Genomic DNA, 144,179 nt, shown 5'->3' with positions numbered 1-144,179 from the left:
TCAAATCCCAACAGAGTAAAGTAGCTTCTCAGTAGCAGATAAAGCCGGCTTTCGAAGCGAAAAAGCTAATTTCCCTATTTGCACCTGCTGCTTATAAAGGCACCTGGCAGGGCGGCGCCAGCATTATGCAAATATCTCAATGCCAAGTTCATTGGCGTTTTAGTAGTATACGAAGCAGATTGGTCTCTCTAAGCGAGTTCCCAATTCGTCGGTCACGACGTGACGTCGTAGTGACCGACTGAAAGGGAACCCAGAGTTTTCCTTGTTTTCGCTTTCTGAAATTTGCCTCAGGAATTCTTCTTTGTTGACCTGCTTGTATCTTATGATTGAGTGTCAGCAATACCCACATTTTAATTTGACAATAGTTACAAATGAATAAACTGCCTTTGAAATGTTACTTAAAATATGCTCATAAGTATTAATTTCAACTAACTGGCTTGACTTAAATATATTTGTTTTGATAGATGGAGGCCATTTGTGCTGTGTCTGCCGCGTCCTTTTCGATGACAGAAAGAAGACTGCTTCAAAGAAGTGGCGTTAATCGTCACAGTGCACAGGGTGCCAATCATGGTCACACACTGCATGTCAAGACACCATGCAAACAGCCTGTAGCGCTGCATCAGTGATAGGAAACATGCTAGTTACACAAGATGTTTTAACTTTGAGTTGTTTTTACTTTGATCATGACCCCATCCCTTCAAACACACACACATATTTTTTTTTATTTTTATGTATTAGGTGCAATTTAATATTTTTCATGCAAATGTATTGTAATGATTACACTTATAAGAATAAAACAGATTTTTAATTCACTCTAATTTTTATTTATTGTTGTCATTTGTTGGCACCATAAGTGTGGTCCCTTTACCTGGGACATATGGGGACCAATTAATATCTATTGTACTGAATTTAGGCCACAGGTTGTAAATGATAAGTAGCCTATTGTTTAATCTTTTATCAATGCTTCGGTATGGTTGGGTGTTGGCAAGGACCTCACCATACTTTTCAATACAGTGAGTCAAAGATCGATTTCATGTTATGATTAAATACTTTACATAACTTTAACAACTTTTTCGCAGTCTTGCTGTCACTGAGAGGTATTTGGCAAATTTGATATCGAAAAGTGGGTTTATGTCAGAGCAGTAGTGATACTTGTGGATACTTTGATATACAACTGAACAGTACAATTTAAATATAATGGTTGCTATGAACGATGATGATGATGTTATGTGTATCTGCTTTATCAAAGTGATTTTCCTCCATCATACAGATGAAGTTGAAGCAAATCTCTATTACCACATTTAATGTTATGAATGAACCATCATGACAGAAATATATATTTATATATGAATTGAAAGTTATAGAAAAAAAAAATGAGACCTGAAACCCATCATGAGTTAAAAAACTGGCTTTGCTCAGTTGTAAGGACTTTTTTTAAATGATTAAGTAATTTCACATTATGTGTCATTTTGTGTTTTAAATTAAAGTGACAACACAAGTAACAAAATTTGGTGTTCCAATAATAAAACTGATTGTGTTGTTTTAACACATCTGTTTTTAAAATGTATTTATTACTCTACAGTATGCTGTAGCATTCATTAACAAAGTTTTAAATAATATAAACTGTATACTACACTTTACTATAGTATGGGTATTTACTATAAATTACTTTAGTACTTTTTATGTGGGCAGAATTTTTATGACTGGACTGACACACCTGATCAACATACATTCATGGTATAGTTTGCATACTGCTCAGGCCTGTCTTTCTGCTTAGAAAGAAGGACCATGAAACAATACATAGGCTTCCTATACTGTATTTGGCACAATACTAAAATGTTTCTCAAAGTGACAGGTTTGGAAGGAGGGGAATGGTACTCTAATGGATAAACTAAATAGGCCTGTTTGCCATTTTTAGTTGAGTTCAAAAGAAAGCATTTAAACAAAAATAAATAGCCTACAAAAGATGCAATAGAGCATACATTATGTAGCAAACATTGTGTATAATGTTTGCTAATCTGGGTTTTGACAACCAATAGGCCTAATAATCATCTACTAGCCTACAATCGGAGATGACTACCCATCAGACTATGGTCTTATTTATTAATGGTATGTTTTTAATTTAATTATCATAGCAGCATTAACATATGCATATAAGCCCAAACAGAAATGCACAGTTTGTGTGTGTGGCCAACACCAGGTATTCATCAAGGTGTGGGGTCTGTTTACACAGCCAGAAACAAACAAACAGCTTTATTTTATCTAACCTTATTGAGCTTTCAAAGTGCTCTCTGAAACTACACCTGAGATGGCTTGTGTACTTGAAATGAGAACATGAAAGGTTTGTTGCAGAGCTAAGCCAAATACATTGTTATAAAGGTCTTGACCTGCAGAATAACATATGGCAGTATAAAGAATCTACATGGCTCCTGCTTTGAAATACGGACCTTTGAAACATCACCTTGGTGCATTTTTGAAGGCTTATAATAAGGCAAGGAGCTATAGACATGGGACAAACTCTTAATGAGAGCTCTTGACCTCAGTTATAATGTCAATATAGTCAACAACTTGGGACACTGTCAAATATGGTTAAAATTAATTTAAACCTATTTAACAATTAAATATTTAAAAATCTGATTGTATAAGTGTCTTAACAATCCCCCTAAACACCTCAACTCACTATTTACAACCTCCAATTATAAGAAAAACACAAATGTTTAAAAAAAACTACAATTCCCTACATGTGTGTAATGCAGCTTGATACAAATAAGCACTAAAATTGTAGTTGTTCTAGTTTGCAAAGTAGGGCTGTAAAAACATATATCTACTGAATATATAAACACCTAGTTCAGACAAACTATTAATTATGCTGCATCTAGATGATCTACGTTAAGAAAATGTAAAAAAAGTTGTTTTTTAAAGATATTTTAGCAGAAACAGTGTTTTTTTTTGCTAGATGGGATACAGCTACGCAATTTAGGGTTATGTTTGGGGTAGAATTCGGATGGAAACAGCGGATCTGTCTAGATGTGATACAACTAGTCTTAAATCGCGTGAAATATTTGGTTTAGGGTTAGGTTTTGGGGATAGGATTAGGATAATAACAGCGCTCATCCGCGAGATTTTGCTGTTGCTGTATCCCTTCTAGCCACAACGCCGAAACAGCAGAACACGCAAACCCCGCCTTCAACACAATGCACTTCTGTAAACTTCTGCTACCAAAAAACTAATTTCTCAAAATCGAGAATGAGAAATTGTTGAAAATGATCATATTGTTGAGTTATCAAATTTTGTTTTCTGTAGTAAAATGTTGAATGTAATTTTAAAAGAAAACACGTGCAAGCTACGTTTCAGTGATAGCAGCCTCATAGCAACCACCATAGCAACGAACTATATAATACTTAAGGTAATATAATGGGAAGAAAAAAGTATTAATCCACATCAACATAGTTCGGGAGAATTTTAAGCCAATAATGGTTATTTAAGAACCTACTGTATGTGGCAGTCTGTCTTGTGGATTATGACTGTAAAATCATTGTATAACAGTTAAGTCATTTATTAAGTTAATCACTATTCATTCACCTCTAAAGTGTGCTGTGACAATAGCTGAAATCATGACTATAACTCATTGTGGAAAACATTTTATTTTTTACAAACTTTTACAGTATTTGTTTCAAAGGATTCAAGATTCAATACTTTGTCATTTTAACTTAGCTCACAAAAACAAAACACCTTACACACATTGACCACATTTGTACATTACAGTAAATAAGTAACATCACAATGGTAAACACACAATTTTGTCCTCACACAGACTATTGCGAATATGTGTGCTTAAAAACAGTATCTACGTTTTAAAATAAATCAGATCTAGTAAAGCATCATGTTTGCACAAGTAAGGCGAGCATTATATTACACCACCATAAAGGTTTCTATGATATGCTGCAACATATACTATACATTTTACATCTTTCTTTTTACAGAATACAATATCAGACTAAAAATTAACAAAAAATCTGTAGTGCTAGTTATCATATTTATCCACATTTACATCATTATCACTCTTATCATTGTATACCAGTGTCTGTATGCTTGGCATGGGGAGGGCCTGACACAAGTGGGGGTTGTCTGCAGGAACAATGTCCGATAGATGTGGGTGAAACATCACAATGGCTTGATGTAGTTTTCTTTCCAGGTGTTGGAGGTGTTGAATGAGAGCAGCTTTTGCACCAGGCTGCTCAGTGTCTTTGATGTTAGAGCACAGATGTTAGAGGCCTGCTCCTGATGGGGTGTTCAGTTAGGGGCCAGTCACACCAAAAGCGCTATAAACGCTTGCAAACGCAAGGCGCGACGCAATGCCTTTTTAAAAAAAAGAGCAGTGCGACGCGGCTTTTCATATTGCTAAGCAACCACCTTGTCAATCAAATATTGAAGCGTGAGCGCTCTTTTGCTGTTAACTGTCATATTAGCAGAAACTTTAAAAAGAGGGCGCTTGCTCTGACCTTGTTTGAGGGTGAGAGGTGCAGAAACACGCAGGAGAGAGTGAGCGAGTGGAGTCCGGTTCTTCAAAGCAACTGTAAACTTCACTCACCACAACGTAAGGCCTGCCTCTCCCCTCATTCGATTGGACAATGGAAAGACCCGAATGACGTCGGGCACTTCTCCGCTCTCAGCGCTCCTTCAAAAACGCGTGCGCGGCAGGCGGCAAAACCCGCAAGGCGCTCGGCGCGCAAACGCACCCTGCCCATAGAATATCATTCAAAAAAGGCGCCTGCAACTGCCATAAACGCTTTTGGTGTGACTGGCCGCTTAGACTTCTCATTTACTTGTAAAGCATGCACTTTTCCTCAGCTGCCCGAGTCTTCATATGTAAGGCATCAATCCCTCGCCTTTTTAGACTCCTCGAAACATCATCTTCTTCAATCTAGAAGACAAAAGAAAACAAAATGCTATGTTATGTTACCAGGTGGTTTCTAATATGATTTGCAGGTAGTTAGTTTGTCAGATGGTTACTAGAGTGACTGCTGTGTGGTTACTAGGGTTAAGTAATTATACTTACAGTGTTATTAAAGCAGAAGTAGACATGCCAAGAGGGATCACATGATTCCTGAAAATCAATTGGCTACCTGCTTGGAGAATCTAATGGCAATGCCCTGCCCATCTGAAGCAAAGCTAGGAAACACACATGCAAAAAAATGAATGTATTAGTTTGTATTATAGTCCTTTTTAAGTTCAAACCTATAATGTCATATTGTATCTACTTATCCACTTATAGCACTATACCTGGATATATTCTTCTCAGGTGGAGGAGGACTGCTCTCTCCCTTGATTCAGTTCTAGGCACATCTTTAAGGGTAGACTGGAAGTTTGAATCAGACTCTTGCCATCTTCTCCAGATTCTGTATTTTTTCCTCAATGTTCAGCAGAGTCCTCAATTCTACAATGGTTAGCAAATAATTAGTATTAAACGTTATGTACACACTTGATCAGAGAACAGTAACAGACAGATTACTGCTTACTCTGTTTCACCCTTTTTGTGTGACTCACCAGTCCCATATCTACACATTACAAAAAGTACAGCACAAAAGTTAAGTAGCTAGCAAGCAGAAAGAATTACCGTGGTACACCTGACCAAACATATGTTACAAGTAAGGCCTTGGTGGTAATAGATTACTAATTACACCACATGAAAATTTGCAATAATGCTGCAATACTTTAATTTATAACCACCGGTGACAGTTTCCTTCAAAACTATGCCATTACTATAATCACACGTTGAAGCACATCAGCAACACCGTTTTTCAATATTTTACTACAGGGCTATTCAGATCTTACCCTGGAGGGCCAGAGTACTGCATAGTTAAGCTCCAACCCTGATCAAACACACCTGAGCAAGCTAATCAAAGTTTTCATGATCACTAGAAAATCACAGGTAGTTAATGGTACATAAACTCTGTAGTGCTCCAGGCCTCCAGGGTAAGATTTGAATAGCCCTGTTTTACTATGTTCTTACCTCAACTTAGACAAATTGATACATACCTCTTTTTTCAATGCGTGCACTTTTAGTCTTTGTACAGCACCTTGTGAATGTATAAGCGTTTAGCCTAGCCCCAATCATTCATATGGCTCCAAACAGAGATGAATTTAGAAGCCACCAAACACTTTCTTGTATTTACACGAGTAAGAATGGTGGCACAAAATAAAACTTTTGTTTGGAGCCATAGAAATGAATGGGGCTAGGCTAAATGCCAACACATTCACGAAGTGCTGAACAAAGACTAAAAGTGCATGCATTGAATAAAGATAGGTATGCATTAATTCATCCAAGTTGAGCTAAGAACATAGTAAAATATTGAAAAACGGTGGTGTTTTCCTTTAAAGACGTCTGTAATTACCATAGTCTTACATAAAAACATTAAACTCTTACTTGAACTTGTAGAACTGAATCAGTCTGATGATGTAGTCCCTTTTCCATCTACAGACAGTGTCTGAAGAAAAGACAACATTACTACCACTCTAATAAAGTCATTCATTTCATGTTACTTCTTAACATGATTATATTTTATTACTGTACACGGAAAGGTAAGTATTACATTTGCAATATTCTTTGTTAATAGTATTCATGACATTCTTACAGTATTTAAGACTTTAACTTCAGTTCCTTACTTATTGGTTTCGGTTGGGCTAGCTTTTTCCATCTCTCCATGTCTCCTTCAGAAATCAACACTATACAACAACAATAACAGAAAACAAGACACGCATCAATCCTAAATGCACTTATAAATGGAATGTAATATTCTCCCATCTGCAACTAATTGTTACCTGCTTCTTATGTGCATTGTTTACCTGGTGCCTCTCTGATGACATGAGATATCTTCTTGAGGAGCGAGAATCAATATTTTCTCTGCTTTGTCTACTCTTTGCAGGAGCTGCACCTCTGAAAAGACAATTTAATCTACTTATAGTATGCTTGCCATTTTGTGTGTGATCAACTTCACTCCAGAAAATATAAAAATGTATAAACAGTGAACCACCAGCTCAGAATTTTGAAAGGTTATACAGCAGTAGACACACCTAGGTCAGTTGATTTCCACCGTCCATAATGCAAAAGGGCATCAGTCAGTAGGTCAAGGCGATGAGATGGAGTCATCTCCTTTGTGACTCTGGCAAATCTTTGGAGGAAAGACCACAGCCTTTCCATTCCTTCCCCGTCTGTGAGCCCAAACCCATCAAGCCATCTGGTACTGTACTTGATCTATGATTAAAGCAAAGTGGTAAAATATCACATACTGTACACAAAGCATGACCCTACTGCTTATGGTATTTTATCTTTTAATTTGTAAAAATATTAAAGCTGTTCTTTTTATTACTTTATATTAATGTAATTATTATACAAATTAGGTAATCTGCATAAAAAGAAACAAAGGAAACCAATTTGGTTATAACAATCCTCTGCTTATAGTGATTAGTTTGACCCAGACAGATTTGACATAAACGGTTTCCACTGGATTGTCTTACACATTGCATCTCTGAAACAAGTTTAGACAAACGTCAGGTTGGAAAAATGTTAGATTAAAGATTATTTTAGGCATTTCTGGCTAATTTCAGCTTTGTAGTGCATAGACAGGAAAATTTGAGGCCAAACAGGGAGTGAATGATGTGTGTTACATGTCCTGATATCCCTATAAAGTCAATGAATTACCTGGCAGGGCAATTTGTGTCCATAAACATGAAATGCTGGTACGGCCAAGGCAATGTTGTGTGATATGCCCTCACCTGATTTCTGATTAAACATAGTATGACATAAATAAGTTAAAGGTCTTTTCTTAAAAACAATAATTCAGTTTTAAACAGAGAAAAGGGTGCTTACCTGCAAATGTGAGGCAATAACACAGGCAAAGTAACAAACAGACTACTCGCAGGTGTATGTTCTTTTCCTCACATCTTTGAAGTAGCGCATCAATGACATACAGGGGATAGGCTAATCTATTTCAACACAAAAATGTGAATGATAAAACACTTTATACTGAGGAAAAGTGAAAAATAATTATACAATCTCCAGCATCACATTCAATACCTAAATACTCAAATCTAAATTGATCTATGCCCAGCCCTAATATATATATATATATATATATATATATATATATATATATATATATATATATATATATATATATATATATATATAAACATAAACTTTGTTAGATTTACCATGTTAATAACTGTGGAAATGCATCATCACAGTCTGTGAAAAAAGACCATTATAATACAAAAAGCTTTTCAATTGGTAAATGCATGTGTACAAATAAATGCCTCTTACAATGCCTCTTTTTGGAGGCACTGCCAATTTCTTTGTAGCAAGCACTATGGCGTGTTCTGGATCCAGGTGCCATGTGTGTGAGTTGGAGAGTGAGTGCGTGCCTGAGTAGGAGAGCTTTTGCAGGTGATGGCTCTTAAAAGAGCCATTGGTTTAAATGTTGTGGAGTGTGTAGTTTGAGTATGAGATGTATGTGAAGAAACTGCAAGACAAAAAATTGTGAATTACAAATTTTGGATTTTTTTATTCTTTTTTTTACTAAACATTGTATGTGTATAACTATTGACAACAAACCCCAAGATCTGCCCACTATTATAAGACTATATAATAAGATAAATAAATAAATAAAACGGCAATAGATTAAAACTGACCAAAAAAGAAGAATCTGAATGTCTAAAGATTTCTGAATTGTACATCAAATGTATTAAAAGCATGGTTTTGTTGTTATTGTTTTTTACTATGCATAAAAAGGCTGAACTACTGTGGTAAAAGCATATGGTTTGCTGTTAACTTACTGTACTACAAAATACCACAGTAGAAGTAAACTAACTGCGGTAGAAACATGGTACGATTTGTGTACTATAAACACAAAATACCACAGTAGAAGTACATTGGTAGTTAATTCCAAAAATATGAATATAATAAAATGATCGAGGATCTGTCACGTTATGTTAATGGTAACAAACATAACGTGACTTTTAATCACGCGCTAATCACTATTTTGAACAAAAAGAATGTAATATAGATGACCAATAGAATTCAGACAACATTTAGAAGCCGATCTGGATTAATAAAAAACATATAATGAATTTAATATCGAACAAACAGAAATTTAATGGTATACTCACAAAGATGTGGCGACTGGCTACGTTTGTAAATAGATGATAAACATCGCGATGATGTGCGAACGAGATTTGGGTCACGGCAGGGGCGTAGCCACGGGTGTGCGGGAGCCACCCACAGTGGCACACCTAAAATGGATGCAGAATATTTATTTATAGTTTCAATAAAAAAATGTTTACTAAACCTGGGCTGTTGTTGTTTACTTAAAATATATATATTTTTAAAATCAACCATTTCACGCGTAAGTTAAAAATATTTAACTCTAAATATCCGACCCCTTGTGTCCATGGCGACGGTCATGATTGTCACGTGACACACCGCAACAACAATAATGTATGCTATTCGTCTTATTTCGTTTTTTATTAAAAAATATTAACTTGCTTACCATGTCAACTATCTGTTATAAATTATCTTGATCTATAAGGAGATGAGTCCTGTCCACCGGATTTACAGCACCTGAATTCCTCAGCGTTTCTGGTTTTCTTGCCTGTGACACACACAGATTTTATGATGCACACCCAGAGGTTTTTTTCTGGCTACGGGTCACGCTTCTTGAATGCGATGAACAGTATCGTATGGTATAGTACGATTTAATCTATGCTTTGGATGTATATGTTCAGGACAAACGTAATAGCACTGCAATAAATTGGCTATATTAGGTTAAGGACCAACGTAACAGCACTGCTTATATTAGGTTAAGGACCAACGTAATAGCACTGCTTATATGTTGGCATGTAACGTAATTGCGATTTGCAAAATAGTTTCCTCAGAACGTATTTCATGTGATACAGGGTTGCAGAGAAGTCACCTGCCATCACTGCAGGCTGCAGCCCACCATATTTAAAAAAAAGCTGTATTGGTGGGAAGTGTCAGCTACATTTTAAATGAAGTACCACTCAAAGTCCATAAGTCTTTTTAAAAGATTTGATAGTTTGAGACTGACTGTTGATGGTCTTCTTTTGCAGTTTTCTTGTTTTAGAGGTCACTTTTCCCTTTGCAGCCTTGGTTCCCTTTTCTGGTTTGATTTTAATGAAGCGTCTGGAAAATAAAAAGGGAATATTTTCAGTGAACAATGATTTAAAACTCTGACTTAGATTATCAAACTTTCAGTAAAACTTTACAAAAATGTGAATAACATAAGTTAACTATTTTAGTGAACATGAATTTACAATAAACAATACTTACACAGCGCTTTTTAGTTAATTTAACACTTAATAAGACATTATTAAAAGTTGGATTTGTTCACATTAATTAACTGTGAACTAACGAACACAACAAATTACTTTTTATTAACTGTTATTAACAAAAAATACTACATACTTCCAGGGGTTAAATTGGGATTTGTTATGTGGGGGGGCTCTGCGGGGAGGGGTACTTCAAGGGGTAACATGTTTAATACTGATGATAGCAAAGCCACTGGTGTGTTTCAATGACATTCTGGACCTCTGATAGGATTTGATAAGTTTCAGCTTTAAAGCTGTGCCAGAGGTTGACCCCAAATATTTTAAAAAGAGCATCTGAATTTTAAATGATGCAAATCTATGAGTTTGACACCATATCCATTTGTTGCACATGTCATTATGCACAACTGATCAAACTTTAAAGAAAGTTAAAAGAATCAACCTCCTTGAATAATTCTAGGCATAAGATAGGCTACCCCAAAAGACTCAATTAACAAGAAAAGGTACAACACACAGTACTGTATCAGCAACATGTCTTAAAAATTAGCCATAGAGATTCCCTATGCTGGTCAGCAGCTAAAACAATCATATAGTTAGGTTTGATTTGTGTAATCAAAATACATTATTTTATTAAACTATACAATAGTTATATCCAGTGTTATCCTTAACATAATGTAATTAGATGAGTGACATACATACTTTAATCCTTTACACGTTTCTAGTCTTCTATGAAGTTTTCTCGACGTGGGCACCATTATTACCTCTCTCTCTCTGTCTCTGTCTCTGTCTCTCTCTCTCTCTCTCTCTCTCTGTGTGAGTGCATGCTGGGAGCGAGTGCGGACGGAGCTGTTTGGCGTGAGTGAGAGCGCTGCTTTGTTGATGCAAACTTTTCTTCCTTTCTGGCTACTTTTCGTTGCTAGTTGCAGGATTAGTGTTTTTGTGGTTTCCCGCACTTCGGTCAGCGGGGGGAAAGGATGGGGTCGGAAGCGAGAGACCCCTCGTTTCTCACCCCCAGGCATGGCTGTAAATGCATGCCTGATGCTGATGTTTCAGTAGAGGACTGTTTGATAGCTGTAAGTACAGTAATTGGTGGAGGAAATATTCAATCTGCCTCACGAATGAATAAAGCTATCGTTTTTTTCCTCACTGACAGTCGTATGGTTGACGATTTGATAGAATCAGGCATAACTATTAACAATACTTTTGTCCCGGTGTTGCCTTTGTCAAGTCCGTCTAAAAAGGTTGTATTTTCCAATGTTCCGCCTTTTATAAAGAATGAAATGTTGGAATCATTACTCCTAAGGTACGGCAAAATGATAAGCCCGATTAAGATGATTCCACTTGGTTGCAAAAACCCCGACTTAAAGCATGTGATGTCTTTTCAGAGGCAGACTTTCGTGATTTTGAATAATCAGTATGATTCCATAAATCTCTCTGCTAAATTGAAACTCGATGGGAAAGACTATACCATTTTTATTACATCAGATTCTATGAAATGTTTCGTGTGTGGTGAATTTGGACATGTCAGACAATCTTGTCCGAATCAGAACAATCCGGTGGCCTCGGCTGTGGTTGCGGATAACAGTGGGAGGGCCGAAGGTGCGGTTGTTACTGCGGCAGTTGTGGTAGAGAAACCCCAGCGGGCCGGAGAGACTCCCGCGCTGGAGACGCCCGAAGGGAGGCCGGTGCCGGAGGCCTCCAAAGTTCGCTCGGAGGAGCCTGCTGAGGAGGTAGCCGGGCCGAGTCACACGCCCGCTGTCCCGCGGACAGACGCGGGGCCGCTGTTGATGCGGCAGGCGGCATCTGATGTCGACCAGCCTAATGCTGATGATCAAACGCTGACGGATAATATTACTGACGATTCGATTTCTCAAAGTCAAGAGGATTTTTCATCCCAGGAATTTGTGGATGCCAAATTATTGAATGAGGATTCTGATAAAGAGTTTGATGATATGGAAATGTGTGATTACGATGTGATGGATCACGAGTCTGCCTCCGGTAAGTCAAAACTTTATTCTGTTAAAGAGATTACTCTTTTTTTGGATACAACGAAGGGTCTTCGCAAGCCAAAGATTGAAAATTATTTTCCGGATTTGAAACTGTTTTTGATTTCATGTTCAACGGCAATGAGAAGCGCCTCTCTAGATGAACTTGACAAACCTAAGCGATACCGTCTCAAGAAGTTTATGAGCAGTGTCAGAAGTGTTTTAAAAACTAAGAAGTAATTATGGACATATTTTTTCTGAGATACTTTTTCGGATTCTTTTTACTGTGTGGGTTTAGTACTTATTTCTCTATGGCACCGCTGAGGTTTTGCTCTTTAAATATTAACGGGTGCCGTGATGCTGTTAAAAGTGCTAGTCTTTTTGACTATGTTTCTTTAAAATGTGCCAGTGTAGTGTTTTTACAAGAAACACACACTGATGTTCAAAATCATGTACAGTGGTTGTGTGATTGGAAGGGGCAGGTTTTTTTTGAGTCATGGCACCAGCCTAAGCGCAGGTGTTGCCATCTTGCTGGCCCCTGAGTTTAAAGATTTGCCTGTGAATATTACTGAAGTGGTTCCCGGTAGATTGATTAGAGTGGATGTGACACTTCGGGGCTCTGATTTCTCTTTTTTAAACGTGTATGCGCCCAATGTTGGGGCTGAACGGATAGTGTTTTTTGAAAAGCTTAAGGATGCTATTAACGTAGTCCAGAGTAATAGGATTATTGTGTTGGCTGGTGATTTTAACTGTACACTAAACCATGTTTTAGATAGGAATCATTCTGAACCCCATAGCTCATCTTCTGATGTGCTTAGATCACTTGTTATGTATCATGATCTGGTAGATGTCTGGAGGGAGTCTTTTCCCTTAGCTAGACAATACACTTGGGTGAAAATTAATTCTAATATGATATCTGGGGCCAGATTGGACAGATTTTATGTACAAAAATGTATGAGGGAGAAGTTTTTTAACAGTTCCATTACTCCGACTGCTTTGTCTGACCATCACCTTCTCTTGGTTGATGTTGTCTCTGCTGAGAAAACCTATAAGCAACCTTATTGGAAGTTTAATAATAGACTGCTATTAGATCAGGCCTTTGTGCTTTCTTTCACTTCTTTCTGGGAGTTTTGGAGAGAGAGGAAATGTCAATATAAGTCCTTAAGTCAATGGTGGGACATTGGCAAAGTCCACATTAAACTTTTCTGTCAAAACTACTCTGCCTACTGTAGGAATAATCTGGATAACACAATGATGCAGCTGGAGCAGGAGATTTTACACCTCAGCAATGAGGGGGATGGTGCAGATGTAAATGGGGCTCTGGAGCGGAATAAGTTTCTATTACGGAACCTTTTGGAGGAGAGGGCACAGGAGGTATTGACCCGTGCAAAATTTTTATCAGCTAATAGCATGGACGCTCCTACCTCCTTTTTCTTCAAACTTGAAAAGAAAACTGTGGACAAGAGAATTCTGGGCTGTCTAAAACTTCCTGAGGGGGGGAGAACTACTGAGAGTCATCGGATACTTTCGTATGCACGGTCTTTTTATGAGGAGCTCTACACTGCTGACCACTGTGAAGAAGAGATGGTTAATTTACTCCTCCAGGATCTACCTCAGCTTTCTAAGAGAGATCAGTCCTTGCTTGACATGCCACTTACTTTGGGGGAGATATCTTCAGCGGTACAGGAATTGTCACCCGGTAAAGCTCCTGGCCTTGATGGATTAAATGCGGATTTCTACAAGCGTTTTTGGACTATCATTGGGAATGACTTACTACTCGTTTTTAAGGAGAGTATTGAGAATGGTCTTTTACCAGTAAGTTTTAGAAGGGCGGTAATCACCTTACAGTACTTCCAAAAAAAGGGGATCTAGAGGACATCAAGTGCTGGAGACCGGTTTCGTTACTTGGAACGGATTACAAAATTTTTTCAAAGACCTTAACGAACAGGATTAAACTTTGCATCTCCTCTGTGATCCATGCAGATCAGTCTTATTGTATTCCCAGTCGTACAATTTTTGATAATCTGTTTCTAGCCCGAGACTTGATTTCATACGCCAAAATGCACACCTTGGACGTCGGCCTTGTTTCCTTAGATCAGGAGAAGGCTTTTGACCGTGTGGACCATGGTTTTCTTCTAAAAAGTCTTAAAGCTTTTGGTTTTGGTACTTCTTTCATTAACTATGTTAAGCTGCTGTATACAGACATTTTTAGTATGCTCAAAATCAATGGTTCCCTTACTAAACCCTTTAAAGTGGGTAGGGGTATAAGGCAAGGGTGTGGTCTCTCCGGCATTTTGTATGCTATCACCATTGAACCATTTCTGGTCCGTCTGAGGAACAATCTGAGTGGCCTATCTATAGTATGTCCTCGCAGTGCAGAATCTGTGTCTGTCAAGCTTACTGCTTATGCGGATGACGTTACGGTTCTTATAAGGTCTTCAAAAGATGTGAAAGAACTGGAAAATTCACTTGAGATCTTTCAGAAAGCTTCTTCCTCCCGCATTAATTGGGAGAAGAGTGCAGCCCTCTCACTGGGAGTTTGGGAAGATGGAGGGCCCCCGGCTCTCCCCCAACGCTGTGTATGGAGTCAGGAGGGCCTTAAGATTCTAGGCGTCTTTCTAGGAACAGAGAGGTACATGAGGAAAAATTGGGATGGCGTTTTTGAAAAAGTGACTGGACGCTTACGCAAATGGGAGTGGATTCTACCCAAACTTTCCTTCAGAGGAAGGGTTTTAGTGGTCAATAATCTGGCAGCTTCAATGATGTGGCACAGAGTGAATGTACTTGACCCACCTAAGGATCTGCTTGTTCGTTTACAGAAGGTGTTTGTAAATTTTTTTTGGGATGGGTTTCATTGGGTCCCTCCGGCGACTCTTTATTTGCCAGTGAATGAGGGCGGTCAAGGGTTGATTAATTTGGTTGCTAAAGTTGAAGCCCTGAGACTAAAGGCTGTTCAGAAGCTACTGTACTCACCAGGGTTTACCCCGTGGGTGTCTCTGGGTCTTGCCCTTCTCAGATCTTTTGGTGGGTTGGGGCTGGACAAGCAATTATTTTTAATGTCTGAGTATGGTAAGGTTTTTCCCTTCAATATTAATTTTTATGGCTCCATTTTGGCTTCTTGGTCAGTGTTTAATATCCACAGACGTGACGATTTGCACTTTGGTGTTAATGAACCTCTGTTTTTTAACCCTCTTTTAAGTGGTTTCACATGCAAGTCTAAAACTGTTGTCAGCATCTTTTTGGAAAAAGGGGTATCTACCATAGCTGATCTAATCTGCCTTCCTTCCAAGTCATGGAGGACAGCTGAGTCTATCTGTAGCCAAACAGGCTTTAAATCTGTAAGGATGGTGGAACAGATCCTGGGTGAGCTGAAAACTGCTTTCCCAGCAACCCTTCTCTCTTTTTTAGAGAGTGTATTGTTTAAAGGCTCATATGATAGTTTTTTCCCAATACTGACTGTGTCTCCAAATGTTTCTCTGGATGGTGAGCGGGATACGAAACTGCTCACTTTTAAGTACTTGGAAGGATTTGCCCTTAATGAGGCTGGGAAGGATATACTCTATCAGACTTGTGTCAAAGTCAGGTTTTCCCAAGGAATCATGAACAGAGAGGACTCCAAATGGAGGGCCTATTTGCAGGCTCCCTCTAATTTTTTGCCTTCTTGGAGACTTTTTTATAAAGGCCCTCTGCCTAAGCGTTCTGGGGACTTACAGTGGAGGATTTTACATTGTATCTTACCTACTAACACTCATGTCTCGAAATTTAATTCAAATGTTTTGCCTAAATGCTTGTTCTGTGGTTTTCCTGAAACTGTTTTTCATGTCTTCTCTGAATGCACCAGATTGCTACCACTGTTTTCTGTTCTGGGAAAAATTCTTAATGATTTGGGTTTTGTTTTTGACATAATGCACTTCATTTTCGGTTGTAAATACTCAAGGGCGCTTATGAAGCAATGTACTGTGGCAAACTTTTTAACGGGTCAAGGGAAGTTAGCAATTTGGAAGTCTCGTAAGCTAGCAAATGATGGAACAAATGTGAACCTTCTTCAGCTGTTTATGGCTTTGGTGGAGTCCAGGGTTGTTGTGGAGCACAAGTTTTTTCAGTTGACTAAAAATCTTCCAGAATTTGAGTTTAAATGGTGTGTAAATGGGGCTTTAACATCCCTTGGTGAGGATGGAACACTAATTTTTAACTGGTAAACTTTGATTGGGTCAATCAATGTGTCATGTACATTTTATTTGTTTTCCAGCTGTGATTTAGTGTGAATGGATATGTTTTTTCTAATGATTAAATAAAGGGAGTTAAAAAGTCTCTCTCTCTCTCTCTCTCTCTGGTCAAATGATCCTGCATGAGAGCGCGTTCTTGAAGTTCTGAGTTTTTTCGCTTGAGTTGCATAACTTGCGCGAAGACGCATTTAAACGGAAAAGCGCGTGTTTTCGCGGCAATTGCGGCACCCAATTCGCGTCATTTTCATCGCCCCGTGCGAGGACGCGCCTGGTTGCGTCTTTGCATTGACTTTGTATGTAATATGCTCGCGCAAATCGTTGAACTTGCGTTGGTAAGTATGCCCCATAATGAATGAAAACACATTATTCCCTTCGCGTCAGTGCGCACGCACCAGCGCAGCGAGTACACTGGCAAGTGCAGAGCGCGACCTTCAGCCTATGTGCCAATTTAAACCCTGCATACTTCTGTGTACTGCTTATTGTTAGTTCATGTTAGCTAATACATTGTGCTAGTTCACCCATAGTTTATTGTTCATTTACTCTCATGTGGTTCTAAACCTGTATGAGTTTCTTTATTCTGTTAAATACAAAAAAGACAATATTTTGAAAAATGATGGTAAGCACAAAGTTGGCAGTGCCCGTTGACTTGGGTACTGTTAACAGTGTGGTTACCATCATTTATTAAAATATCTCAGTTTGTGTTCAACAAAATAAATAAACTCACATGTATATAACCACATGAGGGTATGGGAAATAATTTTTTTTTTGGGTGAACTATCCCGTTTAACAAATGAGACCTTATTGTGAAGCCTTACCAAAATTGCCTCCTCAAAAATTACTAATTCAACCTTTAAAGACAGTCACAAGTTAAAATTAAGTTAAGTTAAGTTAAGTTAATGCAATCATTATTTTATGTGGAACCATTCCTTTTAGGTCAACGTACTAATATTACCATATTAATGAAAAATGAACCTTAAAAATGAAAAATAACTTGTTACCTTTGAAGGACTTCCAGTGTGGATGCTGCTTTCACTTTTGCAAGTTGTAATACACAATGCAGTAAGTCCAGTGAGACACGTTGGCTGAACACCCTTGCAGATTCTTTTGGCTTTCAGGCTGATCATCCATTGTTTAATCCATTGTCCCGAGTATCACCTGGACCAAATGAATGTATAGATTAATGTATAATCCTTAATATCTGGAGAGCTAAGTGTAGAAAAGGCAGTGAGAAGAATGCAAGCACTGTCAGTTTGTCACACATTAAACATGTTTAAAATACGGTGGCCTCCAGAATGAGGCACATAAAGCTTGATGTTCTCCTGATAGTAAAAGGCACAGCAAGAAGATCCCTGGTTCGAGCCCCAGCTAGGTCAGGTGGCCTTTCTGTGTGAAGTTTGCATGTTCTCCCTGTGTCAGCGTGGGTTTACTCTGGGTACTCACAGATGCCAAATTGTCTCTACCCCAACCAGTGTCTGGATTGACTTGTGTAAATAAAAACTTGTATATGGATTAACCAGTTCTCGCCATGAATATAGCCAAAGATGCTGGAATGGCATAAAGAATAAGAAAGAAAGAAAGATATTAAAAGGTTGTGTCAGCCTGGAGTGGCCTTGTTTAGTGAAAAATGTCAAATTTCATATATTTACCAAACAGGATCAAACGAGGTGTCACAAGTTACTAGTCTCCTCAAAGTCAGCAGGAGTGGCACATCTATTAGCAAAGATAACAATTTATGATAATTAACATCTGCAAAAAGACTTCATATTTTACAGAGGCATTATACAGATTTTACTCACAACATGAATGGTTATACAAAATGATACTCTCTCATCTTTTACTCACCTTAATAATATATGTAATATTTGTTTGTCTATACAATGCAGGGAATAAGGACCAAAATAGCACCAAAGCACCAAAATAACCCTACATGGAGGATAAAAGTAATTCAGATGAGTCAAGTAGTAATCTTTTGATGCGATTCAATTGGTTTTGCAACAGACAAAACTGTAACACTTTTTATGCATCAGTTTCTAACCATAATCATGAATTCAAGTTTGACTGCACTTTCTTGTACTTGATGCATGATGACTTATCAAGTTTGAAATCATGTTTGCAAGAGGCTTCTAGATGCACAGAGAATGAAATGAGTTACATTTGGTTTTCACCAAGAACCATTTGGACTGCTTAAGTCTTATGTATAAGGGTGCCTTTGTTTAATTTTTTGTGTAATCAGACTATAATAACGAATTCATATACCCCACTTACCATAACTTACATGAAGCCGGGATACATGTCCATTTTATAAACTTAATGTGTCTTACCACCGATAAAAGCGTGCCACATACAACAGGATGTTTCAACCACACTGTTAACGATTTCCCTGTATTTTTACAGTACGGTACTGGCAGCACGGTTGCCAGTAAGTTACTGTATTTTGGTTTTACAGTACTGTACTGTAATACCATTTTACAGTACACAAACTAGTACTGTATAGTTACAAAGCAGTACTGTACTGTAATTTTACAATATTTTATTACAGTAGTCTATTTTTACAGTAATTTACTGTAATGTCTATATTGACCCATAAATACTATTTATTACTTATTACAGTTAATACAATAATATTATATAAAATAGATAGAGATTTAGGTTTAAATCTATAGTTATTAATATGGTAAAAATGCTAAATTAAAACATAATGAAAAGGCAATCCAAGCAATGTATGTATCAAAATTTTATTTAAAAAAACATTTAATTGAAACAAACATATTTAAAACAAGATTTTAAACAATAATAAACATATAATCAAGTAACATAAAATAAAATCAACAAGTATAAACAAGTTTGGAGACCCCTGCTGTAACATATTTAACTCTGGCAAATAGAACACTGTTCCATAGTTTGAAGTTTTCAGTTTAAAGTCCATCATCGACTAAAAGGTAACATTTCACTGTGGTAAAAAGAACACTGGCCCATAGTTTTAAATATTCTACTTAAATTTCATTTAACACTAAAAATAAATGCATTAAACTGGCAGACAGACCACAGTGGCCTTTACTTTGAAGTCGTCCATTCGAACTCAATCAGGGACTGCATGAAGCTGTTCACATGGGGGTTAATGGCCACAGCTTTTCTCTGCACCAAGTTCCTTGTCTTTTTGCTTGCTCCTTGTCTGGATGTGCACTTTTTCCCATCTTTGGAATTAATTCTATCCAGAAACCTGTTAGAAATATCATAAACATTAAGTCAACAAATATAAGATAGAAAAAGATTCTTAAAAAATTAAACTCAGCCTTGAATTTACTCCTATTCTGAAACCTTTTGCTCTTATTCTACTGTTCCACACCTAATTACATTAAAATACAGAAGATTCACTTACCGCTGAACAAACTCTTTTCTCAATGGACAGCATCCACCTGGATCCTGTCATGATTGAATGTCCTGAACAGAAAGTACAATTGTTACTGATTTGGACACAACTTTTTATTCTGAAAACAAAATGTTTTGTCAATAAAGTCCAGGGACACCTCTGCTAAATAAATACAATTATAAAATTAAATTTCTTATAACCAAAGTCCGAATATTTCTGTTTGTATATTTCTACATGGCAAACTAAGACAATTCTGTACATGTTGTGTATGGTCGTGTTACAGTGTTGTGTGTGAATGAGTGTATACATGGGTATTTAAAGAAACTGTAGTGGTAAAGTGCAAACTTACCGAACATAATGTGCTTGGTGTGTGTCTGGTATCACACGTTGTGCCTCCACATCTGCCTTAACTCCTGAAAAGTGCAATGACACTCAGGTAAACTACAAATAAAAAGTCAGCCACATTCCTGTGTAATTTTGCATGTGACGTGAAAGCATTTAATATTGCAGTCGAAAAAATACATGACTTGTAACTGTACATCATGTACTTGCCTGGTGCCTTTAAAGATGATCCATCTTACCCAATCCGACTTACAAGCAATGGTAAGACTGTAAAAAAGACAAATGTTACAAAATCTGTTAGCCATAGAAATAAGTAGACATTGTGAAGGAAATGGAAAAAGAAAATTTAGTAACACTTTACTATAAGAGTTTTTTCCTTAACATTTGGTAATGCCTTAGCTAATATGAACTAACAATGAACAATATATTTTACAACATTAATAATATTTGATAATGTTCATTGTGCAGAGACAAAGTGATTGATTTAAAAATGTATTAAGTGTTTAAATCTAATATCATGCTATGCTAACAAATAAAACATTACTGTAAGTGTTAAGTCAGTTGTAAAACAAATATATAAATATTATATATATATATATATATATATATATATATATATATATATATATATATATATATATATATATATATATATATATATATATATATTAGTTGTTATATTATATATTATATCTAAATATCTAAATAAGTCTTTTTTTAATTATAACATCTTGTCTACAGAAAATCTCTGAAAATGTCTCGTTTAGTGCAGAAAATAGCGATTTATAGTGATAAGGTAAAAAGACTGTCCCTTTAATGTTTTACCCGGACCGGCTGCGGTGTAACACGCTATTTCACGCAAAGTTTTTTAACAAGTTAGTAGCTAGTTGCTCACTTTAAAGATAAACATGATCGCCTAAATCTGAGCAATCCTGGTGATGCCAGTTTCCTACACGATGTTATAATGGACTATTTTTCATCCAGAGATGAAGGATCAGATGACAGAGACGAGAAGACAAAGGTACGTAAATGCGGAGCCCATTCTCTTTTCGTGCATTGATTTGATGTGTTTTGGAAACTTATATACAGCGTGTAATGCATCTGAAGTGGTGGAAACAATATGCCATAAAAATGTATTGGACAACTTACTGGACGTGTAAAACGCTTTAGAGAAGATATTCTCTGCTTTTGCTGATATACCGTAATATAATAACAACAACAATAAGCGCGGCAATCCCTTTCGTTCATCTGATATTAAGATGAGCCCAGGTCTGAATGATATTTGGTCGAAGTTAAAGCTGCGATGAGTTCGATGCATGTATCCAGTTAAATATGAGGTTTCTTGTTTTCACTTCTGTGGAGGAGTTCGGTATGCTGTGTACGGCGTGTCAAGTCCTGTCTGTTTACAACCACAGCCTTACCAAACAGTCTAACTTAATACTTTTCTCTGACGCTAACTGAACGGATGAAACGCCGAGATAAACGACCGTTATGCTGGGACCGCAAGACCGCGCTGGCGGGTGGTCTTTGTCCATTTCGTTAAAAATAGTTTCATTGTCACCACACTTTCAACACAATATAAACTCACCAAAACCCTCATAATTTAGTTAAAACAACCCTATATTCATTAAAAAAGGTGTAAAGCGAGTTAAAGCAGCGGTAGACATCTGTGTGTAACGTTAGCTTACTTTCTGAGGGAGATTGAAACTTTGTTGGCGACCGTTTTTTTCTCTCATTGCACGTTTAAAACAATATTGTGACAAACTATTGACAACATTCTTAAACTAAAAATTAAGTTTTCATGAAACAGAAATATTTCAAACTTACCGAACTGACAGAAATCAATCGTCCTCCTTCAGCTGCAGCCAAGAGTTGTGCTCTCCCTCTGTCTGTGTGATTTGACGTTGGCGCACTTTCTCTGATTATTGCAAGTCCACCTGGCACATTACAGCAATGGCTACAGCAAGGTTACATCAAGACCAAAATATACTGTAAAATTTTCCCGCTCAAACAAATTTACCCAGAATGCATTATGAACTGCAGTACTGTACTGTAATGTATACATACAGTATAGTACTGTGGATTTTTACAGTAATGTACTGCTAAATCTACAGCGACATCTAACAGTGCAGCTAACCAGCATGTAATGAATTTACAATAGATCTTTATTGTTATTTGTAGATATACTTAACAATGGATTTTAAGATAATACAAATAACAGGCGAATTTGCAGATAACACAAGCGTATCTTTCACTTGCATAGACAGAATGCACACATAAAAAATGTAAAGACACAAAACCAATCATTGATTTTGATCATTCCTCATTCATCTTTTACACAGATTTTAGTAAAATTAACATGTTGGAAATAACTTTGGTGAATTCTTACCTGTGATCTGATGTGAGTGTAACTGATGTGATGGTAGAATACCCGCTTTGCCTGATTAAAATAGGAAATGGAATCTGATTTTGTTGTTTTAAAGCTTCACTGGATAAAATGCAATATTCAAAAGTTATATGTAATTTTAAAATAGCATAAGCATCGATAAAGTTGCAGACCTACCTCATGCAGACAATCCAAAATGGCGTGCACAACGAAAAATATGCTATAATACTGTTAAATAACAGTGACATTCTGTTGTTGCTCGACAACCGACCTGAAGTGAGCAAGTCTACCCACAATGCACTGTAAAAAACAGCAACTTGCTGTTATTACACGAAAACAGCATTTTGCTGTTGAATTTTCATGTAAATTTACAGAAATTTTTTACAGTGTGGTCTTAGTATTGATTTACTGGACCACGTGTTCCCAGTGTCTCTTTTACCCCGCTCCCTTGTCATCCTCCTCATTATTGTTTGATTTATATCACCTGTTCCCCTCTTGATTTGTTACCCTATTTAATCCTCTTGTATTCATTGTCCTGTGCTTGTGCATTGTTTCTGTGTTTCCAGATACCTGTGAGTACGCTGTCTCAGTTAATCTAGTCATAGTCAAGTGTGAGTTATATAGTGTTTTGTCAAGTTTAGTGTTTATATTCAGTCCAGTCTTGTCTAGTTTAGTGTTCATTTAGTATCTTGTTTATGTTGTTTTGCCCCCTCGTGGGTTTTGTTTTCTGTTTATTGTACAAATAAAGTCTTAAGTGTTCTTCATCTCGGTCTGCATTTGGGTTCATCCTTCAAACCATAACAGAATGCACAAGCCAGTACAGAACCCAGCAGACAGCCTTTGTCGTCCCGCCAGGCGGCAGTCAGCTGACCTTGAACTGTGGTGGCAGTCGACTGCCGCCGACATGAAGATGGGCAGGGCCCCATTTCCTCCCCAGCAAGAGAGGACCCTGAGGGGGTATGCCCAGTATGTGGAAGCGAGGAGGGTTTTGTTGCCAGAGACCCTCCTCAACTCCTACTTTATCGCGGGTCTCAACGTCCCTCCTCCCTTGCCTGAACGGGAGGGCCTGATCCGCCGCCCGTTCCATGAGGTGGTGGACAAGTTGTGTCGGGAGGAGCTTCAGGTACCCACCACGGCATCACCATCTGCCACGCTGCCATCTATCCCGGAGGGATGTATCTTGGGAGTGGTGGCGTCTGACGACCCGAGTCTTCCTCCTTCGGCCCCTGAGAGCTCCTCCCCACCCTTGTCGCTACGTGGAAAGCGAGAGCGGAGAGTTTCGTGGGAGTCGCCATCCGAGGGGTCCTCTTCGGAGCCTGCTGCTCCCACCACTGTCCTCTCCTCACCTGCCACAGCCTCTGCACCACGCCCGAGAAAGAAGAGGAGGAGGAGAAGGGGGTTGACCTCACAGTCGCTGCAGCCCCTGCCGTCTGCGCAGCCCCCGCTGCAGCCCCTGCCGTCTGCGCAGCCCCCGCTGCAGCCCCTGCCGTCTGCGCAGCCCCCGCTGCAGCCCCTGCCGTCTGCGCAGCCCCCGCTGCAGCCCCTGCCGTCTGCGCAGCCCCCGCTGCAGCCCCTGCCGTCTGCGCAGCCCCAGGTCACTGTCCAGGTCTCGTCTGCGCTGCAGGACGCAGCACCACCTGTCACTGTCACTTATTGTTTGATTTATATCACCTGTTCCCCTCTTGATTTGTTACCCTATTTAATCCTCTTGTATTCATTGTCCTGTGCTTGTGCATTGTTTCTGTGTTTCCAGATACCTGTGAGTACGCTGTCTCAGTTAATCTAGTCATAGTCAAGTGTGAGTTATATAGTGTTTTGTCAAGTTTAGTGTTTATATTCACAGTCCAGTCTTGTCTAGTTTAGTGTTCATTTTGTATCTTTATGTTGTTCCCTTTCAATACGGTTCACTTCGCATTGCGTCAGTTTGCTGACGCTATGGGGGGAAACTCCTGTTTACTCCGTGATTGAAGCCTATTGGTTAACGTCTGTAGAAAATACAGACCAATGACGTTTGAGCCCGCGCGGGGGCGTGGCACACGTCCCTATATAAGCCGGTGAAATACGTCAAGAGCTCATTACTTTTCTCCTTCAGCGCGAACCTTCTCGCTGCTCCGAAGAAGAAGCCCTTACTCGCCGTCGATCCAAGCACTGCAGCGGACTACAACACACCAGCGTGTTCCCCTGCCGCTTTCCGGTGAGCCTAAAAGAGAGTATCTAAAAGAGCAGAAGCGCGTTGAGATAATGTCGCTTCGGCATTGCGGCTCCTGCCGAGCCCCTTTGCCTGTGGAGGATTTCCACAAGGAGTGCGTCATCTGTCTGGGTCCTGCCCACGCCGAGGCCGTACTCGCCGAGGCGGGCTGCGCCCACTGCGAGCTCCTTCCTATCGCGGTGCTGCGCTCCCGCCTCGAGATCTTTAAACGGAAGGCTTCCCGTGCTCTCCCGCCTAAACAGCAGCGGAGCCATGAAGCTGGAAGACGCCCTGAGACCGAGTCCACGCCGGCTCATCCCCCGCGTGCTCTGTCTCCCCGCCGTCACCCTGTCACCTTCGCCCATGAAGACCTACGCCCCCTGCCGAGTGCTAGCGGCATGGTTTCCTTTGGGTCCGGTGACAACTTGGAAGTGATGTCATCCTCTGAGGAGTTAGAGGATTGGGCGGCTTCGGATGACGACGCCCACGCAGCCGCCGCTGATGAACCTACCGAGTCGCGTCCTCACGACTCTGAGCTCATCCGCATCTTGACACAAGCTACGACGGAGCTCAACATCAAGTGGTCGCCGCCGTCAGAGCCTCAACTCAGCCGGTTGGACGAGTGGTTTCTGCAGCCCGGGCGCCGTCAATCGTCCCGCCAACGGCAGGCGCCGTTTTTCCCTGAGGTTCACCAGGAGCTCACCAAATCTTGGCGTGCTCCCCACTCCACCCGAGCTCAGAGCGCCGTCTCCCACGTCCTCTCCGTAGTGGACGGCGCTGATGAACACGGCTACTCTAAGATGCCGCCGCTCGAGGAAACTGTCGCCGCCCATCTCTGCCCGTCTTCAGCCGGCGGATGGAGGGCTAAATTGAACCATCCGTCAAAGCCCTGTCGCCTGACATCGACCCTGGCGTCGAAATCTTACGCCGCCGACGGCCACGCTGCATCCGCTCTCCATACGATGGCGGTGCTGCAGGTATACCAGGCAAAACTCCTCCGTGACATGGACGAGACAGGTCCGGACCCGTCGACCTTTCAGAACCTGCGCAGCGCGACTGATCTGGCCCTTCGCGCCACTAAAGTCGCCACTCAGGCTGTAGGAAGAGCCATGGCCAGCCTGGTTGTTCTGGAGAGACATCTGTGGCTGAACTTGACGGAGATAAAGGACACGGATCGGGTTGCCCTTCTTGACTCGCCCGTGTCACCGTCGGGGCTCTTCGGCTCCGCTGTGGAGGGGTTCACCCAGCGCTTCACTGAGGCACAGAAATCGTCGCAGGCTATGCGGCATTTTCTACCAAAACGATCTGCCTCAGCGTCTGAGACCGGCCGCCCAAAACCGCCGCCAGCTCAACGCCCTAAGCCAGCACCAGCTCAGCCCCAGCAGAGAGCTGAACCGGAGGTCAAGCGCCAGCGTCCTGCACGACCGGCTGGCCCGCCTCGACGCCGCGGTCCCCGTCCTCGGATTACGCTGGACCCGACGCCGGCGCCGCCTCCCTGAAGAGAGTCTGAGGAGGAAAAGAGGCTCTGGTCCCGCTTCGGCCGGCCCGCCCTCGAAAGTTCTGCGTGTTTCAGTCCCCTCGGGCGCTGGACACACCCTCGCTGTAACAGCGAAACACAAATTTTTACCTTTTCACAAAAAGAGCAAATTTCCTCCTCTGTACACACAAACACACACACACGGCTTAACGTCCATAAGCATATCGACGCTCGACGTCAAATTTCACGTTTGGCAATCCACCCCCGGTATGCCGGGCTGGATTCTAAACGTAATCCAACACGGTTATTCACTTCAATTCGCCCGGAGACCACCCCGGTTTCGCGGCGTTCTCTACACCACTGTCCCAGACGATCGTATGCAGATCCTCAGGGAAGAGGTGCGTTCTTTATTACTAAAAGACGCGATAGAGACGGTCCCGGCGGATCAAAGCGAATCAGGCTTTTACAGTCGTTATTTTCTCGTTCCAAAGAAAGACGGCGGCCTCAGACCGATATTGGATCTACGCGTTTTGAATCGCGCTCTTGCCAAACGGCCGTTCAAAATGCTTACAGCCAGACGAATCATGGCGTTAATTCGACCGGGCGATTGGTTCATATCAGTGGATCTGAAAGACGCTTACTTTCACATTCCGATAGCGCCACGTCACAGGCCGTTCCTAAGATTCGCGCTCGACGGGACAGCATACCAGTACAAAGTTCTGCCCTTCGGATTATCTCTGGCACCACGCACATTTACCAAATGTGCGGATGCGGCTCTCGCCCCTCTCAGACAGAGCGGCATCCGCATATTGAATTACATCGACGATTGGCTTATTCTAGCACAGTCAGAGAGGGAAATTACTGCGCACAAGACCGTTGTACTCCAGCATTTGGAGAATTTGGGGTTCAAAATCAACCTCCAGAAGAGTTTGCTCACCCCCACGCAGCGAATCGCGTTCTTAGGCACGACGCTCGACTCACTAAAGATGCGGGCATGGCTTACACAGGAACGCGGGCTCACGGTCAGACGCGAGGCGGCATCGTTCAAAGCGGGTTCACATCTCCCTCTCAAACGATTCCAAAAAATGCTGGGTCTGATGGCAGCAGCATCCCCACTAATACCGTTGGGAATGCTGTTCATGAGGCCGCTTCAGTTTTGGTTGAAAGCGAAAGTTCCGCCCCGTGCTTGGTTGTCGGGCCGCTTATTAATCAAAATCACGTACAGCTGCGTGAAAGCGCTTTCGATATGGACATCCCCTCACCTTTTCCTCTCGGGCACGGAGCTCGGCTCCGTGAGCAGGAGGAAAGTGGTGACTACGGATGCGTCTGCGACGAGTTGGGGCGCTCACTGCGACGGCGAGCTCGCCTTCGGTGCGTGGAACAACCAGTTGTCTCAGCTACATATCAACCACCTCGAGATGTGGGCGGTTATCTTGGCGCTACGACACTTTCGACCGAAACTCCAACATCAACACGTTCTAGTGCGGTCGGACAGTATGACGGTGGTTTCGTTCATAAACCACCAAGGAGGGCTGAGATCTCGCTCCCTATCCAGGCTGGCGAGACGGCTTTTATTATGGGCTCACGCGAACGTACGTTCGTTAAAAGCGACTCACGTACCGGGTGTAGCCAATACGGGTGCAGACATTCTCTCGCGCAACGGTCCGCCGCCGGGAGAATGGAGACTGCATCCTCAGACGGTCGAGAGAATATGGACCGTCTTCGGCCGGGCGGAGATCGATCTGTTTGCGTCAGACGAGAACGCGCATTGCCCGATCTTCTTCCCGAGACACCACGATGCCCTGTCGCAAGCATGGCCGGCGTGTCTTCTGTATGCTTTTCCTCTGGTGGCTCTGTTACCACAGGTCCTTCAGAGGATAAGAGAGACGAAATGCGCGATAATTCTGGTCGCCCCGTTTTGGCACAATCAACCATGGCTCCCCGACCTATGGCAGCTGAAAACATCAGCACCATGGCCAGTACCGCTGAGGAAAGACCTCCTATCTCAGGCGAGAGGGACGATATGGCATCCACAGCCGGAGCTATGGAATCTACACGTTTGGTCTCTGAACGGCAACCATCACGCCTTTCAGGACGGGTGTTAAATACTCTAACTGAAGCTAGGGCCCCATCTACCAGGCGCCTTTACGCTCAAAAGTGGTCTATTTTTTCTGACTGGTGCACGACGAAAGACTTAAACCCAAACACCTGTGAAGTGGAGCATATTCTCTCCTTTCTGCAGGAAATGCTGGACAGCGGTCGCGCGCCCTCGACGCTTAAAGTGTATGTGGCGGCGATAACGGCGAATCACGCCCTTATCGCCGGTCGCACCGTGGGAAAACATGATCTCATCATTAAATTCCTCAGAGGCGCTCGCAGACTAAACCCACCACGACCTAACACGGTCCCGTCTTGGGATCTGTCCACGGTCCTGAAAGCGCTGCGCGGTCCCCCTTTCGAGCCCCTCGAACAGGCTGACCTGCGCGCTCTCTCGTTTAAAACCGCTCTCCTCCTGGCGTTGGCATCGGTTAAACGAGTGGGCGATTTACACGCGTTTTCAATTGACCCGTCGTGTCTGGAATTCGGTCCTAACGATAGCAAAGTGATCCTTAGACCGAGAGCGGGATACATTCCTAAAGTTTTGACCACGCCATTTAGAGTTCAGGTGGTTTCACTTCTCGCCCTTCCGACGGCGGACGGCGAACAAACCCCGAACACGCTCTGCCCCGTCAGAGCGTTAAGAATATACACGGACCGTTCTGCCTCATATCGCAAGTCAGATCAGCTGTTCGTAAGCTTCGCACAACATTCCTTAGGTATGCCGCTCACTAAACAGAGGCCATCTAAATGGATCGTCGAAGCCATTGCTTTGGCTTACGCCTCCCTGAATGAACATTGTCCAGTTGGTTTAAAAGCTCACTCCACGAGGGGTATGGCTTCATCTTGGGCTTGGTCTACGGGGATTTCTATCGTTGACATTTGTAACGCGGCCGGCTGGTCCTCGCCGTCTACGTTTGTCAGATTTTATAGCCTGGATGTACCTGCCTTACAAGCACAGGTCTTATCGGCTTAATGATTCACGCGACTGCGTTTCTGTATGCCTTCACGGTGCGTTGCTAGCTCACCGTCATGGCTACCTATTAATAATTCATGCACAAGCTCGCGGCGCGCTCAGGAAACCCGCCGTCTCGTGCTCTATTGTATATGCATCATGGTGCGTTTAGAAACTTCACTGTATGCGTATTACTGTCTCATATATGGTGCTTACACTTGCGCTCGCTAGAGCTATGTATATGCTGGGTTAGGGCCACATGCAGTGTCTCTCCGGTAAGGGCACCTCAGTCCGTTGTGTATGCACGGCGGGATGGGATTACGTTCCCCCATAGCGTCAGCAAACTGACGCAATGCGAAGTGAACCGTATTGAAAGGGAACGCTTAGGTTACTCACGTAACCCCGGTTCCCTGAAATAACGGGAACGAAGCATTGCGTCGCTGGCCGTGCTACAAACGTCTACGCAGCGAGTGTTATTCGGCTGCGCGCTTCAGTCGAATAATAATGAGCTCTTGACGTATTTCACCGGCTTATATAGGGACGTGTGCCACGCCCCCGCGCGGGCTCAAACGTCATTGGTCTGTATTTTCTACAGACGTTAACCAATAGGCTTCAATCACGGAGTAAACAGGAGTTTCCCCCCATAGCGTCAGCTAACTGACGCAATGCTTCGTTCCCGTTATTTCAGGGAACCGGGGTTACGTGAGTAACCTAAGCGTTTTGCCCCCTCGTGGGTTTTGTTTTCTGTTTATTGTACAAATAAAGTCTTAAGTGTTCTTCATCTCGGTCTGCATTTGGGTTCATCCTTCAAACCATAACAAAACCATGATTCTCCGAACCAAATTCTCATTGGCCTAAACCCATTTATCAAATCATTCAGTCTTTTAGCAAAACCTTAAACATGTTCAGGTATAGGGTTTATATATGTGTGGCCTTATTTCAGTGACTTATTAATTCATTTATTTCTTGCTTTTTCGATAACCACACATAAACATTATTCTCTCAAAAATACAAACATGTACGTAGGCAAGTTTATGCTGAATATAATGTAACACTATATGTTATTATTATGTTGTCATTATTAAGACAAGACATTAAAATGCCACGAACACACTATGTGGTTCAATCATTTGTAAATATAATATTTATATTTAACTTTGTCTAATATTAAAATGTACCTATCAAAATGATTTGTAGTATCCGGGTTACAATATGTTATTAGTTTGAAGCGGTTATTATCTAGGAATAACAAACCTGCTTGACAGAGCTGACAAATATCGCGTTATTTCATCACCGTTTTGCGCGTGTACATCCGGAAAGCTGTTTTCAACCATGATAAGTAAATTCCTAAAGCGGACATACTTTTCATATAACACGCTGTGTTTCTGGTTTCATGTGTTACAGTAGTGATCAATCTACAGGTTATTTAGTGCTCTAACACATCCTAAAGTTTGACATCTAAGAGTTTTTTTTAAATAAAAGTAAATCGGGTTTAAATGTCAAGTGTTCCTTTCGGGATGAAACCCACTGTGCAAAGTAATATCCAAATAACATCTCTTGCACATCTTTTTTTGGTCCCTGACGGTGCCGACTGTGATGCCAGATGACATCTTTTTCCAACGTCTACTGAACGTCCAGTATTGAATCAACAAATTACAAATCACATCCAGGACTCCCACCATGCACTGCAGTGTGAATACATTAACTTTTACTATTGTCTTTGTCACCATTTTATTATCTTTATTGACAGACTCGAAGTCCAAATATAATAACACACACAATATACAAGCCTCCATAGTAGTACACACAATATACAAACATCCATAACCAACCACAATCAAACATAAGATAAATTACACATAGCACAAATGTGTGCTAACTGGTTAAAAACATACAAATGTTGATTCTAATATTTCCAGAGACTGGAGGAGTATGTTGTCTCACTTATGTTAGGGTCCATTAAAGACCTTATAATGACATTCCTAGACTCAGTAACCCTGCACATAAATTTAAACATAAGATTCCTAAGCAAATCTTGGAAAGTGGGAACATTACAATTCACAAACATATCGGTTGCACTTTCACACCTTGGGTACTTTATCAAAATTCTAAGAGCATCATTATATGCCACCTTTATTTTATTCATTTTTCCTTTACTATGGCGACACCATAGATGTGCTGTGTAAAGTGGAGTACAGTAAGCTCTAAAAAGAGCTGTTTTAACATCATCAGTGTACATATGAAATTTTCGTGCCAACATATTTGCCTGAGCATATAATTTATAACACTGAAGCTGAATATTATCATCATCACTAAGATCATCCCTGATAATATGTCCTAAGTATTTTAATTCAATAAAATTCAATTCAATTTTATTTATATAGCGCTTTTCACAATTGGTAATTGTTTTAAAGCAGCTTTTCATTAAAAGAAGCAGGGAAAAACACAGAAAAATCATAATACAGATAGCACAAGCAGCAGAATTTGCTGCGGCTATGAATCCACATTATAAGAGAGCGTATTACTTATGTAACATATAGAAGAGGGTGCTAAGTTAAGCCAATGAAGGCTGACTCCCTGGGTTGAAAAACCCCCTAGGAGGAAAAAAACTGACTTTTTTAGCCGGGAGAAAAAAAAAGTCCTAGGAGGAAAAAACCCTTGGGTGTCAGGGTGTGGTGATGGATAGAACCCAAGCGCAGACAGCTCATACTAGAAGACGTTTATTGTAACATAAAAACCCTCGAGGGGGCAAACAATGACAGAACTAGAAAATAATCAAGACACGACAGATCACACGAGACAGTATCATAGATACACAATGAACCGGCACAGGACAGCAAACACAATGGCATTAAATAGGGAAACCTAAACTAGGGAACAATGACAAACAGGTGAAGGGAATCATGAATAATTAACAAGGAAACGAGGGGGCAGGGTCAAGACTTAAGACAGGTAGAGCATGCGGTACACAAAACATAAACACAGACCACATGACTCTCCACACAAACACGTATACGGGGGTGTCAGGATCCCGGCACCAGAAACAAGACAAAATACAAAATACACTTAATAACATTCGGGATCCTGACACTGGGATATATATATATATATATATATATATATATATATATATATATATATATATATATATACTGTATATATGTAAACGAGTAAGGAAATTAAACGGGTTCTGCCGGTGGTCGTTGGTCAGGCATCAGCTGGGCATCAATTTGAAGGACGGCTAGTAAATCAGGGATGTTCCAACCTTCACATTTACCAGGACTGGGTCTGTTTGTCTCATTGTCCTCGGGATCGAGGACGAGACAGGGAGAGAGAAAAAAATCCTATTAGCGTAGGGGCTATTCACATGTAATGCAAGTGTCACATAGTGATGTGGTTTAAGTCAGCTCGGTTCCAGACAGGCTAGCTATTGCGGCTTTAGTATATTACCCATAGCTGAGGATTAAGCAAATTTGTGGGCCCATGGCGATCTATGTATGGGGTCCCCCATCTGATCTTTAAATTAGTAATAGAAACTCGTTTGACTAAGGCCAGAAGCCCCACTGTCGTCGTTAATACTAACGTACAGTGGCAAACGGTTCTCTATGACATATTATTCTCAAGACCATTGGAAAATGCCAAAATTGCAACCCAACCAAACGTGCCAAATTAAGACTCAACCGTCTACTAATTCAAAGTTTCAACACATTTCTTAAGAATATAAATTAAATTTAACATGCTTTGAAGTGTTGATGATAATAAGGTTTTAATTTATTAATTTATTAGGTTGTACAAGCTAGCTATTGTGAGATAAGTAACATTACTAATCAAATTATGTGAATGCTTTGTTGAAGAGAAAAGTCTTAAGTCTAGATTTAAATTTATTTACTGTGTCTGATTCTCGGACATCGGTTGGTAAATCATTCCAGAGCTTAGGGGCTAAGTAGGAAAAGGATCTTCCACTTTTAGACACTTTTGATATTCTAGGGATAATTAAGAGGCCAGAATTTTGCAACCACAGTGCATGTGATGGATTGTATTCTGAAAGTAATTCTCTAAGATACGAGGGTGCTAGGCCATTTAAGGCTTTGTAGGTGATTAGTGTTATTTTAAATTGTATGCGAAATTTAACTGGTAGCCAGTGTAAAGATGCCAGAATTGGGCTTATGTGGTCATACTTCTTCGAGTAAGCACCCTTGCAGAAGCGTTTTGAACTAGCTGAAGATTGTTTACCTGATTTGCATGGCATCCTCCCAGTAACGAGTTGCAATAGTCTATTCTAGAGGTCATAAAAGTGTGGAGAAGCTTCTCTGCATCTGATGCAGACAGCATATGGCGTATTTTTGAGATATTTCTAAGATGGAAGAATGCTGTGCAGCAGACATTGGAGATATGGCTATCGAAGGATAAATTGCTGTTGAACATCACACCTAAATTCTTAACAGTGGAAGTTGGCACCACAGTGCAGCCATCTATGGGCAACTTGTAATCTGTCATATTATGTTTGTAGCGATTCGGTTCGATAATAAGTATCTCTGTCTTATTGGAGTTTAGCATAAGAAAGGTATGTGCCATCCAGTCAATAATATCGCTGATGCAGTCTGTTTGCTTAGAAAACTGGGGTTCTAGGGGATGTGAGGAGATGTAAAGCTGGGTCTCATTCCCATAGCAGTGAAAACGGATGTTATGTTTCCTGATAATGTCTCCTAGAGGTAACATATATAACGAGAACAGGATAGGACCTAAAACTGATCCCGGATCAGGGATCAGGGAGTTATATGACTCCTCCTCATTTACATAAACAAAGTGATAGAATTGGTTAGATACGATCTAAACCAGCCTAACGCCTGACCACTGATGCCAACATAGTTTTCTAGCCTATTGAGTAAGATTGTGTGATCTATTGTGTCAAAGGCTGCACTAAGGTCTAATAATATAAGGACTGAGATTTCACCACGATCAGATGTTAACAGGAGGTCATTTGTAACTCTAAGCAGCGCTGTCTCTGTGCTATGGTGGGGCCTGAATCCTAATTGGAACTTTTCATATGTACTATTATTTGTTAAGAATGTGCGTAGCTGGCTTGCCACTACTTTTTCTAATATTTTAGAAAGAAAAGGGAGATTAGAGATTGGTCTAAAGAACTTCCTTCCGAGGACGGATAAAGGCCATCTCGGGTTAGGAGGAATGGTCTCCCCCAGAAATGCTTCCAATTGTCTATAAACCCTAAATTATGCTCAGGGCACGCATCGATAGATTGATCATATTGACATTAATCTGTATCATTAATAAATAAAGTTAATAAAAAATTTAAGCTTAATTAAAATGGTAATACAATGAGTATTCAACAAACTTTTAGACTGAAGACAGCAGGCTAGCATGCTAACAAGGTAATAAGGAGTTCATTTTGAGTAGCTTTGGCTAACATTTTGTTAACATTGCTGCCCAATTCAAGACACAACAACTGTTTTAACGTTAAACAAATTAAATGTAATATGCAGTACTTACGTTAATTGTTGTCCATCTTGTCCATGCTACTCGCGTTTCCACTGTTAATCCAATGCAAGCCAGTACTATCAACGCAACCAATGGACCTCAAGCCCAAAATGAACTGCAGCGTTTCACTTAAATATGCTGCTAATTTGTCAATCTTTTAAAAAAAAACCCTGCCTGCTACCAAAGTAAGAGCTGAAGCAGGAGACACGAGCAAGTGGTGTTGTGTTTGTAAACTGACCACGACCCGTATGAAAATAAAGTTAATGTTATCAGCAAAATATTCTCTTTATTAACGACATCCGTTATTTCATGACTTTGCTTTTTTAACACAAGTAGACAATACAGATACATATTCGTCGGACATTTGCCCAGGACGAGAGCCTCATGCAGCTGCATGAGAGAATAACAGAAGACAGGCCTATACATACATGAACCACAAAATAATCAGTACAAGTGATAGGAATCTACATAGATCACAGTACATAAACCACAGACTCAAATAGCAAATAGCGTAAGTGCATCGTATACATATGTCTTACTGATAGTGTAGGTTGAACAGATTTGACAGTTGGTTGAATTTTAATTCAGGCAAGAAGCATTGGTTCTAAGTGAAATAGGTAGGGTGTTCCATAATGTCGGAGCAATAACAGAAAATGATCTGCCACCCATAGAGGATAGAAGGTCCGGGGAATACATAGAAGTCCAGCATTTGAAGAAGCTGTTATAATTGCTTCTAGGCTAGCTAGAGCGGGTGATCTACAGTACCAGCGGCCATATCACCCTGTAGCCCAAGACAGCTTGCCCACTGAAGCTAAGCAGGGCTGAGCTTGGTCAGTACTTGGATGGGAGACATCCTGGTGTTAAAAAAGAGGTGTTAGTGTTATTATCTAGGCTAGTGATCCCTGTATTTACATACAATTGCCTGGGCTAAGCCCCGGATGTCCTTCAATGCTGGAAACACCCCTGGTGATGTAACTGTGGAAGATTTAAACATGAATCTATGATACTTGATATCTTTACCTACCGTCCTCTCTAATAGCACACAAAGTTACGTTCCTCCATACAGTTTCTGTTCTCCCAGCTCCGAGTTTTTAGGTTTAGAGATCCACAGTAAGTGTAATTGGCAGGACAGGCTGGCAGCTGGACACGAAGGTATCCCAGATCCTCATCACTTAACCAGAACCATGAGCCTCCCAGGAACCCTAGCCCTGTCCACACAGTTGATGTATTACCAATTGTTTGTTTGGCTTGGATGAGATGTAAATCTGTTGGCAGACTGGCCAGATCAGTGTGATGAGTCCTGCAGTATTGTATCGCATCCTCCCAGCTCTTATTCTCTTTAACCACAATCAGTTCAGTGTCCCACTTGTAGCAGAAGTAAGGGAATGGATAACTACATGGAAAGTCATACAAATCGCCGTTATGAACTCGAGCGCAGATGTCTTGGTTTTGATCGTTTGGTTGGTCTGTTCCCCAGGTGATAAAACTATTATTGCCTCCATCACTCCACTGCCAAATGTTTGAGATCCGTCGCAGACCAACCCAACTTTCTGGGTATGACCCACTTGCAGTGTTCAACGCTTTAATTTCCTCCTGGCTGTCAACACTGGACAGATCTACATAGTAGGCTTTGCAGTGACTTTGAGCTCGTGTCCATGTTGAGGCATTGCTAAAATAAAAGTGTTGTCTTTTCAGAGCTGTTGTCAGCTCACAATGAGCTGAGAGGAGAAGAGCAAACACGACAATCTTCATCTCTTCTGTGAAGGGTGAGTCAGTAAACACTCTCCTAAAACACACTTTGTATGTTAACACCAACTTTACATGTTAGAAATGTATGCAAATGGATGCTTACTTAAAAAAATCAATGGAAATGATCACTCAGAAAAAAGCTATGGAAAAAACATTACATTAGATAATATTCTTCTCCTATTGGCAAACTCATCAACATCTGTAATCAAGCTGATGACAATTGTGCCAAATGTTCTTGACCTTTCTTTGAAAACAGGAGGATGCGTTTTGAGGAAACTATGGTGTTAAAAGCTTAACTGTTCATTTGATCTGAAAGGAGACTATAAAAATGCTCACCTGTTATTTTCAAAAGCAATAAAGAAATGTAGGACGGGAACAACTGAAAAGATTGAAAAAGGTGACTGTCACAGAGCAGGGAGTATTTAAATTGATTTGAAGATGAACGAATTAAATGGTCCGATTATATGTCATTTTCCTAAAGCTAGAATTCTGTCATGTGTCTTTAAAAGATTAAAATAAAACCCTGGAAATGTCATTTATTCACATTTTATCAACAAATTAGGACTCGGGTATAAAATTAGCTGTTTGAGGCCACATATAAACCAATATTCTGCTGAAACAGATATGAATGTTACTACTATATCAATGTTATGGCTTGTTTAGGTTTGAATAAAAAAGGCTACGTGACAGTGGTCTTCTTATAAAAAATATGCAACGTGACATTGGTCCTTCTTTAAAAAAATTATTTGCATAATGATTTTGTTCTCAAATTTTTTTAAGTTTGCATGTTTTGCCTTTTTTAAGTTTTTGCTAAATTTTTGCATGCACAATTTGGGTATTTTGAGGCACCTGAAAACCAGATCAAATGCTCAAAGATGATGACTTCTTTTCTTTACTCCTTGGTGCTCCCTAAATGACAGCTCTTGTTTAGAAAAATCTATATGTAAATCTAGAATATGAAATATTTCAGATTGATATAAACAGCAATAGCCAAGTGGTCTGGATTGGTATAAGAAAACAGTGGAGAGGGCTGGCCAGGGCCTGAAATTAACACCCGACCACGCGCAAAAGGCGGGTGAATTTTGCAATTGGCGGGTAACGCTGTCAATCTACCGGCCACATTTGCGGGTAGCCAATGCGAATCAGTGTATAAACAATCCGCACCTGACCGACGTTTTCAACTAACCCGCCCGCAACTCGGACAGCAAAAAAATAATAATAATATTGTCCTGACCCTTTATGTGCGCAGTTTGGAATTCCCCCTCCGTCTGTGTGTGCGCGGGCAGGTTTAAGGGCCCTCGATAGTGCACATACGGAGACGCATTCCAAAAAGCAAGCGAACATAAAATCTTTCTGTTCTTGACAGGGCATATATAAACAAAATTATCTTCACATATTCTTTTTCTAATAAAAACATTTCTTTATGTCTTTGTATAGAGAGTCAAAAGCCAGTTTGTGCTTATTTGGTCTTAAAGAGACAGTAACCTCAATTAACATATTTAAGTCTGTGTCATTAATGTTAATCAAACAACCTAAGACAAAGACAAATTACTTTTATAGCTCTAAAAAATCATTTTATTTAATTCATACAATAAAGACAATGTTATTACCACTATTCAGGCAAAAAAAAAAGGCTGGTAAAAAGTCACTGTGGCCAAAAAAGTTAACTTCAGGCCCTGGGGCTGGCATTTGTCTAACAGAAACTATCAAAGACATACAGTATGAACCTGCAAATAAAGTTAAAAGACAATTTTGACAGACTGAATTGAATGACTGAATTGCTGCAATGACAATGAAGTTGTTGAACAATATTCTTGTAAAACTAGATCATGAATCAGGTAGTGGAACAAATTTATTATAGCAGAGTTAAATAAGTCTGGTTACGACTGAAATGAATGCTTTACTAGTTGTGATAATGATTAGATCATTGCAGTTATTTCATTTTGTGTAATCTTTCTAATGTTTAAAATGTCTTAATCTTGTCCTCAGGTGCCTCGAACTACGAAATAACCAAATTATGCAAATGAATCATGCATCATGTAAATGAGTGAACGACACAACATAGATTTGTATCTGGGGCATTATTTCCTTTTAAAGTAATACGATACATTCATGACATTTATTATTTTATTTAATTAAAACTTTTTAGTTTGCATATATTTTTAGTACTTACAGTTTCAGAATTGTTTAATCAATAAACCATGATTCTCTGAACCAAATTCTCATTGGCCTAAACCATTTTATCAAATCATTCAGTCTTTTGGCAAAACCTTAAACATGTTCATGTAGTATAGTTTATATATGTGGCCTTATTTCAGTGACTTATTAATTCATTTATTTGTTGCTTTTTCAATAACCACACATAAACATTATTCTCTCAAAAATCCAAACATGTACATAAAGTTCATGCTGGATATAGTGTAACTTTTGTCATTATTATGTTGTCATTATAAAGACAAGACAGCAAATGTCACAAACAAAATAATTTGTAAATATAATGTCATATATGTTATTAAAATACATATTTATATTTAATTTTGTTTTTCAGTATCCAGGTTACAATGTGTTATTAGTTTGAAGCGGTGGGAATAACAAACCTGCAAATGTCACGACTGGCCAATCAGAATCAAGCATTCCAACGGTCCAACCGATTGTCCCCACAACGTGTGTGTGTGTGTGTGTGTGTGTGTGCGTGCGTGCGTGCGTGCGTGCGTGTGTTTTATCTTACAAAAGAAGAGTTTTTCTTTGGCATTTTAAATATAAAAAGGAGCATCTTCAATTGACATTTGTCAGACTTTTACTGTCACATTTCCTGGTTTGTTCCAGTTTCCATCATGTCACATGTTTGCATTAATCCCTTATGAAAATTAACCATGATTTATTTTGGTAGTAAAAGTATATTAACCATGGTTTTGCTGGATTTCTATTGACATGCCATATTATGATCTTGTTTAATTTATCTATAGTATAAATTAGATGTTTCTTGTTCACAACATCATTTTAAATGAAACTGACTTAAAATAGTATCTCTTTTGGGTAAACTAAAAGTTTCCATTTTGAAAGAACATGGCTCAATCAAGTAGCATCAAAACATAAGCCCTTTTTACACAGACTTTACGGAAAATACACAGAAAATTTGATTTGATTCTTGGTTTATTCAGACTGCCAATGATTTTCCTGAATTAAAATCCTTTAATGCATGGCTAGCCGTGGATTATCCCTCACTTATTGCCTCATGTTTGGTATCATTTTAATGGACATGGAGCGATGGGTAAAAGGAACTAATTGAATTCTAATTTGAGTGATACGCTCTATATCTTACACCACGTGAATCATTGATTTCAGTGCATTTTTTTTTTTCTTTATTGCTCCAACCAGACTATAGTGGGCAAATAGCATTTGCCCTCAAGGGACACTATTTGCACTATAGTTTAAATGAGGACAGCCCCAAAGGTAGGTTTTTCTCAGATTTGTCTAGTTTTGCTCACACACACACTCTCCATAGCTCTTATGGTTATTATGCTGAGCTATTGATTTTTTTCTATCTCTTGTTTGGTTCGGAGTATATTTCAAACCAGTCAAGTCATGTGATTTTAGCAAATGAGGCTTCTTTACTTCGTAACTGTTTCAAAACGTTTTGAAAATCCGATGGTTCTGTGAACTCGGGTCAGTTTTATTATGCGAGTTCATAAAACATTCATCCTTTTGACATTTTGCCTACTTTTTGTTAATAAATAGATTTAATGACAAACATGTGCATAATTAAAAGGAAAGCTAGTGTTTCAATAATCTGTTTGCCCTAAATAAAACAAAAAATACAGAATACACTTTTGCTTAATTAAGTTCTTAAAACACTTTTTTATATTTATTTTGTAAAATCATGTGTAAAATGTTTGGACTGATCTTATTGCTTTTACAACATTTTCACCAGCAGGTGGAGCCATGTTTAGGTTTTCAGAGCGCTGTGTCAAGGTGTTTTGTCATTAAGATGATCAAAGAGAGATCCATGCCTATCCCGGGGCCAGTATACAATGGGATTAAAAAGTGTGTGAACACCTAAGAATATACTGGTTTTCTTTCACTGATTTGCCATCAAATGTGAAATGATCCTCATCTAGGTCACAACAATAGACAAACACACTGTGCATAAGCTGACAACACACCAAAAATTCGAGTTTCTTGTGAAAACACCCATTAAACATTCACAGTGCTGGAGGAAAATGTAAGTGAACCATTGGATTTAATAGCTTGTAAAAGATAAAAACAAGACTTATTTTAGTGAGGTTATGGTGATAGGCTTAGGCTTAGAAAAGCAATCCCAAAGTAAAGGTAAGTTCTGCTTTACATTGTTTAATGCGTATGCTTATTTAAAAACATAAGAAAATTTTCAAGCACCCTTTATAGTTTAACACACACGAAAAAGACACTATTGTACTATTTCATTTACTATGTGGTAAAGTTTCTTTTTTTTGTTAAGTGTTACCACGAAAAAAGTAAGCTAATGGCATTTTCATGTTCTTTAACAATTCACAAACATTCACATTCAGTTTAAATATGCACTAAATCTATATGAGGTGTAGATACTATGTTTTGCAGGTTTACCATTTTAATTTTAAATAAATATCTAGCTAGACATAACTTATTTCTATATTTGTCATCTTGTGTGTTGTGGTCTTCTTAGAGCCTTTAAAAAAGACAAAAAACATTAGAAATTATGATGGTAAACTAGAAGGTCAACATTCTGTATTGTACAAGATTATCAGTATTGAATGACATCGTATTAATAGTTTTCATGTGTCGTCACGCACTTAGAGGAACGTACTGAACGTACTTGGCTTCAGTACCAAAGGTCTGGCTACGCGAGACTAGCGACTACTTAATCAAAGGTACCTCACGTGAATACGTATTCATTATATGCGTCATTTTCTGACCTGAGTTGTTGTTGTGCACCGAGGCAACCCATTAAGGCCGATTTATAGTCGTGCGTAAGTTCTACGCCGTAGCTACAGCGTAGGCTATCCGTAGCCTGTGCGAAGCTCTGCGTAGCCTGACGTGCACCTCGCAAAATTTTTAACAGCGCGTCAGTTCTACGCAGACCGCAATCGCTGTGATTGGTCCACCAAAACCCCTCCCGTCAGGTAAAAAAAACTGCGTCATAGGTATTTCCATTTGTGATAGTGAAAACAAAGATGAGCCAAGTTGAGGAGTGATTTAACTCAAACTGCAACAAAAGTCGCTGTTTCCAGGCAAGCAATTTGGGCTAAAACCAGGCTAAATTTGGGCTGTCAGTGAAAGTCTAATAGACGTCTACTATAGCCCAAGAATAAACGATACGTATAAGTTTAAAACAAATGAAAGCAAACACCTTGAACACCTGTTGACTTTGCCTACATGTTTGAATATCATACATCTTCAAGTTATTTTGGCAAAAATGGCATGTAACCAAATTCAAGGTTATTTAGGGTAGAAGTGGGTTACTTATAGTCGGTCTATATTGGGTCTATAGTTAGCTGTCATTTCAACGTCTTGGTTTTTGCTTGCTGGGTTATTTAATTTCATCATTGCTGGTCTTCTCAAATTATAAACAAGAAGTTGCTGTTTCTTCTTCGTTTGTGGGTTAACTTGCCAAGCTTCTTCTTCTTTGTCGGTTGCGCTGCTACTGTGGTTACACGCGTGGATACTGCCTACCAGCGGTCTGCGCGCATGTTTGCACGTTGACGCGGACAACGACACAAAAGTATAAATGAAAACCGACGCGGAATCTACGCAGTTGCGGCTACGCCGTAGGACCTACGCACAACTATAACGAGCCCTTTACTGTGATTAGTTTCTACACTAGCTGCTAAAGTTAGCTGAAAAGTTGTCATGTGAAAATGCTAAACTGACGTGAAAGTGAAAAAGCAATGTTTGCAAATTCTTTTGCACCTTAATTCGATCATTTGTTGTACTAAGAGTAATAAACTTCTGCTCAGACTGAACTTTATTGCTTTTCATTAATATGTTTTGTTATAAATATGGAATCGTTGTGCCCAAAAAATTTATTTAAATAATAGTGGCTTAAAACAGATGGAAAATTGACCGGCATATGCTGCCTCTCCATGGAGAGCCCAATGTAAATGCCACTTTCCCTGGTAGATCAAATGACTGAAAACTATCAATAATCACTGTACAGTCAATCGGTGCATAATAAACACTGAATATACATGCAGAGTATGAATGCATAACTTCATTTACAAAGTTAAAAGTGAAGGTGCTTTATGGTTATTCATATCATTGCTATACAAGTCTATTTTTGGTTCCCCAAAGAACCACTTAGTCAAAAAAAACTTTATACTCACCCTCCTCTCTAATAGCACACAAAGTTCAATTCCTCCATACAGTTTCTGTTCTCCCAGCTATTAGTTTCCAGGTTTAGAGATCCACAGTAAGTGTAATTGGCAGGACAGACTGGCAGCTGGGCACTAAGGTCTCCCAGATCCTCGTAATTTAACCAGAACCACGAGCCTGCCAGAAACCGTAGACCTGTCCACACAGTTGATGTATTACCAATGGTTTGTTTGGCTTGGAAGAGATGTAAATATGTTGGTAGACTGGCCAGATCAGTGTGATGAGTGCTGCAGTATTGTAACGCATCCTCCCAGCTCTTATTCTCTTTAACCACAATCAGTTCAGTGTCCCACTTGTAGCAGAGGAAAGGAAATGTATGAGTACAGGGCAAGTCATGCATACTGCCGTTTTTAACTCGGGCGCAGATGTCATTGCCTTGATCGTTTGGTTGGCCTGTTCCCCAGATGATAAAACTGCTATTGCCTCCATCACTCCACTGCCAAATGTATGAGATCCGTCGCAGACCAACCCAGCTGTCTGAGTATGAACCAATAAGCCCATTTGCTTTGTTTAATGCTGTAATTTCTTCCCAGCTATCAAGACTGGACAGGTCTACATAGTTGGCTCTGCAGTGACTTTGAGCTTGTGTCCATGTCATGGAATTGTTAAAATAAAAGTGTTGTCTTCTCAGAGCTGTTGTCAGCTCACAATGAGCTGAGAGGAGAAGAGCAAACACGACAATCTTCATCTCTTCTGTGAAGGGCGAGTCAGTCAACACTCCTAAACACCCTTTATATGTTAACACCAACTTTACATTTGTTAGTAATGTATGCAAATGATTACTCAGAAAAAAAGCAATGGAAAAACATTAGATTAGATTAGATAATAATCGTTCTTCTATGGGAAAACTCATCAACATCTGTAATCAAGCTGATGACAATTGTGCCAAATGTTCTTGACCTTTTGTTTAAAACAGGAGGATGAGTTTTGAGGAAACTTTGGTGTTAAAAGTTAAACTGTCCATTTAGTCTAAAAGGAAGATGATCAAAATTATTAATATTTAAAGCTTTGAAAGGCGAATTCTATTAAAGAAATTAATCGCCTGGCAGTGAACTATGAGCTTTATTATTTTACATTATTTATCCTCTAACAGCAACATTACACACTGACTAAAGTTTAAAAATGGGATCAGGAAAAACGGGACTTTTAAATTAAATTGAAGATGAACAAATTAAATTGTCAGATTACTGTATGTCATCTTTAAACCCTCCCTTAAAAGGTCAAGAATGCACTAGAAATGTCATTTATTCCCATTTTATCAACTAATTAGGATTAAAGTATTAAAATAATGTTTAGATAATAAGCTGTCAGTTGAAACAATATTGTGATATGAATATTGCTAATGTATCAATGGTACGGCTTGTTTAAGCCTAAATAAAAATACTACGTGCATTGGTCCTTCTTATCAAAATGATTTGAATAATGCATGATTTTGTTCTCTGTTTTTATTTTGCTATAGTTTTGCATGCACAATTTGGGTATTTTGAGGCACCTGGATACCAGATAAAATGTTCAAAGATGATAACGTCTTTTCTTTACTCCTTGGTGCTCTCTAAATGACCACAGCTATATATGTAAAATGTATGTAAATGTTGCCACGTCTTAGCTTGACATCTTTTTACCACTAACAGTGAAGTGGAATAGGAAATATTTAAACGGCAATAACCCAGAGGTCTGGATTGGTTCAAAAACGGAGAGGGCTGGCACTTAAGAAATGATCAAAGACATACAGTAAGAACCAGCAAATAAAGTTAAAATACAAACAATTATGACAGACAACAACAGTTTTACATCTATGACTGAATTCCTGCAATGACAATAAAGTTTTTGTACTAGATCTAGATCAGGTAGTGGAACAGATCTATTATAGCAGAGAAATATAAATCTGGTTAAGACTGAACTGAATACTTAACTAGTTGTGTAGGTTTATGTGATGCAAGTTATTCATATATTCTCTTTATCTCTGCGATTATGATTAAATTATTGCAGTTATTTCATTTTGTGTAATCTTTCTAATGGTTAAAATATTTTAATCGTGTCCTCAGGTGCCTCGAAATATTCAAAATAAACAAAATATGCAAATGCATTAATCATGCATTATGTAAATGAGTAAACAACCCAACATAGTTTTGTATCTGGGACATTATTTCCTTTTAAAGTAATACGATACATTCATGACATTTATCATTTTATTCTATTAAACTGTTTTGTTTGAATATATTTTCAGTACTTTTACCACGATCCTCTGAACCAACTTTCCAGTTGCCTAAACCCATTTGTCAAATCATTCAGTCTTTTGGCAAAACCTTAAACAGGTTCACGTAGTTCAGTGTGTCCTTAATTCAGTGACTTATTTATTTTTTCTCATAAACAATAGTCTCATTTGTTTTGTTTTGCCATGTGCTCTCCTGTCATTTCGTGACCCTGCCCCCTCGTCTTTCTTATTAATTATCTTGTTATGGTTTCTTTGCCCCTCACCTTGCAACCTTTAGCATTGTGATTTTTTAAGAGTTTGTATATGTTGTAACCAGGGCCTGAAGTTAACTTTTTTGACCACCAGCCACTGTGGCAGGTGGATTTAGAAATCCACCTGCCACAGAGACTTTTTACCAGCCAGTTTTTTTTTTTTTTTTTGCCCGAATAGTGAATTATAACACTGTCTTTATTGTATGAATTAAATATAATTTTTTTCAGAGCTACAAAAGTGAATTTCTCTTTGTCTTAGGTTGTTTGATTAACATTAATGACACAGACTTAAGTAGGTTAATTGAGGTTACTGTCTCTTTAAGACCAGCACAGACTAGTTTTTGACTCTCTATACATACACTTAAGACATAAAGAAATGTTTTATTAGAAAATGAATACTGTTGAGATCATTTTATTTATATGTGCCCTGTCAAGAGCAGAAAGATTTTATGTACGCATGCTTTTAGGAACGTGTCTCTCCGATGTGCCCTATTGAGTCCCCTTAAACCCGCGCACGCACACAGAGACAGAGGGGGCACAAACTGCGCACATAAACGCCGCACATACGTTGTTTTTCATTACTATATTCGCAAAATGTATGTTAATGTACTACAGTATAAGGCATAGTAGCGCAACTCTCTCTAAAGTTTACACATCAAGAGTTCTGATCCATTACAGCAGCACTACACATCTGTGCAACTGTGATTGTACAGTAGCATATGTCAGCATTGCATTCTCATCCCATCTCACCAACAGTTTAATACTTACTCGCACATCCAAACGTAGTCAGAGAAGTGCCTCATCTTCTCAATCGCATGAACGTTGCGAAACAGTCGCATCCTCTCAATTAATCACTCAATTTGCATCGGTGATATGCGCAGGTTGATAAGAAATGAGCGGGTGCCGGTTACGAGTCATCCAAAAATATTTTAATGATATTCAGGCCGCGGTCAGTCGGTCGAGTTTAAAAACTATTTTGAACAATTGCGGGCGGGGCGGGTTAGTGGAAAATGTCGGAGTGGGTTGTTTCTACAATGACCCGCGCATCACTGATTCGCATTGGCTACCCGCCAATGTGGCTGGTAGATTGACAGTGCTACCCGCCAATTGCAAAATCCACCCGCATTTGGCGCGTGGTCGGGTGTTAATTTCATGCCCTGGTTGTAACCTTTAAATCTAAGAATTTTGAGTGTTGTAAAGAGTCTTATGTCAAGTAATTGATAAAGTATAGGCAGCCGGTTGTTAACGCAGAATTAACCCATGATAGTGTGATCAGGGCTTCTATCGCACTGAAGTGTTCCTACCTCATAAGTAAGATAAGGAACATTTGATTTGTTCATTTATAAATAATGCAGACCTTCCGTGAGGAAAACCTGCTTACTTTCAGTTTTAAGATAAGACAAGACATTCAAATGTCACAAACACACTGTGGTTCAATCATTAGTAAATATAATGACATATGTTATTAAATACAAATTTATATTAGATTTTTGTGTACCAGTACCCGGGTTACAATATGTTATTAGTTTGAAGCTGTTGTTATCTGTGATTATTACACGGCTCTCTGGAATGCTTGATTCTGATTGGTCAGTTGAGACATTTGCAGGTTCATTCTTTTCAAATAATAACCGCTCCAAAGTAATAACGCATAGCCGGTACTACTTGTACGAGTAAAATCGCTCCGCGCCAATAAAGATCAATAAAGATTACTGTGACAAAGACTGGACAACCACGACAAGACACAGAGAGCTTACTGACTGAACTTGACAAAATAGAGCATGACAGCTACGAAGCCAACACACAAAAAATACAGAATGGGCATTATAACTTCTCAAAGACTGGTTAAAAAGAAAAAAATGGAGACAGACAAGTATGAAGCAGAGGATCTTAATAAGGTATTACGATCATTTTATGCATCTGTGCAAAGTTTCGCGGAAGGATAAAAATGTTAATTTAAAACAAATATGCCAATAAAATGTTTCAAATTCATATTCATGTCCGTTTTTTTTCATATGTGACAAGTAGCCAAGTAATAAGTTTCGCGTCGGGTCCTGATCACACTGTCAGGGCTTATTTCCCGATAACTACCGGCTGCCTCTACATTATCCCTTACATAACAAACCTGGAAACATCACGACTGGCCAATCAGAATCAAGCATTTCAACAAGCCGTGTAATAGTTATTTAAAATCAAGTTTTAGTTTATTCAAGTCTGTTTATTCAATTCAATTCAATTCAATTTTATTTATATAGCGCTTTTCACAAAAGTAAATTGTTTCAAAGCAGCTTTACATAAATAGAAGCAGTGAAAAGCACAGAAAACGACAGATAGCACAACAGAATACATGATAGCATGAGCAGTTAAATTTGCTGCGGCTATGACTTAATATTATAATTGCACGTATTACTAAAGCAACGTATAGAAGAGGAAGCTAGGTAAAGCCCAAAAAGGCTGCCTCCCAAGGGGTGAAAAAACCCCCTAGGAGAAAAAAAAAACCCCGGGCTTTTATCCGAGGAAAAATAAGTCCTAGGAGGGAAAAACCCTTGGGAGAACGGAAATGGAGATTTAGCGGAGATTAAGCGGTTCTGCCGGTGATCGTTGGTCAGGTATCAGCTGGGCATAACGTTGAAGGACAGCCAGTAGATCAGAGGTGTGCCGACTTTCACATCTACCGGGGGGCGAGGACGAGACAGGGAGAGAAAAACAAAATCGTATTAGCGTAGCGGCCGTTCATATGTATTGAAGTGTCACACAGTGATGTGGTTTTACTCAGCTTAGTTCCAGACAGACTAAATATTGCGGCATAATTATGTTATCCACAGTTGAGGATTTAGCAAATTGGGGGCCCAATGCGAGGGTATATATGGTAAATAAGGGTCACCTTCCGATCTTTAAGAGAAAATGAAACCTGACGACCCGTTTGACTAAGGCCTAAAGCCCCACTGTCGTCGTTAATGCAGGTTCAGTGGCAAACGGGTCTATATTGTATACCATTTACAGGACCAGGAGAAAACGCCAAAAACATCGCAACCCGACCATACGTGTTAACCCGTTTGACTAAGGCCGGAAGCCCCACTGCCGTCGTTAATGCAGGTTCAGTGGCAAACGGGTCTGTATGGCATACTATTCATAAGACTTAAGATAGCGCCAAAATCGCAACCCGACCATACATACCAACCCGTTTGACTAAGGCTTGAGGCCCCACTGTCGTCGTTAATGCAGGTTCAGTGGCAAACGGGTCTGTATGGCATACTATTCACAAGACACACGAAAGCGCGAAAAACGCAACCCGACCATACATACCAACCCGTTTGACTAAGGCTGGAGGCCCCACTGTCGTTGTTAATGCAGGTTCAGTGGCAAACGGGTCTGTATGGCATACTATTCACAAGACACACGAAAGCGCGAAAAACGCAACCCGACCATACATACCAACCCGTTTGACTAAGGCTGGAGGCCCCACTGTCGTCGTTAATGCAGGTTCAGTGGCAAACGGGTCTGTATGGCATACTATTCATAAGACTTACGATAGCGCCAAAATCGCAACCCGACCATACGTGCCAACCCGTTTGACTAAGGCTGGAGGCCCCACTGTCGTCGTTAATGCAGGTTCAGTGGCAAACGGGTATGTATGGCATACTATTCACAAGACACACGAAAGCGCGAAAAACGCAACCCGACCATACATACCAACCCGTTTGACTAAGGCTGGAGGCCCCACTGTCGTCGTTAATGCAGGTTCAGTGGCAAACGGGTCTGTATGGCATACTATTCACAAGACACACGAAAGCACCAAAATCGCAACCCGACCATACGTGCCAAACCGTTTGACTAAGGCCGGAAGCCCCACTGTCGTCGTTAATGCAGGTTCAGTGGCAAACGGTGGCAAACTATTTAATGCAATTCATTTTAAGTGTTCATGCAGAAAAGGTTTTTATTTATTTATTTGGTTGGTCTGTGTTATGACCGTGAGTGCTTTGTTCCATGAAAATAACTATTGCGAGTTAAGAACCTTTACTAGACAAATTATGCGAATGCTTTGTTGAAGAGAAAAGTTTTAAGTCTAGATTTAAAATGATCGACTGTGTCTGATTCTCGGACATCGGTTGGTAAATCATTCCAGAGCTTAGGGGCTAAGTAGGAAAAGGATCTTCCACTTTTAGACACTTTTGATAGTCTAGGGATAATCAATAGGCCAGAATTTTGCGACCGTAGTGTGCGTGATGGATTGTATTCTGATAGTAATTCTCTAAGATATGAGGGTGCTAAGCCATTTAAAGCTTTGTAGGTGATTAGTGATATTTTAAATTGGATGCGATATTTAACTGGTAGCCAGTGTAAAGATGCCAGAATTGGGCTTATGTGGTCATACTTCTTAGATCGAGTAAGTACCCTTGCAGAAGCGTTTTGAACTAGCTGAAGCTTGTTGACCTGATTTGAATGGCATCCCCCGAGTAGCGAGTTACAATAGTCTATTCTAGAGGTCATAAAAGCATGAATAAGCTTCTCTGCGTCAGATGTAGACAGTATATGGCGTATTTTTGAGATATTTCTAAGATGGAAGAATGCTGTGCGGCAGACGTTGGCGATATGACTATCAAAGGATAAGTTGCTGTCGAACATCACACCTAAGTTCCTAACCGTGGAAGATGGCACCACAGTACAGCCATCTATGTGCAATTTGTAATCTGACATATTATGTTTGTAGCGATTTGGTTCAATAATAAGTACCTCTGTTTTATTGGAGTTGAGCTTAAGAAAGTTATGTGCCATCCAGTCACTAACATCGCTAATGCAGTCTTTTAGCTTAGAAAACGTGTGTGTTTCGCTGGGATGCGAGGAGATGTAAAGCTGGGTATCATCCGCATAGCAGTGAAAACTTATGTTATGTTTCCTGATAATGTCTCCTAGGGGTAACATGTATAACGAGAACAGGATAGGACCTAAAACTGATCCCTGCGGTACACCGTATTTAACCAGGGAGTGATATGACTCTTCCTCATTTACATAAACAAAGTGATAGCGATTGGTTAGATATGACCTAAACCAGGCTAGCGCCTGACCACTGATACCAACATAGTTTTCTAGTCTATTGAGTAGGATTCTGTGGTCTATTGTGTCAAATGCTGCACTAAGGTCTAGTAATATAAGAATTGAGATTTCACCACGATCGGATGTTAATAGGAGGTCATTTGTAACTCTAAGCAACGCTGTCTCTGTGCTATGGTGGGGCCTGAATCCTGATTGGAACTTTTCATATGTACTATTATTTGTCAAGAATGTGCGTAACTGGCTTGCCACTACCTTTTCTAATATTTTCGAAAGAAAAGGGAGATTTGAGATTGGTCTAAAGTTATTAAGTTCTCCTTGGTCAAGCTGTGGTTTTTTAATCAGCGGTTTAATAACTGCTAGTTTGAAAGCTGTTGGAACGTATCCTATTTCTAGCGATGAGTTAAAGATATTTAGAACCGGGGTTGACACTACAGGGAATACTTCTTTAAGTAGTTTTGTGGGAACGGGGTCTAATATACAGGACGATGATTTGGATGATGTGACTAGTTTAGAGAGCTCATCTATTGTAGTAGGTTTAAATGAATCAAGATGTTCGTATGGTAGTCTAGTGTTAAGTGAACTAATGGGTAGGGTGGTGGCTGCCTGGGTAGCTACGATGTTTTCCCTAATAGCCGAAATTTTGTTAGAAAAGAAGTTCATGAAGTCGTTACTATTGTGTTGAAGTTTACTATTGGTTTCTGTTTGTTCTTTGTTTCTAGTCAGTTTCGCAACTGTGCTAAAGAGGAAACGAGGGTTATTATGATTCTCATTTATAAGCTTGCTAAGATATGTAGATCTGGCGGTTTTAATAGCCTGTCTGTAGTGTTTAACACTCTGTTTCCATGCTGCGCGCCATACTTCTAACTTTGTGCTTCTATAATTTCTTTCCATTTTTCTAGCTGCCTTTTTAAGGGCTGCTGTGTGATGGTCATACCATGGAGCTGGCGGTTTTTCTTTGAATCTCTTTTTTCGAATGGGAGCAACGGCATCCAATGTGTTAGAACAGACATTGTTTAGGTTTTCTATTTCAATATCTAGATCGTCACAGTTATCTGCTACATGTTTCATTTGGGACAGGTCTGGAAGAGTGCTAATAAAGCTATCTTTAGTGGTGGAAATTATTGTTCTGGCTAGTCGGTAGCATGTTGTAGATTGAGTGATCCTATCTAGAAGTACAGTGTATGACACAAGGTAATGGTCAGAAACTGCATCACTCTGAGGTGATATTTCGACGTCATTAATATTGAGTCCGAGTGACAGAATTAAGTCTAATGTGTGATTACGAGTATGCGTTGGCCCTGTCACGTTTTGTCTAATATTGAGAGAATTTAGAACATCTATAAACGCACGTCCTAATGCGTCTTTTGGGTTGTCCACATGGACATTAAAATCACCAACAATAAGAGCTTTATCTACAGTGACTACAAGCTCAGATAGGAAATCTGCTATTTCATTAAGGAAATCTGCATGGTGGCCCGGTGGTCTATAGATTGTCGCTAAAGCAAAAGAAAGCTGTTTGTGGTTACGATCAGTTATTTCCATATTTAACAACATTACTTCAAATGATTTAAATTTTAGCTCAGATTTTTGGTTTACTTTAAACATTGTGTTGTATATTGTAGCTACACCACCCCCTCTCCCCTTTAATCGAGGTTCGTGTTTATAATAATAGTCTTGTGGGGTGGATTCATTTAAACTAATGTAGTCGTCTGCTTTAAGCCAGGTTTCTGTTAAACAGAGTACATCTAAGTTTTGGTCTGTAATTATTTCATTGACAATACGTTCTTTATTGGTAAGCGATCTAATGTTAAGAAGGCCGAATTTTAAGATTCGAGATTCATCTGTTAATGTATTGTTTTCTAATTTTATTTGAATCAGATTTGTACCAGATGTAACAAGCGGTGCCCTGTATTTATTTGTTCGGGGAACAGATACAGTTGAATTGTGCTGATATTTCGGTAAGATTGACTCGAAGTGCTGGGATATATGTGATCTTGACATATCACGGCAGCTAACAGATGGACGGTTAAGCCGATCCATCTGTTTCCTGACCTGGGCCCTGGATAGTCATACTATATCAGAATTAAGACTATTGATCAGATTTTTAGTGAGTATAGCACTTCCTTCCGATGACGGATGAAGGCCATCTCGGGTTAGGAGAAATGGTCTTCCCCAGAAATGCTTCCAATTGTCTATGAACCCTACGTTATGCTGAGGGCACCACTTTGACATCCATCCATTGAGAGACACTAATCTACTATGTGTTTCATCTCCCCGGTAGGCGGGGAGGGGACCAGAGCATATTACATTGTCTGACATTGTTTTTGCAATTTCACACATCTCCTTAATATTATCTTTGGTGATTTCCGACTGGCGGAGCCTAGTGTCATTCGTGCCGGCGTGAATAACAATCTTAGAAAACTTCCGCTTAGCATTAGCCAGCACTTTAAGTTTGGATCTAATGTCAGACGTTCTGGCTCCCGGTATACAGTCGACTATGGTGTTTGGTGCCTCAATGTTAGTGTTCCTGAGTATAGAATCTCCAATGACCAGGGCACTTTTAAAAGGTGTTTCAGCTGGTATACTCCTTAGGGGATCCAATCTGTTAGAAATTGTCGTTACGTTATGGGTCTTAGAAGGACGCCTTATATGACTATGCCGCCTAACAGTCACCCAGTTTGACCGCCGACTTGACTCTGATGACGGAACCGAGCCATGTGTATTTTGATAAACACTATGCGCGCTCGATACAGTATTTGTAATATTTATATTAGCATCTGATGTCGGAACCGAGCCATTAGTCTTTTCGCTCGATAGATTATTTGCGACAGTAACATTAGCGGTTTTGCTATCCTCAACTAGCGTTCGGATGCGCGATTCTAGTTCAGCAACCTTCTCAGTTAACCTTAATACTTCAATACACTTAGTGCATGTAAACCCCTCTATGCTAACAGCAGAAGCTAAACTATACATGTGGCAAGTAGTACATTTTACAATAACAAGCGGAGTCTTACCGCTTTCATGCTGGGCGATGGCGTCTTCGTTTACCCGAACGCGGTCCCCGGAGCTGCATCGCGTGGGGTGTTCGGTTGTGACACGCCTCGGTCGCCTGCGAACGTCTGGGGCCAGGGTGATGTTTGGCTTGCCGAATCTACGAAGGCCGGGCAGCGGTTCCTCCACAGCTTCCCGATCGCTTTCATGTCGTTCACGGTCCGTGAAGCTGCATCGCGTGGAATGCATGTTTGTTGCTCGCTTGTGGACGTCGGAAGGCAGGCTGAAGTGGGCGCTGTACCTCGCCTTGGATCTGCTAAAACCGGGAAACAACTCCTCCACAGCTTCCCGCTCAGGCATAGCTGCCAACTCTCACGCATTCGCCGTGAGACTCACGCAATTGACCCCATTCTCACGCTCTCACGCCACACATCCATTTTCTCAAGCAGGCTCGTGCCCACCATTTAGATTCCCATTGAGTTTAATAAAAGACATTAAATAATTTTATAAAAATACCTAACTGTAAATACTGTAAAACGCCTATCTCTATCTGGCGTGCCTCAAACAGCATAAAGCGCTCGTCAAAGTCAAAATGATGCGAAGGCGAATCAAATCAAAGAAGGTGGAGTTATTGTCTACAAATGCCGAAGCGCCAGCTACAAACTACAGAGAGCGAGTGCGCGGCTGCGCGATGGTGAAAGAGCAACGCACGATGTAAGTAGCTAAAGCAGTGCTCACAGTATTGACACTTTTATATTTTAGCGTACCTTCACTGTCTTATGTGCCACCACTTCTCATGGTGCTGGTACTTTGCTGCAAAGAGTCAAAGAGCATTTCACTTTATGTGGCGCTGCGCAGGAAGTTCGGCAGCGAGGACATCAGAGTACCGCGAGAGCAAGTCGAAATGTTACAAAAGGGTCCGCCTTTACCTTTGCTCTCGCGTTACTCTGATGTCATACGCCGATCAGTCAGCTCCGCACCAGTCGAACACACAAAGCGTCAAGGTCTGGATGAAAAGCAGAGAATTGCCCGGATTCCACGCACGCAGATACCCTCAGAAAACAGCAATTTTAATCAACCATCACTCGCGTCACGTGTGTATGTTTGCAAGCAGTACAAGCCTGCGTGATGTTTGCGGTGACCGGTTTTAATAAAAGAGAAAAAGGTCAATTTATATTTGACATCTATAAACAATAATATATACGAAATATAATTATATGGTCTTGACGTACACATTATCTCTTGCTTTAGTTTAATATAAACTACTAATTTGGTTTATTTGATTGTGACAGTCCTCTATCACCAATCACAAATCATCACTTTACGCTTCTCTTTCTCACTGGATAAACTGAATCAAAGCTGCTGTCATCTGCAGTTATACATTTTACAGAGACCAGTATTCATTAGATTTTAAGAACTTTTTTGGCACTTTTATCAGAAGGAAAGCAAAAGTGTATAAAACAATAGTAAAGACTCTAATCTCAGGCATTTAAACTCAGTAAAAGCTTTTATTTCAATTTAATTTCTAAAATATGATTCGATTTGTATTGAACCATTTTAACGCAGTCTTTTCCAACTATTTAACACAGAAATAGCTAAAATCCACACTATTATCAATTGGCAAATGGTTAGGACTTATATAAAAAATTATTACCACAACCCCCCCCCCCCCCCCCCCCCAAAAAAAAAAAAATCTCACTCCAAGCTGAACTCAGAAGTTGGCAGCTCTGGCTCAGGTGAGGATAGGTCAGAAAAGCATATATCAGATGAATCCGCCATTAGATCGGAAAATGCTAGCTTCAGCCTCCATCGTGTGGGTGCTAGCGGGCTATATGCTATATGCTATTGTTGTCTTGCAAACTTTTGTTTTCCTGTTGATTTGTAGCTAACATATTTGTAGCTCACATTGGCGTGCACAGACATCCACAGGGGCAGGGGCTGACGGACTAAAAAGATAAATAAAAAAAATTACGACAAATAACAATCAAATGTATTTATTTATTTTCTGGTGTTTTTTATTCTTTCTTTTCTTGGCATTATGTAAATGTAAACAATTGCATAACACATCAAACTAAAATAGGGAAGTTAGGAAAATATTATTAACTTTACAAAACAGCGAGTATCAAGTTAATTTTGAGAACTATATGTTGTTGTTGCAAACGTCATGTATATGTATGAAAGTGTTAGCAGTCATGAAATCAATAAGTTAACTGATCTATTCACATTGTTATTCTAAATAAAATAAAGATCAAATAGAAATGCTTGTATTTAGACCTTTCTAATGATGTATTGTTTGTGGTGTTACAATATTTTACATTAAATAAGTATCACTGTTAGATTTTTTTATTGTATATATGCGGTAACTCACTGACAACGTGTTGCCAGTGAGTTACTGTAACTGCCCCATTACAGTACCATAACTGTACATGTTTATTACAGTATAATGCCTTTACCGCAGTTCCATTTTATAATATAATACCCTTACGGTAACCTAGTTTAAAAAAAATATACATCCTTATAGGGGAATTGAACCTGGGTCGCCCATGTCATAGGTCCATAAAAGTGCCACAGTGTCATTTGATAAAATGTACTCGCTACACTCCCCAAGTAGTCTCTTCTGTCATTATCCCGACCCTCCGAGGAGTGAAATCTTGGCGTCACTAGTGTTTTAGAGTCTTGAGGTCAAATTCAAATCTGACTGTCAAGCATTTATCCATAATCCCTTTCTTGTTTCTATACAATTCTCAATAAATGATTTACCCTGCTGAAAAACAATTCACATTTTGAAATTTGCTTTACTGCTTAAAGCATAACAAATAAAATTTATTTAATTTCATAGAAATATTTTTTCCATTTTATATGCTTTTATAACACTGTTTTATTCAACTACAGTAGCACTACTGCTGTTGTTTTACAGCAGTCTACCGCAAATTTAAAACATGCAGTAAATCACTGTAATGTAAATGTTAATACCCATAATGCAATGCATATTACAGTAATGAATTGGAAAAGAAAATGATGGTATTTTACTGGGCATTTTGTGATAAGTAACTGTAGAAATTACAGTTAAGTCTAACAGTGTAAACAACAATCAGACTACACAATGAATTTTGATCACTAAGAGGTTTTATTTACATGTTAACATGAATCTAATAATCAACTGCACTGCAGCATTTATTAGTTAATATGAAAGGTCCCATATTGTCAAATCTGAATTTTTGTGGGTTTTTTTATGATAACTGAGGTCTAGGGGCTATGTAAGTACCATATAAGTTTAAAAACAGTCATTTAAGAGTCAAATGCACCCAGTCTGCTTGAAGTAGCTGCGAGATAAAACAGTTCGTTTTTACTTCCATAAAGGTGCTATGTCACCAAAACACAGCCACTGCCTTCAGTCTCCACCCCGCACTGTACACCGTCCACTGCCCCACCCCCTTTTTGCCAAACAAACCCTAAGGAATATCCCACCATGTGAGAAAATGCTGTTCAATTGATGGATGTCATGATGGTAATTTCTGTCATCTCAATTCTTATCAAACTCATAAACAACAAAGCATTATTTTTTATAGATAAATGAATACAATTCCTAAACATAAGTTTTTTATAAAATTCATACTTATTATAACCCAAATTCATTTTGTGTTTTTTTTTATCTTATTTTATTTTAAAGCTTTCTCAGTCTTCAAGATATCTTCCCTGAAACCTGTGTCTTCGGTTCGCTCTCCATTCGGGTCTCTTTCATTGCATCCACCTCACATATCTAATATTTTATCATGTAATATATAACTGCTATCTACTCAATAATAACAAGCCTCCCTTTGGGTTACACACATGACTGTTAGTGCATATAACAGCATATTATTTTTTCAGCATTCAATAACTTCAGTACATTTTATGCATCATCACTAATTGGTTAAAATACAGGATTAAATAAATCAAAACTATGCTGAGGTTAATAAAATCACAATAAACAAATGGGTTTACACTTTATATTAAGCTTGAATTTGTTAACATTAGTTCAACATACTAATACATTTTTTAAATCAAAAGCTGTAACTGTTAACATTAGTATGAACTAACATAAACAATTATGTTGGCATTAACTTACATTTTAAAAAAAAATAATAAATGTCAATTAAATATATTGATCACTGTTAGTTCAGTTCATGTCAGCAAATGCATCAATTATTGTTAACAAAATTTAATTTACTGTAAAGTTTTACCACGAAAGAAAAAAGAATAATAGCATTTTTATGTTCTTTAAAAATACACAAAAATTCATATTCAGTTTAAATATGCATTACTTCTACATAAGCTGTCAGATGCTATGCTTTGCAAGTTTAATTTTAATAAGACATAACTTCTTATTTCAATATTTGTCATCTTTTGTGTTGTGGTCTTCTTAGAGCCTTTAAAAAAGAAAAAAAAAACACATTAGAAATTATGATGATAAATTAGGAGAAGATCAACATTCTGTATTGTACAACATTATCAGTATTGAATAACATTCCACAACACATTCTATTGATAGTTGTCATGTGTCGTCACTCACTTAGAGGAATGACCCTCTAATCTCCCATTGATCGTAAGTTAAAAAGTGAATGATTTTTTTCGTTTATCCTAAATACTGAATAGTTGTTGTACAATAAAATGCACTAACCGACGAGGGGACAATCCTGCGCTATGCTTTTACAGAATGCCGAAAACCCAGAAAAGAGACATTTGTGAATTTTGTGATATGTATGTACCTCTATCCTAGTAAGGAGAAACAATGACAGGTGGCGATCAATCAAAAGTTCCCTAACAAGAACACGTATTCATTATCTATGCATACTTATCTTAACTGGATTGTTGTTGAGCACCGAGGCAACCAACGCTATCTCATGGCAATTTGTACATATTTTATGAGTTGGCTAATTCGTATTAATTCATATGACCACATTCGTATATTTTTGTACGATTTGCGTACTACGATTTGCCTTTAACGTTGGGGCTAGGGGTTGAGTTTCGTTATTTTTTTTATGATAATCTTACGTTTTTGCACGATTAACTTTGTATGAATTCATACGAATCAGCCAACTCGTGCAAATGTACGAATTCTCGTGAGATCAGGCTGAGGTAACCCATTACAGTGATTAGTTACACTAACTGCTAAAGTTAGCTAAAAAGTATAGTCATGTGAAAATGCAAAATGATGCGAAAGAGTGAAAATGCAATGTTTGCAAATTATTTTGCACCTTTATTAGATCATTTGTTGTAATTAACTTCTGCTCAGACTGAACTTTAGTGTTTTTCATTAATATTATTTGTTATAAAATATGCAATGGGGTGCTGTGTATAATCGAAAGTGTCCAAAACGTGTAGTTTTTGTTCATATATTTATTTTTCGTTAAGAAGTTATTTAAATATTCGCGGCTTAAAACAGATGGAAAATTGATCTGTTAAGAGGCCAATCACACCAAACGTGTTTTAAACGCTTGGAAACGAAATGCGTCTTTTTTGGTCTCTTTAAAAACGAACAGTGCGGCATGGGTTTTTATAGGCAGCCACATAACAAACACTGAATATCCACACAGAGTATGAATGCATAACTTCATTGACATAATCTACAAAGTTAAAAAGGAAGGTAAAATATGGTTATTCATCAATGCTATACAAGGGATATTTTTGGTTCCCCAAAGAACCATTAAGTAAAAGGTTCTTTAAAGAACTATTTATTGTTAACCCTTTTATAGTCTGAGATACCTACAGCATAACTTCACTCACCCTCCTCTTTAATAGCACACAAAGTTACGTTCCTCCATGCAGTCTCTGTTCTCCCAGCTCTCATTTTCCAGGTTTAGAGATACACAATATAAGTTATTGGCAGGACAGGATGGCAGCTGGATCCCCAAATGGTATCTCAGATTCGCCCCACTTAACCAGAACCATGAGCCTGCCATAAACCGTAGACCTGTCCACACAGTTGATGTAATACCAATGGTTTGTTTGGCTTGGATGAGATGTAAATCTGTTGGCAGACTGGCCAGATCAGTGTGATGAGTCCTGCAGTATTGTAGCGCGTCCTCCCAGCTCTTATTCTCTTTAACCACAATCAGTTTAGTGTCCCACTTGTAGCAGAAGTAAGGGAATGAATACCTACAGGGCCATCTATACAAACGACCTTTATTAATTGCACCGCATTTATAAGTGCTTTGACCAGTTGGTTGCCAACCTGCCCAGATGATAAAACTGCTATTGCCTCCATCACTCCACTGCCAGTTGTTTGCAGAGATCTGTTGCAGACCAACCCAGCTGAAACCACTAACTCCGCGTTTAGCGTTTAACGCTCTAATTTCCTCCTTGCTGTCAACACTGGACAGGTCTACATAGTAGGCTCTGCAGTGACTTTCAGCTCGTGTCCATGTCGAGACATTTCTAAAATAAAAGTGTTGTCTTTTCAGAGCTGTTGTCAGCTCACAATGAGCTGAGAGGAGAAGAGCAAACACGACAATCTTCATCTTTCCTGTGAAGGCGAGTCAGTCAACACTCTCCTAAAACACACTTTATATGTTAACACCAACTTTACATTTGTTAGTAATGTATGCAAATGATCAATCAATCAAAAAAAAAAATTCGATTAGATAATAATTTTTCTCCTATTGGCAAACTCATCAAAATCTGTAAATCAAGCTGATGACAATTGTGCCAAATGTTCTTGACTTTTCATTGAAAACAGGAGGATGAGTTTTGAGGAAACTATGGTGTTAAAAGCTTAACTGTCTGTCCATTTGGTCTAAAAGGAAGATGATAAAAAATGCTTAGCTGTTATTTTTAAAAGCAATAAATAAAAGTAGGACAAGAACAACTGAAAAGATTGAGATAAGTGACTGTCATGAGTATTTCAACTGATTTGAAGATGAACAAATTAAATTGTCAGATTATATCTTTAAACCCTCTGTCAGATCAAGAATGTAATAAAACCCTAGAAATGTAATTTATTCCCATTTTATCAACAAATTAAGATTCAACAAAGTAAGACTCAAGTACTAAAATAAGGTTTAAATAATAAGCTGCCAGTTTGAGGCCACACAGTAACAATTTGCTGTAATTATGCAGTTGGTTGCCAGTAACTTACTGTAGAAGATAAAGACTGAAAATGTTTCACGTTCATTTAACTTTGAACAAACTGTTGCCAGTAAATAACATAAATGTCAAATCTGCACCAAGTTACTGGCAGCTAGTTGCCAGTAAGAATTGTTTAAAGTGCAGATATGAAACAATAATGTGTTGAGACCGAGATTGTTATAGGAATATTATTAATATTTCAATGTTATGGCTTGTTTATGCCTAAATAAAAAGGCGTTGTGACAGTGGTTCTTTATTTCACCTAAAATGTTTTGCCTATTCCATGATTTGCCTATTAAAATGTTTAGGTTTGCATGTCTGCTCTCCTGATTTTTTCTTAGATTTTGCAATAGTTTTGCATGATTTGGGTATCTTGAGACACCAAAGATAATGACGTCTTTACTCCTTGGTGCTCCTTAAATGACCACAGCTCTATATTTAAAATCTACATGTGAATGTTGCCACGTCTTAGCTTGACACTAAATCTTATATCACCAACACTGAAGTGGAAAATTTAATATTTCAGATTGATATAAAAATAGCCAAGTGGTCTGGATTGGTCTAAAATTATCAAAGATATACAGTATGAACCAGAAAATAAAGTTAAAATACAATTTTGACAGAAAACAGCAGTTCTGTCATGACTGAATTTCTGCAATGACAATGTAGTTGTTGAACAATATTCTTGTTGAACTAGATCACGGATAGCAGAGAAATATAAATCTGGTTAAGACTGAAGTGAATACTGTACTTGTTGAAGTGAAAACGTACTAGTTGTGTACGTTTATGTGATGCAAGTTATTCATATCCTCTATTTCTCAGTGGTAATGATTAGATAATTGCAGTTATTTTATTTTGTAAAATTTTCCAATGTTTAAATCTTGTCCTCAGGTGCCTCGAAATATAGAAAACAACCAAATTATGCAAAAACATTAATCACGCATTATGTAAATGAGTAAACGACACAACAGAGTTTTCTATCTAAGGGCATTATTTGCTTTTAAAGTAATGCAATACATTCATGATGTTTATGTATTATATTAAACTGTTTAGTTTAAGTATATTTTCAGTACTTACAGTTTCAGAATTGCTTAATCACTCAATCAACCCAGTTTCATGAAATTTCGTTATATACATAAAATGTCATCCTTACCCAACTCTAACCCTAATGCCAGGCGACATATAAAGAAGTAAATCAGAAAAAATAGCATAAACCAATACACAAAGTGACATTCTAATGCAAACACCAAATCTAACCCTAAACTGAAGCAACAATGGTTTGCAAATAGTAAAAAGCAGTTGAGTAACCAATACATGATCATCACACGAAAACAGAAATTCGTTATATGATCACGTAAAACTGCGGAAATTCATTATAATATCAAAAAAAAAAAAAATCAAAAATTTACGTGACTATATCACGAACCTCTGTGAGACTGGTAGCTTAACCATGGTTACCTTAACCAAATGACCAATGGCCTAAATCATTCAGTCTTTTGGCAAAACCTTAAACGGGTTCAGGTAGTTCATATACAGTATGGTTTATATGTGGCCTTAATTCAGTGACTTATTTATTGCTTTTTCAATAACCACTCATAAACATTTGACACAAAAATAAACATTTTAATAAGCTTTACCATTTGAAATGATTCCTAAAACCTATTTTTCATAGCTAAAACACACTGCTGTTTTTGCTCCAAACTCACTTTATATCAGAAGTTGAGTGCTTTAAATAACCTTATGTGAGCTGATAATACACTCTTTTTTTATATTCTGCACAGTGTTAAAGGCTATGTTGATATTAAGCGTTGCATAAATATACTGTATTTTTATAAAAATACCCGACAAAGACTGGAAGAACACAGATATACCATATATAATCCCAATTGAGTTTATTGTCTTTTTGTTTTATCCGTTATTAAAACATATTTACTTGTATGGTGCCCATGCCCTTATAAGGGTGTACATGCTGAAATGCACCCAAGCGTTTTTTTTTCATGTGTAAATTCTGCACTGTCTCTGTGCAGAGTGCACAAGGGTGCCCTCAGGCTTCACGTATGAATAAAAACACTAGTGTAAATGACAGTTTAGGAACCAGTGGCTCATATTGCCAGGTTTGGAATAAAATTGAAGAAATATTACTAATTTCTTTAGAAATTTGAAGTAAACTTATAAAATCAATCTATGCACGCCTTTGAACCAAAGCCCTGAAGGATGTTGCTTTTGTAAAGTGCTTACATGACGACCATGCATGCGATTTTCCTCATTGACAGCAACTGAGGGTCATATTTCATTTTTCAGGTATGGACTCCGGTTTTCATAACTTGTGAGACAAATTAAGACATTACTGTCTCTGTAATTTATTCTAAATAAAATAAAGATCAAATACAAATGCTTGAGCCTTAGACCTTTCTAATAATGAATTTGTTGTGTTAAGTACAATCTTTTACATTAAATAAGTAAACAACAAGAATCAGGCTGTGCATTTTATCATGTATGTGTAAAAAACAACACATTGGTGTTGATTCTGGGACAACACACTAAATGCATTGTCCTAAAATACACCCATCTCTGTGTTATTATTGAAACAACACATTTTCAACACAAAACAACACAAAATCAACACAAAATGACACACTATGTGTTAAAGCTTAACGCACAAAGATGTGTTAAAATTAACACATCCTTAAAATAATTTAAAAATTAACACATCCTTTATAATAGTGTAGTAAAACAACAGTAAAGTGTTTATTATGTTAAACATGATTGTCACCTACTTAATAATAATGGCCACATTAGGAATTGGAACCTCATTGTAAAGTGTAGTTTAAATGTTGCTTAGATGCTATAATACTTTAATACTATAAGACACATTCAAACGTTTGCTTTTATTTGATTTTATCTGGAAATCAAAGGGCAAGGATTTTTTTCATATAAGACCTTGTAAGTGACACTATGCAGCAGCTGTTTTTTATTATTCCTTTTCTCAGTTATTGAATATAATTCATGCAGTTATCTTCATGTGAATCAGATTTAACATGTGATGGTAATTTCTGTTATCTCAATTCTTATCAAACTCATAAACAATTAACAAAACATATTTTTAATAGATACATGCATACAATTCCTAAACATATGTTTTTTTTTTATAAAATTCATACTTCTTCATACTTATTATAAGCCAAATTCATTTTGTGGCATTATTATTTTAATCATTTATTTTATTTAAGGGTTTCATTCTACAAGATGCCTTCACATGTTAACACAATAAGCTTGTATTCGTTAACATTAGTTAAACATTTCCTAATACATTTTTAAAATCAAAAGCTGTAACTGTAAACATGAGTATGAACTAGCATAAACAATTGTATTGGCAAATATTAATAAATGTCAATGAAATCTATTGTTCACTGTTAGCTAAGTTCATGTTAGCAAATGCATCAATTATTTTTAACAAAATGTACTTTACTTTAAAGTTTTACAATGAAGGATTAAAGAGTAATAGCATTTTTATGTTCTTTAACAATACACAAAAATTCATATTCAGTTTAAATATGCACTACTTCTACATAAGTTGTCAGATGCTAAGTTTTGCATATTTACAATTTTAGTTTATCATTTTAAATAAATATCTATATACATAGATATACACATTTCTTTATTTGTCATCTTTTCTGTTGTGGTCTTTTTGGAGCCTTAAAAAAAAGACAAAAACATTATAAATTATGATAATAAACAAGGAGAAGCTCAACATTATATTGTACAAGATTATCAGTATTGAATAACATCCCATTGATAGTTTTCATGTGTCGTCACTCACTTAGAGGAACGCCCCTCTAATCTCCCATCGATCGTAAGTTAAAAAAAGTGAATGATTTTTTAAGTTTAGCCTAAATACTGAATAGTTGTTGTGCAATGAAATGCACTAAACGACGAGGAGACAATCCTGCGCTAGGCTTTTACAGAATGTACACAGAAATGATATAATCCTATGTACCTCTGTCCAAGTTAGGAGAAATAGTAGCAGGCAGCCATTAATATACCCTTGAATTTACAGTGACAACTTAATCAAAGGTACCACCGGGTAAACATGTATTCATTATCTATGTGTAATTGTCTTACCTGAATTATTGTCGCGAACCGAGGCAACCAACGCTATCTGATGGCAATTCATACGTATTTTATGAGTTGGCTAAATCATATTGTACTGTACAGTCAATCAGTGCATAATAAACACTGAATATCCACACAGAGTATGAATGCATAACTTCATTAACATAACCTACAAAGTTAAAAGTGAAGGTGATATATGGTTATTCATATCAATGCTATACAAGATAAATGTTTGGTTCCCCATAGAACCATTAAGTCAAGGTTCTTTAAAGAACTATTTATTGTTAACCCTTTTATAGTCTGAGATACCTACAGCATAACTTCACTTACCGTCCTCTCTAATAGCACACAAAGTTAAGTTCCTCCATACAGTCTCTGTTCTCCCAGCTCTCATTTTTCAGGTTTAGAGATACACAATAGAAGTTATTGGCAGGACAGTCTGGCAGCTGGATCCTCAGATGGTGTCTCAGATGCGCCCCACTTAACCAGAACCATGAGCCTGCCATAAACCGTAGACCTGTCCATACACTTGATGTCTCAGCAGTGGTTTGTTTGGCTTGCATGAAATGTAAATATGTTGGCAGACTGGCCAGATCAGTGTGATGAGTCCTGCAGTATTGTAACGCGTCCTCCCAGCTCTTATTCTCTTTAACCGCAATCAGTTCAGTGTCCCATTCGTAACAGAAGTAAGGGAGTGACTCCATACAGGGGTATTTATACAATTTGCCATTTTTAGCTAGACCGCAGAAATATTCAGCTGGATCATTTGATTGGTCTTCTTCCAAGATGATTAAACTGTAATTGCTTTCATCACTCCACTCCCAGTTGTTTGCAGAGATCCGTCGCAGACCAATCCAGCTGTCTGGGTAATCCTTTAACGCTGTAAGTTCCCCCCAGCTGTCGAATCTGGAAAGGTCTACATAGTAGTCTCTGCAGTGATTTTGAGCATCTGTCCATGTTTTGGCATTACTAAAATTAAAGTGTTTTCTTATCAGAGCTGTTGTCAGCTCACAATGAGCTGACAGAAGAAGAAGAGCAAACACGACAATCTTCATCTTTCTTGTGAAGGCGAGTCAGTCAACACTCTCCTAAAACACACTTTATATGTTAACACCAACTTTACATTTGTTAGTAATGTATGCAAATGATCACTCAATGGAAAAAAAAACATTAGATTAGATAATAATTTTTCTTCTATGGGAAAACTCATCAACATCTGTAATCAAGCTGATTACAATTGTGCCAAATGTTCTTGACCTTTTGTTTAAAACAGGAGGATGAGTTTTGAGGAAACTATGGTGTTAAAAGCTTAACTGTTCATTTAGTCTAAAAGGAAGATGATAAAATATGCTTACCTGTTATTTTCAAAAGCAATAAATAAATTTAGGACGAGAACAACTGAAAACATTGAGATAGGTGACTGTCACAGATCAGTGAGTATTTAAATTGATTTGGAGATGAACAAATTAAATTATCAGATTATATGTCATCTTTAAACCCTCTGTCAGGTGGCCATGACCTTAAAAGATCAAGAATATAATAAAACCCTAGAAATGTAATTTATTCCCATTGTATCAACAAATTAGGATAGGCCTACAACAAAGTAGGACTCAAGTACTAAAATAACATTTAAATAATAAGCTGTCAGTTTGAGGCCAGGTGGAATAATTGAATAATTAAAAAATGTTAAAGTTTGCATTTTTTGTCCTGGATTATTTATTTTTTGCTATATTTTTGCATGCACAATTTGAGTATTTTAAGGCACTTGGACACCAGATCACACATTTAAAGATGATGACATCTTTTTTTTTTTACTCCTTGGTGCTGTCTAAATGACCACAGCTCTATATGTAAAATCTATATGTAAACGTTGCCACGTCTTAGCTTGACACTAGATCTTTTCACCACCAACAGTGAAGGGAAAAATGAAATGATTCAGATATAAACAGCAATAAAAACAGGTCTAAAAACAGTGGAGAGCACTTGTCTGACAGAAACATAAGAAATTATCAAATACATATAGTATGAACCAACAAATAAACTTAAAGGACAATTTTGACAAGCAAAAGCAGTTTTACTGTTATGACTGAATACCTGCAATGGCAATATAGTGGTTGAACAATTTTTTGTTGAACTAGATCATGGATTAGGAACAGATCTATTATAGCAGAGAAATATAAATCTGTTAAAGACTGAAGTGAATACTTCACTAGGTTTATGTGATGCGAGTTATCCATATATCCTCTTTGTCTGTAATAGTTATTAAATCATTGCAGTAATTTCATCTTGTGTAATCTTTTCTTATGTTTAAATCTTGTCCTCAGGTGCCTCGCAATATACAAAATAACCAAATTATGCAAATACATTAATCATGCATTATGTAAATGAGTAAACGACACAACATTATTTCCTTTTAAAGTCATACTGTACGATACATTCATGACATTTATAATTTTATTCTATGTAACTGTTTAGTTTGCCTATATTTTCAGCACCACAATTGCCTGCAATTTACAGTTTCAGAATTGCTCAATCACTAAAACATGAATCTCTGAACCAAATTCCCAGTGGCCTAAATCATTCAGTCTTTTGGCAAAACCTTAAACAGGTTCAGGTATATATAGTTTATATATGTGGCCTTATTTCATATTTATTTATTGCTTTTTCAATAACCACACAATAAACATTATTCTCATTTGTTTTGTTTTGCCATGTGCTCTCCTGTCATCTTGTGACCTTGCCCCCTCGTCTTGTTTATTAATTATCTTAATATGGTTTCTTGGTCCTCACCTCATCATTTGCTCCTCTATTTATTGCCCTTGTGTTTGATAATTGTGCCAGTTCGTCTTGTAGCCATCGTACCCTGTAACCTTTAACATTGTGATTTTTGAAGAGTTTGCTTTGTATTCTTCACTCTAAATTCTGATTTATTTTTAACCAATGCTGGGTAAATACAGTATTGGACAGAACACATGTTGGTTTAATACCTAACCTATGCTGGGTTGTTTCAACTCATGGTTGGGTTATAACAACTCAGCATAGGTTTATTTATAATCCAACGTGTGTTCTGTTCAATATTTACCCAGCATTGGGTTAAAAATAACTAATTTAGAGTGAAGAATACAAAGTACAAACTTTTCACCAGTCAACCCTGACAGATATAGTTCAAATTGTAAACATGAATTTTACAAAGTAACATTAGCTCAGTGTTGTGGACGATGTATCTATATTTGAATGAAGATAATTTACTTATTTATTTACCCTTAGGTTTCCATTTTAAAAGAACATTGCTCAATCAAAACGTAATGGTGTCTAATATGGTAAGGTGAAATCGGGTCAGTTTTATTATGCAAGTTCATCCTTCTGACATGTTGCATATTTGTTAGACAGATTTAATGACAAACATGTGCATAATTAAAAGGAGAGCTATGTGTAATCTGTTTGCATGAATAAAACGAAAAACACAGAATACAATTTGATTTAATGGCATAATTAAGTTTTTAAAAAAAAAACCTTTGCAATTATTTTGTAAAAGGGGTCAAATGTTTGGCTGATCTTGTTGCTTTTTTAACGTTTTCACCAGCAGGTGTCGCCATATTTAAGTATTTCAAGCGTTTCGAAACAATGAATATATTTTTTTGAAGCAATTGGTTCAGTTGATCCGAAGCTTCGATTCTCCCATCATTAAATGCATGGGTAGCGATCTGAAACACAAAGACCAAAATGATAACAAGCTTAAACATTAGTAAAAAGATAAATCTAAACAGTATGTAAAATGTTGGCGTTACTTCACTGGAAACATGTTGACAAGATTTTTATAACATCGTCGTCATCTGCCTGTCCTGAAACGGTAGACCGCAGAATTAGTTGTGGCTAGAAGAGATACAGCAACGGCCAAAATCTCGTGAAATCTCGCCTGATAAGAGATGTTTTTCCTTTCTAATCCTACCCCTAAACCCAATATATCGCGAGATTTAGGCCGTAGCTGTTTCCGATCTAGCCAGAAACCACGAGAAGCATGACTGACCTCTGTATGCCTATATAAAAACATACAATAGGGGGCAATGTTTCTCTACAAATGTGTTTGTGTTATTTAAATGTGAGGTGAAAATAAACTCGGTATTCTGTTAGCATAATCTCTTCGCTCTGATGTAAATAAACAGTTTTTACACATGCAAAAGTAAATAAATAAATCAGAGACTATTTAAATAATAACAAAAATAATATGATCATCCGATGCAGTCACTGAAAATATACTAGCCACTAGCCAGACAGAAGTATTACACTACTGGTTAAGTTTTTTTTGCTGCGAAACGGTTAGGAATGATCAAACTTTACCAAATGAAACTACTAGGCGCATCACGTGATACGTGCCTCACTTCCTTGTGTCATATGACCATCATTCAAAAGTGTGTTCAGCATGTTGTAACGTAAACAGCGCTTTTCTCAGAGGTCGGGTTTCTTTCTCGTCCCAGGGTGCAACAGGTAAGACGGCATACCAAGTTTATGGTGCATCTGAAACGCAATAAATAATTTAACTTTTAAAAATGTTGAGAATGCTTGTAGTGACTTAAATATATATGCGAGATACGTTCATGCGCAGCCGATGCACTTTAGTGAAATGTTTTAAACCACATGAAGATTTCATGGATGTGTTCAACGCGGCTCTGCGCATACCGACTGGTGTATGACATCAAAGTACCGCGAGACGATTCCAATGCTGCCTATCGGTCTGTGCAAAGCCCCGTGAAGTTGAAGACACCTTACATTGCAGTTGCGTTTTTGTGCATTTTTCAGAACTTCCAGCGATATTAATCACTCTAGACCCACCATATCTTGTTATTCGTTTGCATGTTTTTATAAACAAGCTTACCTTCACTTTCAGAGTCCACAATGAAATCCCTTACATGGATCCTATGCACTGTTGGTCTGGTTTTATGTGCAGCTGATCCAGACAGGGCCACAAGACCTAATTTTGTCTTGATGATGGTGGACGATTTAGGAATTGGAGATCTTGGTTGCTACGGGAACACAACCCTTAGGTTTATTCTGTTTTATTCATTTATTTATTTATTATAAATTGTTACACATAATTTTATCTAGCGTGTGTTTGGCATAACCTAGTGTTGAAGGCTTTTTCTATGTAAGTAATCATATTTTACGTTTATTTTGTAAAATCTGAGAAAAACCTGTGTTGCAAATGAAACATTGAAATTGTAATGTAAACATTTAGTCAGTGATGTAGCATAGAGTTTAAAATATCGCTCAATAACACTCAAAATATCTTCCTTTGTGTTTGTAACAACATGAAAGTGAGTAAATAATGACACAATTTTCAGTTTTGGGTAAACTATTCCTTTAAATGATACTAGCTGTGTAAGAACAATTTACTTTTTACCCTGGAGAACCCAATAACCCTTTTATTAGCAGCAATTAACATTAGCCAAATTTATATTTATTAAGATTCAATTAATAAGATTTATACTTTTAATATGCATGAGATTTTGTGAGAGTTAACAAAGGCTTCCCTTTTAGATGGTCACACATTTTGGTGGGTGAGCGGGACCACTGGCACCTCTTATAAAGTCTGTATTGTGTTGTGATTATTTTGGCCTGCAGGACACCTCATATAGACAGACTGGCCCAGGAAGGGGTTAAACTGACCCACCATATAGCTGCTGCTCCCCTATGCACTCCCAGCAGGGCGGCGTTCCTCACAGGCAGATACCCCATCCGATCAGGTTAGGCCTGAAGCTCCTGCACCTTTAATAGCAGTGCAGTAAAATACTATTTTGTGTTTGAGTAATAATAATATTAGTATAGTAGTAGGACTAATAATAATAATAATAATAATAATGTGATGGGCATACATTTATGATACTTGTTGTACCTACTCAGCTGTCTTTATTATCAGATATGTCTTTGGTGTATGTTTATCAGGGAGTATACATCAATTTTTTGTTTATAGGTATGGTTGGGCATGGCCGAATTGGAGTGTATCTTTTCTCTGCATCGTCGGGAGGTCTTCCCCTTGAGGAAATCACCTTGGCCAGGGTTGCTAAAGAGCAAGGCTATGCTACAGCTATAATTGGTAAGCGGAGTACTTCTAACACCAATTTGGTGCAAAGTGGCATTTAGTTTGAGTAAATAGTTCACAATATAACTAAATCGTTACGCGCATAAACTTCATGCACATGTAGTTCAGTCGGTATAGCATTGTGTAAAGTCAGGGGTTTTCAAACTGGGGTCCGAGGACTCCCAAGGGGCCTCCAGGAGATTCTCAGAAAATTTCAAAGAAAAAGCAAAATTGAATAAAATGTGTTTATTAGGTAGGTGCTAACGTCTCATTTCGTGCTACATATATTCCTTAATACTCGCTTTGTATAGGGTGTTTTTCTTATTACATTCCCCAATATCTCCCTTATGGGGGTTTATAAGGCAAGATTCCTTGTAAAGCTGCTATGAAACAAGATTTATTGTCAAAGTTGGTGCAGTACAAATACAATGAAATTGAAAATGTATCTTAACATGTTTTTACATCCAGCATTATTCTGTGTAGCCAGTTATATAATCGTTATACATAAAATATCTATATCTATCGATATCTATCGGGGGTCCCTCACAAAAGGATTATCATATTTGGTGGTTCCTGGCCTCATAAAGTTTAAAAACCCTTGGTGTAAATAACGCATTTCTTGGGGTGAATTTCTAAACCAAACACACATACTGATGCAGTAAGTTGTTTATGCAAAATCTATAAAAACAGAGACTGTTGCAGATTGCTGTGAGGTTACTTACCCTAGTTTTACTATAACAGAAAGAGATAACTCACTGTGTAAAATGTCTCCTGAGTGACCAAAGCCCAAGGTTTATCTTTTTTTTATGGAGCGGTGGGATATACAGTCAATTTTATCACCAGAAACTGGGCACGCTCTGTATGCATGGTGTGGGCATGCACTTATTATCGTTTTTGGCCCTTTAAGTGGGTCTACAAGGTGTCAAGCTACAATATATTTTACCTGTGTTTACAAGCTGGATTTGCGATCAAATAAAGCACAGTTGGCTAGTTGCCTACTGTTTGTACACTCGTTTTTTTTATGTTTAGCTTGTTTTTATTAAACCCTGGCTTTTGGGGTTTTCTTGTTAAAATATTTTTTATTAATTTATTTTAAATTGTTATTCATTTAATTATAAAGTAATTTGTGTAAATATTTATATTGCATTTCTTTTTTTCTTTTATTAAACAACACTATAACCACAACATAAAGTCAAACCTGAAGTAAAGCCATGTTTACCATGTTCTACTTGAAGTCTGAAGATTTAAATCTATCTGAAGATTTTTTTAATATTAAGTAGATAGTAGATATATTATTAGGAATTATTTCTAACTGAAACAACACAAAATGTAAGTAGTTTGCATGCTGGGACATTCTTATCAGTTTTAATATTTTCATTGTAAAATGGTTGTGTTTAGGTACATCTTACCTTGAACTCTTTAACTGTTCGAACTAATCTTTAACTCTTTTACTATTGAAGTGACTTTTGTTATACTAGTAACAACTGGATTATTGGTTTATAAACCAGGTTCAACTGACACATGCCCTTGAAATGGGATAAGAATGTGTGCTAACCTGAGGTCACTAAACCCAGGCTCATGTGACAAACTGATGCAGTTTAGACCTTAAGGTCAGAAAAGACACTGACTTTATCTACAAAATCTAACAGAAAACACAGATCAATCACCATATGACTGAAAGAAAATACTGTATTCCTGTATGTACTGTACGTCACTCTTTAGTGTTGCAGACCCCTGGGCTTAGCTTGCTTTTTGGGTGAAGGTCTGCACTTATATTTATGAAATATAAGTAGTTATCGTGTGTCTGATCTGGCTCAGTCGTTACATTCGGAAATGGCAAGAGCTCTGGGCTAAAATGCCAGTGACAAAAACTCTAGATTTATATAGAGTTAAATCTATAGATCTGTTAGCAAACATTGTAATATTTGTTTAACATATGGTATTATATTATGGCCTAGACACCAAAGTAACCATGTAAATAGTTTTTTTTTTTTAATGGAGCATACACATCAAACACAAATTCAACGATTTGCGCAAGTAGATTAAATACAAAGTCAATGCAAAGACGTGAATAGGCGCAAACTCGCGTGGGGTGATGTGAATGACCAGCCTGGTCTCACAAACAAAACGTACATATTTACACGTAAACTAAAACAGTCATATACGTATGTGCTTTTACGTATTTGTAGTGCTTTTACGTATTATCTGGACGTAATTGCAGGATCGAAACGTATCTAAATTTACGTAAAATATCCTAAAATACGTACAGATTAAACGTGTTCTGACCAGTCAGTTATCCAGTAACATTTGCTTATGAAGCAGCTTTTTTATGAAGCGCTTTCAATGCGCATTAAATTTAATACTCACGTTAAAACACTTTGGCACTTTAATACTTACTTGCTACACATCATTATACACTATACGATGTAATTACTTTTTTTATTTATTTAATGATCGGAAGAAACTACAGCAGACCGCGTTCCCGACCGGACTCATTTCAGGGTTACAACAGATTCAGAATTTCTGCGACGGTGTAGACATTTCATCTCCAGGTGAGGACATTTATTTACATTTTTAATTTATATTTCTGCTCTATTTTATGAAATCTATTCTTAGTCAGTTGTTGGTTTTTGTCAGATAATAACTTGACTGGTAAGTTAATCGAAAAAGTGCATCGATTGAAGTGATACTAGGTTTCAACAGGTGATAGTCATCATTACATCAATGATTACTGTTTAATATGATCAATCTAATATAAATTAATAATTATTTGACTTATTTGTTGTGTCTCTGTATTCTCAGATCAAACTAAGATAATGGCGAATAACGAAAGTGAATTAAAAGAAATTATCAGAAAAGGGCGCGCTGTTGCTGCAACCCTTGGAAAGATATGCGACCGCACACAGTTGGGTGCCGTCGTTAAAAAAGGCCAAACTTCAAAACTGGACATGGACCTGGATCACAATGTCAAACAAGGGCAAACTATAATTCAGAACCTTAACAGTGAAAGTTCTGTAAATGATCTGAATCGTGCTCTAACTGAATCCGTAGAACTGTTTGGACGGCCAAACCAAAATGGTCCAAAGGTCAGTATTTTTCTTGAATATCCAAACTTTTAAGCAGTCATTATTTTACTGAAACATTTAAGAAAAGTATGTGAGATTGGTGGAACAAATATAATTTATTTATAAATTTTCTATTATATTATTTTTAAGATTACGACAGTTGTAATGATATTAATCCTGATGTCCAAAATAAAGTGTTTTTGCAGTTTTTGCAACAGAATGTTGAGTCTTAATGATACAAGCATATAGACTGTTTCAGCAGCAACAACATAAACAAATGGCTTTTTTTGGACTGAACGCAACTTCTGGTAAACTTCCACATAAAATCAATAACAAAAGTCCTTTTACAGTATTTTTTTTCTGAAAACAAGAGAAATAAATGACAAGTATAATAACTTCTGTTTTTATATTATGTCTAAGGCATATGAACTATTACACTGAGCTATTGTTACTGTGTAAAATGAATGTATACAATGTTAGCTACAGGTCCTTGAATTCTTGCCTGGCTGCTAAACCTCTTGGCACAGCTGTGATCTATGCTCATCGTCTCCCCCTCATCTTTAGTAAAAAAAAATATTTTCTACAAGGTATTTGTTTCAGAGATCAGTTTAGCCACTTGCCAGACCCATAAATAAATACAGATCGGAAGTTCACTTTGATTCAGATGTGTAACCACAGGTAACTTCCTGTGTTTGCTTATCATACTGACTTGGGCCACAAAAGCCACTTGTTTATGTTGTTGCTGCTGCTGAAACCCTTTATAATGTACTGTTCAAAATTCATAGGCAAAGAAAAAAAGGATCCAGTCCAGCTTCAAAGTCAAATGTCCACAAAAAGCAAAGCCTTCTACTACACATGGTAAGATATTGTTGACCTAAAGAAAAGTCATTTGTGTTGTAAAGCATTCATTTTGAAATAATAAAGATGTTTTTAATAACCGTTACATGCATAATCCGATCAAGGAGTCAAATCAAGGCCATGTCCAAAGCCATGTCCAAAGCCAGCAGAATGTTATCTAGACCAGGCTCCAGCCCAGGCTCCAGATCATGGTTAGTTATAACTTATTAGATTGTTACTTTTTAAAAAGTGTGTTGTTTTTAGTAAATTCATGTTTATTTCCTGTAAATTCTTGCATATGATTTAAACTATAAATATGCTACAATATGAGGCAAAAGCTCCATATGATATAAGATATGAGAGATGATACTGCTATAAAATAGTGCCCACAAATGCTTTTCTTAAACTTCACAATTATTTTTTCAACTTAGAATAATTGTGCTTGACATTAAAATAAAAAGCAATTAATTCTAGTAAGGTAAATTAAAGAACCACACTGTATCATTAGACAAGGAACTGTTTTGCATAATTTTTTTTCTGGGGTGTGACAGGTTCTCTTGTAGATGAGTTGCAAGAGCTTCTGTCAGCTGCTAGTTCTAACCTCCACTTTGAGGGAACCCCACATTCAACATCACTGCATTGGGGCGCAAGGACAGCAGCTTCTTCTGAGAGATGGAGGGAGGCTAGACCATCTTTAATCAGCAACAGGCTTGCAACAGAGCATATTAAGGAACAGCTGTGTTTGGAGTGCAAGAAGAATGTGGCAGTTGTCAAGTGCAAAGACTGTTTGCCTAAGCAGTATACCTGCATTGACTGTGACACTGCAATACATCGTACACAAGTGTTCCACAACAGAACCTCCATGATTTTCGGGTTCCACAAGGCTGTACCTCCCACCACAGTGGTGAAGCAGGACTCTGATGGGCAATACTTTCACCATCATGAAGGTACAGTTTCCTTTAATAATAATAGTTATATTTATAGTAGACATAATAATGTCTTGGGATAGTCACTTAACTACAAGTTATTGTCAGACCCCCATTTTAACTTAAGTTTGTTTATATTGAACTTGTGAATTATAAATTGACACTTTATTTTTATTTATTTATTTTTCTTCATTGTAGATCGCCTATTACCAATGGCACTACCTAATTCCATATGCAGTTGTGGAGAAGAAAAGTACAGCGTTGGAATAGGGAGGTCTATTACTGTAATCAACATGAAGGGTGAGTGTTCAGCACATAATGAAATATGCCCTTTAACATATAAAAAAAAACATATGTATGAATTCTATGTTTTTATATGGCTATGGTGCAATTCACCAGTTAATTGTTTTACTTTATTAAGCTTCTCCACGTGTACAGCGGTATTTTGTGTATTTGTGTTGTCCAACATTTTTATTTGCTTCACAAGCACATTTTTGAGGCTATAGTATCTATAATATCAGCACTTGTTTTGTTTGTTTAGAATATCTTTGTCTATAGAAGGCAAAACAGGATATGTTGTTGGCAAAATGAGATTATGTGCTTTATGTATTTAAATATGTCTGTAAACTCTCTGGTTTAAATTCTGTGTAAAGTTGCAATGCTGCATATAAAAAAACTAACCCCTGCCTGTTTAACCTTGCTCATTGTGATTACTCTGGACAAGTTATAATAATATGACACAAACACATCTGCATTCTCCACAGGACAGTTGTAGGTTTGACTGTGTCGTGCAGATAATGTCCTTCTTTTAAAAGTGTGTGTACATTTTGGGAAATGTTTTTAGTCTGTCATTATACTTTGGTATTGCATTTAATTTACTAACAAGTATTTTGTAGGTCGCTACGAACTGTCATTGCCCCATCTTCGCTGTGAGCAATGCAGAGAAACATGGATACCAGGTGTGCTAGAAATGCAGAAGAGTGGCTACTGGCCTGCAACTGTAAACTTCTGCACCATTTATGATGAGGAAGTATTCATGTCCTTCGAAGACTTGAAAATGGCTGCTCCAGGATTGTCCCGTTTAGCATTTATAAGAATGCTTGACATGAAGACTGTGCACTATGGCAGAGTGAGTACTTTTCTCATATACTGGTCAGCCATATAAAAGAACCTGCCTATTATTTTGTATCTCTAGCTCACACTAGTAATGTTTTTTGTTGGGTATGTTTGTAAAAAACATCTAAATCTCCCAATATAACTAAGGCCTAGTTGTGTCTTCATCTAAACCCTGTCTGGCAAACTGTCCCTATATCAATTACCCATAATGGTCACCAAAAATAATTCTGCCAAGCTGTTCTGTGAGGAAAAATACCTTAATGACAGAATAACAGACTTTGTGAATTTGAACCAGTCTGACAGCTATCATAACCGTTTTGTAAAACTGGAAACAGAACAGCTTTGTTGAATGGGCGTTGTGCTATTTTGGTTGAACAACAAGGTCCATGATAATATTATTATGACTGTTTTAATGTTTTGGTTAAAGGGATATTTATACCAAATATCAAAATGACCCCATAATTTACTCGTTTTCAAGCAATCCCAGATGCATATGTCCATCTTCTTTCAGACGAGCACATTTGGAGTTATTTCGGTAAATTTGCTTGCTCTTCCAAGCTTATAATGGTAGAAAATGGGTATCAGGGAACAAATTGTGACTTTAAACCCCAAAAAAGAGAAGTAATTCACACAGCTCCACACTCCAAGGGCTTAATAAGTTTGAATTTAAGTTTGAAAGCATGGACATTTACTAAAGTATCTCCAAATGAAAAGTCTGAAAGATGATGGACATATGTATCTCGGATTGCTTGAGGGTGAGTAAATCATTGGGTCAATTTGATATCTGGCTGAAATATCACTTTAACTTATGGAGAATTGTAGATGTGGATCAGAGTCGACATACCATAAACAAGCATAAAACTAAAGTAACATTTCTATGTTTCTTTAACCAGATCGGCACTTTATGTGGTGATGCGTTTTTGAAGAGTTATTTTGAGTGGTCCATCTGCCGTTATGAGGTTGACAAGATCTGTGGTGAACAACATTTCATGTGCCCTGCTTGTACCCCGCTAATGCTGGCAGTTGCTGTGGATGGCAACAGAAAACTTCATCGTTTCAAAAAGGCTGGGAAGTAAGGTTTTTTTTTGTCATTATTGGCTGACTTATATTTTTTTGTGTGTGTGAAGCCCTTTCTGGGAAAGCATAAATGTTTTATACATTGATGAGTCTTCTGTCTTGTAATTCTTAAAATTTTCAGTTATTTGTATTACCTTAAAATAGTTTATAAAGCTTTTGTTTTTATTGTCATTTAGAAATTGTATCTGAAATCCAACTCTCTCTTTTTTTATTAGTTCAGAGGACTCTGGCTACTTCGAAGGGTTGTTTCTTTGCAAGGATGAGGATGTATCCTCTTTTGTTCAATATATCCGCAATAAAGTGCAACATGTAAGTTTCCTAGACTGCTTATCAGATTGCTTCAAAGTAGATATTATGATTTATGATTTGTTTGTGAAAAGTTCACAGTTTATTTTAAATACACAATCATGTGTACACTGAGAGAAATATAAGACACATAGGCCTAATTTATAAACCATTCCAAATGCCTTTTTCATTCTTTATTATTTGTATTACATGTAGGTGGGAGGCAAAGGTGTTTGTGGAGCTGCGGAGTTTGCAGCTGCGAAAGAGTTTTCCAGAAAGACCAGCAGTAAATTGGATGAGGAGGGAGTTGAAGTTGCTGTCTGTAGGCATGGTGTTCTTTTGAAGGCACTCAATATGTTTAGAGGAGAGATCTATGCATATCCTTTGTACTTGCAGAAAGAGCTCTGCACAGAAAATTCAACTTTCTTTTGTGCTGACATTATGTGCAAATACTGGCCATACTTGATAAAAGTTTGCCAGGCCTGCCCAGAACTGAGACATCTTCTAAATATGAAACCATTCCTTTCGGTTATGCATGCAAAAGTACATGGCATAAAATGTGAGGTATGTGTTCATATTTGGCTATTTTCTATTGTATATTAAGATAAAGCCTGCATAAATTAAACTTTTCCTTACTTTGTAGATCAAATGGAGTGGTAGCTTTCAAACGGGTGCTGCATATACCATGGGGGAAGAAGTAGAACAAACAAATAGCTTTTTATCAAGAATTGGTATAAGCACGAAGTTCATGTCTAAAGCAGGTTAGTATGTTTATGTAATTTTGGCCTCAAAATTTCAATAAGTTAGAAAAGTTATTAAGTAACACTTCCCAAAAGTAAGGTGAGATTTTTTTTGTGTGTGTTCTGTTCATTTGTTTTGACAGGTCGCACAGATTTGCTCACATTGCAGTGTATGGGGTGGAACAAAATGAAGACTCAAAATATGTGCCAAACTATTTGCACACGATACCAAAAGGCAATCTTTATTTAGATTCATCTTTCTTATTTCTGTTAAATGTTAAAGCATCAGGCTTTTTAAAGTGTTTGAATTACTAAAGTGTTTTAATTAGTTTATTTTCAGGCATTTCTTACAAAATGTCATCTTTCGTTATCTCTCTCTCTCTCTCTCTCTCTCTCTCTCTCTCTCTCTCTCTCTCTCTCTCTCTCTCTCTCTCTCTCTCTCTCTCTCTCTCTCTCTCTCTCTCTCGTTATCTCTATCTTGTTATCTCTATCTTGTTATCTCTATCTCGTTATCTCTATCTCGTTATCTCTCTCACACAAACTCGCTCATTTGCTAACACTCGCTTACTCGCTAACGCTCACTCACTAACGCACACTCGCTCCCTCGCTTACACTCGCTCACTCACTCGCTCCCTCGCTCGCTAACACTCAGTCACTCACTCGCTACCGCTCGCTCGTTAACACTCACTCGTTAGCGCTCGCTCCCTCGCTCGCTTACGCTTACTCACTAACCCTCGCTCGCTAAAACTCACTCGTTTATCCCTCGCTCGCTAACACTCACTCTTTAACCCTCGCTCGCTTGCACTCGCTCGCTAACACTCACTCCCTCGCTCCCTAGCACTCACTCGTTAACCCTCACTCCCTCGCGCGCTAACACTCGCTCACTAACACTCGCTCTCTCGCTCGCTAACACTCGCTCACTAACACTCGCTCCCTCGCTCGCTAAAACTCACTCGTTAACCCTCACTCCCTCGCTCGCTAACACTCACTCGTTGACCCTCACTCCCTCGCTCGTTAACACTCGCTCCCTCGCTCGCTAACACTTACTCGCTAACATTCGCTCCTTCGCTCGCTTACACTCGCTCGCTTACACTCGCTCGCTAACACTCGCTCCCTAACACTCACTCGTTAACCCTCACTCCCTCGCTCGTTAACGTTTGCTCCCTCGCTCGCTAACACTTACTCGCTATCACTCACTAACACTAACTCGCTATCATTCGCTAACACTTACTCGCTATCACTCGCTAACACTTGCTCGCTAACACTTACTCGCTTACACTCGTTCCCTCGCTCACTAACATTCGTTCGCTCGCTAATGCTCCCTCGCTCGCTAACGCTCCCTCGCTAACACTCACTCGTTAACGCTCGCTCGCTCACTCACGCAAACTCGCTCACTCACACAAACTAATCACATACTTTTGCCATTGTAACTAACCATATCACTGGTTTATTGGTTGTATGTTTTAGACTCAGCTGAATCTAAAGAAAGAGACTGAAAGCCTACAAGACATGAAGAATGAACTGGCTGTAGATGATGGTGTACTCCATCAGTGGGTCACAGATGTTCAGGAGTGGGCTCACACTAGTATGTAAAGGCTACAACATGTCTTTTCATATACATTTGCAAAAACAAGTGTGCTACAACTTGAAAATGCTACTTTTCATTGATTGCAATTTTTGACACTTTTTACAGCAACTGTAGGAGACAGTGATGCTGCAATTCAGACAACAAGGAACACAATAGAAGAATTATCTTTGTGCATTAAACAACGGCAGCATCGTCTTTATAGACACACTGGTATGTTGAATATCTAGTAAAGAACTACTTGTTTGTTGTTTCTGCATTATTACTCCTGCTGCTGTTACTACAAAAAAATCCCAATTTTAATTCATTATGTTTCAGCCACAAACAAGGGACGGAATAAAATAAGGAGAAAAATCAATGATGAGAAAAAGAAGCTGGCTTTTGCCATTGAACAGCACAATGCCCTTGTTGACCCCGCCCTTAAGGTAGCGTCCGCTGAAGAGGTCCTTCAAAATGACTTTGTTTTCCCCTGGCAACTAACAGAGCAAGGTCAGTTATGCATAACATGGATATTTACATTGAAATTTTCAGTCACGGTCTTAGTCTCATTTACGTGTTATACCTGTATTATGTAGATGATGTCAATCTCTTGACAAAGAAAAAAGTCTTTGACAAGTTAATGCTGATTCAACGCCTAGAAGAAGAACAGACTGTTCTTGTTCAAGAGGCAAAGCAGCATTGGCTGTATCTAAGAAGTCAGGAACACAAACTGAACAGTTTGCTTGATACCATCATTTCAGGTGGTAAGTATTTATAATCTGTTATGTATTCATAAATGTAACCATGTATTCATATTCACCTGATGCCAGATGAAATAAGCCCTTATTTTCATTTGTGTTTGTTTTACAGTTAACCCCTGGAATCTTCCAGATGATGGGATTCAAGGACTTCAATGTGTGTTGAAGAGAAAATTACATCAGTTAAGAGCTCACCAGGACACTGTAAAAACAAGTTATCAGGCAATAGACACCATAAACCAACATATTACTGTTGAAGAATGTGAATATCCCAGCTGGCCAGAAGACTCAGAAGCCCTTTATTCAAGCAGTACTGATCTGAGCTCTGATGAAGATGATGCGTGTCTGCTGTAGTTATTTGCTAAATACATTGCTATCTATATCTAATCTATAACTCCTCTTTCTCCATCTGTCTTCTCTTTTTTTCCCTCTGTTTGCATTTGTGTTTGCCTTATAAAATGGAGATGAAAGATTAACTTTTTAAGGGATGGATTACGATGTTAATTGGGGTATTTCTGATGGGATTTAATTTTACAGACATATATCCTGTGCATTTTTACAGACATGTGCTACAGTGGATTGCTGGGATTGGGGGCTGTAAGTGTAGTTTTGAGGAATTGTTTCTATTTTGTGTGCAACAAGATTATTTCCAAATCTAAACAATGATAAATAAAGTAATTATATTTACTTGTTGTTTCTTGTTGTATTCTTTAAGAAAATCGCTTTAAATTATTTATATGAATTTACAATGTTGTGGAAAACACATACATTACTATATACATTGTTCATTTCTTTGTGACATTTATAAATAAATTAAAAACAAGGATTTAATTTTTGATGAGCAAATACATGAATAGGTCATCTTTACAGTGCTTATAGTTTTAATAACAAAGTTTGGGATGAACACGTTCAAATAAATCTAAATCTTAATGTATTGCGTGTTTTCACTGACCAGCATGAATGGATACGCAGCCGTAATTCGCATATGCAGGCTGCATACGTCATCAAGCCTGGTTTAAGTTAATTGCATAATCTATTTTTTTTTTTTTAAGAAATACGATGAGATCTTTCATGTAGGCTACCGTAATTAGTAGCCTACTTGTTTTGGGGTTTTCCCTTCTTTTTTCTCTCTTCTCTCGCTCAGATGACTTGGAAGTAACGTTATTGTTGCACTTTGTGTTATATATTCTATCTTGTATTTCATATATGACATTTCTGAGTAAAAGTATATTTCAACATTTTACGATTAATTAAGATAACAGTAAACTTTATAATTTGTTAATATTCTAAAATAAGACGTAAAAGCCAACAAATGCGACCTCCGGAGGGTTCAGCCTTCGGATTAGGAAACGGCCGCAGTCGACCCTTCCACGTTCCTTGATAGTTTTCAGCATCCCTCCACCAACAGTTTCCTTACAGTCGCCTGGTTAACCAGAATAATGAGGGGAGTGCTTTGGGTTCGGGTCGAATATCGACCTCGAAGTCCTCTCATCGGGGCTTGAGCGCTCAGGGTTTGGGCAAAATACCAAGCTCGGAGCCCTTTTCTTGGGGCGTGCGTGCTCCGGGTTTGGGTCAAATATCAAGCTCGGAGCCCTCTCTTCGCACAGCACGCCGAAAACATACCATTTATCCTAAACAATTGTGTGTATAACTTAAACAAGCATGGTTAGGGGGAATAATTTTCACACATGAAATAATACAGCTGATTTCTGACCTTATAGCCTCAGTGAAAGTCTTTGTAAAGCAACCCCATTAGACATTGATCACCTCTTACATTGTCAAAAATCTTGGTCAAAAATTGACATGAAGGTGACATGTTAAGGACAAGTATGGTAACCAATTTTTGTCCTCTGTGCACAGCAACTGGATGGATTAAATGCAAGTAGTTACACACACACACACACACACACACACACACACACACACACACACACACACACACACACACACACACATTCTGGTTTCCATGTTTTGTGGGGACATTCCATAGACGTAATGCATTTTATACTACAAACTGTATATTCTATTCCCCTTACCTGCCCCATTCCCTAACCCCAACCATCACAAAAACCTTTCTTGTACCTTAGATTTTCAATAAACATCATCTTGTTAGATTTATAAGCTTGTTTCCTGATGGGGACATCAAAATGTCCACACAAGGTCACAAAAACACTGGTATTCCTATCTTTGTGGGGACAATTGGTCCCCACAACGTGATAATTACCAGGTACACACACACACATTTTGGTTTCCATGTTTTGTGGGGAAATTCCATAGACGAAGCCTATGGTTTTTATACTGTACAAACTGTAGGCCTATATTCTACTCCCTAACCCCAACCATCACAGAACGTTCTGCTATAGATTTTCAAGAAACATCATTCTTTTTTAATGATATGCTTGTTTCCTCATGGGGACCTCAAAATTTCCCCACAAGGTCAAAAAAAAAAAAAAACTGGCATTCCTATCTTTGTAGATAGCACAGAGACATCTGTAAGATGTCTGGTAAAGATCTGGAGATCTAGAATACATCTGGTGTGTAAACACATCTTATAAAGGTCTTAGAAAGAGCTGCTTTACATACATTCTATATCAAAAACGTCTTGCAGACGTCTTCAATATGTCTATATGACATCTTTTAGGAAATGTCTCAGAGACGTATTGCAGATGAGCAAACAATCTAAATAATACGTCTTGCAGATGTAAACGTAGACATCAAATAGATGTCTTCGAGATCAATGTGTGCTATCAGAGTAGGGACAATTGGTCCCCACAATGTGATAAATGTACACACACACACACGCACGCACACACTTCAAGCCACCCCTGGAGCTGTGCACTGTCAGAAATAAAGGTACAAACCTGTACCTTTTCTGTCACTGGGGCTGTACCCTAAGTTTCCGTTTGATATCCTTACAGGAATACAAAACAGAATACAATTTTCAGGAGATTACCGTACCTTAAGGACCTACATTGTTAGAAAAAAGTCCAAATATGTACCCTAGCTGTCAGTGGGGCAGCAGCCTTTAAGAAGGTAATTGTATGGATCATTACAGATATGTAAACATTTAGTAGCAATATCCACTGTCGAGATACTAATATGTATTTTTGAGGTACTAATAAGCTCTCTTTGGTCCCAGAATGTACTTCTGGTACTAAAATGAATTCCTTAGCTGCAAAGCTGTACTTTATAAAAGGGTACAGCCCCAGTGACAGAAAAGGTACAGTTTTGTACCTTTATTTCTGAGAGTGTGGCCAGCCATAAAGGTTATGATGTTTCTCCATCTAGAAGTGCATATTTAGACCCAGAGACTGTAAGTAACACTGACTTTATAAAGAAGTAGTTTACCAGATCTTTGTGCACTGTAAGGCACCTGTGATTGCTCCTGGGGTGCCCACTGCTCCGGGTGTGTGTGTTCAGGACTTGCAGTGCATCTGTTCACTACGCATTTTGATGGGTTAAATGCAGGGGTCACATTTCAGGTGTGTGTTGCATACTTGACAAGCATGTCACACATCCCTTCACTTTATGTAGGTATCAAGGTTTACCCAGATTTAAGGACCAAATGTCCTGTTGGAACAGTGTTACTTTCTGATTCTGTAAGAACAGAGATGTTTCTTGACATAAATATTTGGACTAAGGATTAGGAATAGTTACAGGCTTTTACAGGTAAACCATTGCATGCCGTTATTTGTACAAACTGTTTAGAGTTTTTGACATGTATCAGAGAAATGTACCATCTTAAATGCCCTTATGGTCTATATGATACACATCCTCTGTTGTGGGCCTTCCAGTGGTAAAATTGTGCATATACTAAAATGCTCATGTAAGGAGATGTCCCCTAGTCCCAACCACACTACTTTTTTAAACCCGAATCTTCAAGTGCTCGTAAGAACTGACATTAAATTACAACTGAATTAAATTTGATAATGATTTGAATTCTGATGATGATACAGAAATACAGAAGGTAAATGTTACAGAATGTGTGCAAAAGACTACAGTTTTTGTCTAATTACCACAAAAAACTTTTTTCTTAACTATGTCCAAAAGTTACTGATTGTTTGGTAGCACTACGAAATGGCAATGCTGTTAATGTTATTCACAATTTATGAGGTACTTTTATAAAAACAATAGTAAAATAGTACATTTAATAATAACTATTGATTGCAATATTGTTAATATAAAATATATGTAAAAGGAAACATATAATTATAAATTTTATAACTATAGTTATAATCACAATATACAATATGTTGTATATACCCCATCCGTGTATAACATATATAAACTTATAAACTACATATATACTTATTTTTAACTAGCACAGTTCTTTGATAAATATGCATCAGAGTTGGGTACAGATGAGGCAAGGACTCATGCAGTGTGCAGATTAATGTTTATTGAACAACAAAAGATCATCAAAACTCTCCTCAATGTCAATTTCTTTGTCCGTGTTTAAGGGGACTCAGGCAAAACAGGGCTGGCAAAACTTCATGGGTCAGGACTCATGCAGGGAACCACGGAGGAGGAGAACAGACAGAGGACAAAAGGAGAAACATAGAAAAACAAAAGGCTAACAGAGAACAGAGCGGGGGGACAAATTAACAAATACTATAAGAGGGAGCAGTCAAGATAAACATAAGTGTACATGGCCAATAGATACACAGATCAATCAACATAGTTCAATGTTTTCAAATATCTGTATAGAAATACATAAAACAATATAAAATATTAATGGTTAATATACATAAGGGTTTAGTGCAGTAAGCTTTTGAAAAAAAAAAAACATTACTTTATTCATCCGAATGAAAAAGTTCATAAGGCTCCCATGTGTCCTTCCACTTTATTCCACTGAAAAACAATATACATTTAAAATTTAAATATAAAAAAGTAAATTATTTTTTCACCCTAACTGACATTTATTAAAAAAGATGTAAGTAAAACTGTAGCATTAAAGTAGCAAAATATTAGACAGAGAGAATAAAAATGACACAAACTTATGTAAAACTGTAACAATATTTATGTTTATTATTTATATTATATTTATAATAATATTTTATATTTACAAACTAATAAAAAGTACATACCAGCCAGAGCAAGGCTGCCAGCGAACCTTTGTTTCTTTATTCCCCTGAAAATAAGCAAATAGTAAGTTTATTTTTCGACATTTTAACTATTTTATTTAACAAAGAAATTTTATCACAACACTCTCTGATCCTGCACAGAAATTAAAATTCCAGCCAAATAAAAACTCAATGTTACTTACATTTTTTGCTATTCTCGTTCCCATGGTTTTTACAAATGGAAAGTGTTCTTTGAGTAAATGTACAGGACAGTCTAATAGGAAGAGAGCATAAACAATCATATTACTATTTGAGAAGGACTGAGGCTTTAAACAACACAATGCCGGATGTAGGATAGAAAATAAAAGGCATATACAGTGTAGATGCAGAAACATGACAATGGATCTATTTTCCTACTAAAAAAATCTAACACTCCTGTTCACCAGCATAAGGCCTGATGTGCATGTTGGTACTAACATAGGATGATAGCTACTAAAACTGGTATGTGTTGGCTTTTGAATGCTGATATGATACCAGCAAGTCCACAATAAAATTCACACGTCACATCTCTTATTTCTTTATAAATAGCTGAAAAGACCAAAACAATCTTATAAAAGTTCAGTGTATATGGCCACAAACTATTTTAATTGGTTACAACTAAATGTTTTTCATTTTGCAAACCACATTCTTTTTGCCTGATGTGTTCATAGATTCTTTGATGTGTCTATAGATTCAGTAAACATGAATGTGTTAAATATTGTAATAAGCAAGCAAAAATTACATTCAGGGAATTACCTTTAATCTTGTACCGAAATTTGTTTGTTTGTGAGACAGGCAGAGGAGGGACATTGGCTGCAGCAAAAGAGGTTTGTACAGCAGCACTGGAGTCTTTTGGACCTAAAGAAAGTGTAAAGTGACAGATTAGATAGACAGAAACTTGCAGACTGGATGATGAATGGACAAAAAAGATAGACAGATTAGATAGACAGGTCTAGGGAGGATGTATGGAAGAATGTATGGATGAGAGAATGTATGAATGAATGTATGGATGAACAGATAGAGAGTTAGTAGTATAAGTGTTACCTCTAAGTGATTTTGAGACAGACAGATGAGGGACATTTGTTGCTGCAGAAGAGGTTTGTACAGCAGCACTGCAGTCTTTTGGACCTGAAGAAAGTGTAAAGTGACAGATTAGATAGACAGGTCTAGGGAGGGTGTATGGAGGAATGGAAGGGAGAATGTATGGATGAGAGGATGTATGAATGTATGGATGAACAGATAGAGAGTTAGTAGTATAAGTGTTACCTCTAAGTGATTTTGAGACAGACAGATGAGGGACATTTGTTGCTGCAGAAGAGGTTTGTACAGCAGCACTGCAGTCTTTTGGACCTAAAGAAAGTGTAAAGTGACAGATTAGATAGACAGGTCTAGGGAGGGTGTATGGAGGAATGGAAGGGAGAATGTATGGATGAGAGGATGTATGAATGTATGGGTGAGAGGATGTATGAATGTATGGATGAGAGGATGTATGAATGAATGTATGTATGTATGGATGGATGGATGGGAGGATGGACAGATAGAGAATTGGTAGTATAAGTGTTACCTCTAAGTGATTTTGAGACAGACAGATGAGGGACATTTGCTGCTGCAGAAGAGGTTTGTACAGCAGCACTGCAGTCTTTTGGACCTGAAGAAAGTGTAAAGTGACAGATTAGATAGACAGGTCTAGGGAGGATGTATGGAGGAATGGAAGGGAGAATGTATGGATGAGAGGATGTATGAATGTATGGATGAACAGATAGAGAGTTAGTAGTATAAGTGTTACCTCTAAGTGATTTTGAGACAGACAGATGAGGGACATTTGCTGCTGCAGAAGAGGTTTGTACAGCAGCACTGCAGTCTTTTGGACCTGAAGAAAGTGTAAAGTGACAGATTAGATAGACAGGTCTAGGGAGGATGTATGGAGGAATGGAAGGGAGAATGTATGGATGAGAGGATGTATGAATGTATGGATGAACAGATAGAGAGTTAGTAGTATAAGTGTTACCTCTAAGTGATTTTGAGACAGACAGATGAGGGACATTTGTTGCTGCAGAAGAGGTTTGTACAGCAGCACTGCAGTCTTTTGGACCTAAAGAAAGTGTAAAGTGACAGATTAGATAGACAGGTCTAGGGAGGGTGTATGGAGGAATGGAAGGGAGAATGTATGGATGAGAGGATGTATGAATGTATGGGTGAGAGGATGTATGAATGAATGTATGTATGTATGGATGGATGGATGGGAGGATGGACAGATAGAGAATTGGTAGTATAAGTGTTACCTCTAAGTGATTTTGAGACAGACAGATGAGGGACATTTGCTGCTGCAGAAGAGGTTTGTACAGCAGCACTGCAGTCTTTTGGACCTAAAGAAAGTGTAAAGTGACAGATTAGATAGACAGGTCTAGGGAGGATGTATGGAGGAATGGAAGGGAGAATGTATGGATGAGAGGATGTATGAATGTATGGATGAACAGATAGAGAGTTAGTAGTATAAGTGTTACCTCTAAGTGATTTTGAGACAGACAGATGAGGGACATTTGCTGCTGCAGAAGAGGTTTGTACAGCAGCACTGCAGTCTTTTGGACCTGAAGAAAGTGTAAAGTGACAGATTAGATAGACAGGTCTAGGGAGGATGTATGGAGGAATGGAAGGGAGAATGTATGGATGAGAGGATGTATGAATGTATGGATGAACAGATAGAGAGTTAGTAGTATAAGTGTTACCTCTAAGTGATTGTGAGACAGGCAGATGAGGGTCATTGGCTGCTGCAGAAGAGGTTTGTACAGCAGCACTGCAGTCTTTTGGACCTAAAGAAAGTGTAAAGTGACAGATTAGATAGACAGGTCTAGGGAGGGTGTATGGAGGAATGGAAGGGAGAATGTATGGAGGAATGGAAGGGAGAATGTATGGATGAGAGGATGTATGAATGTATGGGTGAGAGGATGTATGAATGTATGGATGAGAGGATGTATGAATGAATGTATGTATGTATGGATGGATGGATGGGAGGATGGACAGATAGAGAATTGGTAGTATAAGTGTTACCTCTAAGTGATTTTGAGACAGACAGATGAGGGACATTTGCTGCTGCAGAAGAGGTTTGTACAGCAGCACTGCAGTCTTTTGGACCTGAAGAAAGTGTAAAGTGACAGATTAGATAGACAGGTCTAGGGAGGATGTATGGAGGAATGGAAGGGAGAATGTATGGATGAGAGGATGTATGAATGTATGGATGAACAGATAGAGAGTTAGTAGTATAAGTGTTACCTCTAAGTGATTTTGAGACAGACAGATGAGGGACATTTGCTGCTGCAGAAGAGGTTTGTACAGCAGCACTGCAGTCTTTTGGACCTGAAGAAAGTGTAAAGTGACAGATTAGATAGACAGGTCTAGGGAGGATGTATGGAGGAATGGAAGGGAGAATGTATGGATGAGAGGATGTATGAATGTATGGATGAACAGATAGAGAGTTAGTAGTATAAGTGTTACCTCTAAGTGATTTTGAGACAGACAGATGAGGGACATTTGTTGCTGCAGAAGAGGTTTGTACAGCAGCACTGCAGTCTTTTGGACCTAAAGAAAGTGTAAAGTGACAGATTAGATAGACAGGTCTAGGGAGGGTGTATGGAGGAATGGAAGGGAGAATGTATGGATGAGAGGATGTATGAATGTATGGGTGAGAGGATGTATGAATGAATGTATGTATGTATGGATGGATGGATGGGAGGATGGACAGATAGAGAATTGGTAGTATAAGTGTTACCTCTAAGTGATTTTGAGACAGACAGATGAGGGACATTTGCTGCTGCAGAAGAGGTTTGTACAGCAGCACTGCAGTCTTTTGGACCTAAAGAAAGTGTAAAGTGACAGATTAGATAGACAGGTCTAGGGAGGATGTATGGAGGAATGGAAGGGAGAATGTATGGATGAGAGGATGTATGAATGTATGGATGAACAGATAGAGAGTTAGTAGTATAAGTGTTACCTCTAAGTGATTTTGAGACAGACAGATGAGGGACATTGGCTGCTGCAGAAGAGGTTTGTACAGCAGCACTGCAGTCTTTTGGACCTGAAGAAAGTGTAAAGTGACAGATTAGATAGACAGGTCTAGGGAGGGTGTATGGATGAATGTATGGATGAGAGAATGTATGAATGAATGTATGGATGGACAGATAGAGAGTTAGTAGTATAAGTGTTACCTCTAAGTGATTTTGAGACAGACAGATGAGGGACATTGGCTGCTGCAGAAGAGGTTTGTACAGCAGCACTGCAGTCTTTTGGACCTGAAGAAAGTGTAAAGTGACAGATTAGATAGACAGGTCTAGGGAGGGTGTATGGATGAATGTATGGATGAGAGGATGTATGAATGTATGGATGGACAGATAGAGAGTTAGTAGTATAAGTGTTACCTCTAAGTGATTTTGAGACAGACAGATGAGGGACATTGGCTGCTGCAGAAGAGGTTTGTACAGCAGCACTGCAGTCTTTTGGACCTGAAGAAAGTGTAAAGTGACAGATTAGATAGACAGGTCTACGGAGGATGTATGGAGGAATGTATGGATGAGAGAATGTATGAATGAATGTATGGATGGACAGATAGAGAGTTAGTAGTATAAGTGTTACCTCTAAGTGATTTTGAGACAGACAGAGGAGGGACATTGGCTGCTGCAGAAGAGGTTTGCACAGCAGCACTGCAGTCTTTTGGACCTGAAGAAAGTGTAAAGTGACAGATTAGATAGACAGGTCTAGGGAGGGTGTATGGAGGAATGGGAGGGAGAATGTATGGATGAGAGGATGTATGAGTGTATGGATGAACAGATAGAGAGTTAGTAGTATAAGTGTTACCTTTAAGTGATGGTGAGACAGACAGATGAGGGACATTTGTTGCTGCAGAAGAGGTTTGTACAGCAGCACTAGAGTCTTCTGCTGTGAAATGGGTAATGTATGTGACTGGATCACAGGCACTTGTTCCTTGAGCAGGCATCTTGTAAAATAACAATAAATGTTAAAAGGTCAAAATAACAATAAAAAAATATATTTTTTATGGCCAATTTGTTAAACATGCTAAAACAAAATCCTAACTTTGAAGAATAACTACATATGATGTCCATCTAAAATTAAATATGCTTTTAGACCAGTAATTCTCAATTCAGGACCCACTGTTGTCCACATTTTGCATGTTTTCCTTATTTAACACACCTGATTCAAAGCTTCACAAACTCCACTGGGTGTGTAGGAAAAGACAGACATACAAAATGTGGAGAGCAGTGAGAACCAAGGACTAGAGTCTATCTAAAAAAATTCAGCAAATTATGCTCTATATCAGGGGTGGCGAACATCAGTCCTGGAGTGCCGCAGTCATGCATAGTTTAGCTCCAACTCTAATCAAACACACCTGAACAGGCTATTCATTAATGTATCACTATGAAGCTACAGGCAGGTAAGGTTTAATCAGGATTGGAGTTAAACTCTGCAGGACTGCAGCTCTCCAGGACCAACATTCACCACCCCTACTCTATATTGTAAAACAACATGTATAATGTGCATAATTTGTGGTTTTTAAGTCGCATGAAAGGTCCAGCACTTTTGAACGTGGTTGAGGTCTACATGAGATTATATTAGCGATATCAAATTGTTACAGTCATTCTGTTTATGTTTCTGTTGGTTATATTCCTATTTACATGCCATCCTTGGTTACTTATTGATTATTCATTCTACACTAGTCAACATTTGAAGGGCTTTGTGATATTTTGTTCCTAGTTTTTGGATTTACTTTGCTTATAGTGCTTATAATTCATTGTGTGGTTTACTACAGCCATATTTTATTAAATGGTGTCTGTGGCTATATTAATTGAACAACAATGTGCTTCAAACAAGTGAGCATACAATCGAACCGTTAACAGAGTGTAAGATCTTTACAGCATGAACTGAACTTTACATTTTAACAACAGTAGTTTAACATAGAAGTTTTTACATATATGCTTATTTATTTAAATCATACTAAATAAAGAGTTAACTTAAATCATAATATATTAATGCATATTCACTTTAGGTGAAAGTGAAGTTTACATGCAAAAGAACATACCTCTGGGGGTGAAGCAATGACAGTTTCCAAGCAAGGAAAAGGGGGATTTGTCAGTCGGGTAGATTTTGGAGGTGAAGCAAGTGCTGAAACTGGTAAAGTGAGCTTGTGAGTTATTGTGGGGAAACAACATATTCCTGAAAGATGTATCAATGCAGATGACATCAAAGGTTTTTGTCACTGTTACAAAATGTGATGCTTAATAATTAATTACTGTAGATGCTTGTGTACATTTGGTAAATCTAGAAAAAACAGCTGTTATTCATTAACAAAATAGATTATACGTAATTACCTTTAGTTTTCTCCAGGATTCTCTTTTTAATTGGCGGCTGGAAGGTGTGAGATGGTTCTTCTGAGAGATCAACTGGAGTAAGGATTAAAGTTACAACATTCTCTTCGTCAATACTGGCCCTAGGATTATCCTCTTTATGAAAGACTGTGGTATCAACTCCAGCACTGACAACACAATCTTCCTCACTGGAGAACATGCTTTGGCTGCTTTCAACTTCACTGTCCTGGGCAGAATATTTAACTGTAAAATAAGTAGCGCAAAAGCAGTCAGATCGATGGCTGGGTAAATGTCTATTTCTACAGTCAAAAAAGCCTTATACTAACATAGCCTGAAAGGCTGCTCTGTTAGAAAGGACCCATTCCAAATGTTTCGCTAAAAGGTATGGTTAGAACTAACATAAAAAAATCTTTAACAGTACAGTTACCTTTTAGAAGACTTGAGAAAATATTCTTAATGGTTTCAATGGACAACTTCTCCTCTGGGGATGAAAAGGAACTATCAGTTATCACGTCAGTTGTAAAAGACCCTGACATATTCCTCTTCCCCAAGAGCAGAACAGGATATCTTCCCAAAGCCTGCATTTTGTGCATCTGTAATCACAAGAGAAAAACATTAGTTGGACACTAATAGTAAAATACTAAATGTAAAATTATAAACCTATTTAAATAGTAATAAAATGTTTACTACAATTAATAAACCAGTTTAAATTAAGCAATGTTTGTTAAATAAAAAGAAGCCGTATTTGTTTCATCTTCCACCTGTCTAAATATGTTATAAATGTTGTTGGAAAACATCGCAAAACACTTTATCGATTCCTTGAGTCACACTTAGGATATCTGTGTATATATAGACGACTTCATGGGACGCACGTACATTGTCCGATTACATGTCTGGATGGCAGTAAATTTCCGGTCTCTGTTTGTTTAATGGTCTGGCTAGTGGCTAAACTGAACTCTGTAACAGATACCTTTTTAAAAATAACAAATGTTTTGGTTTCTTAAAGACAAAAGGGGTCATGGATCACCGCTATGTGAACAGAGGGTTGGCTGCCGATCTGTAGTTAAGATTGTATGCATTCATTTTACACAGTAACAGTAGCTCAGTGTAGTTTTTGATACGCTTCAGCTATGATTTGAACAAAGGTAATCTACTTGTTATTTAGCTTGTTATCAGAAATAAACTAATCTTAAACTACTTTGTTGTTATTAATTCTTTGCGGAAGTTACGAAAGTTGTGTTTGTTCCACGAAAGCTGTTTGTTTATGTTGTTACTGCTAAAACCGTACATAATCAGTGGAAGACAGGAAAGATTTCTGGAATCTTTTTAAAAACAAACAGTGGTTACTTCACATTTCAGCTTTATCTGAGGCCAAACAGACATGCTTACATATAGATAAACATATACACATGCAGATACAATAAAGGGCAACTTCAACATTGGAATGTATTAAATAATGACTTACCAGAACATTTGCCGAATTTACAAGTTTACAGAAATTATTTGCTACTTTCATATTTTTGACCCATTTCTCATTTATTTTTTGTTTGGCTACTTGTATTGCTTTTTTCATTTCTTGCTTTTCTCCGCAGTGTTTGCAGGTTTTGCAAGCCACAGAAATGTGAACATTGCATGATTTACACTTTTTGAATGTTGATCCAGGCATCCTGTGACACACGCATGAGAATACCTGTAAAAAATCATTCAATGCAATGTTATATAGTTATGCTTCTACAAAATAGCATAGATCAATACAATTTTCATGCTGGTTAACGTTGCTGGTGTGGTGTTGTGTTAGTGTTACTTCAATAAGTTAAATTAAACATGTTAAACTGGCCCAAGCCGTTTTAAGATGGTAATGAGCAAAAATAGCCGGTCTAAGTTAATTAGGAAATGAGTTAAGTGAGCTTTTTCAAGTGTAATAAGAACTGGTGGATTAAATATCTTACATTTACACATACAGTACTTAGTGTAAGGGATAACATTAGCACATGCCGCAGACACTTTAATACATTATAAAGTTTGGATGTTTTTCGCGTAAAACGAGAAACTACACGTGAAGATCGAAATACACACATACTAAAATTATATTTTACTTTGAATACAATATCAGCTAACAAATAATATAAATAAGGAAACTGTTGGAAGGATGGATGGATGGCTTACCTGTACCGCTATATTTCTTTGCACACAGTGCGCGGGAGATGCAACAGGAGAAATATCGTGACCGGAAGTGGTCCAAGCAAAGCGAAAAAAAAAAATGCGTACCTGATAAAATAGCATGTTAAATATTATACAACCCCCAAAAATACATGCAGATTTTTCTACTAAACTTCCATAAAAAAATATGAAAGCCCAATGCCAAATGGTATTGCTTTTGATAAGTCTAGGCTAGTATATTTCGTTTTAGTTATTAAAGCCTATGCTAATTATAATATTATTTTTTAGATTTTTACTATATTTTATTTAATTTTTTATTATTACGCGTCCTCTGAAATACGTCACGTGATTGGTCGCAACATACACCCTTAACCAACCATGATTGTATCCTTTTTTATTTATTTTTATTTCTCTTCCCTTATTATTTCCTTGTGTTATTGCATATGACAATAATGCATGTCTAACTTACTTATGTTCTGTAAAAAACATGATTTTACTACAAGTGATTATTAAAAAATTTACTCTACAACGCGAGAGTGTGACACTAACGTCATGCGTCCTGAAAGAATCTTTTTTTATTTTATTGTTTGCAAAGCGTTAAAATCGTGACAAGAAGAATTATATCAACACATCTCAAATAAAAACAACGGACAAGCACAGACACCAGAAATGTTTTTTATTGGGTATAAAATGATTAGCGAATGCTTTTGTTTAATTGGTGCCATTCTTCCCGGATTCGTCCTGGCCAGGATTTCGGCGCGTCTTCCGGAAGTCGTATTTTTTTGACCGCATACGCCATTCAGTTAAAAACATAAGACAATCGTAGATTCATTCTTACCTTAAAATGTAACGGTTGCTTTTCTGTAATAATCCTAATAATCCTCCAAGACGTATGAGGTCGACAAATACGACTTCCGGAAGACGAACCCGAAATCCTGGCCAGGACGCGGCCGGGAAAAAATGGCACGTATGGACACCCCTGACACCTTTTGTAAGTAAAACTGGTGCTCTTAAAGTTTATTGACGTGTGTTGCAACTTCTTGCACCCAGTAAATGCACAATTGTTCATAAGAATACAGGGATTTGCAACATTTAAACTCGTAAGGTATGTAGGCAATTTAGTCCAAAACCGAAATCATATACAATGTCCGAGTATGCCAGTAACGTTTGAGGCGGTATGTCTGTAATCCATAATTTGGGCAGCCAGCTCGCGTACGTGTCGATAGTCTTTCATTTGTCCAAAAACTGCTGTTTTGCGATAACAGCTTTTCCCAGAAGAGAACACTTTCTATTTCCTTCAGCTTACATTATGATTTTAACGTTCAGACAAAAAAATTGAACATGGGGCTTACAAAACAGTACTCCAGCAAAGAACTATCTTTCCGGTATAGCGGGGCGGTAACAACATGCGACGCGGACTGACGTCATCTCACATTCTCTATACGTAAGCATTTTTACGTAATTAATGTGAAAAAACGTAGGAATTTTACGTTTTTAAAGCCTTAATACGTGCATATTATACGTATAGGCATCTATTTAAACGTCTCACGCATACGTTTGCAATAGACATATTTTACGTACAAATAGATACGTATTTGCATGAGATCACGTTGGAATGACGCAAATTAAGCGACATGATTGCCGGGAAAACATGCTTTTCACCTCAAACGCATATAATTCAAGCGAACAATGAAAAATAATCTAGAGCGAGGAACTCAATGCTTTGTGTTTGGTGTGTACGTAGTATAATATTTAGATATTTCAATATTTTTAATAATGTGCAATTAAACAGGTGTACTTAAGAAATTCGCCAGAAAGTGTATATGTACAAATAAGAGAGCAGGAATTACATGACAACAGGTGGCTTATTGGACTCACCATAGACTGTAAAAAATATGGATGTAGTGTCCGTGATGTCATCCGTGGGTTTGTGGAAAGCATTTTTGAAGCCCAAAGTTGGCGGAGCCTGCTGTCGCCATCTTGGCAGTGTGTCACTCGCAGATAACCGAAAATGGGCAAAGAGGCGAGACGTGGATTGAGCTGAGGTGCCTGGTTGCTGAAACCATGCCCCCTAGATCGAGAGTATGGACGGCAGCAGCAATTCACCTGTCGCTCAAGTGGCACGCATTTAATTATGCTGAACTTTAAGGGTTAATATAATTTACAAGTCTGGCCGGAGTTACCTTCCGGTCTGTGCTTGTTTTTTAGTCTGATTAGGATCAAATAAGTGCATTTTGGAAAAAAAAATTCTGGTTTCCAAAAGATTTTTAGACTTTGCATAATTGGTGCCTCTGTGATCACGACTGAGGCATTTTGCACCGTGAGAATAACAAGTAAAGCCTTTTGTTGTACATGTATGATTATTTTAGTTATTTTGCCAGCCAATGATTAGAAATTTTTGTTTAAATTCTAGGAAAGTGGCACCTGGGTCTCAACTGTGAAAACAGTGCCGACCACTGCCACCATCCCACCTCTCATGGCTTTGACCACTTCTATGGTAGCATTATGACGAACCTCCGGGACTGCCAGCCTGGACATGGGACAATCTTCAGTATCGTCCATGATCACATTCCCTACAAGTACATTAATATTGGTCTAGTCTCCTTGGCTTTACTCCATTTTAGAGGGGTGATAACGGTGCCCAGGAAGGTAGTTTTTGGTTTTCTGGTCCTGATAGGGATACTGGTCATTCTCTTTGAGCTGATGGTGTACACGTTCCCAAATTTTAATTGCTTTCTAATGAGAGGGGCGGAGATTGTGGAGCAACCATTTATATCAGAAAATCTCACACAGAGGATGACTCACGAGGCGATAGAGTTTATGGAAAGGTATGTGTCTACCTTTATAAGTATTATTTTTATGCATTTATGTATGTATTTTTGGTTTATATATTGTAATTTTAATTTCAAATTCATGGAAAATCAGTCCATTACTCTTAGGGCTTTTATTCAAAATGAAAGGTCATATTGAAGCCTCTACTACATGTTTGTGTCATATACATTATATGCACGCACCCGCTAAATGCCAACAAAACCTAGACATTTGATGCAGTTTTACTTACCACCTGCGACTTATGACCTGGTTGTTTTATCATTGGGATCGCCCCATTTTTAACGAAATCCCCTTTAAAATATGTTAAACCTTGTCGAAAGTTCATTTCTGTCAGTCTTTGATCTCTGATATGTGGGAAAGCAATTTTAAAATGATGTGCTTTGTGTTTTATTTTAATGTAAAGATTGAACAATACAGGATTTCTTCTTTACATTTTAACACAGAAATTCAGAGAGGCCGTTCTTGCTCTTCTTTTCATTCATCCAAGTCCACACTGCACTTTTTGCATCCCCTCGCTTCAGGGGCAAAAGCCAACATGGTCTTTATGGTGACGCTGTCATGGAGGTGGACTGGAGTGTAGGTACTGAATGATTTTGATTTTAACTTTTGCTTCACAGTTTTATAACATGCACTTTTCGGAGTAAAATCTTAAACTTAATCTATGCTTTTCAATGTACCATGTTTTTACGACGTCTCTATGATGAAATTAAGATTTGACAATATAACTGTTGGGTTTTGTGATGATTCTGCCTGAGTAAAATAAGCCCACGCCCTTGTCTCTATGCAGGGTTCCCAGGGGTCCTTGAAATCCTTGAAAGTTTGTGAATCTGGGGGAAAAAATCAAGGCCCTGGGAAGTTTTTGAAAATATACATACATAGATACAGGTCATTGAAAGTGCTTGAATCTATTTTATGCAAAAGGTTTTCTAAAAAAAATCCATTATTCCCTGTGTAGTGTAAAAATTCTAGACTTTTTAAGCACACGTGCTAAACTGTTCACTTTAAATGCTTATGTCTTCTGTATGCGAATGTTGATTCATACCAAAATGCTTTTTTGCATAGTTGTGTTTGACACATGAAAGCGTCTCGGGTTACGTATCTAACCTTTTGTATCTAACATGCTGGGTCTCCCTTGCCATACTTCCTGCGTCCCTGTAACGCCGTCTTTGACAATATTTCAAATAGCGATATACTTCCTGGCTCCCACCTCATCTTTGTTGTTAAGCCTCACCATTGGTTGAATTTGATATACACATTCAGACCCACTTACCCCTGGAGATGTCCCCAAAGTGTCACCACAGTGACGCAGCCCGAGTTCCTCGAAATGGAACTGTAACCAGGGTTTCCCGCAGAAAATTTATTAGTTAAGGTGTTAGGGTTGGGTGAGTGGGTGTAGCCGAGGGCGTGGCAATCAAAGGGGCGTATGCGTCATGATGAAAATTAAAATATTTTAATAGAATAAATAAAATATTTATTTTAAAACACTCAAATAAAACTTAATTTTGAAGAAACTATGACAAAAAATGAACACATACTAGATTATTAATGAATTAAATGTTTTTACCTATAACGGGAAAAGCTGCGTGATGAAGTGAAACTAAAGGGTTAATAAACACTACTATAAGTTGTAGATCGTCTGGAGAATGATGATAGATAACGCAAAAATTGTAAAAACTGATTATTTCCCATTATTAATAACATTATCTTAAAAGAGTGTAACTGTAGCATGTAAATAATGCACATGAATAAAATGAGCAAGAGCGCTCAACAATTATATCTAATCAACAGGCACGTGAAACCCTAGCAGGTTGCTCAAACAACAAAATCACCAGCTAACTTACTTTAAAATTGCAAGAACTATAGACGAATACAATAACAGGCTTAAATAACCCCAAAACATAAGTCCACTTACAGTTCTCAAGGACACGTGTTTTATCAACTGGCTATCCTCCAGACATGACGGAGCAAGTCTTATCTCATTTCGTCCGTGTGGTGCGCATGCACGCTCGTGGTGTGAAGCGCGTCTGCGCCATTCGCCGAGATGTTTTATCAACTGGCTAGTTATCCTCCAGACATGACGGAGCAAGTCTTATGTCATTTTGGCTGTGTGGCGCACGTCCCCGCTTACAGTGTGATGGGCGTATGCGCTATTCTCCGAGAAGCACTTGATGGCCTTTTGTGCAGCGATTGATTTTTATTATTATTTTTGGACGACCTAGTTAAGGCTGTAGAGTTTCCAAGCTTAGGTGGACTTGAAATGTGTCCCCACATTTAGTCCTTGAATTTAAGGGTATTGGACCTGAAAGGTCCTTGAATGGTCCTTGAATTTGAAGTTTACTAAGGTGTGGGAACCCTGTCTATGACACTGTGCTGCAAAGATGTCCATCTTGGCCTTTTAGAATGTCAGCCTATAGGAACGGTTCCTAGGGTGCCCAAAATGGTTGCTAGGGTGAACTTGCACCCCATTGTAAGGTATGTCCTACATCCCTCTTCAAAATGAGAAACCCGCATGTTTCTATGAAATCCTGGCTTGAAGCTATGACTCTTAAGATTCTCCCAATGTTAGGTCCATGGGATTTTTCCCCCATTGTTTGTATATTGGAAATTTTGAACACCTCTTACACCCTAAGGGTACAACTTGCACCCCATTGTGAGATATATTTTTACAGAGCCTTCCACCCTCTTCAAATGTAGAAAATTACATATTTCTAAGAAATTCTCACGTGGAGCTATGATCTGTCAAAGTTTGGCGCAATGTTAAGTCTATGGGATTTTTTGGGAGATTGTTCTGCCCCTGTGCAAACATCGTGCACCTGATCAGCTGGTCGATTTGTGCCCTCATTCATGGGTCTACTACAAACGAGTGTGGGATGTTACGTGTCAAAATTCGTCCTGAAAGCAAATATTGATATCCCTGGGGAATAACAATAGTGATGTTTTGCATAAATTCAAGCACCTTCCTCAGCTGCAACCATTTCTCAGGGAAAACTTATATTAAATATTGAAAAAAGTGGTAACTTCTACGATTATCTGAGCAAATTTTGATGAAGATTGGACAAGATTTGGAGAAGAAATCTCAACTCAACTTTCTGCGTGAGCCAATGAATTGTAAATTTGGAGAAGGAACCTTTCAGTTGTTTTTTCAGTACTAATTAGGTTTTTAGTAATTTAGTAATATATCTAATTGGTAGTCTTGTTGCTGTTCCTAGGTCAGATCATGCAAACTCTTGAGCGCCTAAAATTGAAGGAAAACACTCTGGCGTATATGACCTCGGATCAGGGGCCACACCTGGAAGAGATTTCCATCCATGGAGAGGTGCACAGGGGTCACAACGGAATATACAAAGGTATGACGACATACCTGTCCAATAGATTCCCCATGAAGTAGCCCTGAAGGGCCAGCTTCCTGTTAGGCCTTGCTATTTATAGATATAAATATAAGATGATCAAGAATAAGTTATCAGATCTTCTGTTCCTTTGTTATCTCTCGAGCAGCTGGCAAGTCAACCAATTGGGAAGGTGGGATTCGGGTACCGGGGATTCTTCATTGGCCTGGAGTCCTACCTGCAGGGAAGGTCATTGATGAGCCCACTAGCAACATGGATGTTTTCCCCACCGTGGTGAATTTAGCTGGTGGTTCTGTACCCAGCGACAGGTGAGCATGTCACCTAGCAGCAAAATCTGACATTTAACCACCCAGACAATTATTTGGTTAATCATTCAAATTGGCTGGGTGGTTAATATCACATTTTTCTGTGGTGAAAAACTGAGAACACATTTATTTCAGACTTGGCTCTTTTGCCTCTCTGCTGCCATCTGTGTTTGAAACATGAAATTGTAGTTATTTGCAGAGTTATTTTTTTAAGGTGTGTTGTGTTGACCCCGATACTCTGCATGAATCAGTCTGAAATGATGGTGTGATGAATTAACTTTAAAGAGTTCATGTTATATTTGCCTTAAAATCCGACCCAACTCCGATTATAAGACATTATTATAAGCGGGATAAGGTATGTTGAACGTTTTGAACACTCATTTTATATGTATTTACATAAAACAGATTTACTTTATTTGATAAAGTTACAGATTTCAGCTTTAATAAATAGCAGACTGGTTGTTGAGTCTGTTTAACCTGGGGTTAATTGTAACACAGCTACTTTACATTTACATCTTTTTCTCTCACTGTCAGAAAATCTCTTGTGAATTTGTGAAAAGTTTTGATGTATTTTGGTTAAGATATTGAACAAATAGTGTTTGGAGGCATGAAAGTAAATTTCTTCATCTTATGTTTTTTTTTTCCGATTTCTGAGTTGGGTGTAAGTCACCAAATCTAACTTAATATTAAATTATTCACTGCCTTGTCATCTAAAACATAACACCATTTTGAAACATGTCAGCAACTCCTAGTAACTGATAAAACTGATTGAAAACATTTTTACATTTTTATATATGCATTGCTGTATCATTTATATATGCGTTGCTGTAGGATCATGGATGGATGAATGTGTGGATATCTATTATATAAAATATACAATATCCACCTTTAGTGTATATAGACAGATTTAATTCACTTGAATTATTTGTGTTTAAACAACATTTTCTAGCAGGTGTTACAACAAACCCTCTGTTATTATGACCCCCACCTATGGGGTAAGTTGTAGCGTTTGCACTCCTGTCACTTTCGTTTTAAATGTATGATAACGGTACTGTAGGTCCCACAAACTTACCTACAAACTTTAAGTGTTCATTTGTAACAGAGATTTGTGTGTTGATTGTGTAAAAAAAAGTATTAATGTATTTGTATTACAGACACATTGATGGCCATGATCTCTTGCCACTGTTGCAAGGGCAAGTGAAACGTTCTGAACATGAATTTATGTTCCATTACTGCAATGCCAACCTGAACGCTGTAAGATGGCACCCATCAAACAGTGAGTCTCAAGTCTCTTATTTACATACAGATACTCAAACAATGTTTTGAAACTGGGGCTGTACAATATTAAAGAAAATGCTTTAAGCAACATCTTGCTAAATAATTCAGTGTGAGATACACTAATACTTTGAGTTTAAAATTCATTTGATGAAAATGATATAACCAATACATATGTTTAAAAAAACTTTAGACAGTTTTTAGGATTTTTTTTTCAAGTAAAGCTAGAAGTATAGTTCTGTTTTTACGCATATGTGAGGGTCCGTGTACAGTCCTCGTGATGCAGATTTTATTATCAGAATAGTACGCGCCCACTGTACAAGCACGGCTGGATTTTTGTATGCGTAGATCAGGTATGCGCCTACAGGACAATGTAGTATGAGGATATGCATTTTGTCGCAATGAGCATGCGTCATGTAAACATACGAGTAAAATAAACTATATTTCACAAGGCTGTGCGTTTGATCGTGCACGTATGTTCACATATATGTAACAAAACAGACTATACTTCGCACTTTAGGATGCTTTTGTAATACTTCTTTCCTATCTGCAGTTAAGATAATGCACTTAGGAAAAGTTATTCTGTAATAGCTTTGGTCTTCGATGAGGTCCTAAATGAAATTACTATGATAGCCAAACAGATAAGATTTTCAAGTTACGATTTTTCTGTAATACGCCACTGATCAATAAGGAATATAAAAAAATAAGTTATTATAATAATAACAATCTTTGACAATAGACTAAGTAAAAATGGTCCCAATTTGTCACTGGGGTGGTACCCTTTCGAAAAGCAGGGTTCCCATGAGTCCTTGAAAGTTTGTGAATCTGGGGGGGGGATTTAAGCATACACAGGTCATTGAAATTTCTTAAATCTTTTTCATGCAAGAAGTTTTCTGAGAAAAATTCCCTGTGTAGTGTTGGATAATATCCTAAAAATTCTAGACTTTTTAAGCACACGTGTTAAACTGTTGGCTTTAAATGCTTATATCTTCTGTATGCCAATGTTGATTCATACCAAAATGCTTTTTTGCATAGTTGTGTTTGACACATGAAAACGTCTCGGGTTACGTATGTAACTGTTGTTCCCTTAGAAGGGAACGAGATGCAGCGTCTCCCTTGCCATACTTCCTGCGTCCCTGTAACGCCGTCTTTGGCAATATTTCAGATAGCGATATACTTCCTGGCTCCCGCGTCACCCTGTCTTTGTCGTTAAGCCTCACCATTTGTTGAATTTGATATACACATTCAGACGCACTTACCCCTGGAGGCGTCCCCAAAGTGTCACCGCAGTGACGCAGCGCGAGTTCCCTCGAAAGGGAACTGCAACAATGTATCTTAAAATGTAACACAATGTAACCTTTCCCTCACTTAAAATGTGTCCCCATATTTAGTCCTTGAATTTGCAGGTATTGAAAGGTCCTTGAATTTGAAGTTAACTAAGGTGTGGGAACCCTGAAAAAGTACACATTTGTACCTAAGGAGTTCATATTCGCTTCTCTGAGGTACATACTGGTACCAAAGAGTGCATTTTAAATGCTAGATAGGGCCTTTTAATAGTACCCCAGTGAGAGCTTGGGATCATATTTTGACCATTTTTTCTGACCGTGTATAATACAAAAAATTATTTAATCTAGGGATGCACCGAAATGAAAATTCTTGGCCGAAAACCGAAAATGAGGAAACCAAGGCCGAAAAACCGAAACCGAAACACCGAAATAAATTATTATGCCAATTATTAGTACAAATGCATTTATGGCTATCACTGTGTACTAACTTTACTAGGGGTGTGTGACAGATCACAAAACTCACGGTTCAGATCACATTACAGTTTTTGAGGCACGGATCGGATTATTTTTCAGATCAGCAAAAAGGGGGTGGGGAAAATCTATTAACAAATAAAGAAATTACAAACATTTATCAAAAAGAACAAAGTTGCACATTAATAAGGGCTAACATTAGCATTAGGTACAGAAATCGAATTAAATGAGTCACAACACTGTCTTTATTGTACAAATTAAATATATTATTATTTTTAGAGCTATTTGTCTTTGTTAGACTTAAGTAGGTTAATTGAGGTTACTGTCTCTTTAAATAAGCAGAGACTGGTTTATGACTGTAATCTATACATACACTTAAGACATAAACAAATGTTTTTATTAGAAAAAGAATACTTTGGAGATAATTTTGTTTATATGTGCTCTGTCAATAACAGAAAGATTTTACGTTCGCTTGTTTGCGTCTCACTCGTGTGTGCACTATTGAGGGCACTTAAACGCGAGCGCACACAGAGAACGAAGGCGAATCCCAAACAGCGCAGCATAAAAACGTTACGTTGTTTTTCATTGCTTTATTCGGCACATGTATGTTAATGGATTACAGTATGAGACACATTTGCGCGACTCTCTCTAAAATTTACACATCAAGAGTTCTGATCTTTGAAGGGCGTACTCACTGTGATGATCACGTCTGGACCGGACACAACCGCAGGTGCCTCTGTGCGTACTTTAGCGCCTTTTTGCGGTTAAATAAATCCACGCCGCATACATGTTGCTTCAGACAAGCACGTGCAGGTCGCGGTTTCTGTTTGCGTCATCACAACATTTCGGCCGTATTGTTTCGGTGATAAAAGTCTTTCGGTGGCCGAATATTCGGTGCATCCCTAATTTAATCTCACCCTGTAAGACATTTAACTGTAAATCATTGGAAAACAATAAATGACTTTGGCTGTTTTTCTAGGTAGTGCAGTCTGGAAGGCCTTATTCTTCACCCCTAACTTCTACCCAGAGAACAGCTCGGCCTGTTTCCACACTCATATCTGCTTCTGCATTGAGCCTTTTATCACATACCATGATCCTCCACTGCTTTTTGAGCTGTCAAGTGACCCATCAGAGAGCACCCCCCTGACCCCAGACACAGAACCCAAGTTCAACTCAGTTCTAGAGGCTATAAAGGGAGCGGTAAGCCATCACACCCAGAGTCTGAAGCCTGTCCAAATGCAGTTTTCCCGTGGAAACTTGATCTGGAAACCCTGGCTCCAGCCTTGCTGCTCGTCTCTCAGTCAGCTTTGCAGTTGTGAAAGAGATCATCAGACAGGGATGCCAAATCATGAGGTTCAAAAAGAATAACAGCTTCAAGAAAATTTAATGGTATTGAATTTTATTGAAAACTGGTAACAACTCAATGGCCATAATACTCTTACAGGCTTTGGTGCTCATAATATTTTTTAGGGATGGAACTTTGGTATCCAATCTGTTTTGCTTATTTTTTGCTTGTGACTATCAAGCTGCACTGAATGTTTTTTAGCACCCATAAGAGGTCTCCACACTGTCAGTCTCCACACTGTTCACTATGTAATCTCATTACATTTAGAAATGGTCTGTTAAATGAAATTAAACAATGTTTGCCTAATTTTTAAGAGCCAGATGTGATTTTGTATTGGTCAGTATTTACTACCAATGGACAGTTTAATGCATTATTTCTTCTATTCGTTCAGTTGCTGTTTACAAAAAATAACATTGTGATGTCAAATACATGATACCTTCCCAGATAGCACACGTACGTCTCAGATACGTATCTGCGAGGTAATCACTCAGATTTCCATTCCGTCTGGAAAACGTATTATAAAGGTCGTTTGCCCATATGAATTACGTATCTGAGACGTACGAGCCCAGCCGTTTTGAAGACGCTTTTAAGATCTTTTCAAGACGCTTGATATTTAGAATGATGGTTAGCAGATGTATCTAAGATATTTCCAAGATGTTTCTTAGATCTTTAAAAGATCTTTATAAGAGCTTTAATCGAGCTCTTTCTAAGATGTTTCTGAGAGCTTTAAAAGACGATTAAAAGATCATTAAAAATAAATTGCTCTAAACTACATCTTCTACACAGTTATACACATTATTACAATATATCATTGACAACAATTAAAACAGTATTTTCAATAAAACAGGCAGTTGATTGCGTAAAATTTATTAAAATTAGACAAAGGAAAACATTCATAAGATGCATATTTACACGAGTGTATGCAAAAAAGCAACGTTTTTCTATAAAATACAAAGAAACACAATATCTTTAAATTAATCAAATGCTTCCTCGGGCAAAGAACATCTTTTCCCGATTTTCCGCGTCTCCTTCAGTGGTAGACGGACGGATTCTTCATCTGCAGCAGCTGCATTCTAAAAGAAACCATTACAAAAATAAGGAAAAATGAATTTTACAAACTATGTCATATGTTTTCTTTGTTTCCTCAATATAACTCTGATTAGAATGTCAAACAAAGATAAAATCATCCGTATTAATCGTCAATATCGTGTATATTATTAATATGAGCGTCTTTGCGTTAAATTCGTGCTACACCACACCATGCACTTATATCGACGTCGCAATGCAAAAGAAGAAGGGCAAGAAAGAAACCTGTCCTGGTCTGGCGATTTAAGGGGACATTTGTTTAAGGTATGTAGTAATAATACATTTTAATAATGCTGGGTGTGGGATCAGTTAACTAGAAATTTCGTTGATAATTAGCAATGTATGTACAGTAACTAGCTAGTTCACGTTAGATATTTTATGCACGTGTCTGTGGTAATTTTAGGTTTTTGATAGTTAATTTCACTGATAGTTTGAGCCCGTGTAAATTTCTTAAAAAGCTGTAATTATTATTTTATTTAATATTATTATGTTTGCTGTCAAGACTGATATTTATTTATATATATTTATTGACGTTGATATGTAAACTTAACCTACTCAGTTGTACTTGACTAATGCAATAATGACAGGTCCACCTGTTTAAGTATATTGTAAAACATTTGAACATAACAACATTTGGACATAACATACACACATTGTTTCCGCCTGCATCACTTTAGTTGTATAGCTGCATTGCTGGTTAACACCTCTGGGCAGATTCTCCATGTTCTTCTTTTATGTGTAGCTGCTCACCTTAAACAGATACAGTACATTGAAGTAATGTTTAAAACAAATTAAGCCCTATAATATTGTTTATGTTTACAATAATTGGTAAAAAGTTTGACGGATAAAATGGTTCTTACCATTCTCTATATAAGCCCCTCTGTTAACTTTTGTTCAAGCCTGTCTAGATCTTTTATCAGTCTAGAAAGATGTTGGAGAAAAGACATCATCCTCTTCTATAATCTCCATCTGTAATTGGACTAACAACTGGACCAGTCAATGCAGGTGACTCCAAGATTGTCTCGCTTACAGCTGCAATATCAAAAAAATAATTGAATTGAGGCTTTTTATATACATTTAGTATTTTTTATTAAAATTCATAATGAGCATATGTATACATTGATTTAAAACAGTACTCAAGACTGTAGATTTACTGTGAGGTTTTGAATGTTGGACAGATTATCAGACCTGCATCTGCCTCAGACATGTTGATGTTTAGCTAATGACAATTTTAAATACATTTATTTTTTTTTATTTTTTAGGCAACTTACTCTCCATTCGACCTTGCAGGTCACACCATGGTCTCAAGAGGGAAAATGAGTGCTCTATGGATTGAACAGAAAAAGGTAGTATTAAACAGTGTTATGTTGTATTTAAATGCCATGAACAATGCGTTTATGTTTTCTTCCTAATTATGTCAACAAATGCTCTCTTACCTTGCATGGTACTTTAGGTGAATCAAAACTCCAACATCTGTATGAGGGTCTGGATGGATAAAGGATGCCCACTGGAGCTGGAAATGATGGATCAGGTCATTTTCATTTGTCACATTTACAAAGAAGCACACTCTAAGGATTGCGTTACCCTGTCTGTGGCAAATACACTAGACAAAAGTATTGGGAGGCCTCATTCTAATAAACATGTTTATTTATTCCAGTATGTCCAATCAAAACAAATAAAAATGCTATACCATATAATACCACTACAAAGAATTTTGATTTTTGTTGCAACAGTTTTGTAAGTGCCTTTTTCTGTTCCGAAATGACTACAGCTTCTTGTACAAGTCATTGATAGGTTTAGGTGATGAGTTTTTGGCTAAAAACCTTTGAGTCATATCAAAGGTGTTAGCTGAGTTAAGGTCTATTCAGACCAGTCAAAGTTCTTCCACACCAGACTGAATCACTAATTTTCTGTTTGAACCTTACTTTGTTTGTAGGGTCATTCTTAAGTTGGTATTGAAAAGGGCCCTGCCAAAACTCTTGCTATAAATTTAGCATCAAACGGTTTTTCTAGAATATCATATGCTGTAGCATTAAGATTTGTGCTCATGGAAATATGTAAAGTATTTAAACCTGTTTATTAGAAGGAGGTGTCGCAATACTTATGTCTATATAGTTTATGTTTAACAAGCCAAAATAACTAGGGCTGCTTCTTTTTAAGAACTTTTGGTTATTTTTAAATCAGCCAGAGGAATAACAGTCCTTAAATGTGTAATGTACTGCCATAATCTTGTAATGATCAAACGTGAGGTCAGATTCTTGTTAACCTACTGTGTTCTTTCTTGATGGTTAGCCGAGTGTCCCAGGACAGAAAATCTTTTTCGTATGGATCAGAGTCAGACATTAACATCTAATATGTAATATCTAGTGATATGTTTTCTTAGATAATGCTGTGAACAAATGCTCTTTTACCTTGAATATTAGGTGGATCCACACTTGAACCATCTGTATGATGATCTGCACCCACTGGATCTGTAAATGGTGGTGCAGGTAAGTTTCACAAGTAAACAAACTCAAATCCTATTCAGACCATTCATGATTCCAGCAATAACCAAGTTTTTTCGTAACAATAAGACTGCATTTACAATGCAAATCTTAATGCACAGATCATATTTTTTTGACTATATTCATTTTTTGTTCTGATCTTTTTATATTTACATAAGACACTATTCATATCTGATATCGGTGTTACAATAATTTGCAAAACTACAGTTAATATGAGTGTCATGATTTGCACTTGAGTTTTGTATCGACTTAAGCCAGGGTCACTGCCAATTTAGGCATGTTTTAATTATGACACTTAAACAATTGTATATGTACTTCGATAAAGGTTTTTGCAATCATGGAAACATAAGTGAATCGCAGACAGCATTCTTCTTTTACGAATGTAAAATGGCTGGAGTAGTGATGTCACTAGCTAAATTAATTACAGTGCATTGAAAATGCGCTGTACTGTTCTTACTGGGCTTTTTATTATTATTAGTGGTGCTTGCATTTATGCAAAGCATCACTATTACTATCTTGCATACTTATTATTATTATTATTATTATTATTATTCTTTTTCTGGACACTTTTTCGGCGCGTAACTTGTCCCGCACGCTTTGTCGTAGACCCATAAATTAGGGCTCAAATCGACCGGCTTATTGAGGAGAGGTGTGCTATGACTTTTATAAGCGATCGGGTGCAGGATTTCCGAAAGGGGGGCGAAAAACCACCCAAAAAATCCCATTGACTTAACATTGCGCCCAACTTTGACGAGTCATAGCTCCGCTCGAGGATTTTGTAGAAACATGTGGGTTACAACATTTAAAGAGGGTAGTAGGCTCTGTAAGAACATGGATCACAATGGGGTGTAAGTTGTACCCCTGGGGTGTAAGAGGTGCCCAAAAGTGCCCCAATGAAAAGTCAATGGGGCAAAATCCCATAGACTTACCATTGCAAAAATTTTGACGGGTCATAGGTCCGAGCCAGGATTTCATAGAAACATGTGGGTTACTAAATTTCAAGAGGGTGCTAGACTCTGTCAGGACGTCCCCCACAATGGGGTGTAAGGTTACCATAGCAACCATTTTGGGCACCCTAGCAACCTATACCATAGACTGCCATTATAAAATGCCCGGATGGATATCTTTGCACCACAGTGTCATAGAGACATGGGGGTGGGCTCATTTTACTCAGGCATCCAATCAGTCTCTCAGGATCCTTACAGACTTACTAAGCCACGCCCCTAGCAACCAGTTTTGAGCACCCTAGCAACATAAAATACAAACAGTTATATCTCGGCATCAGAACATCGTAGAGACACGGGGGTTGGACCGTTTTACTTGTGACTAGGGGTGTAACAATTGGGCACATCATTGGCCACCCCCAAGCCACGCCCCTAGCAACCAAATTTGAGCACCCTAGCAACCGAATAAACGAAGCCTTATATCTCCGCATCAGAACATCGTAGAGACACGGGGTTTGGACCGTTTTACTTGTGACTCGGGGTGTAATCACTGGGCACATCATTGGCCACTCCCAAGCCACGCCCCTAGCAACCAAATACAGTACCCTAGCAACAGAGTAAACAAAGCCTTATATCTCCGCATCAGAACATCGTAGAGACACGGGGGTTGGACCGTTTTACTTGTGACTCGGAGTGTAATCACTGGGCACATAATTGGCCACTCCCAAGCCACGCCCCTAGCAACCAAATACAGTACCCTAGCAACAGAGTAAACAAAGCCTTATATCTCCGCATCAGAACGTCATAGAGACACGGGGGTTGGACCGTTTTACTTGTGACTCGGAGCGTAATCACTGGGCACATCATTGGCCACTCCCAAGCCACGCCCCTAGCAACCAAATACAGTACCCTAGCAACAGAGTAAACAAAGCCTTATATCTCCACATCAGAACATCGTAGAGACACGGGGGTTGGACCGTTTGACTAGTGACTCGGCGTGTAATCATTATGGGATGCAAATTTTTTCCCTAGCAACCAAATACAGTACCCTAGCAACAGAGTAAACAAAGCCTTATATCTCAGCATCAGAACATCGTGGAGACACGGGGGTTGGACCGTTTGACTCGTGACTCGGAGTGTAATTATTATGGGATGCCAATTTTTTCCCTAGCAACCAAATACAGTACCCTAGCAACAGAGTAAACAAAGCCTTATATCTCCGCATCAGAACATCGTAGAGACACGGGGGTTGGACCGTTTGACTCGTGACTCGGAGTGTAATTATTATGGGATGCCAATTTTTTCCCTAGCAACCAAATACAGTACCCTAGCAACAGAGTAAACAAAGCCTTATATCTCCGCATCAGAACATCGTAGAGACACGGGGGTTGGAATGTTTGACTCGTGACTCGGCTTGTAATCACTATGGGATGCCATTTTTTTCCCTAGCAACCAAATACAGTACCCTAGCAACAGAGTAAACAAAGCTTTATATCTCCGCATCAGAAGATCGTAGAGACACGGGGGTTGGACCGTTTGACTAGTGACTCGGAGTGAAATCATTATGGGATGCCAATTTTTTCCCTAGCAACCAAATACAGTACCCTAGCAACAGAGTAAACAAAGCCTTATATCTCCACATCAGAACATCGTAGAGATACGGGGGTTGGACCGTTTGACTAGTGACTCGGAGTGTAATCATTATGGAATGCCAATTTTTTCCCTAGCAACCAAATACAGTACCCTAGCAACAGAGTAAACAAAGCCTTATATCTCCACATCAGAACATCGTAGAGACATGGGGGTTGGACCGTTTGACTCGTGACTCGGAGTGTAATCACTATGGGATGCCAATTTCCCCCCTAGCAACCAAATACAGTACCCTAGCAACAGTGTAAACAAAGCCTTACATCTCCGCAGCAGAACATCGTAGAGACACAGGGGTTGGACCATTTTACTTGTGACTCGGCATGTAATCACTAGTGGACGAAAATTTTTTCCCTAGCAACCAAATACAGTACCCTAGCAACCGGATAAACACAGCCTTATATCTCCGCATCAGAACATCGTAGAGACACGGGAGTTGGATTGTTTTACTTTTGGCTTGGAGTATAATCATATACGTTCCCCAGAATTTTGCCACGGCAAGCACCACTCACATTTTCTTCAGGAAATGTACCTATCTAGTTATTATTATTATTATTATTCTTCCAACCAAATTTCGGCAATTAATACGGCTCGAACCGCTTAACTTAGAAACTTCATTCAAACTCTCAAACGTGCGGACTATTCGGGAATAGTGGGCTATGACTTTTATAAGCGATCGGGGGTACGGTCTTCGCCCCAGGGGCGAAAAAGCAGCCGAAAAATCCCATTGACTTAACATGGAGACAAACTTTGACGAGTCGTAGCTCAGACCTAGAATTTCACAGAAACTTGTGACTTGCCACATTTGAAGAGGCTGGCAGGCTCTGTAAGAACATACCTCACAATGGGGTGTAAGTTGTACCCCTGGGGTGTAAGAGGCCCCCAAATTTCCCCATAGACTTATAATGGGGCAGGAATCATGCCCATATAAGGAAATAAAAACGTCCCAGATGGGATATCTTTGCAGCGCAGTGTCGTAGTGACATGGGGGTGGGCTCATTTTACTCAGGCATCCAATCAGTCCCTTAGGATCCTTATTGAGCTATCAAGCCACGCCCCTAGCAACCATTTTGGGCACCCTAGCAACATCTCCCATAGACTGCCATTATAAAATGCCCAGATGGATATCTTTGCAGCACAGTGTTACAGAGACATGGGGGTGGGCTCATTTTACTCAGGCATCCAATCAGTCTCTCACCATCCTTATTGAGGTATTAAGCCACGCCCCTAGCAACCAAATATGAGCAGCCTAGCAACATAATAAACAAAGCCTTATATCTCTGGATCCGGACATCATAGAGACATGGGGGTTGGGTCTTTGGGTCATATTAGCTTCATGCTTGCTTCATGCTAAGTCATGCTAGCTTCGTGCTAGTTTCATGCTAGCTTTATGCTAATTTTATAATAAATCTTGCTAACTTAATGTTAAATCATGCTAGCTTCATGCTAAATCTTGTTAGCTTCATGCTAAATCATGCTAGCTTCATGCTAGTCATGCTAGCATCATCTTAATCATGCTAGCATCATGCTAATAATGCTAGGATCATGCTAATTTCATGCTAAATTCATGCTAACTTCATGGTAATCATGCTAGCATCATGCTAGCTTCATGCAAATTATGCTAGCTTCATGCTAATCATACTAACATCATGTTAGCTTTATGCTAATCATGATAACATCGTGCTAGCTTCATGCTAATCATACTAACATCGTGTTAGCTTCATGCTAATCATGATAACATCGTGCTAGCTTCATGCTAATCATACTAGCATCGTGCTAGCTTCATGCTAATAATGCTAGCATCGTGCTAGCTTCATGCTAATCATGCTAACATCGTGCTAGCTTCATGCTAATCATGCCAACATCGTGCTAGCTTCATGCTAATCATGCTAGCATCGTGCTAGCTTCATGCTAATCATGCTAGCATCGTGCTAGCTTCATGCTAATCATGCTAGCATCGTGCTAGCTTCATGCTAATCATGCTAGCATCGTGCTAGCTTCATGTTAATCATGCTAGCATCGTGCTAGCTTCATGCTAGTCATGCTAACATCGTGCTAGCTTCATGCTAGTCATGCTAGCATCGTGCTAGCTTCATGCTAGTCATGCTAGCATCGTGCTAGCTTCATGCTAGTCATGCTAACATCATGCTAGCTTCATGCTAGTCATGCTAGCATCATGCTAGCTTCATGCTAATCATGCTAGCATCATGCTAGCTTCATGCTAGTCATGCTAGCATCATGCTAGCATCATGCTAGCTTAATGCTAGTCATGCTAGCTTCGTGCTAGCTTCATGGTAATCATGCTAGCATCGTGTTATCTTCATGCTAATCATGCTAGCTTCGTGTTTATCATGATAACATCGTGCTAGCTTCATGCTAATCATGCTAGCATCGTGCTAGCTTCATGCTAATCATGCTAGCAACGTTCTAACTTCATGTTAATCATGCTAGCATCGTGCTAGCTTCATGCTAATCATGCTAGCATCGTGCTAGCTTCATGCTAATCATGCTAGCATCCTGCTAGCTTCATGCTAATCATGCTAGCATCCTGCTAGCTTCATGCTAGCATCGTGCTAGCTTCATGCTAGCATCATGCTAATCATGCTAGCAGCATGATAATCATGTTAGCATCATGCTAGCTTCATGCTAATCATGCTAACATCATGCTAGCTTCATGCTAATCATGCTAGCATCATGCTAGCTTCATGCTAATCATGCTACCATCATGTTAGCTTCATGCTAATCATGCTAGCATCATGCTAGCTTCATGCTAATCATGCTATCATCATGCTAGCTTCATGCTAATCATGCTAGCTTTATGCTAGCTTCATGCTAATCATGCTAGCATCATGCTAGCTTCATGCTAGTCATGCTAGCTTCATGCTAGCTTCATGCTAATCATGCTAGCATCATGCTAACGTCATGCTGAATCATGCTAATCATGCTAGCATCATATTTCATCATGATAACTTTTTTAAATCATGCTAGCTTCACACTAAAACATGTCAACAGCCAGGTAAACTACTAGACTAAATTTCTTTTACATTTCTGGCAATCAACTTTTTGCATTTTCATGCACTGGTAATTCCTTGGGAATTGCATATCTAGTTTTCATTTGACCTCCCCCACAGAAAGACACAGCACATCATTATATCGTTGGCTCCGCCCACTGGTGTTCAGTCTAAAGTAGTAGTTGTTGACAATCATAAAGTTGTAATAACAGTAAGATTGTGATGTCAGACAAACATTGTGCTGTTGCTGGCTGTGGGAAATTAGTGTCTTTGTAAGGGTCGCAAATAATTTGAAAATATTTATGTTTCTAAATATGCCCCCCTACCATGAACTAAACTGGACTGTTGCAGAGACCAAGTGTAGTAGGGTACACTACTATGCAGGTGACATTCTTTTGTTTATTGAAGCTATGACAAATAATTTGTCTGTTTAGTTAATGTTTTATACAGTGTAACTGTACCTAAACATTGTTCCTTGAGGTCCTCTGCTATTTACATTTTGTATGTCTTCCTTATTTAACACACCTTATTCAAATCATCAGCTCATTAGTAGAGATCTTCATGAACTGAACTGAGGCTGTGTCCAAATGTTCACACTTGTTGTCTTTGCACTAGACTACTTACATTACGGTTTTTTTTTTTTTGTATTTGGCCTAAGTATTCTAGTGGGCGTGAAGATCCCAAGCGTGCATGTAGAATTATTCATCCGATGGGACACACTTAGCATGGGTAAAAATTTCAATCCAGGTAGTGCCAGCAATTTGCACCAAAACGTATTTGTGTTTTATTTACTACTTTTAATTTATATTTAACATTTTTACGTTTTTCTGTAAATAAAATGAACACTCTGAAATGAACATTTGCTTATATCAAACTTTTAGATGCAGAATTCTTTGCTCCTGTAAAAAAGCTCTTTGTTTTGAGTATGTAGCTTTATTAAAGTGTATTATTTATTCAGTAGTCCCTAAATAAACGACACAATGTTGCAGATGTTTCACAAAATGCATAACAATAATGCAGTGAACACCATAGAAATGTTAACATACAATTAAAAGTCTCATGCTTTACATCCAGAACATGATGCACGATAGGATGCACAAAGTGATATTTGGACGCAGCCTCAGTCTGTCAAATCAAAGAGACATACAGAATGCACAGAGCAGTGGGACTCCATGAACAGAGTTGAGAACCACTGCTGTAACTCATTATGCTTACCTGACTCATGCAGAATTCTGGCCTGGTGTTTGGTCCCCCCTTTCTCTGGCTTGTGTCTCCATCATCATTACACTCTTGTCAGTGTAATAGTATCGTCGTCTGCATACCAGGACTTTGTTACTCAGCTGTCCCTTCTCCTTCAAGCTACATTTTTGTCAAGCTGCAACAAGTTGGAATACATAATTATTAACGTTTAATGATTTTGATGTATGAAATATGTAACAAAAGCAAAAAATGTATAGACATTCTATTAAGAAATTACCTTTTTGTTGTTTGTTTACTGACCTTTCAACCATATTGCATTTATAATTGATCATCATACCTTTGGTCTACTGTTAACAGGTTACTGTAGAAAACAAAGTCAAACAAAAAAGAGAGAAAAAATTATAAATGCTGAATGTGTCTCATCTTAAATACATTGTTGTTGTTTTTGTTTCATTGATTTTGGATGTTTTGATGATTTAAGGAAAATTTACGTAGCATATATATTGTTGTTTTTAATCAGAGTTTGTTAATGACACTTAATCATTAACAAACATTTAAAAAGCTTTATTACAATACTAATTGATAATATATATGTAATAATCTTGTTTTGTAACACCCTAAATCACTGAGCGCACAAACGCTACCCCTGTTACAAGCATGAGTGATTGACTTCAGGCACACATGCGCAGACATTGAAGTACCGCGAGAGTGATTCAAAAGCCCACGAAACAGTGTAATCACGCGGTACTGTGATGTCATACTGGTTAAGGCTAAGCCACGTGAAGCCGGACACAAGGGCTTTGGGCTGGAGTAGCCTGTGGCTTTTAAGGCTTCGTGTCTCATCGCGTTAAACGATCGCAGAACGATTTATTTCTCTTTTTCACCTCGATCTTTGGCCTCGTGTGATTTACCAAAACCAACATGTGAAGTTACAACGCTGACGAAGGAGTTTCATCAGTAGAGGTAAGTACCAACATGTTATGCATGTAGTGGATCTAAAGATTGATTGTCGTATATGATCATTCTTTTTTTGGTTTGTTTGTTTGTAACGTTTATCAATGCAAGCCAAAATCGAGCTGCAAATCCTGAAGGCAAGGCACGTTGAACATGTAACCGTTTTCTCAGCGGTGGTGGGGTAAAAATTTGCTAAGTTAGCCTAGACCAGCCCCTGTTTAACTTAAAGTTACTTGAGTTATAAAATGTATCAATCTTCCCGTCCGACTTGCTTGGAGTAAGTTAACGTTATGTAAACGACCGGTATTCACAAGAAGCCTTAAAGTTTTATAGCGAAGTGGTTTGATAATTAAGTTAATATATTTTATCAGTTGTATTAGCTATAAAGTTATTTATATCTGTGAATTAATTCGTATTTTTATCAGTTTCTAACAACACATACATGACAAAAGGCTAGCGTAACGTTAATAACGTACATTAAGTTACTTACCAACACGAACAAACTGAGTCTGACAGACAAATTAACTTAAAGCCAACAATAATAAAAAAAAAACATATTATAAATTAACATAAACGTTATGTTTACGAATTATATTATTTACATGTTAATATTGATGTTAAATGCGAAGAAAATGTTGAAGTGTGCCTGAGGAAAAACGGTCATATCATGAAAATGGCGCTCACGTGACGTACGAATGGCCTCGCGACCACTGTCTATGTTCGCGCTTGCGCGACAGAAGGGTTAACTTCCTGCTCCAACCTGCAACCATTTGAATGCAGGGATAATAACAAATAACCAAAGTTTAATCATATTGCTGGATTTTTTTATAATGCTTAATAAATGATGCGTGTAAATTTACACATATTTATTACGTCACTGACATTGTTTTTTATTGCGTTTATTTCTTTTATATTGATTGAAAATGAAAACCTTATTTAATTTACCTAAAATTTGTTTGTGTTTAACACTGATTTATGTTGTTTTTCTGTTTAATATTAGTGTGTCCTGGAAAACGTGTGCTCGGAAACATGCAGAATACAGGATTTACAGAGCCGACCTTGAGGCACCCACTGATGGATAATCTGTTTACCTAAAAACAGGTAATGTATAAACATTGCAAATATAATGAATTCACAAGTATATAATTTCACAAATATTTAATATTATTAACAATTATTATTAATAATGTACATATTAAATTATATTATACATGTTCAGTTGTTCTGTTAAGTTATTTGAAGGATATGCATGGTAGATCAATTAGATTATCTTTCTCACTAGCTATAAGCAGCATGCTATAGAAATGTTCCACTTAAAGGTGTAGCGGAGGATTTTCTCGAATTTTAGAAAAGAAACGCCGTCTCCGCTTTTTAAAAAAAATGCAATTGCGCAACACTCCAGATTGACAACTAGGAGGACCAATAGTCTTGATGATCCACCCGGAAAACCTAAATTCTCCGCAATAACTTTAATGTTTAATGCTCTTTTACCTTGATTGTTAGGGTGGTGTTCATACAAAGCAACTTATTGCTCATCTGCTTGAGAGAAAGTTACTGCTGGGGCTCTCCTGCTAAGGTTGTCTTAATTCTAAAAAGAAATTAAGTCATTTAGGCTTAGGTCATAGCAAGTTTTGAATGAATGACTTCACAATCTGTTTTAATAATGTTTATTTACAATGTATTTTATTCCACTTACCTGAATCGTGCAGAGGCTTGATGTTTAGTCCACCGGTTGTCTTCTCCAACCTCTGAGTGAAGCCACCACGAGTGGTCGTGTTAACCAATTTTTTTAATTTTAGTGCACAGTGAGTGTGTCTACATAGTCTAAACGCTTAATAAACTGATAACGTGTAAGGTCATTTAAATGCATAAAATGGTTTTCTTTTATAGGGTAAAGCCCATAAATGGCAAAAACTGATTGGCACAGGTAGTTTTTTTGCTCTTAAACCAGATTTTAAAGTCTTTTTTGCCGTTTCGTATGTGCGTATGTCTCCACCTGAGATAGATAAACTTCACAAATAAAAGTAAATTAAAACGCTTGAAACATGTTAATGTAATAAGCTGATTTTTATAATATCATAATAGGATAATTGTCCTCTTATTATGTGCATGTAAACATACTCAATGTCTTTGTTTATCCTTTGTCTCAAGTCACACTGAGTGTGAGAAGTCATTTGTCCAGTGCTGTCGGGAAATCTAATGATAACTGCAATTCCTTCAGTCTAACATGATGGTTGAATTACACACAGATAAACTCCCACTTTATAGACCACAAGATTTGAGTTCAGGCAGATTAAGATAGTTGATTGAGTTTAGTTGTTATTGTTTGGCTGTTGGCTCATATTATTATTGATTTTGACAATTTTCTTACAGCCCTTGTCTGTCAAAATAATGCAACCTCTGGTTGTAAAGCACATTTTAAACTGATCTTCTTCATTCTGTCACTAGCCCACCACAATCCATGTTTACCAGCTGTGAAAGTGCAGGCCAAAAATATTCCTTCACCTGTGGGCCTCTACCCACATGTAGATAAGGTAATGAATTATTTGATTACTGTCGCTGTTTCTGTCACTGGGGCAAAATAACTGCCCTAGAGAACATGAAGATTAGCCAAAACTGTGGTATTGCGCTAGCCCTAAAAATTTGAGAATCTTGATGTTTCTAACACATGGTACAACCGCTTAGTAGGCATGGGCCAGTATAAGATTCTGGCGGTATGATTACCTTTAGCAAAAATACCACGGTTTCACAGTGTTGCGGTATTCCCATTGCTACACTAAATTTTTTTATTTTTAAATGGCAGGTAAAAATAAAGCCTTTAAATTATATTATATATAATATTTTCGAAATGTATATTACATGTAAACATCAAATCAATCACATGACTTAATGAATTTTGTATAAATACAGTTCATACCTTAGAGACGGTTTCACAGACCATTTTAGTGGTTTTGTAACCTTGACTGTTTAAAACCACGGTGTACCTTAAAACTGGTAACCAGCCCATGCCTACCGCGTAGTATCTATTATTAAGGTGGTTGACAGGTCTGTTTGCATGTTATTGCATTGGTAATAATTTATTGTTTATAGTCCAATATTGATTGTGAGAATTATTTAAATTTCCTTAAAAATGTTCTAACATCTTTTCCTTTCTTTTCTTAATGCAGCACTTCAGGAGAAACCTGCCTGTGATCTGCTAAGATGCACAGATTCAACTCTGGCCCAATTGTCATCCCAACACCTCATCTGCCATCAGTTTCGTTTAGTGTCGGTCTATTGCAAAAGTTCTTATAAACTTTAAATGAGACTTTGTGTTAAGCAGGGGTTTCCAAACTTTTCATTCCACAACATATTAAGCCCAGGATACACAGCAGGATTTTTGCAATCCAATAAGACCTTATCACACTGTGTGACAAGGATTGTTTAAACTTCAGCAGTAGACTGTCGATGAAGACACCTATTGCATCTGAAGCTGCGACATCTGTCATCAACATGCGCTAGTGGTAAACAAATACAGGTATGCAGGTCGTAGAAGCAAACACATTGTTGATGTGCGTTGATCATGCTGAACTTCTTACACTGTCATAAAACTATCGTAGGTGTCTTTGGTCCCAGGACTGGGAAAACAGACGTCTTTAAACCTCTCACACTGTATGAGATAGGACCACCAATTAAGAGCCACGATCACAGAAATCTCCACAATTGTTTCACGATTGGTAATCTTTCATCTGGGACAGCCAAAAATCGTGCCGTGTATTATGGGTTTAAGACAGGTGTAATCTTATAGTATATCAAAACCATTGCTAATAATTAATTGGACAAACCATTACTACAATGCAACACTCACTATCTTACGGTGCGACCCACAAGTGGGTCTTCACCCACAGTTTAAAAACCCTGAGTATGAGAAAGAGTATGTTGTATTGTAATTAAAGTCACATCTAAGTGTTATGGAACAGTTTGTCATTATATTCACAGTATTACATGGTTCTTTCAGCAGTTACTACGTTACAGTGCTCTTAAAGTGTCCTGATCAGCTTTGGGTCTTGTGAAGTAATGTAATGAGAACGTGATCAATAGCTTTGCAGTATTTTGTTACACTGTGGCTGTAATCATATTAACACATAGGTTAAACATTTTATTCAAATTTGGTAAACAAACTAGTCAATATAATTCATGCTGTGATGCTGGATTAAACCTGGTCAAATGATTGTGTATTGTGTTTTCAATTTTTATGAGGTTTCTTCATCTATATAAACATTCTTAATATCACCTTTGGTTTGCTCAGAGTTTGTTCAGATGATTTTTTAAAACTAAATGTTGTGAAAATGCAAGGTGTGTTACACAATTTCAATGGATGGCGTGGGGTCAAAAACTATCAAAAGTTTCAACCTTAGATATATAACTGTTGACAAATGTGAGTCACACCCAGTAATTATAATAAGCAGGAATTACAGTAAGCAGGGTCACCTTAAGATAATCAGCTTGTTGGCAATTGTTTTATTTAATTAAATGTATAACTTTTTTCATTTCAGACTGATAAAACAGTCAGAGGGGCAGTGGCTGTTGGCAATGATGTTCTTGTGTGTTTTGTATTTGTTAATATTTTGTAGTCAGAAAGAGTATGAGATCACCTTTTCTTGTGCATGGTTTTTTATTATACGTGATATGGGCTTTTATTAATTATATTTAATTATATTTTTTGCTTCAAAATTAATGCCAACCCTTAAAAACATGTTGACTATATTTTTAAAACAATTAAACAAGACATTTATTTAAAAAATGAAATGAGTTGGAGGTCTTTGCTGATTCGTCTGCGTTTGATCGGATTCAAGACCAAACGGAGATGCATGCAGGCAGGTAGGATTTAGAATTTTTTAAGATCTTAAATACGTCTTGTAGAGATATGGAAGACGTATTATTCAAAGACGATCGTCAGCAGATGTAAAGATCTTTACAAGACGTATCTGAGACGTACGTGTGCTATCTGGGTTGCTCATCGTGACAATAATGTCATAGACATTGCATTCCAAACTAAGTATTGCACAGAAAAATAAAAATATTGCACTGGTTTAATTGCACATTAGGAAATGTTAATGTCTGTTGGATGTCATTATTAAGACATATTATGTGTTAGAAAATCTAAACCCAACTACTGCATCCATCTTTCTTGCTTTAGAAAGCGAATGGCATCTTGGTATCCCTCTTGTTCCAGTGCTTTGAGTCGGGGGAATGAGGGAGGAAACAGGGCCTGGTTTAACCTTATGATATTGTCCTTCGAGAACTGAGGGTAGAAAATAGTTGAAGTTTCAGAATCTGTCACATCCTATGAATTTGTAAAGATTTTTTTAAGTTTGGGAAATGTTTATATAGTTGTAAAAACTCACTGTGTAGATAAAATGATCACTTTGAATACAAGTTTATGCCCCCAGGTAAAAAGTGGTACACTTTCATTGTGTACTCAAAGTATTTTATTTATATTTGTATACTTTCATACAAAGATGGGTTCAAGTTTACTACAAGTGGTTCCTAAATACATTTTTAACACATTTTAGTTTATATTTATGGTGTCTCAAAATAGCACAGTGAAGTACACTTAGATGTTCTTATAAGATTATCTCAAGAAATACTACAGATTAACTTTTAGTATATTAAGTACAAAATTAGTGTGCGAAAATAAAGCACTTTAAGTACACTATGGAAGTGTACTACTTTTTCTCCTGGGAAAGGCATAAATGTAATTAAGGTGTAAAAAAAACTTACCACAACGCTCATGTTGGCAAGTCTGAGGTGCAGTTTACTCCTCCCCTTATGAATGGGGGAAATATTTTGCGGCCCAATAAATGGTGACACCATGATTGTGCGTCCCGTAGGAAGAACAGGAAGACTGTTTGTAAATCCTCCATCTATCCATTTCTGAAAAAAAGGTCACACCAAAGAAATAAGTTTATTTCATGAGAAAAAAGCTTGCTTAAATAAACCATTGGTGCATGTGAAATTGCCTACTTCCATGCTAGTAGATTAATTTCAGTAGGCAAGGGAGTAGTATGTCCGAATTTATTGTAAATGAAAAACAGTTAGCAAAAAGTACAACAAAAAGTAAGATTTTGAACTGTGCATTTCAATCCCAGGAGAAGAGTCACCCAAAGAAGGAGAGGCATCGTCATATTCAAAAATGTTGCAAAACGGTGACCGGGCTCTATTCAAATGTAAATACATAGAGAAAACAGCTGTGTGTTGTGGTCAAATTGCACTTGTTTAACATCAACCAAGTTAACGGCTTGTTTATGCTTGATGTGTCAACATAGAAAATGTATAAATCTGAATTTTATTCACACTACCCATATTGATAGTATACAGAGAACATACTGTTTTAATGTTCGATGAGTAGGTACTTTATCTAATTCAGTACATATAGCATGCGATTTTGGACGCAGGGCATTTGTTTCCTCATGAATCAACACTTGAACTTTACTGAACTGCTTTGGCTGAAACTTTTAAAGCAATCGGCCTCTGATGTACTGTAAAGATCTCCTTTGTAAGTGAAAGGTTATAGAGACAGTGTTGTAGCTAAGATAGCTACAGTGTAGTTGCATTGGAAATAATTACCTGCCCTTGGAACTCCACTGGCTGGATACCAGCATAGATGGGCACAAAACAGCTGGCCAAGAGAACCTTTAGCAACAAACACATTCATAACATATGAGCAGAATGACTAAAGAGAAATTATATAAAAATCACAAAATATTAGAAACTTCAAAATAGCCAACACAAAGAAAATACATACTGTTTGCTGTTAACATGTCAAATTGAAGAACCAGGGTATTTTTTATATTTTATAAGGGAATTGAATGAACCAACTCAACAACAATCTCCCAAAGCAGCGTCAGCTTAGTGGGAATGCTTGATGATGTGGCTAATTAAATATGTAAGTGCCCTTTGGGTTATGGGCATCAGTCCCGTATTTGAAGGATAAATGTGACCCTGGACCACAAAAGCAGTCGTAAGTTGCACGGGTATATTTGTAGAAAAATCCAAAAATACAATGGATGGCCCACAAATCATTAGTATATTATGTAAAGATAATGTTCCGTGATGGCATTTTGTAAATGTCCTACTGTAAATATATAAAAACTTTACTTTTGCAAATGGGTGCAGCAAAATTGCGATCAAAACTGATTACAAACTTTTACAGTTCTACCAATTCTATGGGGATTTCCCATTCAAGTTTGATTTTTATGTAAAAGCTTACAACTTTGTCTTCCACCCATTTAGTCCACAAGGTCATTACAGCAGTAAACCAGTTGAGAGAGCACATTTTATTAGTAATATGCATTTGTAAATATTTCATATCCTAACAAACCATAGATAAATGGAAAGGAAATTTATTTAGCAGTTGGGTAATGTTTAAGTCTCAATTTAAAAAAAATTAACTTTTTTGTGGTCCTGGGTCACAAATGATTGTCTGTTAACTTGCAGGTTTGAATACCTGAACAAGGTCTTCCCTCGACTTAAAGCTGGACACTATAGAATTCATGCGCGTCTTTGAGTTTGTTATTGAAATGTGGACTCGTTCATTGGCCAACTGGTGGGCATTGGATGGTAGAATCTCTTCTATGCCTTCCCTAGAGAATAAACAAAGGGCAGATGCTCATTTTTCATGTTTGCACTACACTCTAAAAATGGTTGGGTTATTTTTGACCCATAATGGGTTAAATATTAGACAGAACCAGCATTTGTGCTGGGTTAACATTGACCCAATACTGGGTTATTTTAACCCAACTTCTTGGTTATTATACCCATGGCTGCATAACAACAACCCAACTTTGGGTCATTTTTGACCATGCATGATTTCTGTTCAATATTTACCCATTATGGGTCAAAAATAACCCAGCCATTTTTAGATTGTATTAACAACCTCAGTGAAAACCGTTTTCTCCAAAATCTGCTCGCTGAACCACTGAGGTAAGGAAGGAAACATAAGGAGTCCACAAAGCCTTGCAGATTATAATTCAGTATGGGGAAATAAGGTAACAAAAAGCCCTCCGGGGTTACTTTAGAAATCACGTCTTTATCCATGAGATGACATGAAACAATCCTGATAGTCTTACCTCAGCTCATGCATGAAGTCATATCCTGGTGTCACTGCTCCTAAACTCTGACTTCTTACATTACTGGCAAAGCTATAGGTGAATTCCTTACAATCCTGTGAAAACACAATATTCCTATACTGTATGTCAAGACATCAATTAAATGCTTATGGTTTTCAGTGAGGAACTGGTCTGTTTTTTATAAGTTCTGATCATGCGCTATGAAAATCAATATAATAGCTGTTACAGCTACATGTTTTATACATACAGTATTAGCATTTGATTTTTAACACCTTCTGCTGTGCATTTGTGCTAAATTGCTTTACCTGTAGTTTATCAGGAGAAATCATCATCACAGTGGCAGCTAAAGCACCCGCTGATGCTCCAGCACAGGCTTTTAAAGAGCAAAGCAGCTTATCTCCATGTCTCAGTATTGCCTCTATTACTCCTAAATGGTATGCTCCCAAAAATCCAGCCGCAGCGAATGATACATTCACCGCCGTCATACCTGCATCCTTAAGACAGAGAAAGGGTAAACTTTAATAGTGTTCACAAGTAAAAGTGAAATTTGTGTTTTTGGGCACGAATTTAATAATATAATAATAAAATCTGTACTTTTTTAGGCTTTTGCATTCTGTTAGGAAATAATTTTTTTTTAAACGACAAATATTAATACAAATCAGTCGTGCACTACGTATTGAAGCATTTATTATTGAACTGACAACAGCCAAACACCAAATACTTAACAGTAACAAATAGCAAAGACAACAAAATGATAGAGGGAATTTACAATAAAATATTTAATAAAGTACTAATTTTCAAATTTTTAGTGCTTTGTTTGAAAGAAAATCGAATTGAATTGATATAAAGTTCCACTTATTTTTCTAAAGGAGATGAAACAGGTTTTTGTCAGACAATTTACATTTGTGAATATGAAATTTTGCTAACACAAGTATCAGATTCATTATGTAAACACAACTGGTAGATTGATCTCATAAAACATAATGAAATACTTGCGCGCTTTGAAACGAAATTACCTCAAGTTTCTGGGCGCACGCAACAGCAAGACACTGTACACCAAGCTTCCGTATTTGTGGATTTCAAAATAAAAGTCGTTTGTGCTAGACAATAAAATATCGAACTATTTTTTATATATAAAAATAGCAGCACTAACATACTTTCAGAGAAAGCCAATTACATACAAATCTTAGATCTTAAAAGATAAAACAGCAGTGGGTGTTTTGTTTATATTAAAAAGAATAAGCTACTTTGATAATTAAGGTTTGTAAACCTTGTGAAACACAAAGAAACTACATATCCACTAGAAAGCTGACTAAACATTTATTTTTGTAAATGTTCATGATATTCAGATAATTATTTATTAAAATGTTAGCAATAGGGAGCAGAAAATGAATATGCTAATACTGTTAAATAATATTTTTTATTATTAGAAGCAATATTAGAAGTAATATTAGTTGCAATATTTTTTAAGCTATATAATATTTTTTGCAAATGTTTATCTTTATGTTTTTTTTTTAGTTTTCTTAGTCATAAGAAAAACCGCATATATGTGCAAATATGAATTATGTATTAACACACTGCCAGTGCTTTGCGTCAGTAGGATGACTTTAAGACGTGTGTGATGTTATGCTAATGGTAGACAAGTGGGACATTTTACCTAAACAACTTATAGAGGGGTTGCAAGTTTACAAACATTGCAGGGTGCGCGCGCAACCAAGGGGCAGAAAGACCGATTGGTGAGCTGATCTGCTACTGCAACAACCTTAATTATTGAAGCGTTCTTTAATGTTTGTACATAAATAAGACTTGATTTTAGTTGTATCTGTTTTTCTGTCTTTATTTTTGCAGTGTTACTGTGATACATGTATGAATTATAATTTTATAATTATAATGCTAGTAACGTAATAGTCGCATCTACTGGTATGTTAACATCAGGCACCCAGCACTGACTCTGTTGGTACTATTTTCCACGCAAAAATTCCTTGGCATTTTGACTTACAGACACCGCTACTAGCATACAACACAATGCACGTCTCTTCTTTCTGCCCCTCGGTTGCGCGCGCAACCAGTTAGTGACGTCGCCGTGCAACCCGTCTATTGGTAAACAGTCATCAGCAACAGTGATGCCTGGCAAATGAGCCTGAGAGAGAGAGAGAGAGAGAGAGAGAGAGAGAGAGAGAGAGAGAGAGAGAGAGAGAGAGAGAGAGAGAGAGAGCGTGAGAGATGCAGTTCCGAGTAGGGATGCTAAACAATTAATTGCGATTAATCGTTAGCAGAATAAAAGTTTTTGTTTACATCACATATGTGTGTAAACTGTGTATAATAAATATTTATATATATAAATATGAACCGATTGATGTTTAATTTTAAGAAAAAAAAATGTATATATTAAGTATTTATATTTATACATAATATAAATTATACATAAATATACACATGTATATACACATGTAAATATTTCTAAAACACAAACATGTATGTGTGTTCATTTATTTATACAAAGTTATTATACACAGTTCACACACATATATGATGTAAACAAAAACTTTTATTCTGCTAACGATTAATCACGATTAATCGTTAAGCATCCCTAGTTCCGAGGAAGGGATGATGTCTACAGTTTGCTATTTATAGTATTTATAATATGTTAACCAATTCTAGTGAATTATTTATTTTGGAGAACACCCACATTGATGAACTCTGGGTAAAGTTTATGATCAGCAATATTAAGAGTTATACACGCTCTTTTGATGTCAGGTAATACTGACACTCTGTCATGGTAATTATGTTAAAATTTGAAGTACTGCAGCTTAGCCACCCTATGAAGTTTTGTTTATAACATGTACATAAATATTTGGGTGGCAACGGTACGTATAAATATTACTTTTGTACTTTAAGAATACTTTTTTAATGCTTGTTTATTTGGCAGATAATTGTATCTAAAATTAAACTGTGTTTTTTGGGTTGTAGTGTACATCAGTCCATACTTTTCCTGGGAATCAAACAAAATCTTTCTACCTGCTTGGCCATTTTAGTAACATTGAATATTGAGAAAATATATGGGTAACAACATGCAATTCTTATTTTATAAGCACATTAATAAAGTTCATTTATATCACCATAGATTTAGTACACAGTTTACCAAAGTAAAAGACACTGACTGTGTAGTGCATACTGTTAATAGTGTGCATTACAGTGCCGTATCATGTTTATTACACCACCTCTGAGGATTATTTGAAACATCTAGCTTACATTGTTTGCTACTGAACTAATAAAAATTAATTATGTGGTTTGTTTGTTTCAAAAACCAAAGTAGGTTTTTATAACATCACAGTGAAACTGTTTAAGGAATGCAAAATAACAGGTGATGCATAAACAAGCAAGTAGTAAGTATGAATCAGATCCTTCCACTAAAATTACAAAATGGTCTATTCGAAATCTGAAGCTTAACATTTACACAAAAAGAATGGTTATAACACCATAGGCTCTTTATAAGGATAATGTGAGGGGTGTGAGATTCATTTATTCCGATGTACTATGATGGAGAAAGTAAAAAATAATCCAGTTCTTAAAACCTCTCATATCAACAGGACCGATTCACTTTCAGCATTTCATCCGTGTTTGTTTATTATAAAATAAACTATGTAGGAAGAGTAATTGATTATTTTATGAAAAGAGTTCACCTTAAAAAGTGGAATGCCCACATTTACTTAATTTAGAATCTGAATTCTTATCTAATCATAACATATTATATATTGCTAAAAAACAAGACTCTGAAATACATAGTGGTTTATAAAAAATATGTAGGAAGAGTAATTTATTGATTAAAAAAAGACATCTTACTAAATGTCATTGTCCTGCCAGCTGGACGCCTTTTACTTCAATATTTTGATTTTAGCCCCTTCAGACCTGATTTATCAGGTGTTTAATCAGTGTGGCTTATTTTGATTGGTTGATCAGCATTTTTATTGGTTTTAACCACAAAACTTGTGATGTCTTTTTCAGTGGACGCAGGGTCTAAAGAGGTTAAATTCTTATCTAATGGTGACAAACTATATATTGTCCCAAAAGTTTGATATTTCAAATTTTTGCATTAATAATAACTCAATGAAACCAACCGCAGTGATATTTAGTTTTTGATGGTAAATCCACCAGATTTTTCTGATTTTAAATACTTTTTAAACAAAGATAAAGTAGGGCAATATGGTTGCTTTTTATATTTGAATGAATTATAACATCTATTTAAAACTAGTGGCACATTGATGCCACATACATGAGTGTTACTCAGTTAACATGTACTCGTACTGTTTTAACAAGATACTTGACATTAAAACTCATCATAATGAGATATTATGTTGTTAAATGAGTTTTAGTAAATATGTAGGCTATGTTTTCAATTAAAATCTATTTGTCATAATATGTCATGTTTGTTGTCAATCTGGGTGTGGTCCAAAATGAATAATAGTTCTATAGAATTACCAACATAACATACTAGTCATTTTCTCTTCCTAGGATCTCTCTCTCTCTCTCTCTCTCTCTCTCTCTCTCTCTCTCTCTCTCTCTCTCTCTCTCAAGTGTTGGAAAGTCTTTTTATAAAGCTTGTGTTTAACAAGAAAATGCTTAACGAAAGAGTTGACACACCATGGCGTAGTGTTTCAAAATTGAGTGACGATGAAAAACCAGAGTGGAGATCGTTGTATAAGCCACCATTGGGTAAAAGAGTTGGGGACATACATTTACATGGTGCTCTAATGCTTTTATATGTGTCTTAAATTTTGATGTTACTGCAGCAGGATGCCCTTTCTGTTTAAAGTGAGAAACTATTTTTCAAGCTTATATGGATTGTCTTAGGCTGGAAAGGTTGTTTAATTTATTACATAGTTTGTTTGAGAGTTTTAATGAATCTTTTTCTGTAAAAGTATTTATTGTTGGTTTTAAATATGCTGGAAAAAAAGGTTTATTTGTCAGTGTTTGAATTTTATTCTAGGCCAAGCAAAACTAGCAATATATATGAGCAGAAAGAATAAGATAGACTTGGGTGTAGATCAAGATATCATTACTTTGTTCTTGGCCAGAATACTTCTTGATTTTCATTTTTATTCATCCAGAAATTATGTTCTAACTTTTGAGACAAAATGGTGTCAGAATGGGGCTTTGGGCTACATTATTGATGCAAATATAAATTTTTCTTTTCTGTTAATGTAAGAATTTGTTTTTGTGATTTTATTGTAGCATTCCCCCCATACATTCTGTGGAGTGCATTCTGTGGACAACAACAGAAGGTCTACTGTTTATTTACTTCCATTATTGCTGGTGTTCTCAAATCATGCACAACAAGTTGCTGTTTCTTCTTCATTTGTGGGTTAACCTGTCAAGCTTCTTCTTCTTTGATGGTCGCACTGATACTGTGGTTACACACGTGGATACTGCCTACCAGCGGTCTGCGGGTGTGTTTGCAGATCGACGTGGACGACGACGCAAAAGTATAAATGAAAACCGACGCGGAACCTACGCCTTCCCTCGAAGGCGTAGGTTCCGCGTCGGTTTTCATTTATACTTTTGCGTAGGACCTACGCACAACTATAACGAGCCCTTAAGAAGCTGATCCGTCGATACATTGATGATGTTTTTCTCATATGGTGTGGCTCGGAGAGTGAATTACTTGATTTTCATCTTTTTTTAAACCGAAGCAGTGAACATCTGAAATTCACCTTAGAGTTTAATGTATCTCAGGTTAGTTTTTTGGATTTACTTATAATAAAAGAGGACACTAGACTAGTGACGGATCTGTATAGAAAACCTACAGATAAAAATACCATCTTACATGGTCAGAGTTTTCATCCGACGAATCTAAAGAAGAGCCTTCCGATTAGCCAGTTTAAGAGGATCCGTAGGATTTGTACTCATAAGGAAAGTTATGAAACCCAATGTAAAGACTTGTGTCAAAGATTTTATGAAAGGGGTTATGCCGATACATGGGTCAAAGAAGCTGTGGCACGTTTTGAAAATAATGATCAAAAAGAGTGCCTTATTCGAACAGCGTCAAAATCAACCGACAACAGGTTATCGTGTATCATTCAATATTCTGCCTTAAGCTATGAGTTGGCCAATGTAGTACGCAAGCATTGGCACATTTTAAGTTCTGATCCATCCTTGAAACAAGTCTGTAAAGAGCCACCAAGAATTGTTTATAAACGAGCCCCTAATATACGGCAAATGATTGTTAGAGCCGATCGGGGATCGGAACGTTCGATCAATCCTTTTTCAGTTCCTGATGGTAATTATAGATGTGGACAATGTGCTCAATGTAATTTTACAACCAAGTGTCAAACCTTTAGCCATCCCCATTCTGGAAAACAACTCAAGATAAAGGGAATTATTTCCTGTAACACTAAGAATGTAATTTAGCTACATGATAAAATGTCCTTGTGGATTGGCATACATTGGTAAAACAAAGCGTTGTTTAAAAACGCGTATTGCTGAACATCGAAGCAATATACGGCTAAATGATCAAAAAAGCCCCATTGCTGTACATTTCAATGCTTTGAAACACAATTTGTCGACTCTTCGTTATTTTGGGATTGAACATGTTAGAATACCCAGAAGGGGTGGCGATATTGATAAAATTCTGTTACAGAGGGAGGCTTTTTATATCTATACACTTAATACCCTATTTCCTAAGGGTTTAAACTTGGATTTTGATTTGAAACCTTTTTTGTGATTCTGTTGATATGTATAATATTTTTAAAATTTTTTCCTCTTTTTTTTTGTTTTGTTTGCCTTGGTGGTGTTTTGAGGTTTATTCACTTAGAGCCAATTAGTAGTATCAGGTGTGTCTGATTGTATGATATCAGGTGTGTTTAATTCTTAAGAGTTGTTAAATCATGATGTTTTTTAAAAAATGTGTGTTTGACTTGACAAAGACCTTTTGGTCGAAACGTTGTCTTTTAAATAATAAATATTGAGAGCCATAGTAGCAGTGTGCCGTTCTTTTTTTTTTCGTGATTTAGTGTTTTTGTGAGCGAGCACCTGTCTCAAAATATTTTTGGATGTGCACACATTCTACTCCTTATTTTAAATGCATTAAATGCACATCACATCCATGTTCCCTTGTATACGATAAATAGGCCCAACACGCAGTATGAAAAACATCCCAATCCCATGACTTTTACACCGCCATGCTTAACTGTCTTTACACTCTGGCTTGAATTCAGTACCCGGGGGTCGCCTGAGGTTCTGTCTAGACCCCAAATAGAAAGATTTTGAACTTATCAGGCCACAAAATGTTACACCATTTTTCTTTGGGCCAGCTGATGTATTGATGTAATTCTATAGAAGTCTTTTTTCAACAGTGGTGTATTACTGGGGCTTCTTGCATCAGTGACTGTCACAAGGTCGTCATCTTTTATCTTATAAGGTTTTTAACTTTTTAATCAAATTGCTCTGTTCCTCTGAGCAATGTTTAGAAACAACCCATTTTATTTAGAAATTCAGCAGCAGATATATTTTAGTGAAACATTTGCCTTCTCTCTTTCTTAATAAAGGACAAAAAGAAGCTGTTTTCACAAAATGAACTCAAACTTCATAATGCTATTATTTTGATCACGCCACTTTCAATAAATGAATCTAGAACTCAGAGCAAGTAATGTGGATATCAATACGAATGGCTCTATTGTTTTTCTATAAATAGTTTCCAGAAATATTACTACTACTATTAACAAGTGGTTTGGTTTATCAGGTTACCGATGCTGCACTGCAATTTTTTTTACACCACTGTTTATGATCATGCGGCATAAAATTATACATTTTTTAGCAATTTATTCACTTTTATTAGTACACTACCATTTTTTTAACACCACTGTAGGTTAGATGGTAGAAGAGCCGGGAATGGATACACTGTGGATATCTCAAATATTAATATGGCTAGTAAATGAGCCAATATAACAGGGCAGGCATCATGGGATTGGGCATTCACGGCTCATACCCCTAATAAAGTTTTTTAAAAAGGAAAACAAAAGTGAAAGTGACCTGGTTGTCAAGTAAGGAATGCATACAGTAAGTAGTCAACACACGCACTGCCAGTCATGAACACACACCTGGAGCAGTGGGCACCCAGCGCCCGGGGAGCAATGGGGTTAACGTGCCTTGCTCAAAGGCGTCAGTCACAAGCGGCCGGGGGACTCGAAACGGCAACTTTCAGGTTACAAACCTGACTCGCTACCTCGCAATATCTCGGGGTAACATGATTAAACTTTTCAATCCATTATGCAGGCTGAACTGCGGCAGATACAAGTTTATCCATCACGTCTCGAATGCATGCACGTACTGCCAGGCCGTTACATCGCCATCTACTGATAAAAACCAAAACGGCAACCGAGGTCCGATAGATAAATGATTACAGGCATTATTGTTATTCAAAATATATTTAATAAATGTGTAATATAAATATAGTGAGATTTAACCAGGATTTAACACGATAGCGCTGTGGGTCCGTGACCGGAGACTATACTCCACCCCCGGCGATAATGGTACGTTCCAGCCGCACACGCAAACACAGAAATGGAAAATTAGAAAAAGAAGTCATTTTTTTGTTTGTTCCAAAACCTGAAATTCTAAAGCAACAACCTAAACATGTAGAATTAAACCGAGAGACAATTATCCGTTTGTGAAGTACTCATGAAAATTGAAAAATGAAAGTTTGAAACCAATTTTTCATTTGATTCACTTTGATGGTGCAAATTGAAAAAAGAACTGAAAAGCGTTACACGGACCAGGTCTTTTTACCTCAAACAGAATTTCATTTTTTTCCTCTTTCTTGATTTAGTAACTTATATATGTGAGAAGGAATATATATTTGGGTGATTTCCAATCGATTTGACAGGTCTATATGAGGAGAATATGATGTTAGAAGCTTTTGCTTGTTGCATAAGCAACTAACTTTAAACTGCTGTGGTGCATCTGTTAACCTAAAGTGATTGAAATGTTTATTTATTTGTCATTTCATTTTACCCCAGAGTCTAACTTTATTCTAGCGATTTCTTTTTTTTTATCATTATTTGGTAACTTATATGTGAGAACAAAAATATATTTTAGTGATTCCCATCCATATGAAGAGATGATGTTATTGATTGTTCTAACCTAATAAATGGAGAGACCAAGCGTGCCGCACAAGCCCTGAAAAGTGAAGCCAAAATGTCTTGATCGCCCCCCAGTGACTGGTCCCAGTATAGGTCATAAACCCCGCCTCCCCATGTTATTCAATTGGACTTGAGACCAACTAAAAAAATTAATTACACTTGAATTATCTTTTTTCCGAACCTGGTTTCTGTCATTTATTGTAGTTTTTATCACACTGAGGTAAATTCAAATGTTTGTTTTTAAAATAAGTTTGTGTTTAGTTAGTTATTTAATGCTATAAAAACGGTGGTGTCATGCATGATTGACAGCTGTGATATCGTGTGATATGCGCATTCTACGAGAGCGAGGGCGGGGTTTTGATTTCGCGGCTTCACTTCCTGCTCACTACTGCGCATGACTGGTCCCGAAATCGCAACTGCGCAGACTCAAGACCCAAGATGTCAGCCCCATATCGGGACACTGGCGGCTTCACTTTTCAACAATGGAAGGGAGCGAACAGGCGTCGTCCATCTTTTTTTACAGTCTATATGTGTGTTCGAGATCATCCGGCGCTGCGCAGACCGATCGGCGAGGTTTGCCGCTTGCAGTCGAGGGAGGAACTGAAGACGAGCCGTCAAGCCGGACACCTGCTGCTTACTGTAGTGACGTGTGCGCCGTGTTTCCTTGTTTTTAATCGCAAATGAAGTGAATTAGATGCTGAATTTGATAAAACAAACCTTTTAATAAAAAGTTGCAACCAGAAACATTTTATATCGAATATTTTAATTGCTGCTTATACTGTATACCCGAAAATAACGGAGGAAACATGCCTATATTTTTAAAATACGTATATAGTTTGTTATTGTCATTTTTATTTTATTACACAACACAATATAACACATTTAAGCATATTAAAGTGTTTTTTCCTGTTTTAAAACATGAATTTATAATGTTTATTAGTGGAACCAAAGGTTGGATTAAACTTGAAACGCACGTGATCGTTGTCATCAGTGAGGCGACCAATCACGTAAAGCTGTGTCGTCATCACAACTCCGTGCAGCCGCTCTGGAGAAGCTGCACCGGCTGAGCTAGCCGGCTACTCTCGAAACGCTCTCGCGGTACTTAAAAACCATATGACACAGTCACGTGCCTGCAGCGCCAGCTGAAGTCGGACAAAATTACTAACCGGAATGCACTGCTTCTAGTCAGCCGCCGATCGGTCTGCGCAGCGCCGCATGAAGTCGAACACACCTAATGGGAGAGACGGCTAAACTGCTGTAAGATCTGTTAACCTGAAAAGTGTTAATCTGTTAAGTGTATTAAATGTTTATCTCTTTTCAATAAATATCTGTTTAAAGTCTTCTATATTTTATTAAAGTCACTGGTTATTTATATGTTTGTTAAAAATGTTATCTAAATACAATGTGTGATGTGTTAAGATATATTTGTTTAAATAATACATTTATATAATATTTCAATAGACAATTATTCCAGTAATATAGAATATTTTAATTAGATTTTGTATTAAATATATTGTTTATTTCTTCTTATTATAAATTATATGTGTTGACTTATGTCAGATAGATACAATAGATAAAAACACGGAATTTAATACTGCAGTACGTTAGTAAACCATACTTCTTCACCGCTGAAATTTACAGAGTTCAAAAACTTGCAAAAGAAAAATTAAGTACATTTTACTTATTATTGTTTCAGTGTACGTTTTATGACTGCCACCAAAAAAACTATTTGCAGAATGAAGGGAGTAGCCTTGTAGGAGAATGTGTATACGTGAATATAAATAGTTTCTTTTCGATCATCTGTCAAACTGTCATGAACAGAATTTCATTTTCAAACTTAATTTTGCGTGGAAGGTAAGAATGATGAATTTACCTGAGCTTGTGTAATTCTAACATTAGTTTAGAAGAAAGGTCATGTATGTGTGCTTTTAACATATATTTAATTTAAATTATGATAAAGAATAAATACAATTAATAAAGATCAATGTGCTTCTCCTGAAAAGGTGTTCACTAAATGTGGGTAAAAGTTTAATTTCATTACAAATGATGATGAAAAGTTGAATGACTGTATGCATCCATATAATCAGTGTTGAGATAAACATGTTAGCATTACAGAAAAAAACTTGTATGACAATATGGTCATTTACATTTTAATCTGTTTTATTGCAAGAAAACGTTTTGAAGTGTATCAAGGTGAAATTTGTGTTTGTCTAAAAACATTTTTTTTTATATATATTTTTAAGAAGCTGTCTTTTGAAGTGATGGAGTTCATTTGTGTGACTTTGATGATTATTATTGGAATAACAGATTCAACAGCAGGTAAATATTGACGTAACCAGTATTGGTTATATATACAGTAGGGGAGAGTGGGGTGATTTGTGCAAGGGGGGAAGTTGTTCCACCCCTTGTTTCTGAAAAACCATAGACGAAATTGGTCATGTGACCACATAATTTTGAAAAGCCATCAATTTTACTTATCCTCAAAAAAGAGAGACACATGGCATGAGAGGTAAGCACATTTTAGCTCCAAAAACTGTTTTATTTTCCTTTCAAAGTAAAATTTCTATGATTAAGGTTTTTTGATTGTAGTGTCTAAACAATATAGGTTTGAAAATATTTCACACATGTTTTAGTGCTTTAGCAGGCTACACAATGAGTCTACAGTTAGCATAAAGTAAGCTCTTAACTGCAGGATCATGCTAATTGTTCAGACTTGTAGGTCTGGGGTGATTTGTGTCAAAGTGCCTGGGTTAAGTTGTGCCAGAGGTGATGTGCTCAAGAAACTACCCACACCCCCAAAACGTTGTGGTACAGCCATAAGACAGCATAAGTTTATAATTACCTGCAGTATTGACAAGTGGGATGTTAAATAGTAGGTCAGATCCAGCCCACCTAGACCTTCATACTCACAGGGGATAATCTGGAGAAGTGAGGAGATGGACATGCTTTATCAGTGTTTGTGTCACGGAGTGACTTTTGAATGGCGGAACCTAAAGTGGTGGAAATTAGTTCCGCCCAGACGACGGTCCCTGAAACACCAGTCACTTCCGGGAACTCTGGGCAGCCCAAATCTGGGTTTTATTGCCAGCAGGTGTGCAGATGAGTGTGGCGATTGTTGATTGGGCAATTCAATGAGGAGAAGGCATATAAATAGGGCATCGGAAAAACAGGAAGAAAAAGTTGATTCCAGCAGATGCTGCGGGTGAGACGGAGCGGTTGAAGCGACTGGAGAGACGGATGATTTGTGGAAATTGAGAATTGGGCGAAGTGAATTTATGGATTGGGCGTGAACACACACACACCTAGTTGAGTATAAAAACTACCTTTATTGAAGTATGGGCATGTGTTACTTCCTTGGAAGAGATCGTATGCATTGAAGAGCTGCCGGAACTACAGTGCAAGGAGGTAGGAACGAAGAGATTGTACTGCCGGCTGTGTTTACTTCCAATATCTTGGAAGGAAAGGGAGAAGATATAGTGTTAACGGAACTGTGAGTATGCTGAATTGTCGTCGTGTCAGTGTTTACTTACAAGTGTGGAATGCCAGTGCGCCTCTTGCGAGTTGTGATTAGTGTGTAAGCGGCGGAAAGGATTGGTGGGCGAGTCGGAACCAGCTAAGGAGGGAGTATGTTGCATTGTCGTGGCTGTGGCGTTTACATCTGGCCATCCGCTGGATCAGTGACTTCAATTACCCAGGACGAATCCCCGGTCCAACGTGTTGTGCTGACCCTATTTCACTGTGATTGTGTGGAGTGCAGTGAGTCTTTTCTTTGACGTGTGTACACCTGAAAATTGCAGTGTTGTGCCGTGTCCCTGTTGTCAGCATTCACTCCCTAGGCCAGGAAGGAAACCCTGTTTGAGAGAATGTGTACTGGTGCTGGTGGACGACCACTTTTCTATATATGCCCGCTTGTGACTTCTGACTCCTTTTTCCCCACCGGATGGTGGCGAGGCAACAGTAACAAGTAAGGAACTGTGTGAATGTTGTGGGGGACGTCGACGGAGGAAAGTATTGGCTGCTGCATGGAAAACTGTGTTGTCTCTGTGTATGATTAACTGTCTGTGGAGTGATTTCAGAGGCCCGCCCCTGTCTAGATCTCTTGTCCTGTCAGTGAGAGGAGAGGGAAGCATTCGACCTATTCCTGTGGTACATACTTGGCGTGACAACCTATCTGAACTTACCCGCTGTGGTGACACCAGCTGATGCCGCGTTAGGCCCCATTGAGCAGCATCTCCGACCCGTACCTCCATCTGCCCTTGTTCGAAGCAGGTGAGAGAGGATGCAGCAAGAGAGTGTGGGGGTGATTTTGGATGTGCTGTAAGACACACTCCTGTGCGTGATGGTTTGTATTGCGAGCATATGAGATGGCATACTCTCGCAATAACAATTTAGCACGCACACGGGTATCAGTGATACATTGCTTTTTATTGTAGTTCTAAACGTCGGTTTGACAGGAGCCTAAACATTCAGGCCTGTCAATCATTGATATGGGCGAATTTAAGGCAGCCTTCGGGCCTCGGGGTCCAGCTGCAATTTATCCGACATCCCTCCTCCTCCCCATCTCCTCCTTCACTGCTCTCTTTCTTCCTCTGTGGAGTTTTGTAGCAGGGGGGCAGAACTTGGGGCTCGAGCCCCAGCTTCACTCTCTCTGAAGGGTCTGAGCTCAGCTGCAGAGCTCCCTTCGAGGACAGCAAGCCAAGTTTGTTTACCATTAATCATTAAGTTCTGAACGGGCAGGCAAACTATTGAAATGCCATTAAATTGCCGCCATACTCGACATGCTCTCGCAATAACAATTTAGCGTGTGCGCTCCTGCGTGGGTTTTAGTGATGTGCACCGCTTTTTATTGGCATTAAATTGTCAACATGTTAAAGGGGTCTGGAAACTTGCTAAATCTAGTGCCACTTAATTTAAAGTCACCACGTTGGCTACACTGTCACTAATTCTAAAATGACCAGTAGGTGGTGGAATGATTCAAACGGTGAAGCAGTTACTGTGATGATATTAGTAGAATATCGCATGCCTGGGAAAGGCCCTTAGCCAATCAGATTCCAGAACCAGAAAGAACTGTTATATACATACATCTGGTATATATATACATCTTCACTTTGAAAAACCACCATGTTTTGTATATGTGTAAAACTGTAGATAATAACAGGAGATAATATCCGAATATTTACAATGGTCAGTAATTTTTATTTGCATGATTTGTTTCTTTGGAAACAATATAACATGATGAAACCACTTTCAAAACCTCTCTGAATGCAGAGTTCAGACCTGTTTTCTGTCTCATACAGATCAGTTTGCTGTAGTTGGACCTGTAGCTCCTCTCTTCATTGTATCTGGTGAAGATGTGATTCTGCCCTGTTCTCTCAAACCCAACATCAGTGCTGTAAACATGAGAGTCGAGTGGTTTAGACTTGATCTCAAAGACTCAGTAGTTCATCTCTATGAAGATCATGAAGACAAAAACACAAATCAGCTTCAGTCGTACAGAGGAAGAACTGAAGTGTTTAAAGATGAACTACAGAAAGGAAACACATCACTCAAACTCTCAAGAGTTAAATTGCCTGATGAAGGACTTTATAAGTGTTTTGTTGAGTATAAATCTTGGAATAATAACATCACTGTTGATCTCAGAGTTGAAGGTGAGCAAACCACTGAAAACATTAAGTTTTATTTTTATTGTAAGTGAATCTGTTCAGTATTGGTTTAAGTGCTTGTATTGTGGTAATCATGATTAACCAGAACAAAACAGATTTATAGGGAGAAAATATCACTAAAGAAATGTTTTTATGTGTGTAGTTTTAGGTAGTCCTACACTCATCACTGTAGATGGATTTGATGGTTCTGGTGGACTTCATCTTCAGTGTGAATCTAAAGGTTGGTACCCTGAACCTGAACTTGTGTGGCTGGACAGTGAAGGAGTCACTTTGACATCTGAAACTACAAACACAAAGAGAGAGACAGATGGATTCAGAGTGAAACACATGATCACTGTATATAACAGAGACAGTAAATATCACTGTAGAGTCAAACTGAGACATCACATGATGGAGACTGAGATTATTATATCAAGTAAGTACACAGACAATGATTCTGGTTATGTTGTTTATTTTGTCTCATGAGGATTTAATGCAGTAATACATGAAAATATTCATAATTCAAGTAAATATAATCAATGATATTAGATAAAGAGAGTTTTGTTTTACAGGTAAAATGTTTAACTCTTTGAGGTCATCAGTGATCTTGATTTCTGTTGGATCTGTGCTCGGTGTGATCGGTGTGATCTGTGGATTACTGATCGCTGTGTTCGTCTATAGACCCAGAGGTAACATTCATGTTTGGTTTGTTATATTTATTATAATGTATGTACTGTATATGGTGTGACCTAAGGTGAGTTAGATATAAAGAAATGTTGGTTGTCAACATTGAATATCTAATCCGTTAGTGGAGTTCAGTGTGAAGTTTTTCAGATTTAGATTCAACTGAACACACAGTGATTTGGGATTTCACCTCTCATACTGTACTGTAGCACTTAAAAATCAAGACTTTTAACTGAACTGCACACATTATCCTGTAAAGACATCACAGTGTTCAACTGTGGGCAAATCAAATTCAGTCAGCACAAAGGCAAACCATATATAAGTCACAGTTTAACTCTCCAAAGATCCTCTGCAGTCTTCAGAAGCTCTAGACCATGGGTCTCCAAACTTTTTGTGAGCAAGGGTTACTACAATGGATAAAACAATCTGGAGGGCTACTTTTTGATATAGTCTACCTAAAACTTTTTGTTTTACGTGTTGATATGTTTTAGTATTGTTTAAAATGTTAACATACGTAAACCAATCCAAGCTAATATAAGAAAATACGTAATAAATAAATAAATAGTACAATTGAGACTGTTAATAGAATGTGCTTTGCTTAGACCCTTGCTCTAGAGTAGTACTTACAGTCTCCAGCACGGCCGGATCATGCTATGGATTCCGCTGCTCCTCTTCGCTCTGGTGAAGTTCTTGTCACAGCTTTCCCCAGCACTGCTTTCCATGCAGCAGCAGCCATCGGCAATGCATGGCGACCTCGCAGCGTGAGCATGGCTCCGCTAGCGGCTCAGACCCAGGATCTTTCTCATTCTAATCATGTTCCGACTGAAAACTGTAGCGCGAGGCTGCCTCCACTACCAGCACAAGCCCGGACACACTATTTTCTTCCTCAGCTCCCTTCTTCCATTATTTGCCATTCCTAAGCGTGCGCATGCCTCCGCTAGGGGAACAGGCTTCTCCTTCTAACCCTGTCTTCGGGCTGTGGCCTGAACAAAAAACTGTAGCGTGAAGCTGCCTCCGCTACGGGTACAGGCCCGGACGCCCGATATTCTTCTTCTCTTCCTTAGCTCTCTTCTTCCATTATTCGCCATTTCTAAGCGTGAGCATGTCTCCGCTAGTGGGACAGGCTTTTCCTTCTAATCCTCTCCTCTGGCTGTGGCCTGACCGAAAACTGTAGTGTGAGGCTCCCTCCGCTACCAGTATAGGTCCAGACGCTCTATATTCTTCTTCTCTTCCTTTGCCCCCTAAGCGAGAGCCTGCCTCTACTTGTTGCAGTTTGTATAAAGTGTGTTCTACAATTTTACCAGCAGGTGGCGCCATATCTAGGCTTTTCTAGTGCTTCGAAACAGTGAATCATTGTTGAAGCAATTGGATTCGAAGCTTCGCTTTACCATCAGTGTTCATTGCTCGAACTCGAGCACTGTTTAAACCCGGCTACGTTGAAAGCCTCTCGTCCCAAAATACTATTTGTGTTGTGTATTGAACTCCCGTCGGACGAGTTCTGATCACAGTGAGTATTGAACTCCCGTCGGATGCTGCAAGACCCTCTCAATATAATTCATCCACCTCATCATCAGCGGGGGGCTTACCAGTCCGATCGCAGCGAGTATTGAACTCCTGTCAGACGGCTCTGATTTCAGCGAGTATTGAACTCCTGTTGGAGGCCGCAAAAAGCCCTCCAAATATAAACCGTCCACATAAAACCGTCCTTTTCTGTACAATCACAGTGAGTATTGAACTTCCGTCAGACAGTTCCGATCGCAGCGAGTATTGAACTCCCATCGGATGCATAGCAAACACAGCAAACATCAGCCTCATCATTTCTATTTTTGGGGGGGGGGGTACAGTTCCCGGCTGCTGTCCAAATAAGTACATTTTGCTTTTTGGGGGGATACTCTGCGTTCAGGCCCATTTCCGAGCTCAGAGCCCTCTCTCCGGACAGCACGCCAAATACGTTTACTAATTTAAATCTATCTAACTTATTTCTAAGTGTGAACTTGTGAAATGGTGTTTTATTAACGTAGTTCGGGAGGAGCACTTCAAATAAACCACTTAAGTACTTCTAGCTGTCTATAATCAGTAATCAACAAATACTCTAGTGCCACCAGCTGTCCACAATCACTAATCATCATATCTACCCAATCAGCACAAAGGCAAGTCATATATAAGTCACAGTTTAAGGCTCTGTTTACACGTACATGGTTATTTTTAAAAACTGAGAGATTTACCTTCGTTTGTGCCCCTCGTTTACACGCAAACGGAGAACTCGCCTGTGAAACCGATTGTTTCTAAGAACTCCGGCCAGAGTGGAGATCTTGAAAATCTTCGGTTGCACGGTTGCATGTAAAGTGAGACAAACGGATGTTTAAGCAGGCAACGTCACAGAGTATGCGCCAGAGCTCGCACCTACGTCAAAAGTGCGACCCATGTTTACATGTGACTGCTACTCTGAACACTTCCAAGATCACATTTATGTTCGTGCAAACTCGTTTCGTGTGTTTGTATTTGCAAATACAGCTGCTCCATTATGTCGAGGAGCAGAGACGAGTGCTCTGAGGTCAGCAATTTTACGCGTGTTTGACTTCATGCGGCGCTGCAACGGATGATGTCAAAGTACCGCGAGAGCGATTCGAAATTAGACCTCTACGTATGACTCCTCAACTCGCTCTCGCGGTACTTTGACGTCATCGATCACCTACTGCAACAACTCCTCCCTCCAACATGAAGAACCAGTTCGCGTCACCACCAGCGCAGCCGGTGATTGGCTTACGTGGGCTTGAGCTTCTCTTGACGGCATATATGCACGGGTACGTGTAAATAAACACTTTTCTGAAAATTGACATGTGTGCACGATATTATTTTTGAAACCGGAGAGGTTGAAATGTCCGTTTATGAAAATAACAGCCCACGTGTAAACATAGCCTAACTCTCCAAAGATCCTCTGAAGTCTTCAGAATCCCTCCACCACCCCGCCTCCTCTCACTCTCCAGGTTATTTCCTAAACATGGGGGAGGGGGTAATCTGCGTTCGGGCCCATTTCCAAGCTCAGAGTCCTCTCTCCAGACAGCACGCCAAATACATTTATTAATTTAAATCTATCCAACTTATTTGTAAGTGTGAACTCGTGAATGTTATTAATTTATTGTAAATTGAAAAACAGTTTTGATTCATTAAATATTAATAAATAATCATTTTATAATCACCTGTATTTAATTTAATTTCACAGTAATTCAGCAACACATAAACATTTATCTTATAATCTTTGATAAAATAACATTGGGGTTTCCATGTATTTTATGTCTATATTTAAAAACTGGGTTAAACATATTTACAGTGTAGAGTAATAAATGTGTGTGAATTACACTTAACATGAAGTTTAATCAATGACACAAGACTGAAGACAAGATTCACTGCCCAGTGTGAACTTCAAGCTGTATTGTAATTGTATGAATTATATAAAGTTATAAAGAGTATTTCTAGATGTTCACAGATCACAATAAGACAAACATCATGATTTAAAGCTGTTGCTGTCTTAGGTCCTGGACTGTGTGTTGTCATTTACAGTAAACATTTATCAGGAGTTGTGCGGT

General features: G+C 38.0%; 4 protein-coding genes, 6 long non-coding RNA genes and 1 pseudogene across 25 annotated transcripts in view; 5 read left to right on the top strand and 6 right to left on the bottom strand.

Moving 5' to 3' along the window:
* Positions 1–3,644: 3,644 nt before the first annotated feature.
* LOC135734207 (uncharacterized) lies at positions 3,645–9,939 on the bottom strand. Of its 6 annotated transcripts, XR_012336299.1 has the most exons (13): positions 9,549–9,939; positions 9,169–9,291; positions 8,324–8,522; positions 7,871–7,986; positions 7,703–7,783; positions 7,075–7,255; positions 6,847–6,937; positions 6,667–6,726; positions 6,428–6,488; positions 5,520–5,558; positions 5,284–5,437; positions 5,060–5,172; positions 3,646–4,924 (listed from the first exon to the last, which is right to left on the bottom strand). It is a non-coding gene; the product is annotated as an uncharacterized lncRNA (long non-coding RNA). The 6 variants fall into 6 exon arrangements; XR_012336301.1 differs by lacking the exon at positions 5,520–5,558 and having other exon boundaries at positions 3,645–4,924; positions 6,823–6,937; XR_012336298.1 differs by having other exon boundaries at positions 3,645–4,924; positions 5,284–5,558.
* A 40-nt stretch (positions 9,940–9,979) lies between these two features.
* On the bottom strand, positions 9,980–23,029 carry LOC135733841 (uncharacterized). 3 transcript variants are annotated; one of them, XR_010527036.2, is made up of 6 exons: positions 22,831–23,029; positions 22,657–22,707; positions 18,398–18,478; positions 18,202–18,265; positions 17,554–18,099; positions 9,980–10,201 (listed from the first exon to the last, which is right to left on the bottom strand). It is a non-coding gene; the product is annotated as an uncharacterized lncRNA (long non-coding RNA). The 3 variants fall into 3 exon arrangements; XR_010527035.2 differs by having other exon boundaries at positions 22,657–23,029; XR_010527034.2 differs by lacking the exons at positions 22,657–22,707; positions 22,831–23,029 and having other exon boundaries at positions 18,398–18,900.
* Positions 19,275–22,392, bottom strand: LOC135733840 (uncharacterized). Its single transcript, XR_010527033.2, has 5 exons — positions 22,095–22,392; positions 20,478–20,534; positions 20,275–20,338; positions 19,935–19,996; positions 19,275–19,775 (listed from the first exon to the last, which is right to left on the bottom strand). It is a non-coding gene; the product is annotated as an uncharacterized lncRNA (long non-coding RNA).
* A 10,173-nt stretch (positions 23,030–33,202) lies between the features above and the next one.
* LOC141281951 (uncharacterized) lies at positions 33,203–36,618 on the bottom strand (annotated as a pseudogene).
* Positions 36,619–69,134: 32,516 nt separating this feature from the next.
* On the top strand, positions 69,135–106,105 carry sts (steroid sulfatase (microsomal), isozyme S). Of its 2 annotated transcripts, none has more exons than XM_073813784.1 (10): positions 69,135–69,216; positions 69,617–69,773; positions 70,351–70,472; positions 70,700–70,822; positions 97,225–97,639; positions 98,087–98,223; positions 100,853–100,990; positions 101,139–101,298; positions 102,450–102,571; positions 105,307–106,105. In XM_073813784.1, the coding sequence occupies exons 2-10, from the start codon at positions 69,625–69,627 to the stop codon at positions 105,693–105,695; spliced, it is 1,755 nt and encodes a 584-aa protein (XP_073669885.1). In that variant the 5' UTR covers positions 69,135–69,216; positions 69,617–69,624; the 3' UTR covers positions 105,696–106,105. The 2 variants fall into 2 exon arrangements, with proteins under 2 accessions (XP_073669885.1, XP_073669886.1); XM_073813785.1 differs by lacking the exon at positions 69,135–69,216 and adding an exon at positions 69,403–69,504.
* LOC135734201 (uncharacterized) lies at positions 73,624–81,785 on the top strand. The gene is made up of 16 exons (XM_065253122.2): positions 73,624–73,893; positions 74,658–74,730; positions 74,835–74,921; positions 75,261–75,656; positions 75,834–75,935; positions 76,532–76,764; positions 77,645–77,823; positions 78,044–78,137; positions 78,330–78,677; positions 78,757–78,874; positions 78,997–79,088; positions 80,321–80,438; positions 80,547–80,651; positions 80,757–80,927; positions 81,014–81,181; positions 81,288–81,785. Exons 1-16 carry the CDS (start codon positions 73,624–73,626, stop codon positions 81,527–81,529), a joined length of 2,796 nt encoding a protein of 931 aa, XP_065109194.1. The 3' UTR covers positions 81,530–81,785.
* A 418-nt stretch (positions 106,106–106,523) lies between the features above and the next one.
* LOC135734204 (uncharacterized) lies at positions 106,524–119,458 on the bottom strand. Of its 8 annotated transcripts, none has more exons than XR_010527190.2 (10): positions 118,510–119,458; positions 116,342–116,425; positions 116,080–116,239; positions 109,170–109,229; positions 109,029–109,073; positions 108,195–108,271; positions 108,030–108,083; positions 107,619–107,790; positions 107,407–107,508; positions 106,524–106,745 (listed from the first exon to the last, which is right to left on the bottom strand). It is a non-coding gene; the product is annotated as an uncharacterized lncRNA (long non-coding RNA). The 8 variants fall into 8 exon arrangements; XR_010527186.2 differs by having other exon boundaries at positions 116,365–116,425; XR_010527188.2 differs by having other exon boundaries at positions 116,080–116,425; positions 118,510–118,606; positions 118,715–119,458.
* On the top strand, positions 106,752–116,227 carry LOC135734206 (uncharacterized). Its single transcript, XR_012336297.1, has 6 exons — positions 106,752–107,022; positions 107,658–107,763; positions 108,021–108,104; positions 108,212–108,289; positions 109,182–109,247; positions 116,093–116,227. It is a non-coding gene; the product is annotated as an uncharacterized lncRNA (long non-coding RNA).
* On the top strand, positions 116,604–121,290 carry LOC135734205 (uncharacterized). Its single transcript, XR_010527193.2, has 4 exons — positions 116,604–117,027; positions 118,019–118,119; positions 119,467–119,552; positions 120,186–121,290. It is a non-coding gene; the product is annotated as an uncharacterized lncRNA (long non-coding RNA).
* A 726-nt stretch (positions 121,291–122,016) lies between these two features.
* On the bottom strand, positions 122,017–126,198 carry pnpla4 (patatin-like phospholipase domain containing 4). The gene is made up of 7 exons (XM_065277634.2): positions 126,146–126,198; positions 125,435–125,623; positions 125,130–125,224; positions 124,508–124,643; positions 123,628–123,693; positions 122,782–122,934; positions 122,017–122,302 (listed from the first exon to the last, which is right to left on the bottom strand). The coding sequence occupies exons 2-7, from the start codon at positions 125,612–125,614 to the stop codon at positions 122,171–122,173; spliced, it is 762 nt and encodes a 253-aa protein (XP_065133706.2). The 5' UTR covers positions 125,615–125,623; positions 126,146–126,198; the 3' UTR covers positions 122,017–122,170.
* Positions 126,199–136,026: 9,828 nt separating this feature from the next.
* LOC135768766 (butyrophilin-like protein 3) overlaps positions 136,027–144,179 on the top strand; it is a 10,406-nt gene continuing 2,253 nt past the window's right edge. Inside the window, exons 1-6 of the mRNA XM_073814091.1 lie at positions 136,027–136,120; positions 136,510–136,585; positions 139,564–139,914; positions 140,072–140,344; positions 140,481–140,650; positions 141,213–141,423. Coding sequence (XP_073670192.1) covers positions 136,528–136,585; positions 139,564–139,914; positions 140,072–140,344; positions 140,481–140,650; positions 141,213–141,423 — 1,063 coding nt within the window. The 5' untranslated portion in view covers positions 136,027–136,120; positions 136,510–136,527. The remainder of the gene's footprint in view (positions 136,121–136,509; positions 136,586–139,563; positions 139,915–140,071; positions 140,345–140,480; positions 140,651–141,212; positions 141,424–144,179) is intronic.

Source organism: Paramisgurnus dabryanus, chromosome 3 (genome assembly GCF_030506205.2).
Source record: "Paramisgurnus dabryanus chromosome 3, PD_genome_1.1, whole genome shotgun sequence".
Taxonomy (NCBI): Eukaryota; Metazoa; Chordata; class Actinopteri; order Cypriniformes; family Cobitidae; genus Paramisgurnus; species Paramisgurnus dabryanus.
The sequence above is the reverse complement of the archived record's forward strand: the minus strand, read 5'-3'. Positions and strand labels throughout refer to the sequence as shown.

Excerpts from the sequence above, each read along its gene's own strand:
- LOC135734201 (XM_065253122.2), top strand. The coding sequence starts at position 73,624 with ATGGCGAATAACGAAAGTGAATTAAAAGAAATTATCAGAAAAGGGCGC. Across the intron at positions 77,824-78,043 it reads CGTTTCAAAAAGGCTGGGAA|TTCAGAGGACTCTGGCTACT; the intron begins GTAAGGTTTTTT and ends TTTTTTTATTAG. Across the intron at positions 78,138-78,329 it reads TCCGCAATAAAGTGCAACAT|GTGGGAGGCAAAGGTGTTTG; the intron begins GTAAGTTTCCTA and ends TATTACATGTAG.
- pnpla4 (XM_065277634.2), bottom strand. The coding sequence starts at position 125,614 with ATGACGGCGGTGAATGTATCATTCGCTGCGGCTGGATTTTTGGGAGCA. Across the intron at positions 123,694-124,507 it reads CGAGGGAAGACCTTGTTCAG|GTTCTCTTGGCCAGCTGTTT; the intron begins GTATTCAAACCT and ends TTGTTGCTAAAG. Across the intron at positions 122,935-123,627 it reads CAGTGGAGTTCCAAGGGCAG|AAATGGATAGATGGAGGATT; the intron begins GTAATTATTTCC and ends CCTTTTTTTCAG.
- sts (XM_073813784.1), top strand. The coding sequence starts at position 69,625 with ATGAAATCCCTTACATGGATCCTATGCACTGTTGGTCTGGTTTTATGT. Across the intron at positions 70,473-70,699 it reads CAGATACCCCATCCGATCAG|GTATGGTTGGGCATGGCCGA; the intron begins GTTAGGCCTGAA and ends TTTTGTTTATAG. Across the intron at positions 100,991-101,138 it reads TCACAACGGAATATACAAAG|CTGGCAAGTCAACCAATTGG; the intron begins GTATGACGACAT and ends TCTCTCGAGCAG.